Source organism: Poecilia reticulata, chromosome 5, assembly GCF_904066995.2.
Source record: "Poecilia reticulata chromosome 5, P_reticulata-male-v2, whole genome shotgun sequence".
NCBI lineage: Eukaryota > Metazoa > Chordata > Actinopteri > Cyprinodontiformes > Poeciliidae > Poecilia > Poecilia reticulata.
Window position 1 is genome coordinate 9,738,493 of NC_088834.1, and position 136,870 is coordinate 9,875,362.

General features: G+C 37.5%; 2 protein-coding genes across 3 annotated transcripts; both read left to right on the top strand.

Moving 5' to 3' along the window:
* Positions 1–8,330: 8,330 nt before the first annotated feature.
* Positions 8,331–91,196, top strand: LOC103464376 (A-type voltage-gated potassium channel KCND3-like). Its single transcript, XM_008408426.3, has 7 exons — positions 8,331–8,692; positions 10,286–11,452; positions 72,581–72,743; positions 79,660–79,761; positions 84,451–84,543; positions 86,073–86,332; positions 87,366–91,196. Exons 2-7 carry the CDS (start codon positions 10,350–10,352, stop codon positions 87,601–87,603), a joined length of 1,959 nt encoding a protein of 652 aa, XP_008406648.1. The 5' UTR covers positions 8,331–8,692; positions 10,286–10,349; the 3' UTR covers positions 87,604–91,196.
* A 5,015-nt stretch (positions 91,197–96,211) lies between these two features.
* On the top strand, positions 96,212–110,559 carry inka2 (inka box actin regulator 2). 2 transcript variants are annotated; one of them, XM_008408427.3, is made up of 2 exons: positions 96,212–96,720; positions 107,421–110,559. In XM_008408427.3, exons 1-2 carry the CDS (start codon positions 96,649–96,651, stop codon positions 108,684–108,686), a joined length of 1,338 nt encoding a protein of 445 aa, XP_008406649.2. In that variant the 5' UTR covers positions 96,212–96,648; the 3' UTR covers positions 108,687–110,559. The 2 variants fall into 2 exon arrangements, with proteins under 2 accessions (XP_008406649.2, XP_008406650.2); XM_008408428.3 differs by lacking the exon at positions 96,212–96,720 and adding an exon at positions 105,850–106,064.
* Positions 110,560–136,870: the final 26,311 nt, after the last annotated feature.

Below are 136,870 nucleotides of genomic sequence, written 5' to 3' on the forward strand. Positions count from 1 at the left end.
AAAATCATCTTTGATACAATTTCTCATTGTACCCTTCTCCACTGATTATCTTGGATTGACATCACTCATACTCTCCTTGACTGGTTTCATTCTTACATTGCTGGTTTGTTCATCTCAGGTCACTTAGTTCCCATCCTTCCCCGGTTGCAACCGGAGTGCCCCACGGCTCTGTCCTGGGAAACCTACTCTTTGTGATTTACCTTCTTCCTATAGGAAATATTTTCTAGCATTCTTTTTCCCTGGCGTGCAGATGACACATATCTCTATCATTCTCCTAAACCAAATTCCCCACTCTCTCCTTCTTTCCTTTCCCCCTTCTTATCTGAAATACAATCTAGGTTTACCTCCAACTTCTTTTAACTGAATAACAGCAAAACTGAGATCCTCTTTGTAGAAATCAAATCTGTATTATCCAAGCTGACAGTATTTCCCTTTCACTTGATGGCTCTACACTCTCCCCCTCACCTCAGGTTAGGAGTCCATGTGTCATCCTCAACAACAGCCTACCGTTCACTTCGCACAACAACAATACTAGTCATTCTGCTTTTTTTTCCATCTCCGCATTATTAATGCTCTACGTCCCTCTCTTTTCCTCACACTCCACACCTAGTCTTCTTGTCCATAACCTTGTCACCTCCTGCATCAACTATTGCAACTCTCTGTTCTTTGGTCTTCCTCAAAAATCCCTCCATAAGCTTCAGGTGGTACAGACTTCAGCTGCTCGCATTATTACTGAAACACCATCTTTTCACCACATCACCCCAGTCTTACTGTAGCTCCACTGGCTCCCTGTCAGATTCAGAATACAATTCAAAATTCTACATTCAAGATTATTCGTTACCTTGCTCCTCCCGACGTTTCTGATCTTCTTCATATTTCTACCTCCTGCCACAGGCTTATATGTTCCTCTTCTCTTCATTTCACTATTGCTTCTGCTTGTCTTAGTATCATGGGATGCATAACTTTTCCACTTTGCTCCCAAACTCTCTCCCTCCAAACATTGGCTACATCGATTCTCTACCTCTGTTCGAATCAGAACTCAAAACCTACAATATCTGTTTAAGATTACTTACTCACTGTAATTACATACCTTTCAATTGTTAATGTTTACCATTATTAATTAGCTTTTTTTGTTACACTGCTTGATCTGTACAATACCCTTAGTGCTTTAAAAGGCAGTTCTAATTAAATTTATTAATATTATTATTTATGACTCATTCATAACTTTACACAGAAGAAATTACTGAAGGCCCGACTTGCCTCAGTTTCCACAATAACAACGGGACTGGGCAAAATAAATATTCATGGTGGAGATCTAGGTATGCAAAGGGCTGCCCTGGATTCTGCAGAACACATCTGGATAATCCCCAAGTTCTTATGGGAAATGTTCAACATGATAACTTGATTTTCTTTCTTCAACAGATAAAAAAAAACACAAATAAACTATCTCTTGTCACTTTTCTGGGACTACAGTGGTTTCTACCTGCCAGGTTCTGTGTAGGCTTTATCTGACCCTGTGGTATTTTTACAGGCTCTCATGTTCCTTTCTCCTGATGTTTCCATCTTTTGGATTGGCAACATTGATCACAACAGCTGTCTTCTGCTGCTTATCAATGCTCACAATGTTCGGTTGGTTGGCCATTACCATTACCATTTTGTCCTTTTGAATTTGGAAATCCCACAAATTCTCTTTGTCGTTCTCCGCCACCTTGGCAGGTGAATCCCACTTAGTCTGAAAAACACATGCTCAAATACTAATAAACAAATATATATTTTATATATACATATGTATTATATATACTAGCTGAATAAAATGGAGATCTGTATCCAGGGTTCTGTTTACTCCTGGTTACAAAGTATTGCCTGAAGTGAGTCTCACAGATGAGATGCAGCAGAGGATTTCTAGTGTTAACTATCATTATCTCACAGACCTCTCAAGAACCCCTCTGCCTTTTAAGATAAACAACATCAAAGCAAAGGGAAATAAATGAATCCATAGCATTTTAAAGTATTTGTAGATGTACAGGAAAAAAATGCATATCTTAAGCTTGGGAAAGGCAAGATACTTGCATAGAGCTTCAACATTAATCACTTGTATTGCCCCCTCAAACATGTTTGTTTATTTTTTTAGATTTATACTGTCAAAAAAAAGGAAAAATGCAGAAAAATGCATGAATTGTATTTTCAATCCATATGACACAAGATAAACCACCAATTATTTAAACAAAATTTAAAGTTCCCTGAATATTGGTAAATAAAAATATGTACGGTACACAGTAATAAAAAATTCCGTAAAAAAACAGGAAAATGTACTGGTAATTTTCTGCCAGTACATTTTCTGTTTTTTTACGGCATTTCCAGCAGAATGTTTTCCGTAATTTAACAGATTTTTCCCCGTAATTTAACAGCTTTTATATGTTACATTTTTAACATAGAAAACAACCAGGTCATGTAGTGGTTCCATTGACACCCAAATAAACATGGGTAGGGCGGTAAAGTGGAGGGGCCAATGGTTCCCTGGCCGTCCTGTTACGCTGCGCAAATCACTGCCAGTTGAGACTTGAGAGAATAATGCATTTAGTTCCCACAGATTCTATTTTTTTTCATAGCGCATACTCCCTGCTTGCTATTATTAGCCCTAGCAACAGTTGCCATGCTGCTGACACTGATGTCATCAGCATGACTTCAAATGATGTCTGTGTCATGAGGGCCTTCTAAGGTTGACTTTGTGATGTCATAGAGGCCATGACATCACCAACTGATCAGTTAATTCTCTGATCAGTTACACAAATCAGTTAAGTCAGTCAGCACAAGATTCATTTGGACGTTTTAGCTCAGCTCAATAAAGATGAACGACGAAAGCCCACAGAGAGAAATGGATGTAAAGCCTAAGGTCTCTTTTTGGACAAAAGTGAAAAAGACATTGTCCAACAAAGTTCACCCTGGTCAAAGAAGCCCAAATTACAAGAAGAGAAACTTTCTCAGTGAACTTCTGTGGGAAGTGATTGAAAAGGCTGCAGATGGACCAACTCTGCATCTTGTCAGACAAATCTTTGAGGAACAACACAGCAAAATTTTGATCTTGCTTTTGAGAAAAACTGGAGAATTAAACGTGGACGTACTCTCCGAGGTGTCAGAAGAGCTAGGAGAAAGGATTTTCCAGAGTATTGCGAGAGATGCATTCCACTTTGCCAGTGGACTGCATTTAATCGCACTCCTTGATTACCCAGAAGGACACCAAGTAATTGTGGAGAAATTCAAAAAGCACCTGGAGAATCCTGTACCTAAAGAGAAAATGTTAGCGTCTACAAAAAGAAAGTTCAGAAAGACATTTTTTCCTACTGAAGACTTGTACGCAGATGAAAACTGCCTGAGTGAGGATTATACTCAGGCAGCCATGGACCCTGAACAATTTTTGAGGGACGCAAACAGGATGGGTTTCAGACGAGGAACCGAAGAAGAAAGGAGAGTTATGGTTCAAAATATTCTTTGGAGATTGATTTATAAGTCTAGTTACAGATCTAGCTATGGGCATTACAAAAGGAAGCACACCGAACCTGTCCAGAGAAAGCTTGCTCCAAAAATCTGGAAAGAAGTAAAGGACATAGATTTCGTCTTTTTTGACAAAATGGAAAAAAAAGCCTGCCGAGACATCCTGCAACTTCTCTGGGGCAATGAAGATGCAGTTAGAGAACTGCTCTTCAAGTTGATCAAAAGCGACAACCCAATCGTTATTTATAAGGTTGTCCAATGCTTCAGAAGAACCCTGGCACGACCGCGGAAAATCATTCTCCGAGACACCGTTCTGCAAAAGGCATGGGGGCACATCAAAAAGGCTGCGTGTTGTGGAGACGCTTCAGAGGAAGAAGAGAGGCAAGAACCCACCAAGAGTGGACCGAACGCTGTGTTTAGTCCACGCATAGTTGGGCCTCAAAGTTTGGTTTGCTCAGAGGTTAGTACTGACTCGGAGGAGTCAGGGCCGGTCTCCGAGTCAGGAACCGCCTCCAAGACAGGACCTGGCTCCGAGATAGGACCCGGCTCTGAGTCTGGACCCGCCTCCGAGTCTGGATCCGCCTCTGAGACAGGACCCGCCTCCGAGACAGGACCCGCCTCCGAGACAGGACCCGCCTCAGAGACAGGACCCGCCTCCGAGAAAGGACCTGCCTCCGAGACTGGACCCACCTCTGAGTGTGGACACGCCTCCGACGCGAGACCCGACTCCGAGATGGGACCCACCTCCGAGTGTGGACCCTCCTCCGAGACGGGACCCGCCTCCGAGACGGGATCCGCCTCCGAGATGGGACCCGCCTCCGAGTCAGGATCCGCCTCCGAGACAGGTCTCGCCTCCGAGACAGGACCCGCCTCTGAGTATGGACCCGCCTCCGAGACGGGACCTGCCTCCGAGATGGGACCCACCTCCGAGTGTGGACCCGCCTCCGAGACAGGACCCGCCTCCCAGTCAGGACCCGCCTCCGAGTCTGGACCCGCCTCCGAGACAGGACCCGCCTCAGAGTCTGGACCCACCTCCGAGTGTGGACCCGCCTCCGAGACAGGACCCGCCTCCCAGTCAGGACCCGCCTCCGAGTCTGGACACGCCTCAGAGTCTGGACCCGCCTCCGTGTGAGGACTCGCCTCCGAGTCAGGACACGCCTCCCCGACAGGACCCGCCTCACATTCTGGACCCACCTCAGAGTCTGGACCCGCCTCCAAGACAGGACCCGCCTCCGCGTCTGGACCCGCCTCCGAGACAGGACCTGCCTCCGAGACAGGACCTGCCTCCGAGTCTGGACAGACCTCTGAGACAGGGCCTGCCTCTAAGTCAGGGCCTGCCTCTGAGTCCTCATGCCTAACCGTGTTTTGAGCATTTTTTCACACTAACGGAGTGACACATTGTCAGAAGTGTCAAAACTGGATGCGTTTCTTCAGCAGAACTTCACAACTTGCGGGTGTGGATGATTATGGCCTTAAGAGTGCTAACAAGTTTTCAATCTGAGAATACTGGAAACCTTTAGTCATCCGCTGTTACAGTCAGAGCAAGGTGGGAAGAGTGTACCGAAGAGTCAGAATGGGGGGCTGAGAGAACGGTGGTGGACTGGGGGGCTAGAGTACCTTCGAAGGTGTTCGAAGAAGAAGGAGAGAAGGTGGGGGGCTGACGTATCGTTAGTGGGGTGGGGGGAGCGAAGAAGGAGGGAGCGAAGGAGAGACATTAATCCCCCCGATCCCCTTATAAATGCTGTCTTATTTATACAATTAGGGCTATTGTAAATGAATATTTTAGTAATCGAGTCATCTACCAATTATTCTTGCAATTAATTGAGTAATTGTATAAAACATTTAACAAAATAAAGTATTGGTAAATCTGGCATAACAGCAGTGTTACTTCCCTAACAGTTACTTTTTTGTAGTTTAGAAAAACAACCTGTAATAATAACAACTCACTTTCTAAGGTAACCTGACAACATACCTGTCAAGCTTTGAGTTTGAGAATATGGGAAATGTCGCCTGAAGTGGTGGTGGTGGGCCATAATTTAACAGTTTGTATATGTTAAATTACGGGGGGAAAAACTGTTAAATTACAGAACAATTCTGCTGGAAATTCCATAAAAAAACAGAAAATGTATTGGCAGAAAATTACCAGGACATTCCCTGATTTTTTACGAAAAAATTTGAAATAAAATACTGTTAAATTACGGGAAACTTCTGACGGAAATTCTGCAAAAAAACTGGAAAATATCCTGGCAGAGAATTACCAGGACATTTTCTGTATTTTTTTATTTTTATTTTTTCAGAATTTCCATCAAAATATTTTCCATAATTTAACAGTTTTTTGTGTCAAATTTATCAATATATTGTTAACCCAAAACTGAAATTCTCTGTCTTTTTACTCTTTTGTGATATATTCACAAACTTTTTTTTTAAACTTTGGACATTTCCAAATACTTTTGTCTTCCAAACCATTGAAGTCTGTATTCTATATCATATATTAATTAGTGTAAAATATATTAAAGTTAATGTATTTAATATATTCTTAACATAATTTTGAAACAAAACTAAATTCTAAGTCCACAGTAAATGTAGTTGTAGAACACAAAACACTTACATTGAAAGTAGCTCATTATGCAAAGTGATGTAAAAATGAAACCATTCTACAATCAATTTGCAGACTTTATTTTGCAATTTAAGACCATAAATTGACGTCGTCTAGTCTTTATAACTAACCTTTGCTATTATATATTAAGAGTTAAACATATTCTTGAGCTTGCTAATGTTTATCTTCTGCACATCACAACTAATTTATTGCATTTTACTATACAAATTTAAACGTATAAATTAAATGTAAAGCAATCTTGACTAGTCTTTGTAGTCAAACAGTTTTGTTAATTACTATAAGATGGAACATACAAAAAATTACTTTGGAACATGAAAATCATAGTTGTAAACAGGACCAACATACTTCAAAATAAATTAAATACAGGCATAAATATTTAATTAAAAATCAAATGCTACATAAACCCAGCCTAATGCCAACGACAGTGGAAGACACTGGATTCATGAGTGTGTGCTCTCATTACCTCTAGTCGCTGTGAACATAAAACAAAACAGTCCATTTTATGTTTATGTTCTGCAAAAAAAGGTTAATACAACTCTTAGGTCCAGTTACCAAGAGCTTGAAATGTTGTCTGAACAGTTCTTGTGCTTCGCAAAAGTTCTTGGTGCACCAGGTTTGATGAAATGACCAATCACGTTTAAACTTCAAAAGGCTCAAATTTTTCATGGATTCCCAGTCGTTCAGTTCATTAAGGGACTTGAACCATCTGGTTGGAATGCAAAGCTGCTTCTTCACCTTCGTCTGCGTCGTGTCAGTCGACCTCATTCAGGGTTTGAGCCCATAAAATCTATAAACAAAGAGAATGGATACTCAAGTTTAACACAGAAACACTTCATGTTATAAACATACTTTTTACAAAACGCTTCTAAATTACATTACAGCAGCATATCACCTTTCTCATCAGCGTCTCACCAATTGCTTATACCTCTTTCACAAACAACAACATTGAGTAATTTTGATTAAAAAAATCTACACTAGGAGTGTGTCAATTGCAGATTTCTGGCCAATCTTTAAAAATCTGACATGTCAATTCTGATTTTGGCCGATACTGATCGTCTTGCCTGAATATTGCTAAATGCAGAAAACGTCAGTGGGTTGGCAACAGTGGGGTGACTATTGATAACTGCAAACATGGAGACATGACCTGGTGGGCTGGTCTATCAGTCAAACGTCTCTAACAATTTCAAAAGGTTTTAAAAACTTTTTTTTAATAAAAATGTGTGGGAAAAAAAAAAACAGTCCATGCATCCTCATTCCAAACACATTCACTTAAATTTTCACTTTATGGTACATGTTCACATTCTTTATTGACTGTAAAACAAATATATTTTAAATGTAACTGAAGATACAACATATAATATTTAATAAAATACAAAGACTTAAATCTTATTGTACAGACTTGGTCATCAAATCACTACGTTGCCTGTAGGAATTTTTAATGTCCAGCAGGTGTCAGTATTGAGTGATACAGTATCGACACAGTATCAATACAGTGTTGCTATGAGTCGAAACGCCTCACGAAGCCTCATTTACCCATCACTAGCAATACAGCAATCACCGCATTTTACTTTTATAATACACAAGCAAACACAGCATTGTAAAAAATATCTTTTTTGTAAAAAAAATAATAAAATAAAATAAGACTGCAAAACAGTCTGCAATTACAGACTGTGCCAGGAGTCTCAGGAAGTCAAACGAAGTCAACTACAAATATTTCAAAACATTATTCACAGAAAAGAATGTGTTTTTACTTATTTTACTTTACCAGGGAGGTGGCAGGTAACTCATTCTCTTAATCCAACCGAAGTCCAAAAGATATATGTTCCAGGGTCCGGTTAGCGAGCTTGAAATGTCGTCTGACCAGTTTTCGTGCTTCGCGAAGGTTCTTGTTCCCATGATGCAATGCGTAAAATGTGAAATACGGTACAAATACCTGTAAAACTAAAAAACTGAGAAATTCCTTCACATTTCTACAGTACATTTACCCGTTTTTTTTTACAGTGTATATATTGGCTACTTATTGAGTATTGAGCTTAGCAGAGGCTCATCAGCACCCTGAAACACTGGACATTTAACTCTGAATGAATGTAGCTCATTATTTCTAATAGAACATGTCCGAAAAGCAACAGTGTGGTGTTGGAGTAGCTTTGAGTGACAGCTTGGTCTGTCTGAGATGAGTAAAATGAGGCAGAGAGGAGGAGAAGCAGGACTGACACGGAGCTGCCTCAGTGAGCGAGACTCGCATTGTACTCTGAGCAGGAGAGAAGGAGGCGCGCCGCTCCTCTCCATCACATTTCACTTTCCAAACACTGACGGCAGAACAAAGGAGCCACCATGTAGAGTCCGCCAGGTAACACTCGCATTATCTCGGACCAGACCGTTTCTTCTTTGAGTGATCCAAGCACTGATTGCTCCGCTTCGGAAACGTGTCCACGGGAGTTTATCGATCCATCCATCCTGGAGGAGACGCGCTGCTCGCTGGATGGAGGCGGGCTCCTGCTCTCTCTCTCTCTGACACCTGCGGACTCGGTGTTCATTAAAACTCTCATGTTTTGACTTTGAAGAGAGTTCATCTCCTTTTTGGTGAGTACGTTTATTTTTTTAAAAAAATCTAAATTTTAAAATATTAGTATTTCAGACGAGCAAATTCTGAAATAGTTGGAGAAGTTATTTGTTTGCGTTTTGGATGGAAATGCGTTGTTGGTCAAAGGAAAATGCAGAAATTGATATGACTGATCTAAAATGCATTTTAGTGTAATATAGATCGGTGCCGAATTAACCACGTTCTACTTGTTTAAATCTTCAGCAGGTTCCCTTGTTCCTATTCAACAGGTTTGATTCAGTTCCCTATTCTGCGCTGCTAAATAGTAATGGTGCAGCTCGGGGCGAATAGGTTGATATTTATTAGTTTAAATTTTGCTGAGCTTATTGAGAAAACTATATTTTTAGTTCCTTGTCTAGGAAGCCAAAGCTATATAGAAGTAAAACGACCATGATCGGGACACATTATCTTCGACTCTTGCCGTTTAGCTGCTTTTGTCACAGACTCGGGACCCAGCCATGTTTCAGACAAAAAAGATTATAAGCTACAACAGTGGTTCTTAACCTTTTTTGAGGTACTGAACCCACCAGTTTCATATGCGCATTCACTGAACCCTTCTGTAGTGAGAAATAAAATATGACCCCCCCCCACCCAAATTCAAGACCCAACTAGAGTCTAGTTGGGTCACCCCATGATCACTAAGTCTTCTTAAAAGGTAGAGTCTCTGAGAACAGTTCTTCAAAATATACTCAGTGTTTTCAGCAAAGTTGAGGTGACTGTCCAGGAACAACCCAAGGTATTTAAAATTTGCCACAGTTTCAACAGGTTGACCTTCGAGAGAAACTGGAACCACTTTAAGGTCTCGTTTGGGTCATTTAATTTGCTCTACATTCTTAAGATAATGACAAATTAATAATGAATAACAAAGACTGCGGTATTCTGATTTAGTAATGTAATTATATTAGCTGTGTTACCACCCCCACGCCACTAGAGGCAGTAGCAACCCCGAAAAGATGCGACTAAGGAGCAGATTTAGAAGTACACCCAAAGCTACAGAATTTGGGAAAAACGGTGAGTTTTGCTGAAGTAATTAAAGACACAAGTTCAAATCCATGCTGAGTGGAAGTCCTTCAATCAGTGCTCCTCCGCAGCTCTGATTGGCTCAGCAATGTAACGTGATCCTCTGCAGCAAGTGATGGCAAAGCGGGGCGTCATCACGACTTTACACAAGTGTGTCTTTACCTCCGCGGCAGAGGCTCCGCCGAACCCCTGGGGTTCGATCGAACCCAGGTTAAGAACCACTGAGCTAGAAACTGAATTAACCGTGTTAATCCCATTAATGAAAAATAAATAAATACATAATCAAACAAAAACCTCCATTGTATGTTGGTCCTTGTAATGTGACACATTAATGATACAATTGAGAAGTTAAACAAAAAATGTCATGGTGGGTATAGTCCTAACTTTTTCTGTTAGATTTGAACAACCGTGTGCTGAGTGGTCAGACATTTTATAGAGTGAACTGATTTTAAGCTCAGTATACAAGCTTCATCGGCAATCATCATTTTCTCAGCTGTGCAGCTGCTGATTTTGACCTTTTTTTGTTTCTTTTCTTTTGTACAAATGTTCTTTAGATGCCAGTTCTTTTTGAGAGCAGTCACATTTAAAGGAAGCCTTTGTCCAACCTTCTGCTTCGCAATGGCAACCGGAGTAGCTGCATGGCTTCCTTTTGCCAGGGCTGCGGCCATTGGCTGGATGCCTGTAGCCAACTGTCCCATGCCCATTGCTCCGAGAGACAACAGCAGAAAACAAGATGAGCTGATCATCCTTAATGTCAGCGGACGACGCTTTCAAACATGGAGAACAACATTGGATCGATACCCCGACACTCTGCTGGGCAGCTCAGAGAAGGACTTCTTCTACAATGAGGAAACAAAGGAGTACTTTTTTGATCGAGACCCTGACGCCTTCAGGAGCATCCTTAACTTCTACCGAACAGGAAAGCTCCACTACCCCCGTCATGAGTGCATCTCGGCCTACGACGAGGAGTTGACCTTCTTCGGAATCATACCTGAGATCATTGGTGACTGCTGCTATGAAGAGTACAAGGACAGGAAGAGGGAGAACTTGGAGCGGCTGCAGGACGACCAGGAGGAAAACAAAGATCTGAAGCAGCCCAACTTGAACTTCAGAGAGACTATGTGGCGCGCCTTTGAGAATCCCCACACCTCCACCTTGGCTCTGGTTTTCTACTATGTCACCGGCTTCTTCATTGCCATCTCGGTCATCACCAATGTGGTGGAGACTGTTCCCTGTGGTACTACCACCAACCAAAAAGACATGCCATGCGGTGAACGTTATACCGTCGCGTTCTTCTGCATAGACACTGCATGCGTCATGATATTCACGGTGGAGTACCTGCTGCGCCTGTTTGCCGCGCCCAGCCGTTACCGCTTCATGCGCTCTGTGATGAGCATTATCGACGTGGTGGCCATCTTGCCATATTACATTGGCCTTGTGATGACCAACAACGAGGACGTGAGTGGCGCCTTTGTGACTCTGCGAGTTTTCCGAGTGTTTCGTATCTTCAAGTTTTCCCGCCACTCCCAGGGGCTTCGAATCCTGGGCTATACGTTGAAGAGCTGTGCCTCGGAGCTGGGCTTTCTCCTCTTCTCGCTCACCATGGCCATCATCATCTTCGCTACGGTCATGTTTTATGCAGAGAAGGGCTCCAGCTCCAGCAAGTTTACCAGCATCCCAGCTTCGTTCTGGTACACCATTGTCACCATGACCACATTAGGGTAAGTAGAACACAGATGTGCACAGTATTTACAAATCAAATTACTATTTATGAGTTAAATAAACTCACTAGATGAGTTTATTTTGAGTTTTTCAACTGACTGAATTATTTATGAAAACCAGTTTGACTTTTAAATGAGTGCTGAGGCAGCCTGCCTCTGCACTTTAGTACTTCACAGCTTATTTGCGAGTGCCAGTGTGTGTTGTCTGCAGTAGTTTGGTGTTTGTTTTATTTGATCAGGCAGTGGTTGAATACTCTCTAAACATGCTTATAATGAAAAGATCCTACTAAAGCTGGTAAGATTTATCAGATGAGATCCCAAGATTTTCCTTGACTTCAGTTGTTTGATCTGGATGCAAGTTTTATATCTGAAGATGAAGTGAAAGATTCACTCAGAAGGATTCTATATTTTGTGGTGAAATTTTATCTTTTGCTGCAGCATTTTGTGCAAAGCTGGTGTCTGTGTAAGCTGCTCCACTGTATTACAAAGTGAGAGTTCTCTGTATGTCTGAAGGTGGTGTCCCTTGAGAAATGCTCGGTCACCTTTATAATGATTTCTCACTGCTCCTAATCACTCCCTCATGCTCACTCAGAATGGCAAGGTGAATTTATAGTTCACTTAAAGGGTTTCTGTCGTTGGGCTCAGAAGAAGGAAAGGGTTTGAACAGAAATTATAATTTCCTAAAGAATCAATTGTCCACTAGCATTGTGGAAAATGTAAACAGAGATAAAAATGTCTCGACACTCTTGCAACTCATTTCAGAGTCCCAAATGGTTTAAATGAGTGCAAGAAATTGTTGCTTTTATTTATTGAATCATGAAAAAAGTCTTGAGATTTACAATCACAAACACAAAAGTCTTTCTGTCCAATCTAAGCATCCTAAAGTCCAAGCCATTACATATGCACACATTCAAAACACAAACATTGCAAACAATTAAACAAAAATATGTTGTGTTGCATGTCTTGTCATTAGCATAATCATCAGTTGCATCAGGTTGATGAATAAATAAAACTTGCTCACTTACTTTCTAGTTGAAATCCAAACATATTATGATAGGCATTATATAATGCCAATCATGACTGTGGGACAGAATATTTGAATGCTTTGAATGCATCAACTCCGTACAAGTGCTACTTCTTCACAAACATCCCACCAGCCATTACTGGTGTATTTGATTCCATTAATACCCGTTACTACATGTTCTACAAGTAAGAGCATCAATTTGGAAGCACTTTGTTTGCATATTGCAGTCAGATTTGTGGCCAGTTATGCTTAATTTAGTTATTAGATGTTAAATCCCATTTGTATCTGTGGCATGTACATTGTGCATTCACGTTAACAAACTGTTCTTAATGTACAATTTGTTTGATGACCCAAACACAAGTAATTGTAATTTCTTTTTAAATTACTAGTTTGATCTGTAAATTATGACCAAAAAAAACTATTTCTACATTTATTTAAGATAAATGTAGAACAATTTTATGTTTGAGGGGCCAAATTATGTCCCTCTTCCCCCTACCACGTCTCATTCGGCCCCCCATCAGCAGCCATGATCATAGATAACCAGCTTGTTAGGGCACAAGATTAGTTTTAAAAAATGTATCAGTTCAACATCACTCTTCTTGGAAATCAAATTTCTCACTCCCCATAGACTTTTCAATTTAACCAAAGGTCACATTGAGACACATGGCTTTTAAGAACATGAAACAAATGGATAGACTTCTAGTTCTAACTAAAGCATTGCTTGCTATTTGATTCTACAAGGTTTAATTTAATGTTTATGAGAGTGCTCAGTAGCTTTTTAAAATGGTAGAATTTATTAATAACTGGGGTGTAATTCACATTTCTTGCTGGGGGATAAAGCTGCATGTTGCACTTTGGGAGCAGACACTTAGATGAAAACAAACAGAGAATGAATATAAGAAAAAAAAAGCCAAAAACCTAAGAGGAGCCTCTTAAAAATTTATGAGATTTTCTTTAACTCAGAAAAATATCGATCTTATTCCTCTTTTTGAGGGAGTCTTGTCAAATTGCAGAGTGTATTTTATTAAGAGAAGAAAACAAAGAGCTTTGCTTGCTCTGACACACATGTACAAATAGGTCGGCTGGGGTACCTTGTTGGAGCAAAAAAAAAAATACTTTTGAGGATAAAATAGGAGAGAGAAACTGCATGCTCTGTCAAGATCATTATACCACCAACAGAACATTGAGAATGATTGCTTGCTGCTGCAAGGAGGTTTAAAGTATTGTTAAAATGTTTTTTTTATAAAAAAGGAGAGAGATGGCTTTCTTAGGTGTTCATTATAAAAAATGAGCTTCACAGAGACTTCTGGACAGGACAATGCGTGGGCTGCCACACTCGATTTTATTTGACCCATAACAAGATACAAAATGATCCAATGGTCAGAGTGTTTTTTTTTTTTTCTGAGCCAAGTATATTCTTCCTGTTAGGATGACATGTATCACTGGCAGACCTGAAACTCTCTTCTAGCATTACATCAATTATTTTTGACTTGTGGAAAACGGCTTTCACTTCTTTTTCATGTGCTCAGTGTGTCAATTTTGTTCCTTTTGCACAAATCGAAAACAAAAGCAAAGTAAAACCCGTTGAAAAGCTGGACGTGTGACCAAAATAGCTCTTATTAGTTTGTGTAATGTGTTTGAGCTGAACAGGTTGCCTGACCCTGACGTGTGCAACTGTATTTGTGTGCGTGTGTGTGGTGTACTGCAAGTATTATCTTTTGTATCATAGGTACAAAAAGACAGAAATGCCAAGGTGAAAGCATTATGTAAATTTTAAACCTGAACAATGTGTTTTGAGCACAGAGCCATTATGTGAGACACACAAAAGGCAGCAGCACTGGGAGTCTACAGCTTGGACAATACGATCCTCATCAGCAACCAAGGACACAGCTATCACAAATACTTTAAACTCATACATGTTTAAATGCGATGCAGCTGTTGTGTTGGTGCTGCAGTTTAACACAGTTTATCATCAAAATCTAATACACGATTACTTTGAAAAAAATAAAGTTATAATTCATTGTAAACAATTATAAACCTTTATGTAATGATCCAGAAAAAATGTATTTAAAAGGAAGACAGATGCCATGTTCTGCTGTAGATAGCTGCTCAGGGTCAGGGGTGAGAAATGGATCTCCGAATGTTTTATCTATAACAGCAGAGTGTCTCCTTCCATCTTCTTCCAGAGTGTGATTCGGTTTTAAAATTGAACAGAGACTTCACACGTTGAAATCTTCTCCACTTCATGCGGTGCTATGATCTCTTCCCCAGCACACTTTGGCAGATTCTGGCAATTGCTTTGGTAAACTTGGTTCATGCTCTCTCGCTCAGTCGTTCTGCCCCTGTGGTTTCAGAGTATGATCTCTACTTCATTTTTAAGATGTTTACAAAATTTCTTTCTTCCAATTTTCTCAAAGCCTGGGGGTGTTGGCACCAACTCTGACCTCAAAATCTGATATGAATTAAAAAAGATTGCAGTTGAAGTCTGTGCGACCGTATATTTGCATCTCTGTCACATCTTATGGAATCTGCCACACTTACAGAAATAAACATCTGTTGGGTGCCACATTTTGCTGCTTGTTATTGGTTTGCACTGTGGATGATAGTCAAAACCCATTAGTGTGGTCGCTAAGCACAGTAATTAGCTAATCCTATTTGCTACTTCCATTTTGAAGACAGTTAAAATGGTTTTGAGATTGTTCCCTCAAAACAATTTTGAGGTTTTGGGGTTAATGGAACATGGCATTAAAGGAGATAAATACTTAACCTCATCCACTTGTTACTGCATGTTGTCAGTCAGATTCACCTTATGACTAGATGAGTTATGGTCAAGCACTGCTCAGACATCATATAACATTGCTAATTTATGTTTCAGACATACCACAACACCTACTGAGGATCTTCTCTCTTGTCCTGTAGTGGATTTCAGTGATTGGAAGCAAAATAAGAGTAAAGACATAACATCAGTCATGTACAGTTCTAATGACTTGTAAGTTTTACTTTGAATCTTTTGAAAGTGTATGTAGAAGTTTGCAATACATTTTATGTTCTTGGTTACATTCAGCGCTATAAGTGTCTATAAAAATGAACTGCAGAGTCAACCTTGCTGATCTTTCTGTTTTACATCCTGCTTTGCTTTACATGACAATCTTAAAACAATCTTAGAACATGGACACACCTGACATAGATTGTCTCTTGCCTTTTTAACATGTAGTAAGATCCACAAGGCTAATAACAGCAAGGATACTTTCTCCTAGGAAGATTTTACTCTACAAATAAAAAGTCAAAATTGCCTGTCTGAAAATGTTTACCTGGCAAGCACAAAAACTGTCGGCCTTTAATTTCAGTTTTCAAAGAGCACAATTGATAAGAAATAAAGATACCATTTTAAAATTTTGTCAGACATCAGAATCTTGTGCTGTAGCAACTCATTTTTCTTCCTCCCTAGAAAGAAGCTTATTCTGTGTAACTTATGATCCATTAAACTACCTACATTTGACTAAATTAAAACCATTTAATTGCTTTTAACCTAGAAAGATATGTGCTGCTTGATCCCTTTCAGGCTGTATAATGTTCAGTAAAGGTTTTTAGTGTGCATGTAATTGCAAAAGCAAGTAAACAGTATGTTACCTCTGAAAAGGCTCAGTGGTCTGCACTGCATTTTCCCGTCAATCCTTTCCCTTGCTGCTGAAACACATGCTCAGGTGTTGAGGTCATGAAAAGCCCATCTGTCAATGCACATAAAAGCCGAAGGAATTTTTTTTTTCATATGATGATTGAAGCGTTTTATTCCATTTAGACTCAAAACAAGCTCTTCTTGATAATGTCTTTGTGATCTCAGAGTGAAAAAAATAGAAATCTCAAGTTGAAGTCAGGATTTCTTTGTATTCCAATATATACTGGTCTTTGTAAATGTGTCACATCGTCAGATTATAATACAAATCAATGTCTACTAAAAGTTAGCTCAATCATTAACTTGATATTTTGACTGCTTTTAATTCATTTTATGATGTTACTTTCTTTTATACATATTTAAGGAGATCAAAATCCCTAAAATGCAAGTATTTCAAATGACCTTTGCCAGGAATTACTTGTAAGTATGAATTTAGATATAAATCAAGGCAAACATCAAAAAAGTGTGAGAATTTATCAAACAAATGTGAACTCTACATTAAATTAAATTGTTTTAGAACAATAGTATCCCAGCAAAAACAACTTTGCAGAGGGATACATTTCTAATTGTTGAAAGTAACTGCATGAGCCTCAAACACAATCTTTAGAACAAGCAAGGGCAGTGCCTTGGATTGTCATGCACAAACTTACTTTTTTCTTGAGAGTAAAAAAAAAAAAGTAAAGGGAAAGTCTGGTTCCTCAGTGTTTTCCTTTACACACAGATTTGTAACACTTTCTGAATTTCAATTAGCTATCCGGAAGTTTGTGAATTCTTACGTTTTCTACATGCTCTGAAAAATATGGACTTGTTTGGAATTTGATTTTAGTGTGTAACAGTTCTGTGAAAGTAATGAGGAATAAAGTAATGTTGGGAATATGTGCAGGCACCGGTCTGTTTGGCCTGTGCAGCAGGAGGTGGGGGTGTGTTTGTCTTCCTGGGGCGGCTGCTGCCTTTCAGAGTCATGTCCGCCTGCCCTTTGCTGCTCCTGGGTGCTGAGTGGTACAGGCTTTTTATTGTTCTAACCTCTCTAACAACCGTGTTGGTGTTGCCTCCAAGTGACAAACTTTCTCACAAGCACCCACGCCTACTTCTACACGTACCCTCAAACACCCACCCACGCACCTGTACACCAATAACGCAGGTGATTGAAGGTCATACAAACGCAAGTTGCTGTTACTGCAATGTGGATGCAGTCTAGATTTAATAAAATCTGGCACATGTAGGCAAACATGTCCTCGGGGCCCAGTGTCCTGCGTGTTTTAGATGTTTCTGAATCTCCGGCACAACTGATTCAAACATTTGCGTTACCTCCTTCGCCTGCTTTCTGTTGCTGCAGATGCCTTTAAATCACCCATTCATTTAAGTCAGGTGTGCAGCAGCAGGGAAGCATGTAAAACATAAAGGACAGGGTTGAAGACGTCTGCTCTGTATGTTATGTCTGAAAAGAAAAGAAAATATACTGCTTCCTTTTTGCTTTCCTTCATTGTAGGTCCCATTCCTTGTGTCCATGACTTTTTTCTTTATGTCTCCCTTGCTTGTATTCTTCCATTTTTCACCAATGCTTGATTTTGTCCTTGTTTCTTGTTTTCTTACCACCATCCTTTAAAGTACCGCATTTTCCGCACTATAAGGTGCACAGGATTATAAGGCACACCTCCAATGAGGTGTGCTATTTTAAAACTTTTTTCATATATAACGCGCACCACATTATAAGGCGCATAGAATAGACGCTGCAGTTAGGGTTCCCGTACAAATGTGGATGTGTAATAATAAAGAAGTGGTCCCCGAGTACTTTATATAGTAGGCTGCCCCAGTCATTGTTTCACTCACGGTGTTGCGATATTGTGCCCAACTGCTTTCTGGGTAACACAGACCAACCGACACGCTGCCGCCGCAGTCTCTGTCTCTCTTCTGCCCCCCAACCCCCTCCTCGGTCGGCGAGGAGAGCCTTCCGCGACTGGGCCGAGGCGTGGCCAGACGATGGTCACTCTTCTCCGTTCGCGCACAGCATGTTCATGGAGAACATGGTGCTAAATGATCTGCAGACGACCTGATTATCAGGTCTGTAGGTAGATAGGTCAGTCAAACTTTATTAACCAACCAGCATTCTGACAACTATCCCAGCATGCACCGCGCGCTTCTTCTTCTACGGACAAAATGAAGTTGGCAGCTGCTTACCGTAGTTGCTAGACCTGTTGTGGCTCAATATTGGTCCATATATAAGGCGCACCGGATTATAAGGCGTACTGTAGGCTTTTGAGGAAATTGAAGGTTTTTAGGTGCGCCTTATAGTGCGGAAAATACGGTAATATTTTGAGTTTGACAGAATGTTTCTTTGGACTGGAAGGAATTTTAATGTTTTGGAATAGCCCAGCTAGAATCCCCACATGAATGGAAAGATATTTCTGATGTATAAATAATTAATTTCTGAACTGACTCTTGATAGTGGGCTGGGAAATTGCACATGCATAGAGAAATTATTCTGGAAAAAAGGCAAATCACAGCTGTTGTTGTACATGCAAATCTGGGACTTCAGGAAGAAAAGGCTGGTAACTCCCGGTGTTGTTCATGTAGATATTACTGGATTGAATGAGAAAATATTTAATGGGGAACCTGATTATTAAATATTTAAAAGGTGGTTCCTCACTGGTTTAAGCCTACAGTGAAAAGTTTATGTTGTAGAAGAAAACTATTTTTTTAACTTCAAAATAAAACTTGCCTTAAAAATCAAGGAACTCACCTCCACATACTTGTCACTTTTTATCACACTGCCAAGCAAACAGTAAGAAAAGTGTTTGTGTTTAGGCAACATGGGAGCAAAAATCCTGCAGAAGCAGACATAGTAAAAACATGTAAATACAGACTGCATGACAAAAACTCAACACAAAATATTTTTTTTAATTCAAGATCCGCTTTTCAGCTGGATGAAAACAGCTATGGAAATCACTTAGGTGAAATCTGGGCCTGTTATCTTAATCAGAACACGTATAAATGTGAAGGCTTACCCTTGATGTGCCTCATTTAATCGAATAAATTGTCAGTCTGTTGTGCAACAGTAATAGTAAAAATGATTCAACATCTAAAGTTACATTTACGCTCACACATAGAGATTTCCCCTGATCATGTCTGGACTTCTTGACCTGCCTCTGTGTCTCTTCTCGGTGTCTGTATGAGCCTAAGCGGCGCAGCGCAGCAGCGGCTCTGGTAATGGGCAGCAGCTGAGGGAGCTGAGGGGGGGAGAAGGAATGTCTGACTCTGTAATCAGCCTCTTTCACTGTCCAGGAAAAAGGGTGTTAAATCAACCTCAGGTGGTTGATAAAAAGACCTGGATTCAATCTCAGCGAGGTCCGCTCTCCCAGGCTGCCTGCCGACACCGGCGCTGTCGGAGCCAGCCGGATACACGGTCGCTGGCATGATGGGGACAGGATCTGATGATGAGGAAGGAGAAAAACCTCTCTCACTTTCTCTTACTGTCTTGTTCTCCCCATTCTCCCCCTCGTCCCCTGTGTCTTCCAGTGGAGAAGCTATTTTTAGAAAACTGGCTTTATGTGTGAAAGGGAGTTAGCAGTTTCTGCTATAATCTGATGCATGATCCAGACACAAAAGATGACAGTGGTCATTTTTACCTGTGTTACAGGTGCACTAAAAACAAAGGTTCAGTGGCAGTCTGCAACCTCTCCCAACTCGCTTGCACCTCTAAAAACATTATTAACCCAATAATGAGAGAAATATTAATGAGGTGTGCATTGAAATCCGACTCCGGTGTTATAATTAGAGTTATTCTCCCAGTTGTGGAGTCCTGGTCCTGGACGGAGGCTTGTTCTGTAGCAGTAAGTGAGAGAAAATGTTGTTATGCATGTAGGTCATGTTCCCATCTCTGCCTTAATCAGTGGCTATATATAATCTGCTTCTTTCTTCGGAGAGACTTTTAGCTCTCTCCCCTCTGCGTTCTCTCCTCAACATCTCTATTAGACAAAGTGGACTGGGCCCAGGGGCCGGAGGCAGGGGAGAGAAGTCAGACGAGTTGGGCTTCAGGTTCACAGAAGTTCTGTGCACGGTGCAGCGATGGTTAGACTCGCCATCACACAGTTTACTTTCATAAGCAGGTAAAAGTGGTCAGAATCTGTCTTGCTTGTCAATAGCAAACAGATGTCAAACTTTTTAAACATCACAAATGTGGCTTTGAATTGGGTGCATATCACATTTAAAGTAACCTAAGCCTGAAAGGTCATGTTGCATTATATGGGATGTTTACTGCAACGATTGTGACACAATATTGCACTGGAAGAAGTTGCAAGATCAAATCTAAACACAGATGTTGGCATGGCAGATGCTGTGACTGGAGCAGTTATTATCTGTTTAATAATTGCAGTATTACCTTGTTTAGAGCTGCAAGTTCCTGCTACGTCTCTCCTAAAGACACTTGCATCAGATGTTCCTTCTTCTTACTAAATTTGTTTTTAAATAAAAGTCTTAAACTGTATTAAACATTATAGCTTAGTGTTGATATTGTAGAGCTAGCCATGATTTTGTGAGCTCTAACTGCACAACGACTTCATAATTTATATTTTAGGAGTAGAGGGACTACAGTGGATTAACATTCTATTAATAGTATGTTTCTAATGGAAAAAATCGGCATTCATTTTATTACGTTCAATAAGAATATGTTTGTTTCCTTGTTTTAATTATCAGGATAAAAAAACAAAAACATTTGTACTTTTAGCTGTATTTCAGTTTGCTTTGTTTTATTCTTAGCTCATCATTCATGAAGGTAAACAAAGTGATTAAAACGCAACAGAACCTTTAGGAACTGAGTCTGTGTTTTTCATTTTTCAGATGAACACATTTAAAGTGGGGGGTTTTTGTTTTCATGTTCTGTGTGGTACCTCATTATAAATGCAGCAGATAGTTAGTGTGTTATCCTTTGATATGCTCACAAGGCAAACAAATCATTACATTCTGGTATCTCATTGCTGGCAGTTGTATTTACAGTTAATAATGGATTATTGGTAACATTAGGGATAACATTCAGCCTAGTAATTAATTTTGGAATAGCATGCATCATTTTGTTAATAATTCAGGTTCCTTGTGCCAAGCTGAAGTAGAACTGGAAAACAGTGCAGTGTTTTGTAAGTGGTAATGTTCTTTCACACAAATCATCAGAGGTTACAGATTGTGGTGGTTTTCTATAAGCAGCCAGCTTTCAGATGGAATTAATGGGGTATTTTGTCGTGTTGCTGAACCCCATGGGGTCAAAGTGAGTGCAGGGGGTTGGAAATTAGAAATATTCTTGCCTTTATCGGGCCACGACGCTCTTGGAACCAATTTCCCAACCCGGGGCTCCTTAATAGAAACCTTTTTAATGATAGCTTTGGAATTTAATTTAGCTCCAACACAGGTTCATTTAACACCTAAACTAATTTAAAAGGAATTAAATGTGCAAAGGTGTCTGGGAAGCTTAATGACCTCAGTTCTCTCCGGCTGTTTCTTATGTGGTTGCTGTATAGTGACCAAACTTTTACGCCAGTTTGCCATGTAGACAACATGCACCTTATGCCAAAACACATAAATGACCAATTAACGTGCTCATATTTAAATGGATGGTGGCGTAACTGCCTAATACCGCAACAACACTGTGTTTGTGTTTGCGCAGCATGACAGATGCAGCAGTGTTTGTGTCAGTTCTTTGTCAAGGTGAAGTGTCAGCACAGCTTGTGGATGAAAAATGAAGACACTTCTTCAAATCATCAAGCTGAGTTGATTCTGCTGGAACTGTGACATATCTATAGGAGGGCAGTCACACTGACAAGCTGAGATAGCAGCACAAAGAGTCTCACACTCACCTGTCTCAGTTTTCAATGTTATCTCTCAGGCAAAAGGATTTCAGCAAACACGTACTTCGTGGACCTCTGAATCATCATTATCTTTTAATTATACCATTTAAGTGCCGTCTTGTGTGTAGGTATTAATTGGAGTTTGATTTCACAAGTAGGACCTTTAATTAATCTGCATTGTGTGAAAAAGTCTTTAGTGGTAACTTTAAAAATTAGGAGCATCTGGTGTTTAAAGGGGTATATTATGCAAAATTCTTTGAACTTTATATTTGGGGTGGCCTTAACCTAGGGAACCAAATACAGTTTGTTTCCCATGATAAACGTGAGTAATGATTTCTAATAAACGTGAGTAATGATTACTGATAAAAATGAGTTGCAATTACTGAGAAAACATGAGTAATGGTTGAGATCATCAGTTTTTAAAACTTTGAGTTCCTTAGTAATGGATTATCTTGGACACAAGACTTTATGTAAACAGAGCTTGATTTATTTGGTTTTTGATTTTGTAAAACTGAGAACATGCCAGGGCAATCACGTACCGTGTGCAGCTTTAGTAATGATTACTAATTTGTGAATGGAAAAAACATAATAATTCAAAATAAGTAAAATACTGGTGGGTTACTGTATAATTTTAGTTTACCAAATAAATTGCACCATAATTTCACACTTGGAAATGCATTCCCAAATAATCATCCATCATGATTGTATTGTGTCTGTCAATGATATCTAAACTTTCATGTCAGGTGCATAAGCAACCGAATAATTCAGCCATGTGTAGCTAGTTCAGCATTGAGTCCCAGTACAACTCTTTCTAGCAAGCCAACATTCTGTCAGAATGGCCCTGCTAAGTGTTGTAAATATGGTTGTATAAACTTGGCAGCCTTCTCCACCACATGTCAAAGTTTACTTGGGCAACCACTGAATAACAAGTTGCCTACCAATCTGTGTATTGGTTTTGCAAAGTTTTTATCTTTCCACACAAACTGCAAACAAAACATGTTACTGGTCAAGTTATAAAAGGCGTATCTCATAACAGAGCGGAGGAGATCTAATACCAGCTTGAAATTTCTGCAAACTTTCCAATGTGGATCCGCAACAAGGCAAGATCTGAGTGATTCATTTTTGTAGCTGTATTTACTAAGTCAGAAATCCCTTATAAATCAACAATGAAGCTGAAAAATGTTTTAGATGAGGCCTTGCTTGAACAATACTGCAGCTTTATAAAACCAAGTTTTAGAGCAAACCTGCTTTAGAGCAGAGACATTTGGAACAGAATCACAGTGTTATTGCAAACTTTGTAATGTGAATGAAATATGATTAATTGTGAGTAACACTTTAGTCGAAGGGGGGTGAATAAGACTGTCATGACACTTTCATAAACATGACATAACGCATGTCATATTTATGAATAAGCCTTCATGAATATTTATGACTGTTGTCATAAAGTGTCATTCGGTTTTAATAAAAAGTTGACATTATTCAAAATGTCTTTGTTATGACAACTTGACATTAACCAAGAAATCATTACTGATTAAACTTTACCTTTAATAACATAAAGTTACCTAATTTTTAAAGTGCAATCAGTAATACTTTTATAACAAATTTATATCATGTCATGTTTATGAAAGTGTCATGTCAGTCTTATTCACCCCCCTTCAAATAAAGTGTTACCGAATGTTATTTTTAAAATTAGAAAACTGTTTTTAGATTCAATGAAAATGATATTCAGGGTTGTTATAATGGTCCATAATTTTCTTGATTTTTATGAAAAATCCTTTACACCATCATTTCCAGTTGATTAGTTTTTTAATGTTTTGGCTCCTTGTCTGATGCTGCTGCCTCAAAAGATGGTGGCAGAAGAGATTATGGTCTTCACAACAGACTAGTAGAATATGTGCATTTCATTTTGATAAAAAAATTATGGGACGCTATAAAATGCCACTTACTGAAGACAAGCAAAAGCATTTTTTTCCCTTTCCTTTATTATAGTTGTCTCTGGGTAATGGTAACTTTAACCTCGGATACTTAAACGGTACTCTGTCTTGATGCATCTTAGGTTCAGTGTTTTTTTTTCCCCTTGTGTTTAAAAAGCTACTTTAAGCATTTAAGGATAGACTAATTGGGTTAATCGAGATTAAATTTAAATTTCTTAAAAAAAATAAGAGTTTCTTCAAATGTTTTATTGTCAAAAAACAGGACAGCTTTAGGTCACAAACAATTGAAGACTTAAAGTACAGCTTTATAAATTTGTATGTTAAACACATTTAATTAAAATCATCAGTGGCTGTTTCAGATCTTCCATCTCATCAAGAAATCAGAGTTGAACTGTTGAACATTAAGTCTGGGAACCTCTGTTCAGCGCTCTTCACTCATGGTGAGAATGTTGCAAATGAAAGCAGAATGAAGTGATTAGTGTATTCTCTCTGAACAATTGCGCAACTTTGTTGGTGCGTTTTACAATTGGGTCAAAATAATCACTTACATTTCAGTTTTTAACTGTCGTGATCAAAGAGAGGTTTCGATTTTTTATTTGTCAAGCAGGTGGATATCAGTGTCAAAAATGACCTTTTAGACCTGAAATTTATTTTTTGAAAATAACATAAAATAACATACGAACTCCCATAAATAGACTCATGAGGACACATACTATCAATAAAATATCCTAAAATGCTTGGCTTTTTTTGTGATGTTTTCTGCTGCATCTTAAGTTACAAAAAAAAATAAAACTGAACAGTCTGTGTCTGACCTAGAAAACAACCAGCAAGCCAGACTTGGATCTCAGGAGTGTAGGAGGGGCACATTTACCATCAAACAAAGCAAAAATTAATGTTTATGTGAAGCTGTTAATGAGTTCAGAACTTTTAATAATGGATAAATGTGTCAAAATAACAGTTTTATAGATAAGCATTAGCTTGACCCTTATGTTTGGTATTTTGTACCATCAAGTCGGTAAAAACATTTCCACAAATTGCCTTAACTGCTTAAGAAGTTTTTTTGTGCACATTTTTTCTTTACTATATTTGAAAACTGTAGAAAACATGACAGTAATCAGGCATTAAAACAATTTTTGGAAACAAGTGTGTCTTAAAAATACGTCTTCTTTGCTCCTGTGTCATAAAAACAGTGTGAAGACAACTGAGTTGAATGTTTGTTTCATGTTGGCTCACTTAAAAACATCTCTGCTTTAATCAGGCTCTGCCAGTGTCTCTGATCGTTCTGCACATCAAGCACACAGAATCTCTCTTGTGTGTAGAAGTCAATATTTCTGTAAAAACAAGCAGTTTTGTTTATTTATACCCACTCTTCTAAGGAGAGAGCTGATTCCTATGTTTAGTTGTCAGGGGAGAATAAGTGGGACTCCCAGGACAGATTCCTGGTACATCCCAGTTCTATTTTGCACCTAGATTTATGTTTCTATGTTTAATATTTTCCCTAAGAGTATAAAAAAAGCACTTCATATTTTTCACTCTTTACAGTTAGTCACTCACACGAACCAAAAATATAGTCGAGTGCTAGAACATCAATTGTCAGTATATGTTTGGCATTGAAAATCTGTGACTTACCAAAACAGCGATGGTTGGCTTCATACATGACCACCTTGCTAAAGTTTTTGATATAATTATTTTTACGGTAAGGTCCAACAAACAAAATCGTTATTTTTTAGATGTCAGTCAGGAATCAGTTAAAAGTTTTTACTTATCTTTCGGTTTATATTTGTAGTTATTCACTGACGATGCAATTGAATCACACAACTGCAACTGTAATTTCCTCACCTGTGGTCTGGGATGCTTTTTACAAAGACATCCATGAATTTTAAAGCGAAATGTACAACAGGTTAAAATCAAAAGCTGTTTTCAAGCAGACTATTCCAGATGTATGGAACTGCGCATAAGCATGAATCCAAACACATTTTCTGTGTACATCACGATCAAAGTTGAACTTGGCACACAAAGGCGTAACAGATTCCTTGCTTGAAAGATCCACTTTGAAAGATGCAAGTTAATGTGAAATACTCGTCGTGTGTGATTCTTCTCTTGCAGGGAAAAAAACAACAACAACTGAATGGTTTGTTGGAGTTGCTCCAAAATGAAAAGTGTACTGCACACACTATTAGTGTGAATGAATGCCAAAATGCTGCGAGAAAACAGTGAGGTTGGTGTTCAAGCTTTACAAGTGTTCACTGAGATAACATTTGTAAACAAAGAGCCTCTCAGGGGCTGAAACTGTAGTTTAACCAGCAAAAACCAAACTACTCACTTGCACCGTTGGTTTATAATGATATCACAGAGATGCACTTATAGCCTTAGTGTGTATGTGGGGACACACATGTCTATTTGTTAAACTAGTTCTAATCTGCTAAAATGTTAGTTATTCAAATTTCTGCATCTGATTTTTCTACTATTTATCACATCTTTGATTCAAACCCTGATGTTTAAGTATTACTAGGTTTAGTGAACAGCAGAATTTAAGAAACACTCATGTTAAAATTTTCCATTTACAATTATAATGTCCTAACGATGTGACAAAAGTAGGAAATAGGAAGATATTCTAAAGTATGACAGAAAGGCACAACATTGTATAGTAGTGAGAAACATGGGAAAAATAGCCAGTCAGCAATGAAGAGAGAAGATGCAATGCTATCTGGTATAGTTTTCAACACACTATCTCAAGATGTTTGTATCCAGGCACAAAGAAGCACCTTGAATGACATGAGATGCTCTGTGCACAGAAAGAGACTGTTATTTTTAGGTGCTCGACCCTTATCTCACCACACAGCTGGCAAATGATTTGGCACAGAGAAAGGTAAAGAAAATGTACTAATAACCTTCAATGTGCTGTGAAGGAGGATTCAGATAGGGAAAGTGAAACAGTGTCTGAGAGCCTGAGAGCACAGCCAAGGTTAATTGCATGTGCCTTGAAAATGAAATGTGAGTGTTGTGGTCTTTTATTGCTCATCCTTCCAAAAATAATATCTTTGGTCTTATGAGTTTGTTTTTCTCAGTTGTTGCTGTGTTTGGTCCTCCAGGCCACAGTTTTCACACCTGTAGTAGTGTAAAAGAAAAAAAAGAGGAAATTCTTTAAGTTTTTAGTTCTTTATCATGAAATGTTCAGAAACTTATCTAAGGTTTAGGGAAAAGAAAGTGATGTAATTGCACATAAGCAAAAATAACCTTGTTTTACTCATGAAACAAAAGAAACCAACTAAAAGACGCCTTTTAGCTGATGATAGATTCATCCCCTGTAAATTGAAGAGAATGACTATAATTTCTTTACCTTTTTTGATTTTACTTTAACTTTAATTTTCCCTTCAACTGTCACAAGGACACCAATGAAAGTGTGTGGGATTTAAAAACTGGGTAAACCAACTTAAAATACTCAGTAATATTTTTTCTTCAACACATTTATTTTATGTGACATGATTTTCCAATTGATTACTAGCAAAAAAAATCATTTTCTTTAGATAACATTAAACAGATAGTGTTAAGAGGTCTTTTATTTCAGTTCTGTGTATTTAGTGATGACACTTGATTCTTTTACTTAACTTTCTCGATCTACATATTGCATGATACCAGATTCTGAGATCTTCTGGATATTTTCTTCTTTGTCCACTGCTGGTTGGGTCAAGTTTAGCCTTACCTGTTTTCACTCTCACTTCAATACTTGAGTAATAACTTTGGTTTTCTTTAAAATATCTGTACTTTTTTTTTATTAACCTTATCTTTTTAGAAGTGTGAACCCCTCTCTGCTTTGGTGTACTCTGCTTCAGAGCTGAACAAATGAATAGAAGAAGAATGAAAGAATTTTTTTGTGGAATTCAATCTGAAGATGTTCAGAATAAATGTGCATGAATGTATCCCTGCCTTAGCATCAGTCTGAGTCTCCTATTTAATGCTGAAATATTAGAGCCTAGCTAACATTATATATTAATAACACCAGCGCACATGTTTATGCTTTCCATCACCAGTGGTGAAAATGTGCCTTTAGGCTACCGTCTCATGTTTTCTATTTACTCTCACATAAAAGGTGCAATTTATATGCAGGCAGTGTCCGGCAGATGTGAGAAAAGTCTAAGTGTCGGTTTTTCTGAAATCATAAGAAGAAAGCTTTTCCTTAAAAGTCATAAAAGCCTTTGTTTGGCTGCAATTCATTTTAGAAGCGAGAAATATTCTCCTATGCAAATCTAAGCTTAGTTATTAGTACAGGACAGATTAACTGTTCCTCTTCAACTAAATTCCCTTCTGCTGTACAAATAAAACCACCTATAAATGATCAAATCCAACTGAAAGTGGCTTATTGATATTAGCAAAATAATCTAAATGTATTCCAGAAAATGAAAAACTAATTATCAACCTTTCTATCTGTAATCCTACAGATTCTGGGATGAAAGTAAGGGATGCTGTTGAAAAATAATCAATAAGTGTTTTATGTTGTCATAGATGTTATAATTGTTATCTCTTCTCTAGTTATTGGTTGGGGTCAGTTAAAGTAAATATTTCATGAATAGTTTACGAATAAAGACTTTGCTATTAATGGACCTCATCAAAGAAGATTAACAGCAACCTGCAAACAAGTCCACACTCCTTTAACTTTCAAATTTGGTAATGTTATAAACACAAACATCAGTGTATTTTTTGGGATTTAATTGATAGATCAAGGCAAAATATTTTATATATTTTTAAGAAGCATTTATATTTAGTCTCGTTTGCCATTTTAACTCCTAAAATCCAGCGTTTCTATCAAGTTTTTAATGTCAGTATAGATGAAACTGTTATGTGAAGACCTCAAATGTTTTTCAGAGAACAGTAAGGAACAAACAGCATTGTAAAGATACAGGAGCACAGCAGACAAGAGATGAATAAAGATTGGGTGACGTTTAAAGTAGATTATGAAGCTATATCTCACGTTTTGAACATCTCAGAAAGCTGTTTTCCATCCATCAGGAGAAAATGGAGAGCAACTAAAATTCTAGACATGGCTCCAAAACTGAAAGGCCAAGCATAGAGAGCACTAGTTTAAGAAGCCAACAAACAAACCAACAAACCCATGGTAATCCTGGAGGAGCTGCAGACATTCACCGCCCTGGTAGAAGAATTTGTTGACATAAATGTCTTTATGGAAGACTAGTCAGACTGATGAATTATTGATAGAAAGCCAAAGGAAGTTCCAGTTTGCCACAGACCATGTATGTTACACAAATGAGACTTGGATAGCCTCTTCATGTCATTTGTGTCTGATTATCCATAACAATTTAGTTCTAAATTCAGCTCAACCAGGTGAAAATTAACTAATTCAGGCTCATAGTTTGTTACCTAAACAATCTGAAGTAAGTTCACCATACCAACATGAACTAGTTCTCTTGCATTTATTATTTTTTGTCCAAAGTCAAATTTAAAGCCATATACAGTATATTGATATATGTTTTGACTGGAACAATGAATGCCTTACATCTGTTTTTTTTTCTAATAAGCCATCAGTTAATATTCTTACATTTAGAGTGAGGCTCAAAGTATTATGGTCCAGTACAAAGTGAGGAAAGAAACATAAAAATCAATAGCAGGTCCTAACAAGCACTGCAGAAACAGCCAGAGTGTATTGACCTGTGTCTCTGCTGCCCAAGTACGAACACAGAGCAGCCATCACTCGCATCTTGGAGGCAAAATATTGTGTTGTTTTCCTGCATGGAAAATCCAACGTTTGCTACTGAAAAAAGCTTTTTATATATTGTGTTAATTCCAAACTCAAATGTTGCAGAATGACATCAAGGTGACCTGTTCTCACTTAAAGTTCATCATGTAAGAAACAACATGAATTCAAAGTGCAACACCAGCTGAGATGGAATTTTAACTTTCTAGCCTAAAAGCAAAAAGTAATGTGTGATGGGAAATGAATACCGTGTATACACCATCCTCCCTGATAAAATGGTGGTGGCAGCATCATGCTAATAGAAAGCTTTGTTTTCAGTAGGACAGGGAGACTTATCAGATTTGTTAGGAAAGTGGATGGAGAAAAAACAAAAAACAAACCTCAGCAAGGCTCCATAACATGGCAATGCTCAGAAGTAGAATGTCTTTATTTTCAATGTACATGTGCTTGGATCACTTTACAAATAAAGACGTTTGTGATTGTTACTTTACAAATAGGTGAGAAGGTTAATTGTTACTTTCATTCTATTTTGAACTTCAGAATGCATCGTCTTTAGAAAGAATCAGCATCATATTGGAGGGATATATTTTATTTTTGTTGTCCCAAACTGTTCACAATTAGTGGAACCAGTTAATGCTGTTTAAGACGGGCCCATTTCTCAAGAAAAAATTACTTTTAGCCTCTTGGGGAATGTGGAGTGGACAGAAGCTCACCTTTCAGCATGACAATGGCTCTTAAAAAGCTGTCAAAGCAGCAGCAGTGCAGCAGCGAGATGAACAAGTTTGCAAAGACATATCCAAAAAGATATGAGACTCTAGGTGTTTGAAAGAGGGGCTGAAAAAAATTGTTGAACATGAAGATGAAAGCTTCCAGGGAGGGAGACGGAGAGTTATTGAAGAATTTGTCTAAGCTCAAGCTGAGAGCAAGCAAAGAGATGTACAGGGAAAAGCTGGAGGGCAATCTCCAGCAGAATAACGTGCAGGGTGTATGGTCAGGGATGAAGAAGATCACAGCTTTCAAGGTTAAGGGGGATTAGGGTTATAGAAACTTAGACAGAGTTAGTGAGGCTTGTTTGTGCTCAGCATTCTTATTTCCTGCAGCAACAGACACCAGATACTCAACAGCCCCTACAGTTTCCTGTTGCACCACAGTCATAGACCACCACAACCTCCTCAAGTGCTATGAAACACTGAAACCCCTTATGTCTCATCATCCCAACTGTCTGTCTTCAGCAGTCAGGTAAAGAAGCAGCAGTGAAGTACAACGCTGCAGGCCAAGATGGTGTAAGCCCAAGGTTCTTGAAATGTTACAGACATCTGGGATTAAACGGTACTTCCTTAGTCTACAATTGAGTCTGAGAAGATTATAGTACCTTGGGAGAAGCATTGTCTTGTTATGGTAACTAAATCCTTGTAAGTAGACCCTCAGTGGGCTTTGCTAACATGACCCACCAGTTCTGAAAGGTTTGTTTTAGTCACGTCAAAGTAACATATAAGCATGTTGCATTCTTGGTTTACAATAAGTAATTTTCCTGTTTCATCAATTTTGCTCTGTTTTTGAAAGTCTCATTCCTCTCAAGATTATATTCCTGCGGTTTGATTTTTTTTTCTCCCAGTCAGAATTCCTAGAAAATAGAAGTGTGTGTGTTCACAGCTGCCTGGATCATTGACCACCTCACAACAGACCACAGTTTGTGAGATTGACAGGTTGTCTGCCTGAGCAGATGGTTAGCAGCAGGAGCACTGCTGGAGGCTGCACTCTATTCCTACTCATCTTATACACTTCATCCTTCCAGAAAAACTCTGAGTACCAACATCAGTAGAAATACTGGGATAACTTTGCAATCGTTAAGTCTGTCTGTGATTGGCAAAACTTTATATTTAGGAAGCTAGTGAAAGATTTGGTGGTGTTCTGGGGAAAGAATTGCTTGATTTTGAAAATCAACAAGACAAAAAAGATGATGAACTTTTAAAGGGGGGAAGAATTACTTAAACAATTTTTTGCTTTTAAAAAGAAGTTGAGGAGGAGGTTAAAAATATATTTGGGTGTTCCGGTGGATAACCGTGGTTTGAGATGCAGCTCAGAGGCTGTAAGCAGGGGCAGGGAGAATCTGACTTTTTGGCTTGGAGTCAAAATTACAGCTAGATGGAGTTTTTCTCCTCTTAATCTGTAGTGGATAAGGCCATTTTAAGCTTCAGCTTTCAGCATAATGGTTTAGTTTCTTAAGGTCATTAAAAAGAGTTTTTCTTACAAAATTATTACAGGTGTTATTTGAAATACTTAGATGTATGCACTTGTACATCCCATAGTACTCATAATATTTTCTTTATTCTGGAGGGTTTGTTTTTCTTGTTTGTTTTTGAAGGAGGGATTCTGTAAGGTTTTTAAAGGGTATACTGTATTTATGTATGCGCATTTGGATAAGACCGTGTGATATATATGTATGTATGCATGTGTAGGTATGCATATGTACAAATATAATATTAACAATAACAAAAGCATGCTAATTGTTGACAGTGTAGAAGTCGGATGTCTGAGTTGACGTAATGCCTAACGTCACAAACTGCAGTTATTAAGGCTGACCATAAAAGGTCAGGAAGAACACAGTCAGACTACCTGACCTGATTTTTCTGTTTAATGTCTCCAGCTGTGTTTAATAAAAAAAAGTCTGAGTCAAAAGTGGAGCCAACAGTGACAGTGCAACATGTACAGAAAGAGGAAAGGCACATCAAAATGGCACAGACAGGTTTCCTAGATTGATGCTGTGTCTGATAAAGTCAGACGGTTAGTGTTCATTACCGCTAACACAATGTTGGACTGAAGAATATGACTGAAGAATAGATGATGTTCGAGGTTGTTTTGATGTTACTTTTGTGAGTCGTAAATCATTTTGCAGAAAAATCATTTAGAAATGCTGTCTCACTCAGACGTTGATGTTTTCCAGTTGTTTAATTTGTATGATTTAGTCGAGTGGTCAGGGTTTGCTTTTCTGCAGATGTACTGAACAGATAAACATGTTTGATTTTCTGTCATGTGCTACATCCTTTTTATTTTTAGTTGACATATCTTTAAATGTGCTACTTTTTTTCTATTTTCTAAATACCATGATTACAGGGATCAGCAATATTAGAGAACTGTTTTATTATTATTATTATTATTATTATTATTATTATTATTATTATTATTATATTTTCTAAATCAAAAGTTTAAATATACTAAGACTGATATGGTTTCAAACTATTTGGGAAAGCCCATGTGACATGTAGTAGCTTTGTTAGCTTCTGGTCATTAATTCAATTTGTTCAAACAAATTTAGTGAAGTACAAAATTATGTGAATTTCCAGCCAATATACTGTTAAGGTAGTGGGTGCCATGTCCCCAAGATACACGTGTTTTGATGTGAAATATATGCATCAACCCTAGAAAAAAAAGACCTTGTGCAGTTGCTGGCAGGGAGGAGAAAGTCATTATCCACAGTGAAACAAGTCGTCTACTGACAGGCTTAAAAGCCAATCATTGAGGAAGAAGTCATTACTTCAAAGGCAACACATGAAGCCAGACTGCAGTGTGCAAATCTGCTCAAAGACAAAGTCCTCACTTTTTGGAGCTATGGTCAGTAGTCCTTGTATTAGCCCGCCTCTTGCTAGATCTAGATAGGCATCAGCATCCCACAACACCCTGCAAGGGTAAACATGTTCAGATGAATGTTCAGTAGACTAATGAAGCTAAGATTTAGGTTGTTAACTATATATCTGCAGAATAATGGGGAAAGTAAATATATTTGGATTATATCAATCAATTAAAACGTTGCTTTCACAGACTCAATGTTTTGTCAAATTTAATTAAAACTGTCTTTCACACCATGAAGGATTTGTTGAATGTTGAGCGTCACCTACATTGGACAGCGCCCAGAACCTCCACAGCTGCACTGAGTGTTTGATTAAAGTGTGATGTACTTACAGAGCTCTGTCCTCTATCCGCCTATGTTCCACATCTCCTCAAAGTTTCATAAAATATGCCAAAAATCATTCTTCTATAATCTTGAGTCAAAATAAAAAACCAGACACAGGGCATAGAAAATGTACTCGTGCCTTGTCTCTCGCCTTGAGAGATGAGTAAACAGACTCATTGCTTTTATAACAGGGTCTAAGCACCCATGAAAGACTCCATTCAGAATCATTATCCTGCCAAGCAGTGGACACATCAACATGACACATCTCAGCTGAAGTGAATCAGCTGCTCTGGATGCCAATTATGCAGACATCTCAGGGCTAAGGTGACCGTTGTGTGGAGCTCTATGAAGGCTCTGATGGATTGATATCCACACTTCAAAACGGTTGAGTCTGTTTCAAAAATACATATTGTAGCTGAATAATAAAGCCTTAGGAATGGAGAAGTCTTTTGAACAACTAAGTCAATCAGAATAACCTCACAACTTTAATGTTATAAACATGTTTCTTTGTGTCTCCTGCTTGATTATTTACTGCCAATGCTTTAATATACAATGCATAAGTATTTTATGCTTAGGTTAAACCCAGTAGCTTCACAGCAGCACCATCGTGTTAATCTTCAGTTGCTCACATATACAAGACGTCTACATTTCCTGCAGAGTATGTAGCTTTATTCTTTCTCAGATGAGAAAACACAGAAAGTGCTGTATATTTTATTCTAGGGATGTAAATTTAAAAAGTATTCTCTTGGAAAAAATCTTTTAAATGACTGCATTTTATTCAAAATTGCGTGTTTCTGCACCGCTGATTTCTGCTCATTTTAGGTTGCTTTGCAACCTTAGCAAACTTTTTTTTAAATTCTATTTTACATATATAACTCAGATTTCTTCGGTTAGTCTGCATTTTCAGAACCACATGAAATGAAAGGTGACTTGGAAAAAAGACAGAAAATAAATGCTTGGTTGAAGTAATTGAATGACTGAGTGCATAAAATGAGACATGATCACTAAATGTGACCAACTAGGGAAATCAGCTAAGCAAATTTGACCATCAAATTTGTTTTTTAGGATCTTTCCTGTTTTCTAAGCACTTTATAATAAGCAGCTGTTTGGATGGATAGAATAGATTTACTCTGAAGAGCATAATCATTTTTGCAGTGAGTGACCAATATATCAATTTCAACACCACACAGGCAATAAAATAAAACAGGTTATTGTGCATTATGGGATAGTGATGGACTTTTGTTTCGCTGCATAAAGATGTATAGTTGTGATGGATGTGAAACAGAATGGCTGCATAAATCAATTACAAATATCAATTCTTTTACAATAAATGGCTGTTGCCTGAGCTATACCGTCATTCTAAATTTGAATGAAAAATTGTTTAAATTGATCTAAAACATTCAGATATGAATCATTCATTCAACTGTTTATCGCACATAAATTACTATGATTTGGTTCCCATCAAAACTTAAATGGAACGGATTGTTATTTCAAGTGGAAAACTTAATAAAAGCAGCATTAAGATATCTCTTTCTCAGAAACTAGTTTCACTTTAATGTTAATGCACACGCTTAGTCCTTTTTTGTGTTAAAGGTTGCAAATGACAATTGTATCAAACCAGATTGTTGCATTTTAATCAGTCACAGATATGAAAACCAGGTTGCTTAATCTGACTGTATTCTTCTTTTCTCATGATGCCAGTTGAAAAACACCAGCCTGCTGTGCGTCCCAACAAATAAAAATGGATAAAAATGGATGGTACATTTTGACAAAAAGCTATCCTACACATCAGTGTTTTCTTTCATGGAGCTCACCTATATTTCCTGTATATAGGATGTTTGTAGCAAAAGTGCTTATTATGTCTGTTTTCTGTTCTGCCAAGAAGTGGATAAAAATCCATCCCCACATGCATCCATCAGTTGTCCGCCACTTATCCAAGATTGAGTCCCAGATAATAACGTCTTCTCGCTGCCCGGTAACACTCTGTAGCTCATTATAGGGTAACCCCAAAGTGTTCTCTAGCCAGAAGTGATATATGGGCCCTTCAGCCTTCAGATCTTCCACAGGGTCTCCTTCCATTCAGGCGAATCTGTAAAACCTACAAAGGGAGGCTCAAAGGCACATCCTACCCAGATGTGTGGGTCACCTCACCTCAAGCTTATGTGTGAACCTCTTGGCAAATGAAAAATGTGTGAACCTCTTGGCAAATGAAAAATGTGCACATGAACTAGACATATCCCCTTTACAAAAGCATTTGTTGTTGAGAAAACAATATGTTTTGCCATTACCTTAGCAGACGTACAGACAGGTGTGTGCTATGTTGTCATCCCAAAATAAAGGTAAATATCTGGTCTCACTGTAGGTGCTAAAAAGGTTATGTTTAAAATGTCTCCTCTTCTTTGGAAATCAATGAAAATACCTTTGTTATATAGGCCCAGCTTTCTGTTGTTGATGCTCGTGTGTTACAAAAAACATTTTTTTTCTTCACCTTCAAACTACTGTTGTAAATCTTTTGTAAGACTTTTCAGGAGATAGCATGGATTTGTTTACCTCTTAGAGTCGTCCTCAACTGCCCATGACTGCCACTATTGATTTCTTTTTTTTTTTGTTTCAATCCTCCGGAGGGCGCAGTCCTGTGTGTTTTATTTAAGATGTTCCTTTACAATTGAAAAACTGATTTAGGATGATGGAAGCAGCAATACATTGGAGCAATAAGTTTTCTGTTGGGCAGATGCCACTTCTTCATATGACTTTCCATAAAAATGTTAAATAGGTGTTTTTAGTTTGAAGGTATAAAAGTAGCACAATATCAATCCTTTTTTTTTTATAATTTTTTGTCCAATTGTGTTTTCTTTTCATTCAAACTAGAGTAACTGAGGGGACCTTGATATGAGTGATAATGCTCTTCTTTCTCCTTTTCTCTCTCTTTGTAGTTTTTATAAAGCATAAATATGTATTTAAAAAGATTGCTGTGTGACAAAAATGGGAATCTATGTGAAAAGTTTCTCATTTTATAGCATGAAAATTCAAATATTTATTTGTGGTTGTTCTGAAGTAGAACAACCACAACAAAATACTGATGGTTTGGATACTTAGCTTCATGGGTGTTCAAATTCCTTGCTTGTATTTTAAGGTTTGATGTTATACTGTAAAAATCTGCCCTTGGCAACAAAATGCTATTTTACTGTTGTTTGAATGTGGAATAACATTTAAACTGTATAAACTGACTAATTTAGTTTATCATTTACTAGCAAAAGCAAACAACATTCAATTTAGTGCACTCTTCCATGAATCCAATTACTATAATCAACACTGTCTTATTGTTTAGTTCAATCTGATTTGCTCTCATCATATTAAATTAAATGCAGTTAAGTTTATCACTATTCAAATTCTAACCAATACATTGTTACATTGTTGTGTTATTGTTGCTCTGATGCATCTCATAAAAACAGAAGAAGAAGACCGATTTGAAATTTTCACTAAAGTCAGGAGAATTGATCACTCTGGTATTCCTTTATGGCTAATAAACTAACAGAGCTAAAACTTCTTTTTACTGTAGAAACTATAAACCCATGCAATAAGTGACCTGTGTCAAGTCAATTCTCTATACAGTTACTCATGATGGTACAAAAAAACAAACATACAATTAATATGAACATATTTGTGATTCTTTTTTAAATTGACTTTGAATGTTTTCATTATTGGTGTAGAAAAACACTCCTGCAGTATAATTACACCTACAAGAAAAAGTGCAGCATTAACACCACCTGCATCTTTTATCTGCTTCATTAAAAAATATCATGAGAGTAATAAAAGTATATAAATGCTGTTTACATACATTATTTTGCCAGCAAATTTAAAATATGAGCAAAACTCCATTTGATGGGGACCACTGATATATTACATGAGAGTATGATATGATGATATCAGTAATAGTTATGATTAACATTTCTGAGATAAAGTTTGGTTTTAAATGTCCCTTTTTTGCATTGTACTTAGCATACAGTTTGTTTTTTTTTCTTTATGTGAACTCAGAGGGTTTCACTTTTAACAGAATGCTTTGTTGAAAACTCTGCTTAAAGTTTAAAAAAATATATAGTTCAGGATCACTTGTGTCTCACAATGCTGTTGTTAATAATAGAATTACAAATCTGTAAATCAAAAATGCTGTGACTTCATCAGCCTTTTAATCTCCACATTTACGTGGGTCTGATTGCAAGTCTGTGTTTTGTGGCACAAATAAATTTTTTATGTGTGGGTCTGAATGAGTGAATGAGTGTGTGAATGGATTAATGTAGTTTGTGAATGATTAGAGAGACCACAAGGCAAGCAAGAGCTAAAAATTTGAGGTGCATTTACCATTTATTTATTGTTGGTAGGTGTGAAGTTCAGCACTCAACAAAGTCATATTGATTTTCCGCATAAAAGAAAATTACTAAATGTTAGTTTTTGCAGCTTCTCAGGTGAAATACCAAGATTTTTTAGATGCTTATGCTGAGTAACAGTGAATAGCAAAAATATTTTACTTGTAGCAGTCTTTTGCAATATTTTACATGTGCAGACCCAGTCAATAAATTAGATTATTACCTAAAAGCCTGTTTATTTCAGGACGTTTATCACATTAAATAATAACATACACTTGATGAAACACTATTTAATGTGTCTCCAAAACACATTGATGTGAAACATTACATAGATCACATGTTTGAAAGCCTTTACTAGTACATCTACAAAAATAAAGTATAAAGCAAAAGTGCAACAGTTCTTGTCAATCATCTCAGAAAGTGAAACTTGTATATTATATGGAATCATTACACATAGGAATGCATTCTAAGCCTTTCTTGTAATTTTAATGAACATGGCTTACATATAATGAAAACCCAAAGAACATTAGAATACTGTAAGAAATGTAACTGATTGAAACACATGGTGTTTCACCCTAATCAGCTCTTAGACTCAAAAAACTTTCACAGTTTTCCTGAGCCTTTAAGCAGTCCTCGCTCTGTGAGCAGGCTACACAATCATGGGGAAGACTGCTGACTGAACAGATGTCCAGAAAGCAGTCATTTACGTCTTTTACATAATTTATTTTAAGCAATCGACATTATATTATTTACTGATTTCAGTATTCCAATGGGAACATTAAGATGGCAAAATGTCCAGTTTTTCTAAGCATGCAGTGCAGAACAGTTACGGTGGCTTAGTGGATGTCATGAGTTTCATATATTCATGTGATCCATGCTGTACTGTACAATTACATAAATGTTGATGCCTTATATACACTCTGATTTTATGATGACTCAAAGATGACAGAGTCAATAAAAACACATCATTGGTTAAATTAATTTAACATTATTTAAGATGGGGTTGCACAGTGGCACACTTGCATCTAGAAGGTTGTGGGTTCGAATCCTGACCTGAGATTTTTTCACATGGAGTTTGCATGTTCAGTCTAAAAGCATAGCTCTTAGGAGCAATTTCGAGAAACCAGTCAATCTATGTGTGAGGGTATGCTTGGCTGTTAGTCCTAAAATGCCCTGTAATGGACTAGTGACCTGTCCAGGGAGTTGTCTGCCTCTTGCTCAATGGCCACTAGAGACAGACACCTGCTGTCTGTGACCTTGAAAGCAGGGATCGTTAAGTTGTGTGTAGACACTGAGAGTTGTAGCTCTCGAATGGCATTCAAACAATCACTACAGTTTGTAGCTATTTGACCTTTAAAATGCCTCTAAATCAATTCTGTTAGAGGGCACAGACTCTCCTAAGACTACAGTAACGTGGTAATGAAATGTCCTTTTAATGTCAAAGGTCATTTTATTCAAGGTGCTAAACATGTGGCCAAACAATTTCTTCAGGGAAGTCTTAGTCCTTTATATATAAAATTGGGCAATACTTTACTGACTTTTTCATGGCTGTGTCCACAGAACATCTAATCTGGTTGGTTATTTCTTGTTGTGGAATAATAACTTGAGCTCAAAGGAAGTTCAGTATTTTTAAAGCCTGAGAAGTATAGCAGCTCTCATAAACTGCAGTTCTTGATGGTGATGCATTTGTCTGAACTGTTACAAACACACCAGGAGAAAAGCTGACTCCAAACTTTAAGGTTTGCTTTGCATTCCCGTCATGTCTCAGATGTTTCACATCTCGATAGCGTCTTTACTTTCTTTGGATATTTCTCCTTTTGGAAACTGAAAGCTGTTGGTGCTTAGGGAAAGTTAAGATAACAGAAATTTAGTTAAGGAGAAAAACTATTTTTAATATACAAAGTATGAGGAATGTATCAGTTTTAGATGACTTTTTAGGCAAAAAAAGCTTTGCCATCTGGCTTTTGCTTCTAGCTTCTGATGCTCAATTTGAACTTCATCAAGCCATCTTCACTATATCAAGAGGGCAAATGCATTGAGCTACTGTTATGTGACTGGCTGATTCACTATTTGTGTTAACAAGCACAGGTCTGCCTTAAATCAGGGTAGATCAGTGCATTTTGTGTATTAATGGTTTTTACTGTGACTCCTGAATTATCAGTAGTTCCCTTTTTTTTAAATATTGGTATATCATCTTAACAGAAAGACTCTAAAGAAGGAACCAGTGCAGCTGCTCAGAGTGAAGAGTCACCATAGAGACAAGCTGATTCATTTTAAATAGTCTCCTTTGGTTGTTCCTCTTCTGTCTTTGTCTCCTCAAATGAAGTGGCAGAGTAATGTTTTGTTCCCTTGAGCTGTCAGGAATGTGTTCCTCCACTGTCTTCAATACAATAGATGGGCTGTTTTGCTTTGTGCTTTTTCTGGAAAGCATTGTCACTTTGGTTGTTTTGGCTGGGTTATCTTCAATGCCTAAACAAATACCATTGTCCTTTTTGAAGAAGAAATTGGCAAACATATGTGGAATTTTACAGAAACCGGTCGAAGCTTCTACTGGCTTATTTCTCCATACAGGGTTTCCTGTCTAGTTTTTGACTTGATATTATGAATCCAATGAGTCAATAATATTGAGTTTCGTAGAGTCAGAGCTCAAAAGTGAAGGTGTTTTTCTCTGCATGTCTTACCAATATTAATTAAATCAGAGTGATATATGAATACTTCATCTTTCCTCTGTGCTTCAAAACATCTGTGGTTTACAGATACTGAAGCACCTGCACCCAGTGATGAGAAACAGCAGGATATTTTTTGCATTAATGAGTAAGTGGTTGATGGTTGTGTAACTCATCCACAGAATAACCACCGGAGTACAATGAAAGAAAGAAGCTTCTAAAAGGACTTATTATCCTTCTAACCAAAAGTCTCTGTCTCCCTTTTTCTGTCATTTTCTCCCTCCTGCTTCTGTTCTACATTAATTCCCAATTTTACTCCATCTAATAATGCATCAACTCTGTAAAAAAAAAAATAAAAAATCATAATCACACACTCGTGGCAAAGTCACAGAATCATTTAGAAAAATGTGCTTTGGTTAGATAAGACAAAAATTATTTTTTTGACCTTTCATGTTTCCTGGAAAACTAACACTGCACATCACCCTTAAACCACCATAGCCACTTTGAAACATATTGGTGGCAGCAAAATGCTGTGGGAAAGTGTTTTCTCAGCAGTGACAGTAGCTGGTTGACAGGAAGAATGATGGCATCAGGTGCAGGGCAATCCTGACAAAAATTGTACTTTTGGAGACTATGCAATACGAGACTGAAGCAGAGGTTCAACTTCATATGTAAAACTAAAAAAAAAAGTATAATGGAATTGTTTAGTTAAAATCATATTCATGAAAATCTTATATTCACTCAGGAAAAGCACAATATAAATGTACACTGAACTTGAGTTTTTAACATAAAACCATGTATATTTATGCTTCACAATTATGCAATACTTTTTGTTGATAAATAACAAAAGCCCATTATAATTCACTGAAGTTTGAGATTACATTTTGACAAAATGTGATAAAGTTCAAGGGGGGAGAGGGAAATACATATTCAAGGCACTGCAATATATTCTTAATGCAACGTGTGTCAAAATTTAACTTGATGTTACTCTTCTTAAGAAAAAAAGATGTATGCAGCAATGCCTAATATTTTACATTATGGGAGCCATTCAGGGAGGGTATTAATGATTGTGTTTACATGTCAGCATCAGTGATAAATGTCTACACCTGTGCTAACAGGTGGCATCCTGGAGGCTCTGCACTCACAGCTTCATAAATAACATAATTATTGATTAATGTTTTCTTAGAAACCCATACTTCTAATTGTGAACATTCCCTTGAATACAGATTGAGTTAAGGGTGAAAATATGCCTATATATCATAAAAAAACTCATTAAGTGAATAGTATGGCAGATGCCAGCAGGCTTTAGGAATTTTTCCTGCTCTGCCTTCAGACTGATATACGTAGTTCAGGGCTCATTGTGTATGCTTCATGTATCAGAAGTTCTTTTTTTTGTCAAACTGAATATTCCTCCATTATTTCAGGGTTAAGGATGTAAATTATTTTTCAGATAAAGCATATCAGTTGTTCTCAAGCCAGAATCCACAGTTCTTCTGCAGCTCGTTTATGTCCGGACATAAACGTGCATATCACCCCTTCAGTGTGATCTTACAGACAAAGACAAAATAAACAGAGCAAATTGGTCATAAAGTGTAATGAAACAAAGAAGAGATCAAATGCAATCAGGGTTTGCAACTAATGATGGTAGAAAGCACTGCAACAGCAATTTCAGCTAATTAAATTAGGTTTTAAAAACACAGTAAAGGACAAATAAAACAGTGCTTGACTGAAATTGATAAAGAGCAGATAGAGCTGACTTCCAGCCCGACTGTTTATTTCTTGCTCAAAGGTTGTGTTACATCCCAACTCAGATAAGCTGTGCTGAGATGACAACACTGCAAATAACATAAACCCGAGTCAGTCCAAAGTTGTGAGGTCTAAAGAAAAATTTGATTCGGGCAACATCATAACCGTCATCATTTAGTTTGCATTATGTATTTTTTTTACATTTACTATTCTTGGTCTTTATCACATTATGCACTTTTAACTGGTGAGGCAGCAATGCATTGCTTAGACAATATGTCATTCAGTTTATATTATTTATTAAAGAAATAACAGTTTGGATAAAGGGTATTTGAAGGTGAAACTTTAACACAAATGTATTTAGTTGATCTCTCAATTCACAACAGAATTGGATGAGTTGTCATACAAACGACTGAGATGAATATTTCTAGAAAATAGATTGTTCCTGACATTTTCTTAAATTCTCAAGGATCTGAACAACAGCCAGGAATTTTCCTATTTGTGACACCTTCCTCACTCACAGTATGACGAGTGTGACAGTATAAAGTGACTAGTTTTGGGATAATATGTTGTAAAATTTATAACTAAAAATAAAATAATTTATGTGGTAAAACTTCCGTTTTCTAGAGTCTCCAATCTAACAGAATATTCCTGAGATCAGTACATTAAATTATTATTTTGTGCTTCTTGCCACTGCATGATTTACAACATCTGTTATGGGAAAGGAAAAGCAGCTTTTAGTATCCATGCCTTTCAGTGCTATGCAGCTCACTTCCTCAGTATTTGAGGCTTAAAAAATTGTGCACTTTAAATGAAGAACAGAAACACCAGCACTGCTTTCTGGTAAATTATGCATGTTGTCTTTATGGTAATCTATGACCATTTTTTCCCTGATTTTATATTGCATTATATATATTATGTATGTATTGTTTTTGCCCTCTATTTACATTTATTTTTGTCTTACATGAATAGTACATATTTATAAACTCAATGTATGTTCTACTTGTCTCAAAATAATCTTTAGAACTACAATTTATAGTCTAAGATAAATCACAACCAAAACAAACATTGCATTGGGTACAATATTTTTCTGTAATCCAATGTCAAGAAAACTAGTTTCTGTGTGTCTCTGTAATTCACTGTCATTCAGGGGTGTTAAGTACTTCAATAACCAATTTGAACATTAAATATGTAGGTCTCAGATGTGAGAATCTATCACAATGGAACAAAAAAACTAGATGCGCTTCTCACAAACCTGACCTCATAGAAGAGAAGCAAGGCTGTTGACGTATTGAAGAAGGACTAAGAAATCCCCTCTATGGTTTGCCTTGAGTCCTGTATGGGGGAACAGATTTAACCATTGTGGTAGCAGCATCATGTTGAGGGGATTTTTTTTTCTTCTCTTTTTTGTGGAAAACATAAAAAAAATGATGTTCCCAGAACCTCACAATCTTATGCTGTTGAGCTATTTTTCTTTTTTAAAGGAGGAAATAATACTGTAGAGTTAAACAAAATATTCCCCAAAACACTTGCCATTGTAACTGCTGTGAAAGGTGGTTCCTTGAAGGAATGAATTGACTACAAAAAATATTAAACTATTTAAAAATTGCTGAAACAAGAACAATTTCAAAACTATTAATGAAAAGATAACCCGCACAAAGATACAACATTTTTTCAACAACATACCTCGCTGGTATTAATTAAAAGACTGCAGATAAGTAGGCCATCTGTTAAAGTGAGTTTAACTCTTTGGTTCTGCAGCACACACGTGCCATCATGCTGTTAAAACAAGGCTTCAGTTCCCTGAGCTGCAGGCGGAAGCTGAGCCAGATGAGAGCCTGATCACACTGCTCCGTGGCCCTCCGGGAGCCTCCATGAGAACTGAGTTCAGTGTGGTCTGACTTTAATGTGCGTTCATCCTTGAATCCTTAAACTGTGTGCAGTCAGAATTCACAAACTCCATGTAATCACATCAGACGTGAAACTAGGTTCCTAATCGCATTTTCTCTTACTTGTGCTTCCTGCAATTTCACACAGCTGCATGAGCTTTAAATGCGACCAAAGATGCAAAAAGTGTGCATAGACTGAATGTGATTAATAAGGACAGTTTAAACATCTCCGATATTTTCTCCTGAATGCTCGTAAGGAAACCACTGTGTTCTAAGCAGAGGTTGCTAGATTAGCCAAAGATTGAACCCAAGTAAAAGTAGCATCACTTCAATATATAGCTTTACTCAGAAATAAGTATAAAGTAGTTTACTGCAAAATGAATACCAGGCAAGTTTGACAATTCTAATTTCAGAATCAATTTTTATTTCCTTACTTCTGAATAGAAGCCAAGCTGAATTTTAAATTGTTTAGCATCTTGAAAACTGATGTTCTAAATTTCATTATTTTTGCTGCATGCAAATATGCAAATTCAATGTGTATTAGTTCTTAGATTTAAGACAAAAAAAATAGACAAAGAATAATTGACAGTTTATTATAGCAACATACTGTACGTACTCATTTGAAACTGCGTGTAGTGGATTGTTTAAAAAGTTTGATACAGTTCCGTGGGTAAAATTTACAGTGGATCTGACAGAGACTGAAGATAAAATGTAAAAATACTTTTGATTTTTCATGAGTGATCAACATCCAGCTCAATAGCTTGAAACACATATATCCTTTCTCTGTTAGAGTAAAAATATTTCTTTATGAAATATTTCATTATTTCATAAAGAACGTGACCTTGACAGATCATTATAAATCAGTAAAATACCTTCAAAAAGTGTCTCTTCAAAGGTAACAAACTTCACACAGAAAACAGAATAGTAAAATAAAATAAAATGCTTCAGCTTCAGAACAACGTGAACAACATGAAGTGCACATTTATTGTAACTCTTTTTATGGCATGACATTTTTCACCAAAGATTGAAATACATTTCCATGTTTGTTTAGATATTAAAACCAAATATTTTATATGCTCAATAACGGTGAAGCAACTGGTCACATTGCTTTAAGTTGATGTACAGTAATATTAACAAAGACTATTGTGTATTCATATAGTCGAAAGAAAATGACTCATTACTAAAGAAAATCTGAAAAATGTGATGTGAATTTGTAATCAGGCCTTTTGAGTCAATACTCTGTAGAGCCGCATTTTGGTGTAATAACAAGTTTAAATCTTTTGGGGTGATTTTCTATGATCTATCTACATCTAGACAAAATCCCTTTTCTGCTCCTTTCCAAAATAACTCAAGCTCAGTCAAATTGGGTGGTTAATTTCAATTAATAAATGTTTTTCAAGTCTTGGCACAGATTGTTAAGTGTTTTGGATTTCGGTTTGGGCTTTGACTGAGCCATCTGTAAGCTTTGACAGAAAACAGTCCATTGTAGCTCTTCCTGTATGGTTAGTGTTGTCCTGCTGGAAGGTAAACTTCCACCCCCAGTCTCAAGTCGTTTGCATTCTGTAAACTGGTTTAGTCTCACAGCTGTTCTGTTTCAGCTGCATCCATCTTTCCATCATAACTGACCAAGCTCAATGTCCATGCTGAAAAAAAAAGTTTCCACAACACAATAATGTTTAACAATGTGGGTAGTGTCTTTATGTTGACACATGGTGCAGTGTTAATTTTCCGCCACATAGCATTTCTATTGTAAATCAGGAAGTTCAATTATGGAAGAGTCTCCCATGAGCCTTTTGGCTGCTTTTGTGAATAATTTTGTCCTTGCCTGGTCTGTCGGTTTTGTTGGACAGCCATGTTTTCCCTTTTGGATGTGATCATTTTAACAGTTTTCTGCAAGATGTTGCAAACTTGGAATATTGATGGATAATATATTATTGCTTTAAACTTTGCTCTACTTTCATGATTAAACAAAAACTCAATATGACATGTTGAAATTTGGCTGAAATATGACAAGTTAAAAAGTTAAATACTTTTGTAAGACATTGCATTTGCAGTTCGACTGACTGATTGTGGCAATTTTATCTTTGAATATTTAAATTAGGGCATATTTAGAGGGAGGTAAAGGATGCAACAGATGTCTTTATGAAAGTACAAATTATGAGGATTAATGTGAAATTAAATTCAGGATAGTAATTGTTTTATCTAGCTTTTAGATTTCATAGTCTGTGGAAATTGAACGTAATTATTTTCTCCTAAATTAAAAAGAAAAATGTGTTCTTATAAAAATTAATTGAATAGGGTAAGATAAGGTTGACTGTATAGCAACAGTTTTTATTATTACCAAATAATCATTTTTGTTTGCGTGCTTTGTTTATGCTAATGCCTTTACTGTCAATGCTCCAATACTTTGTTGTTTAGGCCTTTGTGGTTTCCCATTGTAGTGCAAACCTGAGGGTATTTATTATAACATTTAAACTACAATTAAGGTAAGATAATTTTATTTATATAACACATTTTCAGCAACAAGGCAATGCAAAGTGTTTTACAGTGTATTAGAAGAAGTTGCTTCTCTGAGAAATGTAACTTCACAGATGCTAAAATTCCACAGATATATGTTGGTATTAACAGAAGATGAATTGAATTCAGAAAAGAAGTGGACTGATTAAATTAAATTTAAGGAATTTTTAATTTTGACTTCTATGTCCTCTGTACATTATGTTCTCAGATCTATTTCCTTTTCCCTGTATCCAAGAAAAGAAAAGTTCATCCTGCGCTTTCCGCCCAATCCAGCTTTGATCTCCGGGCGCTGTGATGCTGGGTTTTCACACGTCCAGCAGTGGGAGAGGCACCACTAAGTGGCTGAATGTAATTGGTGGAGTCTGCAGTGCCTCCACTCGCGCTGCGTTCGATCTCACTCTTGACTGCTGACAGCTGGACACAAAAGACGCCCCCAGACAGCAAAACAAAGGTGATTTGTAGATTACAGAGGCTTGTTGCAGGTGAATTGCACTCAGTGCCAACATGTAGTGACAAAGGTTGAATGACTTATTTGATTTCAGTATTGTTCACGTGTCTATAGGTGGAAAACAAGTCAACAAACGCAACATTTAACAGCTGGTTATGTAAATCCACTTCACCAACATTAACAACTTTACATTGTGTTACTGGTTTTAAATTAGTGGTTTCCCACTTATTTAAATTAGATTTGAGTCACTTCTCTGGAGCACTTGTTAGTTATTCTGAGCTGCGATTGTTATACCAAAATTCTGAATTTACAACCTTAACTTCCCAGCCAATATACAATATTAAACAAAGAATTTGCCCTATCATCACGTTTTAAACTTTTGAGCTTAAAAAGCTCTTCTTTAAAATGGCAGTTTTACAAAACTACTTAGTGTTCAAAGGTGTAAAATAAGCTGCACATAATGTTAAAAATATTTGTCATGGTACAGAAGCAGTTTGATGAATTCTGATTTGAATGTAGCTATCATGAACATCTCAAATGTGCTTTCTTAGATTAAAATCTGTTAAATGTGAAGACTACAAGAGTTTATTTACTTTGAAAATCCCACTAAATACAGTTTCAAAATATTCAGATCATCCAGTCTAGGTAATATCACAAAGACCTACTTTATTTCTGGTGCTCGGTTTGAACTTCAGCAACAGACATTGAATGGTTTGAAAACAAGTGAAAGGTTTTCATTGTGTGTATGAATGGATGAATGACTGAAAGTGATGTAAAAAAAGAAGCACCTTGGAGTCCTTGGACTTGATAAAGAGCTATGTAAATGCAGGCCATTCACTATACATGCAATGAATGGTACATGGTATAGTTTTTCAACTTTTAAGTGTCTATTTTAGTCATTGTTGGATGTATTTAATTACTATAACCTGTACTAGGTTCATGGCTCCCAGAAACGCTGCACCAGTCAAGTGTAAGACCAGTTGTGTTGTTTTTCAGATCTAGCTTTCAGAAATCATCAACAACATTTTGGGACAAATACTTGTAACATTTCTTTACACCTGCATTAAGAGCACAAAATATATCTCTCCCTTTCTCTAAAGCACATCCTGCTCTCACCGACCACACCTACGTTTGGAAGTTAATCTTTCTGTACTCTGCGTACCGCTAAAGGTTGAGGTCATGCTGAAAGGTCGGGAGCTCGGGCCTCAAAGCCTGAGTGAAATGTGAGGGTATGTTGGGCTATAAACTCTCCTGCAGAGAACCACGGTGGGTGGAGGGCTTTGTATAGAACAAGCACGTTCTGTTCTCTCACACCAGCACCAGCACCGAGGAGATGAAAGCTGGGGGATGATAGAAGACACATCGAATGAGGGGGAGTGTGGAGCTTCAGAAGAATGGATAACGGCAACGTTTTGATGTGCCCTGCCTTTGGTTTTATTTTTAACTGTGAGGAAATGCCTTGCATACACATGTTCAACCTTTTCCTTATTTTGTTGAGACATTAAAATGCATTGATTTTTATTTTTTTTACTCTATTTAGGTCCCATGATTTCTCTGTTTGAATTCAGTAAAACTCCTATTATAGGACTGATTTACCACCATATTTTGTTATCTCTTCTCTTAGTTTTTTAACCTGACCAGTTTTACAGTTTGTGTACTCAACAGAATATTGGTCTAAACCTCAGCCATTTTTTCTTTTTTTGGCCTTTATCTGATAGTGAATTGACAGGAAGGTGGGTAATGAGAGAAGGGGGAAGACATGCAGTAAAGGTCACCAGGCTGGGAATCGAACCTGTGACAGCCATGGCAAAGACTAAGGCCTCCATATGTGGCTTGTGCTTAACCCCTGCGCCATAGCAGCCCCACCTCAGCCGTTTATAAAGATGACACCAAAGCTGTTTTGACACATAACGGAACATCAATTTTTTTTCAGTTGATGTTATAAAATGTATTTTAAGGACTTTGATAACTGTGTAAAAAATACTCAACAATTTCCTGGACAAATACACTCACCTGAAATGTACCTAGTTTTTAAACTGAATTACAGAAACAAATTGACCTTTTGATTGCATTCCATTTTATTGAGATGTACCTGCATTTCAAAGATTTTGCCACATAATAATAAATACCACAGTCTGAATTTTCTTCTTTTCTTTCATGTTCTTGGAGGCTAAATTCACCAAAGACTTATGAAATAGCATGGGACAAGTAAGTGCCTGTATTTGTTTGAACTGTGGATCAGATCATCTTTCCCTGTTGAGTCCTTCCCATTTCCATGTTATTACATACTGGTCACATTTCTTCTAGCAGATGGAGGGGCTTAAAGGAAAGACTGGGGGATTGAGTGATGAGACTGGGAGATAAAGAGACTGAAATGAAATACAAGGTGGGAGACAAAGTCAAGACATGGTAAAATTCACACAGCTGAATTTTCACATAACACCCTTAAAAGTGACTAAATTTCATTTAACCAAAAAAGGTAAATAGTAATTTCCTGTGACCGAGATTCCCTGCATTATCCCCCTCATTGAAAATGTCAAATATAATTTATTCAGGTAGCTCTGGGATGCTTAGCTGCCTAATATTTAAAACCTATCACATCTGCACAGCTGTTTGCTCCTGGCCAGCAGAGTAAATAGTGTTTGTTTAAAGTCTTAGCATGTAGAGCAATATGCACAAACAGAAATTAATAGTCTCTGAATTACTTAATGTAAACCTAAAATTGATAGCAAAGTTCATGTTCTGCTGTCACTGAGCTTGCTTATGTTTTTCTTCTATATCTAAGAAATATCAGCTGAAAAAAGTCATGTTGTTGCACTAATGTAGGTGTTTTTCCCATTTTTCATTCAAGAAAGGTCTGAACGTCAACTTTTCTAATTCACGTTTTCTAAGAGAAACTTGTAATTTTGTCATTTGTTTTGGCCATGAAAGTGGAACTTGTTTTTAAAATGCTTTTCAAAGTGAAAATGTTTGATTTGAAGGATGAAAAACACGTTTTTGACTTTCCAACACCAATGAAACCTTCAGTGTTTATTATTTGGTTTAATTAAAAGTTTTCATAATTAATTCCTTTAATTTTAAAGAAAAGTGTTCCAATAGCTTTCTGACTAACTTTCTTTGAAAATCAGAAATCCTTCTCTTATACTGAAAATAATTTTGAAATTGAACAGTTTCTGCCTCAAATGGTGCACTGCTCAATCTCAAAATTCTGCATCCTCATAAATACGCTCTGCTCTTCCTAAAAATATATATTTCTACATTAAGATTTAACACGTCTTGCTCAGATATTTTCCCCAAATATTTTCCCCTTTCTCTCTCTGAATATTTTTTTAGCACTATAAAAACAAATGATTAAAATAACATCATTGCCTTTTTTGGGTGCACTTGTTTAACTCACCGACTTCTTAAACAGTGTGCATCAGTGTGCATGACTAGGTGTTTTATGCAAACATATTAATTACATGCAACATGTGTAACTTCTGGCAGCTGACAGTCTTAGGTGCTACCCATAAATAAATCCAGTAAGTGATGTAAACAGGAGGAAAGAATAGTTGTTTAAAAGGCATTTAAGTTAAGTGCATAGCTATAGTTTCAAGGTACAACACAAACATAATTTTAAGGGTAGATTTTACAATATTTGAGGTAGAAGTCTTAAAAGCTCAATATACCAACAAGGATCTTACTTTATTATCTGCTTGATCTACATTGTACAAAGTCTGAATAGAGGGATCTTCAGCCTTAACCCGAGGGGGAAATTGCTGCGGCTCAGTAGATTCCTATATGCGTACATAAATGAAATACTGAGAGAATAACATTATCTTAAAGACTCTAAGAACATGTTATTAGAGAAAGCCACTATCATTAAGGCTATGTGGGTGCACAGTTTTAGGTGTTGGAAGACTAACTCCAGTTTTCACGATCTATACAGGCTGTTAGGAAGCTGAGTTTGATGCCAACTTCACCTGTAGTGTTTGTCAGTCCAGCTGCATAAAATCCCTTTCTCTGGCAGAAATACATCACTGCAAAGAAGAAGAAATGTTATTCTGTACGAAGATTAGAAAACTTCTATATCACTGTGTCTCTGCTCTTAAAAACAAAACACAAGTGTAAGCTGACACGTCAGTGCACATCAGACAGACAGGACTGTGACAGTGATTGAAAGGTCTTTTTCCGCAGCTTTCTGAGCTTCGAACAGCGAATGGAGACAATTCAGAATGAAACCAGAGGGCGTTTCAGTGCTTTAGTGGCTGTAGGTGCTGCAGAGGTTGTCTGTGTGGTTGCAGCAGATGAGGATGCTAAGCAAGAAAAGGTTTAAAAATATTTAGCTCATTAGTTCTATCCAAACTCCCATCAGTCAGAGCTTTACCTTTGTACCTTTGATCACTTCAAAAACAATGCAGCAGAGCTTATAGGTGACATTAACACTCACAATAATCACACCTCATAATATAAAATAATGCACTGAGTTCGACTAATGAACTGATTCTCTTTTGGTCTTCACTTCAGACAAGAAGTGAAGCTTATTAATTTTAATTGTATTGATTTTGATCTTTAAAAAACCGAATGAAAGGACTTGAGCAAATTATATTAACTATAAGGTCAGGACAAAACTTACCAGGGGAAAGAAAAAGAGAGGAATAGTTGCAACACTGTTTCTAAAGTTTAAAAGTTTAAATCTCATACAGAAATCAGTGAAGGACATTTTCAGAAAAGAGAATGTGATGCAGTTTTTACCAACCTGAATGGTTCAGGTTGGTAAAAATATTCCCTTATATATATATATATATATATATATATATATATATATATATATATATATATATATATATATATATATAATATTTAGAAAAATTTTAAAAATAATAATTCTATCACATTCAAACTCCTCATCTCAAGGTTTTGTAGAGATGATTATTAAACAGTGACATTTAAAAAACTATGTTGGGATCCAGGCAAATTCAGCCATATTTGTGTAATTTCCACTGTTTCAGAATACTAATATGATTTTTATTTTTCATTTTTTGTTCACAGCCTCTGTTTTTCCTGAATGTTCAAAGTACGGAAGGAAACCGACTCTGTTTATTAGCCTTCCATAATTTAGTCAGCCTAGGGGTATGCTTTACTGAACCAATAAGGAAAATCAAAGTTCCTGTAGCTCAGATTCCCTAATTAGAAACATCAGAGGCAAGAAAGTCATTGGAGTTTTGAATGAGCTGAACGGATAGCTCAGGGTTAGGCATGTGTCTTTATTAAGCTGCAGTAGTAGAAAGCAGCTTAAAAATATAGCAGAGGAACACTGCTATTGATATCCTAGAAATATCTTTATATATATTAAGAAACAAACTTTTATACATTCTCTAGGGGGTAATGTGCTTTAGAAGTATTTTGGTTTGAAATGATGTATGATTTTTTTTTTCATAGTTTGGACCAAATTATGGAATTCAAAATTGAGAGGGTTATTAAATCTATTTTTAGCAGTAAAAAAAATCTATTTTTACTATTGTTTTATTATTTAATGGAACAAAAACAGTGGTTTTGTTCCATTAAACTGAACAAAACCACAGTTTGAAAAAATATTACTTAAAAACACCTTTTCTGTAGAGTCATTGTTTGATTGCTGTTCGTAATTAGCTGTGAATTGTCCCTTATAAAAAGTGGCAAAAGAGTGTATGCTGTTATCATTTAATTAGATTCCATCTTTCTCTCCAGACCTTAATTATATCTCATTAAAAGCAAATCTGTTCTGGCTTGCTGACTTTTGCTTGTGTGGCTTATAGAATAAAGAGTGTGTCCTAAAGAATCCTGTCGATAAGCTTGATTTTACCTGCAGGCCTCTTCAGTACTAAGATTACAGGTGAAGCATGGATGAGTCTGGTGGCCGCAGTGGCATAATAGGAGAATCATTTCAAGTGGGAGTGGACCCATTAGCTTCATGCCAAACCTCTGACCTTATGACACACTGATGGCAGCACTATCAGCGTTCTCAAGTCAAAGTGTGTCCTGGCTTGACTGGGGGCTTTCAAACAAAAGAAAAGGTCCACTCTCCAGCTGAACTGTTGTCAGCAGCTGTAACTTCCAATCAACATCCCCTTTGTACCAATAAATAGCCCTCAGCCACATAGGATGGTAATGGTAATGCATTTGTTGCTGCATTAGGGCACCTTTATGGGCAGAACTTCGGTCACCTCCAAATTGTGTTCAGGCCCAGCGGCACTGGTGGCTTGTACAGGGAAAAATATTGTGTGGCTTTCAGACTACTCTTTAAATCTACTATTTACTAATGTTAGGCTGTCAAAGAAAACCATAAAATTACATTTACTGCTGGAAAGAATAAGAGGAACAGGAAGGGAAGGAGTCAATTAGAAAGCAAAAGCAGGGGCTCATAAAACTTTAATATAAAGTTGAAGTCCTTGTTTTCTTAAAACTGACCTAATCACAATGCTGCAAAGTCATTTGTCCTTATTATAATTTGTTTATTGTGACAGGCGAACTAAATAAACTGACATTTTAGATTTCCTGGTCATGAAACTTGAAATACCAAGTAATCCACAAGGAGCATAACTTAGGATATTCAGTTATAAGATAAGAAAAAGTATTTTTTAGTTTATCATTTTAATACCACTGAGTATAGAGTTCCTCACCATGAATCACCAAACCTGCGCATGATGCTGAATAATGCAAGTTCAGATTTTGCCTATTGTGTCCAGAGAGAATCTGATCTTTATGATGGAGGTCTAGAAAACCGGCAAAAATGGGAGAGCTCTGCAGATTTAAATGGGTTCATTGAAACAAAGTGGCAACACTTTGATTGTTGTGTTCTAATTCATAGCGTTATCCTGTTGTGGTCTAAGTGAGTCATCCCAAGTCTCAGCCTCGTGAGTCGTGCCACTGTGGGAGAATGTGGCAAGATCATTAATGAGACTGCAGGAGAGCATCTTTTAAGGATTAGACAAGTGCAGGAAGTAAATGATTGCCTTCATGCTGAAGTACTTATTTTATTAATTCCCCATGATCCAGTCATGCTCTAACAGGCCATGAAGGTTGCGAAGAGATTAGAAAGGTGTTTTTATTTTATTGCATAGTGGTACTTTTAAGGTACTTTCTTAGAATACTTTTTATTAAAGCTGAATTCATCATTTCTGACCACAAGCAATAGAGTATAATAAAAAAAAAATCCCTAAATGTACCCATTCATCTTACATGTGTAAATAAATACCTAAAGTGCACAAGCCATCTTTCAGCTGTGGCTACATTTTTAATCATTTACTCAGTCAGGCAGGAAAATATATTTTCAGTAAAAAAGTCTTTGGAGGATGAGCATCTTGTGTGGTTTGAATTGTAGGTTATTCTGAATAAAAATGCATTTTTCTTGCGGTTCTGTGATGTATTAGGTTGCTTATTGCCCTTCACAGAAATAGAACAAATTAATATGAATTTCATGCCTTCCTGTGATTTAATTTTGTGTCATTATGTGTTATGATGAAATGAAGAAATGCTTTTGGTTAAGTTAAATATCCTCAAGTAAAAAAAAAAAAAAGTGGCACAATTTTTTTTTGTTTCTTTAAGGTAGAGTTCAGAGTGGTTGTTTGCCATAGCTGATTTTAGGATAACTGATTTACTAGTTTTAGTAAATAATCAAATGTATCTGCTGTTTTGGAGGTGCCATTACTTTATTTCTAGTCAACGTGTCCTTTCTGAATGACACCTGTACTGCAGGGTGAATTTTAGGCCAATTTTGCTCACCACGCTGCCTCACAAATATCACAACTAGCCTTTGCCATCCCTCCTGCCTTTGTGTGGACTCCTGAAGTGGGATGCCTCTCCTCTTGAGTGATACAACAGTAGCTCCTTGGGTCTCTTGAGTCTTTCAGGCAGCCTACTTTCTCACGTAACCTACTTAGGAGGCTTTTTAAAAAGATCCCAGAGAAAGCTTTTTCATTTCTTTTCTCATTTCATGCTTTCTAATGGAGCAAGATGGAAAGACAGCTGACTGGAGGATAAGGGGTATACAGTAAATATAGGTGGACACGTGTGCAGGATGTCAGCACAGGTGTGTGACTGGATTACCACTAAACTGTGTACTAACAAATTGAGGTCTGGAGTAAGCTGTTAAAAAGTTGAAATAGTGAGCAGGTGTTTCTCTCCATTTATAGTGTTTGTTCTACAAGATTAGTCATCACAAAAAATTCATACACACAGCATAGTTTTTACAATTCAAACTAAATTATACTTTCATAAAACATCACTTGAAACTTTTAACTGTTGTTCCATCATGTTTGATATTAAGCAATTAGCTTCATTTCCTACAACAGCCTGATTTTGAAATCATGGTTCTCAATACAAATTCAAAAAAGTTAATGTCATTTATACACAGCAACAACTGAGACACACTTCCCTATTGGTTGGAAGAGAGCAGCAGAGCAACAAACAGGAAACACTGGTACCAAATGCTGAGCACTGTGTGGTAAATTATTCCCAACAAGCCAAAACCAAACAATCGTTAAAGGCGTCATCACATAAAAGATAAGAAATGTCTTGTCTACACAGCAGAATTACTGAAATTCTGCTATGTAGATTTTATAACCATGATGAGCTTTAAAAAAAATCTAATTTTGTTTATGAAAGTGTAATTTAAAAAGCCCAAGACATGTAAATTAAAAATTGTTTGCTTCATTTATCAAAATTGACTGTAGATTTGGGTGGGTTAATGAGTGCAGGACAAGCTCGTTATGTGAATTATGGAGCCGAGTCTGTGCTGGTCAATCCTAGCATAAGAAAAAAAGTGAAACTGGAAAAACTGTCCTGTAATTATTGATTCCTTCAGTGGGCTTGCCCACAAAATTTGTAACATGGCAACATGGCAGTACAAAATATGCTAATTGACAATCACTACTCTCAGATTTTAAAGTGGTGTCATCACAACAAAAGATTATTCACACAAACACGTAGAAGACATGAAATACAGTTTCTCACATTTACAAAGTCTCTGCACAATTTTTTCCCAATCTTATTTTGATACCATGCTTGTTAAAAATAAGTACTGTAACAATTGCCTATTATGGATAAGGTCATGTCCCTCTTTGACAGCCTTTAAACCCATATCAATTCATCCTGCTGCAGAACATCACATTAATCATGTCAAATGCAAAATTGTGCAAAACTCCACTGACAAAATTATGTCACACACTTTTTGCACATTTTCTTCCAACTGATTCTACACAGACTCATCTCCACTTCAATGCCCCTGAAATGCTGCCTCACAGCCCCAATCTTCCTCTCACAGATCCAGCCGTCCAAAACAAATAAAATAGAAACAGTCTTCCGAGTCTTTCAATCTGAGTTTTAATTTCTTTAAAAATATGTGACTTTGTAGTTCAAGTGCCACAGAAAGTAATAACACATAGATGTGAAACACTGCTTGATAATAATCTCAGTTTTGCTAAAAAGCTTCAAAAGTCATGTGCCTTTTATTAAGGAGTGGCTTTCATCTGGTTGTTCTACCATACAGGCCTGATTGGTGGGTTGCTGCAGAGATGGTTGTCCCAGATTTGTGCCTGAAAACAATCCTGTCTCCATGATCTCCAGACAATTCCTTTGATTTCATGCTTGGTGTTTGCGATCTGACATGCACTGTCATCTGTGGGGTCTTTTAAAGGTGTGTGTCTTTGCAAATCTAGTCCAATCAGTTGCATTTGCCACAAGGGGAGTCAATTTAATTGCAGAAACATATCAAGGACAATCAGTGGAGATAGTTAAAGTTTGAGCTTCATTGCAAAGGTGGTGGATACTTACAAAATGTAGTTTTGTGGGTTTTGGAAAACACTCAATAATATTTTTTCCACATTGTCGTGGCATTTGTGAGTACAATTTTGGAGAAAGACATTGATCTGATACAATTTAGAATAAGGCTGTAAAGTAGCAAAATGTAGCTGGAGATAGGCACCGGCACCTCTCCCGACCCCACGAAGGGACAAGGGTGTAAAGAAAATGGATGGATGGATAGATGGAGTAGCAAAATGTGGAAAAGTGAAATGCTGTAAATACTTTCCAGATGCACTGTAATAAGACACAACATGCACGTTTTCACAGTCTGAGGAAGGCAGAGGAAATCCAAAATTAAGCAAGGACAAAATTTAAAAGTCTTCCTAGAGACTTCTGCTCAATTAAAATTCATACTGGATATATTATCTTTGTGAGATCATGGTGCAAATAATTGTACCACTGCAATGTCTGATGTTTGAAAAAATAATTGTAGATCAAAATTCCCTGCATGATCAACCAACCTATGAGGCCATTTTAAAGAAGGGCTGGCTCTGCTATCACATTAGGTTTAATTTGTAACCATGGTGAAATGCTTCTCTCAATAAATATCTCTGAGATCTGAGGGTACTTTAACATGTTGATATTGGATTGAGTGGGGTTAACTCTCAGAGCAGCTCTTTGTTTTTCTACCGCATATTCAAAGAATCACTTTTGTAAGAAAAATTATTCAATATGTTTTCCTTTTATAAATCTAAAATGCTTATCAATGGCGAGAAATAGTACTGCAGAAAGGACACTCTCCTTTTCTGCTTTGCAACTGGAATGGACTAGAGCTCAATTTAACCGTACTGGAGGAGTTCACATTTCTTAACTGGAGTAACACACAACACAGTTTTCTTAAAACGTTGTTCACTATCAATATTTTGACCTTCTAAATGCTCTTAAATTTGACCTACTTAAAAGAGAATTGAAGTAATTTGTTGACGTGATCCACTATCCAACTCCATAGTCAGTGCAGAGTTTGTAGCTGCAGTGCTGGAGCTCATTTACAGAATACCAGATTGGCCCATTAGGGAGAGAATGACAGGACAGGACTTCCTGCTTATTAATTGGCACATTTTCATTTCCTTGCCCCTGATATGACACAGGAGGCAAGTTCCCCAGATCATCTGCTAATTGTGTGGCATTCAGTCACATCATAGTTGGAGAAAATTCAAGCACAAACTATCAAGAACCTTAGCTCCTTCATTTTAGACACACCTCTGGTAATGGTGATTAAGGTCAATGGGAACAGAAACAGAATTGAAGTAGACATGAGAAACTAATTGGTTCTGGGTGAAATCTTTGACTGCAATTATGGCAGTCTTGTCCAACATAGAAACCCCCTGATGCCACATTCTCTGATGTTCACCGTGAGCATCAATCTGTAGCAGCTTGGCTGTGGAAAGATAATTTCTAACTGTGGAAGCATTCCTTGTGTGTATGAGCCAAAAGTAAAATAGAAATGTTATTCCTAATGTTCATCTAGCTGTGATTTGCAGCGTCATTGTGTATCGTGATTACATTTTAACTGTGATCTTGATAAACCAATACAGTCCATCATAGTTTCCCACTGCCTAGATATCAGGTTTCAACCAATGGCATAGTGGTAACACATGTGGTAAATGCCTTTCATGTTCACAAGCAAACAGAGACTTGTCTTGTTGAAAAAGATGAGCTATAAGGCCTGTTATCACAAACAAACAGCTGGAAAACCTTAATGGTGTTCCAGACACTGATCTTCTGCAAGCTAGAAAAAATGTGATCCTAAATGCCTTAATCATTTAGTATTGTCTAGTGACCAACTGCTTTTTCAAGCAGTCTGGCCAGAAATGAGACTTCTGGACTGGCAGGAAAACAGTAGAGTGGTGAAATATTTCTGGCAATCCTCAATAGTTATCTTTCAACTAGAACCTTCTGTCATCATGCCAAACAGTTTCACCCACCCTTTAGTGTCAAGTCCCTATTGAATACACTATGCATAAATGTAACATCTCTGACCAGTTTGATGTGAATGGCAGGCATCCAGGTGTTCTGCTTGTTTAACGACTTGGAACCCCATAAATGATCTGTCAGACTTTAAGGAAAACCTACGTAATAATTACCCTCCGTTAAGCTTTGAAAAGACGTGTTTGCATAATTTTACTTCACAACTTAGACTAGACTCCTGATTGAAGTCAATAGAAGGACATGTATCACTCTTATTTTCACGTCTCACTGATTACCAGTGAGTTTTTACCACTTGGTGTATAAATTAGGTGTTAACTTTCACAGCTTTTCATGGTCAAGTTCCTGATTATACATCAGACTTGTAAGTACTTACACAGAGACTCTGACCTTCCGGAGCTAGACTCGGTTCCTCAAACTGATTTTAAAACCCTTGGACATCGTTGCTTGAAAGCTAATCCACCTTAAATGTACAAACTTCTTCCCTAGTCTTTTTGCAATATCGACATAAATGGGCCTTTCAGAAAGCAGCAGACTTTTTGCTCTTTTTTCTGTCATTTTTATTCATGATCAGACAAGTTAGATTCCTTTTTGAAGAGAATATTCTACCTGAATTAAATGATAAAAGGAGATAACCATAATTATGATGTTTCACACAGAAATGATATAAAATATTGGCACACTGATGTATTAGCTTTTTATTAAAATATTGAGTCTTTGCAAGAATTTAATGAGTTTTTCTCCATATTTCATCATGAAATATTTCTAGCATTGAGAATGTTCATCATTAGGGTCTTATTAGCATGTCTGCTATTCCCTGTAGTCATACGATGTAGTTTACATTCTATTCACCATAAGGAAGATTGTGATTTAGAGCACAGTCATATGAATGATGTAGGGAAAGAAGCTCATTATTTTAGTGAGGTTTAGCATGGTTAGTACTTTGTCATGGTAGTGTTTTGTTTAATCACAGTCTGAAAAACTGTGATTTTTCAGTTTCTCTAGTGAGAAAAATGAGATATAAATCCTTTTGCATGGCCTACCAATAATATGCTATTGTTTTTGAATGTTCTGCTGCAAATGTCATTGCATCTCTGCAGCAGATTGGTACGCAAAAAACAAATATGAATTTCCTGTCACATCCTCAGGATGCTATGCTTCATTACTTCTGATGATTGTGTAGCTGAAATTGTCAATGAAACACATCTGAAAGAATGGAGAGACTCTATGAGGAAGCATGCGCAACCATGACTGGAAAGAGGTACAGAACAGAGAAGGATGATTCAGAGTTAGGCTCCATCTGGGAGGAGCGGAAATTGGAAATGCATGTACTTTTAATGTTCCTTTACTTCTCGAGTCAGCAGAGGGAAATGGAAAGCTTGTCAGATTCTGGTTCTGCTTGAGGTCTCCTCATGTTAGAAGGAAGTTTTCTTTACCGCCAACATATTTAGAAGAAAAGTTTGGAGGAAATTTTGACCAGCGTCCATGCACTGGTTTCTTTTGCAATTGTGAGAGACGTGTAGTGGCTTTCAAAAGTATTCATGTTTTTATATTTTTGTCATTCCAACACTAATGTGACCAACACAAAGCAGTATATAACTGGATTAGAAGAAAACGCATAACTGGTTTTCCAAATGAAAAACATATCAGTTTAAGCCAGAAAGGTCTATGTAACTGATGTTCGGACACCTTTTCTTTCAGTTGATTTTTTTCTCCCTGTCTTTGCCTTCATCTATCTTCCTTTTAACTTTTACCAAACTGAAGAAGAATTACATTTCCAAATAATAAAACTGCCATCCCTGTTCTTCCCTGAACAGATGGTGTATTACCTCCTTTCAAAAAGACCCGCTTTGATATTTTTCACCTTATCTGATCTTTCCAGTTGAGCTATGAATTGCTGCAACTCCTCCAGAGTTACCACAAGCCTCCTAGCTTCCTTTCTGGTTCAGGCTCTGTCTGCCACACCTGTTTCTGAGGGTCAAAACAATTCTGTAATATGCTTTCCATTTTCAGATGATGGATTTAACAGAGCCTTTTGAGATGTTCAGAGCTGGGAGATTGTTTTGTAACCCAACTGTCCTTCAAACCTCCCTAAAATAGGTGGACAATTCATTATGTAGGTGGCATCTGAAAGTAGTTGATTGCATAAGGATTTTGTGGTATTTTTATTTACAAATGTTGGAAAGCAAGTACTGCAATGGACTGGCGACTGGGTGTACCAATGAAGAAAGGCACTAGCCCCCTTTGCCACTCTGCAAGTGCAATTTTGGAGCATAATAAATTTGTTGATTTACTGAGTTTAGTCCCACAAACAGGCCTTATTTTTGCAGATAAGCCCTGGCATAACAATGTCTCACCAGGTGTATCCAGAGTCAGAAGAGGGCCAGGCTGGACTCACCGGCAGAAACTGTGGGTCATCCTGGTGTGTAGTGGAACAAATTGATTTCAAAACAAACTTCTGGGATGAGCTTGTAAGCTGGTGAGAAAAGACACTGAAATTGTCTCCTGCAGAGGCTGCTGACATCAAGGTTAAGCACTCTGATATGGAACAGTAGGAAACCATCATTGCTGGAGCACAACTGCAACCATTTTGAGTGAAAAACAACATAATTAGACAAGAGGGAAGACAAACAGGAGGTGTTCTGTGTGCATTTGGAGCTACTACTGTAGGTTTGAGATGAGACCAGTCTATTGCTGAGAATCACTCTTAAAAAAAACTGATCAGGCATGAAAAGTTGGTTTTAATGATCAGGGCCCTACTTGTCTGAAATAAAACTATATTGAGCTGTCTCTTTTACTCTTTGACCTTTTTGGTGATATGGAATTTCCTCTCCACTGCGTCCTCGAACAATGAGAATCTTGACAGGTAAAACCAATTCAGCAGTGACCGCTGAGCTTCTTAAAAGCTTCTACCTGCCCAGACAAGAGTTTTCTATTTTTAAGATGTTTTTTTTTTTTTTTTTGGCATAAAGCTCCACTGAATAAGCTGTATAATCGCTAGACTTCCAAGCCTCCTGTTTTCTCACCCCTTAGACTGAAGAAAGGAGGGATTATAACAAACACAGCCTTCTGTCCTCGCTTTGTAAATATTTGCAAGATAAATTATAGGCTGTTGCTCAAACTCTCTTTCCAAATGGATTTTTCATGCAAATGATGCAAATCATCATTACTTACATAAAGCAGTTAAATAGACCAAAAACTTAAGAGATCTTGCAACTTATCTTTCAATTCCTTACTCAAACTGAAAAAAGTCAGTTAAATATTACACTGTAAAATATAAAGTCTTGTTCAAAAACCACATTATTTCGATTTGACTTTTTGCCTGTTATCTTTTCTAATAGTCTTTGAATGTTGGGACAAATGTAACCATGGCTACACATAATAAACTGCATTTCTAACGTAAGTTGATTTTTTAATTGCCTGTTTGCTGCAGTTTATTCATACGTTGCAGTCTTTTTTCTCTATCATTACCTTGCACTAGCAAACCTGGAAAATTATTTTTGTGTCTTAATGCTTTAATATTAATTGACAATTTATGCTTTATTATAACACTTTTGAATGACATACTTTTACTGAACCTGTTACTTTCTTACTATATTCCACATATCTACACCTGACTGTAAATATGGACATAGTTGAAGACCAGGAAAAATATTGGGAATGCCAGTTCGTTTCAAGACATTAAGCAGGAATTATTATCTGTGATTACAGAGGACGTGTAAGAAAATCCAAAAATGACACATTAAACATGACTGTGAATTTAAAATGCTTGCAATGTAGGTTTGACGGACTGAGACTTTTCAGAGACTTACATCTTAAGGACAAACATTTAAATAAAGCCTGAAATGGTTTGTTTCTGTGTGAATTTGGGTGAAATTCAGACATTTTGTTTTTTACCTAAGTGAATTTCACAAAGGGGGACGTTTACCTAATTATTGGAGACTGTAAAAGTAATTTGAGATTTTAAACCGGTTACATCAGGTTGCTTTTTTTTTTTTTTTTTTTTTTTTACTTAGAAATTATATATTTTCATTGGTATATTTTGAAATCTGCTTAGTCTTACAAATTAATTTTAAAAACTTTATTAATTAATCTTCATGGGATTTAAATTCTCTGTAGGAGAAATTGTTGCAAACATATTTTAAAAAACAGGTTTTGCCACATTATTCCAAAAATACTTCTATTACAGGCAACTGTGAAAAGAAAACAATATTGACAGTGTACATTGAAAACAGTCATTGCTGCTATAATGTTAATTTGTTTTGCAATTAATAGTGTATTGGTACTCCAACAACAATCATAGACCAAGAAGGCACCCTGAAGTCAAAATTTAGACTAAGAAATTTGACTTCAGTCATATTCACTGTCCAGTATGGCTGCTGAACATAAAATACATAACGAAAGTTGCAGCTATACCTTCTATTTTGCACGTCTCCACTGACACATATTCTGATGCTCAATCTTCTACCTGTGAATGTGGTTCTTTAGTGGTTAAATGCATTAAAATAGGGGAAAAACATTTATATTCGTCATAGTAGTTTGCACCAAAATTAGCAAATTCAACAGGTTTCTCTGAAAGCATGCTCTAGATAGGAGTAATATCATCTCCAGATCTTAGTTCCTACTTCTGTGAGATATAAAATGCAAGTTATTAACATCTATGGTGGTGCACGTACAACAACCTACCAAACAATCTGTTTTAACACTGATTATTATGCATGGCTTTAATTGTTGCATCTTATTAAAAAGTTGAAAGAATCTCATACTATTAGTTACCTCAGTAAGATTAACCATTTAAGCTGTTGGCAAATGTAAAGCAAGCAAATCATTATGTTAAAACATTAGAATTTATGTTTCCGTTTATTTATTGAAATCTTTACAGTCCCTTTATGCATTTCTTTGACTTCATGTGATGGAAATGTATCAAGTGCATTTTTTTACCCTCCCCACACCAAACCAAAGGGACATCTCCTATATTCTTTGAGGAAATTTTTGATATAGCAGAAAGGCTGTTCGCTTCCAGCAGCAGTGACTCAGAAAACTGAAGTTTTATTATGAAGCGATGGCGATGTGACCACGGGGTTAGTTGTTATTGTTGCTGACTCCTGACTCCAGGCTGCCAGATGATGAGACAAATGATTCCACGGTTTGCTCTCTTCTCTGTCAGCTGATGAAAGATGACATTCTCTACGATGTCTCCATGGCTTTTTCATTGTAATAATGTTTGACACTTCATATGCCTTAAAATGTGTCGCACATCATTATGGCTGTGATTTTAGGAAATTCAATGTTTCTCTTTGTGATTTTCAAATAAATAACATTTCAGAAAGGTTTTTGTGCAGTAAACAAGCCACATGATGATTTTTTTGTGTGATTGAATTAGTTCCGACACAAAATGATTCTCACCTCTTGCTCTTTTAAGGTCCGTCCCCTCATTAACTGAGTCGATAACCTGCTGTTGCACAACGCTAATCAAAAGTCTGCTTCTTTCAGGCATTTAAACAAATATATATATTATATATATATATTTGGTTAAAAGAAGATATATCTTATTTTCTGAGTAGTTACTGATGTTTTCATTTAAATATTGTGATGAAGAGAAATTATCTGACTCTGAAAATGTCAACATGGTCTCAGATATGCATTAACTGCACCACATTCAGTGTATTTATAATACAATTTCTAAAAACACAGGTTTCAGATTTTGCCGGTGTTCTGTAGCAGTTCCTTTACTTATCACTGGTTGTGTTCGTCAGACAAAGACGTAGAAAGTGCTACAAAAGTGATGTGGGTGCAATATACCTGGTATTTTGGTTAATTACTTCAGCAAATGTGGAATATCTCCCATTGTATAACATGCCGTGCCTTTCTGTTGCATGAGCAAAGTGTTTTAGTGTTGCACCAATAACTTCTCTCCCAAATGTGTTGTTCACAGTCCTAATGCTTAACGATCCCTAACACAGCTGATAGAACAATGGAGACTGTGATTAAAGTACAGATTTAATCCATAAATTTGATATATCCATAGCAAAATCAGATATTAATCTGCCAAGATCAAATAATAAACACATCATCAGACCAAAAGCTACCTCAGGTCTGATTTATTAAAACTGTGACCATATTGCAATATTACTGCAGTTTTAAGATATTTTGCTATCTTGGATTGTTATGTGTAGACAAACTCTTTGCAGCTGTAATACCTATGGAGATCTTTTATCTCTATATTTATACATTTGGGGATAAAAAAAACAACACAGTATTGATTTTGACAGTTAAAAGTATAATATGTTACACCTCCTGAGGCTATGAACTGCTGTCCCAGTATGCAAAGAGAGAATTTAAAAATTTAAAACGTTATTCGCCATTCGTGTAAATGAATTTCAATGTTTTTATTTATTTATACTCCTCAAATCTCTTCAAAACTCATTGCATGCTAAGCACAAATTATGTTAGTATGGTATTCATTTGCTTAGAACCTTCTACACTATTTATGTAGACATTCAACAAAACTCAAGGCTGAAATTAGCATGAGAATGTATTTAAATTTGCATCTGCACATAATGGTAGAGATTAACTCAGAGAAAAAGTGACAGCTGCAAGGTGAAATGTCATAAAATTATAAACTTTCACACCCAGTAGTGTAATTAATAAAGAAGGAGGTTAGGAGGGAGCATCTCCTAACAGTTAATTGATTTTCCTTATTGTTTGTTAACCTTTTCTAATTAGTATACAGACAAGCTGTATAAATAGGACAGATAAACAACAGATGTTCAGTGAAATGTCAAGAGAGCAGTTAAATGGTACACTGACATGAACGCAGCAACATAGCTGGAGAGGAGAAAAAAATGAAAATAACAAAAACCTGTGGCTGTCCATTAACCAAACACCCAACAAGTTTTACCATCATATTCATCCAGTCATGCTTTTTTTTTTATCTTATGCTTGTTTTTCTTTTAATTAACTAAATCTTTGCTCCCGATTCCACATCAATGGGAACAACCAGATCCTGAAAGGAATGAGTTCAGTATCAAATCAAACTGACTCGGTGACTTGGTGCCATGGAATCACAATAATCAGATTTGCTAATTAAATTCAGATTTACTGGAGACCATCTTAAACACACGTGAGTCAAGACAGCTAAAACTGAATTACTGACTGCTGCAATTCAGAACACATAAACCTGTGAACACCAGACTAATCATAGGACACTGTCATGATCGTGTTTCTGTGTAGTTATTTTTAGAGTTTTTTGTGTTCAGTTGCTTCCTGTGTCTCCGTCTCTGCGTCTTCCCGTTGATTGTCTCCCAGGTGTGTCTCGTTCCCTTGATTATCCCGTGAGAATTTAGTCTCACCTGTTGTCAGTGTTCTTTGTCGGGTCCTTGTCTTACGTGTCTAACGCATGTTGTAGCTGTCGTTAGTCTATGTCGCATGCCAGTCGTTTCAGTTGTACTGGGAAGTCCTGAGTAGATTTTGCTCCCGTTTCAGTCTGTTTATAGTCAGTTGCTACCAGTGTGAACCTTAGCTTTCCGTTCAGCTGTCCTGCCTGTACTTTGACTGCAGAGCTCATCGTCATCATTAAATCATCATTTTTCATCTATAATCTGGGCCCTGCGTCTCTCCTCACCTCCAACCACCACACCATTCCTGACAAACAGGAGTTTCACTTTGGATTATTTATTCATTAGCTTGACTCAAGCTGTCATTTTTTATTTATTTTGTTTATTTTTTTGTAAAAATGTATTCCATTTAATATGGAAACTTAAATACAAAGTTTCACTTTACTTGAAAAAATACTCTGATATGTATATTTATGCTTAAAATCTCTTGATTCACTGTTTGCTTTTGTTTATGACTCACTGAAAAACTTTACAGGCTCAAAAACAATGAAAAAATGTTTGTTGGTCACAATATGAAAAACAGTCAAGAGCAGAGTCTGCTTATGGCACCTGCAAAAAGAGACACAACCTCATGCTAACTTATCACATGAAGCAATTTCAGAAAATCACAACTACATTAATCGTACACGATACTGACACAAAACCTTCTGAAAGAGAGGTGTTGAATTATTATTTTTATTTATACTTTTGGGGAAAATCTAAATGTAAATTAAGATGTATTTTCTTTATATTAAAAAAGTCTGCACAAGGTTAGATTTTGATGGAGGAAAGCAAAGGGCAAAAATCTACCATGCATATTGCCCTTGGACCACATTTGCATATATTATTATTCATGAGTGCTTTCATTACAAAGGTCTCTGTTGTCCATCTGTTGCAATTCATTATAAACTAACATGCCACAAATAGGTAACAGTTTATCACATTTTCTCAAGTGTTTTTGATCAAGCATTGGCTGTTTGCTGAAATAAAAATAAAATTTTTCCCATGAATTTGAAATCAGTTTTAGCGATGTATACACGTGCTCTGTACATTTGGAAAGCTTCAAACCTCGTTAAGTTTGGTCTCATACACATATGTTTGCTGTTTGGTACTGCAGGCCTGCAAATTGTTGTTATTGTGCTTACATAATCTGCCTTGAACCTTTGTGGCCTACAATGTGATGCTTGAATCACTGCTGATTGATGTCATTGTAGATTCAATTATGGAGTTTGGAGAATGTCAGTCCTCTCTAAAAGGTACTTGAACATTTGGTCAAACAAAACAAGCCAGCTCACTGAAAACACTAAAAGGCTTGCTGACCAATGGTAACTATTAGTTTTGGAACAAATCCAAAGTGTTTACTAGGATTGTGTTTGTTGTCGACTGTGTATGTGTTCATTCTTATATTTAAAATGCCGGTTTAAATATAAGAAGATGAAAAAAACTGTAAGATGAGCAACGTTGCAGACAAATGCCCAACCTGTGTCAAAGTTGCTATTTGTTACTCCCTCAGTTTTGTCATTTTCTGACCTCCGTTTTAACTCTCATTGCTGAACCTTACACTAATCTGCTCCTCTAAATTACTAGAAAGTAAAAAGGAGCACTTGGTTGACCGTCTTGTCCTGGGGGACTGCAGGTGTGCAGAAGTTGTAGAGCTGATTTTCAGACATACTGTCTGACCTTTGTTTATTCTAAGGAGAGGAAGCAAGGAATGGGGTGATAACGACGAAAACCAGAGGGGGAATGAAGGAAAACGGGGTGAAATGGGATTAAACAGAAAAGAAACAGCAAGAAACAATCTGATGTCTGTTATTACACTGAAAGGCGTATGAGAGATGTGGGATATGAGTTTGTGTGACCTGCTGCCACTGCAAAGAAAGCACCATCCATCATAACCTGTGTGAGCTCCTGTTTAAATTAGAGGCCGGGCTACATCAGCAGGGGACAGCTAACACGAAGGGCAAACTAACCTGCCGCTGAGGGCTGCTGAAAGTGGTCTAAACTACTGAGAGTTTATTTTAAAAAAAGGATGAATAAAACAAGTTAGATTAAGGTTCAATGTTGTTGAGAGGATGATGTATGAGAGAGACAACCAGCTCTGAAAAAGCTGAAAACTGTAACTGTGAATATTTGTTAACCTTTATTTTACCCCACAAAAACAAACAGAGCATGCATTGTATTTTTCAACTATCTGCTTTATATTCATTCCCGTGTGCAGACATGCTGCAAAGTAACGCCAACATCCTCTCCCGTGACACAGTTCTTACATCTTTCCTCTGCTCAGCTGCGGTTTGCCCACTTTGAACAAAACAACGTTTTCAGTTATGATGTATTAGATCTAGTTTTACATTTTATACTTCACAAAAATCAGAGTATATGTTGCCGCTTACCCATTTTGCAGACACTGCCTCTGAAACAACTTTTTTAATTTCCTGTGAAAACCCTGTAAGCTATTAAAACAAAGACATAAATTGATGTGTCTGATTACGGTAGTCCTTATGGCATGCTCTGATTTTTTTAGTGTATGCCTTTGAAAGATTTATCATGTTGCAATCCAGCACTACACCCTGGGTAATATATTGACTGCTGGTTTGTCTTTGTCCTTTTATTCCCTGGGTAAATGTTGTCAATTTCATGCATTTAATGTCAGACATTTAGTAGCATGTAGTTTCTGAATTTATTTTTGAATTATTCAATGAAGGATAAACTGAATAAAATAAAGACGTAATATTGTTATGTTCCATTTAGGGCAATGGCAGAGTTCAGAGTCTCCCATTGGCTTCTATGAAGCTGACATAACGCAGAACTCACATCCAAACACAAAGACATTCAAGCTTACGACTAAATCATTACATTTTTATCACTTTGAACACATTTGTTCATTAGACCACATGGAATGGTAATCCTATTTTATGCTGCAAGTTTTTAAAATATTTCTTGTTAAATATAGCAGTGTAATTTAAACTGCAGGACTACCGATTTTACCTCATTAATTTGAGCTAATGCTTTTAAGGTTTTTGCCAAAGTTCGCAGCACTCAGTTACTAATGTGTTGTTCTCACAATTTTAATTCAACATGGTTGGCTACAGACATGTGAATGGCAGATATTTTGGAGCAAAGTTGTTTCATTGCTAACTGAAACATATTTATCTAGTAATATAAAGTATGGATTATTTTCTGGAAAGATAAACTGCAGAATTTTATTTTTTTAACACTCCCAAAATATGAACTGACAAAAAAGGGAGAAAAAAATGTCAATAGGAAAATTGTAGCGGTTCTAACATCCCTGACGAAGTTAGAGACTTCATGGATGGAAGGTGCATGGAGAGGGTCAAAGGTCAAAACTCCAGCATCACTAGGAAACAACTCTATTTGAAGACCAACTTTAGTTGTTTCAGCTTGTGGCAATAAGATTGTTTCCTCATATTTTGAGTGTTGCTGAAGTCTTCACCCTGACTGAATTACTATAGAAGTGTGAAATTGACATTCTTGTGCTAAACTGATGAAGATATAGATCTTTCCTCAGATTCCATGGAGATTATAACTCATAATGTAGTTAAAGCATTTTCATTTTGAAGAATTGAAACAATAGATCAGGTTATCTTAACAAAATGCTTGAAAATCTGTGATATTGAATGAAATACAACTGTGTTATGCTGGTGTTTTGTTTACATTGTGTGTTTGGCTCTTGTTTCCAGGAGGGAGCCAGACTGTGACCATATTACTTGAGCTTAATAACCTCTTCTTTAAATAAAAAAAAAACAAACACGCATATGTTGGTGCAAACCGTGCAAACTGTATGACCCAGTAATGTCTTTCAGAGCTCAATTGCAGCTTTAAACGGAGTACTGACTTCGAGCGAATAGAACATGGAGCAGCTTTTCCACTCATTTCTGCTCACAAGCATCAATTTGTCATCCAAACACAGAACAAGATGATTGTCATCAAGGTGACTATGCTTTCTGTGGAGGAGCAGAACTTACTATTGTTTTCTAGTTCTGTCTTGACTAGCGTGTCAGGAGTATTTGTCTGAAAAATAATACATATGCTTATTTTGAAAACTGGTTCTACATATCTTCTTTTTCTTTTCTTTGTAGTGTCTTTAGTTGTGGTAGAAGTTTTGTTTAGCGCATGATGTCCAAGACAAATTTTCCTCAAGGGTACAACAAGCTATACATTTATGATCTATCATAAACCTGAGGATTTTGTTTGTTAGTCTCATAGTTCAAATTACACATGTAGATAGAAAAAAAAGAAAAACATTTCTGTTTATATATATATATGTGCTCTGTGAAAGTGTTATATATGTCAAAGGTCCGTAGGGTTTTGTTATGACAAATAGCTCAGAAAAGTACCGAAGATAGACCTTCAAAATCGAAACTGTCTCAAACTCGGAAACTGTTTTGCATTCCTGCCCATGAGTGCAGTCTCATAACTTATGATTCAAATTAGAATTTGTTCTCAGAAAACCCCACTGCATTAGGTGCTGGGATAATTCAGCCTTTGTAGTCTGAAATGAAAATGTGGAGCGGGAAATTGTGTTCGCAGTGTAATTGTGTGGTGGCATGTTTTATGCAAATTTGGCAAAAAGAAAACAGTAAACTTAGATTTTAACTGAAAGATAAAAATGTTGATAAAGTTATTTTTATATTAAAAAGATGTGATAAGATTCCAGGCCCACAAGTGGCTTCGGTGTTTGTGACTGTGATGGTATTATCAGGTATTACGCATTTAATCTTCAACATGGCTGCCTGTCTGGAGTAGAAATTGATGGATTGAGGTTGCATTTTCTGTCACTGCATTTTTTGTCACTGCTGCTTTCGTTGTTCCTTTCTTGTACCTCTGATGAGAAGGAACAGCATGAATTTCTGTTATCTGCATTAGCAGAGACAGAGCCCATAATGCGAGGATGTGTTGCCCCTGTACTGTAATACTGCTTTTTATATCTGCTTCTGACTCTTCATCAGAGCTGTGTTCAGAGAAAAAAAGACAGAGTAAACTATAACCACCTCTGTCTGCGAGAAGAAGGGATGGAAAGACACCGAATTTGTATGAATCCATAAATCTATAGGATTGTGAAAACGTATTCTATGTTTTTTTTTGTTTTTGCTTTTTATGTCACACTTAAGAAAAACATCCAAACAAACCAACTTAGATCTAGGTAGAAAAAGAAAAAAACTTATATTAAACCTGTCAAACAACACAAAATAGATTAAAACAATTGAAAAAGCAACCTATTATGACCTGAACTAAACAAATTCAAAAACATTTTTTTTAAAAAAAGTATTCAAATCCAGACTGGAAAGGGTTACGAACTCATTTTTTTTAGGCTGTGAGACTCCTGCAAAGAACAGCAAGAGCCATTATCCACAAGTGGAGAAAACATGGACCACAGTTGAACCCTCCCAGGAGTGAGTGGTGGGCCTACCAGAATTACTCCAGTTCATCCATGACTCATACTTGAGGTCACCAAATAACCCAGAGCAACATCTACTGCACTGCAGGCCTCACTTACCTTAGGTAAGGTCAGTGCCTGGCCTTCTTCTGATTGTTCAACAATAAGAAAGAAATGTCATCAATGGGAGAGTTTCTTGGTGAAATAAACCCTGTCCAAAAGGAACACAAAGATTCGTTTTTCATTTGCATACAAACATTTTAGGAATCTTTTCTTTTATTTTTGAGGAGACTAAAGCATAATCTTTTGAAAAGTGTGTGTCTAATTTCATCTGATATAAAACTAACATAGCATTTCAGTATAAGAACATCATGTGTTGAGCAGCAGAAGAATGATCAGCAACAAAAAGGTCTTGGAGTGGTCTAGTCAAATTCCAGACTTACATCCAATTGAAGTGCTGTATTGTTACCATAAGCGGGCTGATCATGATCAAAAACTCTCCATGTGGCTGCTTTAAAAGATTTCTGTAAAAGAGAACCGGCCAAACATTTCATTGTAAAATACTTATGTTAATCATTGCAAATGCTTGATGGCAATTGTTGCTGCCCAGGGTGGCAAACCCAGTTATTTGTTAGGGGCAATTGCTTTTTCACCTTTGCCCAAGTTTGTTTGGAATTATTTTTTTCTTGCACTCAATTAAATCTATGTGTGATATTTACTCAATTTATCTTTGTGCAACAAAAAAACTTATTGGTTAACAGGAAAAACAAAAACAGAAGAAATCTGTGAGGGACAAAACACTTCCTTCACATCCTTGTATGTGCTTTAAATTGAATTCTTCTCATTTCCCTTTAGCTACGGAGACATGGTCCCGAAGACAATTGCTGGAAAGATCTTTGGCTCCATCTGCTCCCTGAGCGGCGTGCTGGTGATTGCTCTTCCCGTCCCTGTCATCGTGTCCAACTTTAGCCGCATCTACCACCAGAACCAGCGGGCAGACAAACGTCGAGCTCAGAAGGTGAAGCTTACCGTCTCTAAAAAGTGTACGCAGCCATGTTACCTAATTTGAAGGGAAGGCAGGTTGTGAATTTTAGAAAGAATAAAGGACCGGGATGAAATATCTACTGAGCTCATAAATGGAAGATTGAGATTTTTTTTTTTTTGTATAAACATTGTATGTTTAAAAACTAATCACAAATGTCAGACCTTCAGAATAATTCAGCTCAACCTGGAGTAACTCAGACGTAGAAAAGACGATTAAAGAGTTTAATGGCAAGGATGAACAACAATTCATTGAAAATGAATAACAGTTCTTTGGCGCTCGGGCCCCGGCAGAAGATTTGAGCTGTTATTTGCTGAGAACTCGGGTGTACATCCCCGACGCTGATTAGGGATACTCTTCCCCCCGGGGCCCGACACTGGTGGTGGAGGTCGGAAAAGGATGACGTCATGGAGAGCTGAATGATGCTGGTGGAGGAGGGGGTGGAGGTGGGTTGAGCACGGCTGGAGAGCGGCTGGCGGCGTGGGTGTGGATGCATATAAGCGGAGCTTGATTGATGGTTGAACACGCCGGGTCGAGGTCCGGCGCTCAGGTTGGAAGCGGCAAGCATGACGCAGCGATTGGGTGGAGCAGGTGAGGCAGGAGTTTTCCAGCCTGAATTTCCGCCTAGGCTTCATTATAGTCAACTCCAATGAATGAAAATTTGTTTGTTGCTTGTCACATGGAAACTAATTTAAAAGCCTTACATATGTACAGTTCCTTTCTTTCAGACACATAGACAGATGCACACTTTAGTTCGAAGTGCTAAATATTACTCAGCCACTCACCACAGCTCCCCTGTAGGCTTGACCTTTCAACAAAACTAGATAAGAGCGCTATTAAGTTGGGGAGCAGCCACTGATAGCTAATTGACAAGAGGAATGTCTGATTTGAGTCCACATTAATGAATGTTCTGATTTGAACCTCTTCAAACATAATGCACTGACCTCCCTTTCATCTCAATAATGTGAAGGTGAAGTGAGCCTGTGGCTCCCAACACGGTAATGTATTGGTTGTTCTTTAGCGTAGAAATTGAAATGGTATATGAATACCACAACGTGTTTTAATTATATATTTCCGATAATTACAGAGTCAGTAAGCGATACATTCCATTAATTGAGAGAGATTGGAATAAATAAGGGTTCACTTCATCCTGCTCTTTTTCAAACAGAAAAGTAGCAGTAAGATTATTATTTTGTTCTCAGTTAAGAATGCACGTTTACTCTTATTCTACAGGTTACTTGTTTTTCAACTAATTTGAAATAAAAATAAATAAATAAATACATGGATAAATAAATAAGGGTTGACTCAAAGTATAATTTATCTGACTGGCAGTGAAGATGAAGGGAAGAAATCAGAAAATACACAAATGTTGATATTTTTCCAATTCATGAACACAAATATCTCATATTTGTTTTCTGTAATAACTGTGAACAATGTTTATTGACAAGCAAAATAAGAGCAAGGTAGTGCACTCCTCTATAGTACGGTTAAGTCTAGCCAGGTTAAATTATTGTACAATATGTCACCCACAGCAGTGAGCAATGTTCTGTACAGATCTCCAATGTATTCCCTCCCGCTGCTGGTGAAGGCCAGGGGGCTGAGACTGATGGAGGAGGTCCAGTACGGGCGGCTCTAGGCAGGGGCCAGTGTCCCTGTAACAACTGGTGATGGCCCCTGAACTGAAGATATAACACTAAATCAATTTCCTATGAATATGTGTTCCAGCAGAGAAATTGTAAATAACTGGTCCCTCGGACAAATTGAATTTAGCAGAGTTTTTGGCAACGAATTAAGTAGTTGCACGTTGAGCTTCAGTTCAGTTGTGATCGCAGTTTTCATCTGCTAGCTCAGGAGTTGCAGACTCCTGACCTCACTTAACATGTTAAACAATGTAATATTGCCTCTTTTATTTATGTATCTGTTTGCTTGCCTTTTTTTGTTTGTTTTTTTTACTTAATTTTCCCAGTAGAGCACTTTCAGATGCTGAGAAAAACATGAAGCATGAGTCACTCATCTGGAGTGCTCTGTATTTTCTGTTGTGACCGTATACTTACCTGGTGAATGCTCACAACTTCAAAATGTTAACAGGTCACTAACAAATTACTAGGTTTTTGTAAGCTGTTTTTATTCACACATGAGCAAACATTCCCCTCACATGTCATCTGTATTTTGTCTGCGTCACGATTTAAAGAAACAGACTGAGGACAGAAAAGAGGGTCGGGGGGGCATCTAACTCTGTCCGTCTTTTTTTCTGTCCTCCTTTACTGCAGCTCTCCTGGCTTCTCCATCCTCTCTAAGTCCCGTTTGTCTTCAGTCTTTTATAACAACTCTCTGCTTCAGGCACCTTTTACAAATTACATATTCGTCTAGAAATTTTACTTCACAAAAAGCTCTTTTCACATAGTAATTGTTGTCTTTCAGAAAACTTCAAATTGAGCTTAATGACAGTGATTGTCTGCTAACTGTGACAGTGTGTGGCTTAGTGCACAGCATATTATTCTTTCTTCATATTTAGTAACCTGCTGAGGACCTAACTGCCCATGAAAACAAACCCTGATATTTGGTCCTAATTTACCAATAAGTAAAAAAGAGCTTGCAGAAAGGCTTCTTCTTTTATTCATGCATAAATCAGTCGTGCAGCACTCACCATCAGAGTGATGGTGAGTGTCGAAGCAGTAAATGGATTGAGGTCACGCTCCTAATGGGACAGCAAAGTCAAGTGGAGCTACACTGCAACCTGGCAGGTTGTTGAGCAGGAGAAAAAAAACATAATAATAATAAAAAGACAGCAGACGTGAGGGCAAACCAAGAAGACTACAGGATAAGGAAAGGAAGAGGAAGGAAGTTGACAAGAGGGAAAAACAGGACGCAGAGAGGACAAAGAAATCACACAAAGTATGATGGAGACCCATAAGAGTGGCTTAAGAGAAAAGGAAATGGTGTAGTTCTAAGGAAGAGGTCAGCATTTCCAAAGTCAGCAGTCAAGATGCCCGACTTCAGGTCTGCGATTGGTGATAATGTAGCTGAAAGTTCAGACTTTTTCTGTTCAGTCAACCAAATCAAGCATAATCACCTAAATCGATCTCCAGCGTCTTACCTTTAACAGACCGTATACTGATTTATGTAAAATAACCTTTTCAGCCATGAATGTCTTCGTGATCAATCATGTGGCATTTATACTCAGAGACTGAAAAGCAACTTGTGGAAAGCATATATTTAAATAATGCTCGTACGAGTGTCTGGTGAGAGAGGCTGCCTCTTTATTTGATTAGAGGTCAGATGAAATGATGATGAATTGTGATCAATAAACAACATCAATTAAATGAGATCTAGTTAAACAAAAAAGAACCCAGAGCAGCTTATGTAGATAAGTGACAAATCTACAGAAAGTAATTAAAAATTAATTGTTGCCAGAATAAATAGAATCTAATTTGATAAGCAATATTACATACAACGTATAATAAACTAACCTGCGTTATTAAAGCTGGATGTACAGACTTTCATTAAGATCAGTAAGACACAATGATTATTTACTGTGATAAACCACAGCTTTATTTTGAGTATTATCTTTCTGTGGTTGAAATACTTACATGGATAAATAAAAGTAGCATTTTCCTTGAAGTATTTCTTTTGTCAGTTCCCAAAGTGTTTAAAAAAGTGTTTATAGGGCTGACTAACATTCTAGATTAGGAATCATTTTTACCTTAGCTAAAATGTTATACTTATGTAAGATATTTTTTAAATTTTGTTTTGTTTTCCCAATTTTACAAACCATTTCATGTTTATTTAGTCTTTGGGGAATTTAAAGACTCTTGCTCATTGAGATTTTGAGAAAATATGGCTGTTGGGTTTATAAAAAATAGATGTTCATTTCTCAGTTGGAAAATAAATCATGCATAGTGGACAGTGGATTACATTGATGCTTCTGTAATACCCATTCAGGGACTTTACATGATACATTCATGCCTCAATGCTTCAGCCTGCCTTTGAACTTTCTTCAGATGTTTATTAGGAAGGTTTTTCTTCTGAGATCACTGGTTCAGTGGGCGCTCAGAAAAACATCAGTACAATCAAATCCAGACATCTCACACTTACCCATCAGAGTAAATTTTTATTTCATAATATTTCTCTTTTTTGTTTCAGGCGATGCTTTTGATCAAGAAAAGAAAACAGTCTGCAAAAAACACAGTTTTCACTTTCAACATCATATGCTTTTAGCTACATGAACAAAGAAAGAATGATTCATCTTGCGTTATTTTCACATGTCACGCACGCAGAAACACACTACCAGTATTATTACATCTCAGGTCGCAGCTTTCCACACATCTTCACAGAATCCAGAGTTTGACTGGCAACTTTTGAAGCATCCAAACTTATTTCATTACTTTTGATTCACGTCTTGGAAGAAGAAATTGCTCCGTCTGTCTCCCACTTTTGAAATACGTTTATAGTGGAACGAGGGGGCAAGCAGGACAAGGTTAAAGAAATCACTCAACTCATGCGTCCACGAGCTGGGGAGGAAGTCACACTAATACCCTCTTCATTTTAAAAAAATGGCCCGAGCTATTCCTCTCTCATTTCCTGTCGGTCTCCTTTGCTTTGTTCTGTTATCACATCAGCACTTTAAAACAGGTTTATCTTCTGGCCTCAGAACCAGGAAGGTCTATGCAAAAAGTGAAACACAATGCAGATTTGTCTCCCCTTAAGAATTAAAGTAATATGTTTGAATGTGGAGAAAAATAAAATCAATTTGTGATGTCCTCATCGGCAGATGGAGTGAGATAATTAAATATTTTAAGCACCACACCAAGTGTGTAGAAGTGTCTTTTTCTTGTGATTTCCTCCTTAAGATAAATATTCTGCTAGCATCTGAAAAACAGATAACCTAGAGTAGTTGTGAATCAAACAAGATTCATTTTTTTATTCCCTAAAGCTTTGCGGTTTCTTGACAAAATGAATCAAATCAAGTCCAAGTTCCAATCTCCACTCTGACTTGCTACCTGATTCAGGACAGATGGAGCTCCAGCTTTCCTAATGTCAAACTGAGTGGAACCGGGGTTTTGATGAGGACTTTTCAGCAGCACTTAGTTTGCAAATTTTCAAAAATTGCATGACTTGATCATAAATTGCTGCAAAATGTGTGTCACGGCTAATCACCAACAGAAGCTTTTCAAGCTTTGGTGCATATACATACTCAACAACAAATTATGTAATGCTCTCCTGGTTGTGGATTTCAGAAACTGTTTCTGTTTTGCATCAATTCATCTAACAATGAATGTTCCTACTCTAAATGCTTTTGTGTGGTTTTTGTTTTCTCTCTCTCATTTTTACACTCGAATTACATTGATTGATGAATCTTTTATAGGATTTTAAATGTATTATATCATTTCTAAGTGGTACTTATGTGCTATCATAGTCCATCTGCATATGTGGCCACAGAAAGCTCGTCCAAGCGTGGATTAACTAGCCTAACTATGCCAGTACTGTTGATCAAACTTAATTGAAGACAGGCCCCACTAATTTTTAAAACATGTTCATCTGTTACATTTTCCCAGGCAAATATCTCAAAGTTTTATCATCTTGTGATTAATAATCACATTTAGTTTCTTGCAGTGGAGAAATGTCTCTTCATTTTGAGAAAACCACTTGAAGTTGTTCTTGGCTGATGTATGTATCACTGAAACAAACAATATAAAGTCTAATCAGTTTAAAACGTTGATCCACTGTTTCCTGGTAATAATCCTGGTTCACATTTTCATGAAAACAATCCACATGTAGATGATGCAGATTAAAACTTGACATTGAATTGGCACATGATATATTGCCATCAAAACACAATATTATCAATAAAATAAGACAATAATAGCAGAAAGTAAGAACCGATCGTCTAAGTCTATGGAACAAGAGATATTTTCTTTCCTGTCTGTCTCCTTTGCTTTGTTCCTGTTGTCACATCGGCACTTTGAAACACGTTTATCTTTTGGTAAATCCATAGATACGACAGACTCAAAACGACAGACTTTTAATGTTAGGATTTCTTCAAACATTTTCAATACGAAGACAGAAACAAAAGCAGTAAAATACACTGACAGTGCCTTGAAAATGTATTTCTTCCCATGAAATTGTTGTTAGAAGTTGTTAGTTGTTAGAAGTTGCAGAATATTAATTTTATGAAAATACAATATATTGCTTTGGGAACACGAACGCTACTTTTTCAGCGTCAAGCAATGCTTTCAATTTAAGTATGTGTTTTTATAGGCTGACCTCAGTCACTGAAGTTTTCCGTTTCAGACGTTTAAGACAATTTTCAGTGGCAACACTTTGCTATAACTTAGTGAAATCCCAGAATACATCCCACTCAAAAATTATTTAGAGTTTGCCGTGTGAGGGAACTTTCTTTTTCTCTCTTTGCTTGCACAAAGACATTCTCTAAAACTCATTTTGGGTAAGCCAGGCCTCAGGACCCAACATCACTCCTACTCTTGTGGTTTTAATGGAAGTTAATCCCTGCTGCAAGGTCTCTGCGTCTGTAGAAAAGTGAAAAGTAGCAAAAGGATGCTGTTACAGCAACATATAAATGTCCATGGACTCAAAATGAAATGTTCAGCAATCCCATATGGATGAATTATGTTTGATACCACATACTTTTTGAAGGATGTTAGTGAGCATTCCCCTCCAGACACAACACGCTGCAGAGACAGCTTTCATCACATTGAAAGAAGAAAAACCCCAAAGAAAAGCAAGCAGCACTTCTTGGACAGCTGTGAAAATTACTATGCAGTTTTGGTGAATAGCTGGCAGACTCTTTTCATTAAATAAAGCCTTAGTCTTCTTCCGCGACCTCCCGCCTACCTTGTCTGACAATCTGACCTCCTTCTCTTCCCACTTCCAGAAAGCCAGGTTGGCCAGGATAAGAATAGCCAAGTCTGGCAGCGCCAACGCCTTCCTCCAGAGCAAGCACAACGGACTCCTCAACGAGCTGCTGGAGCTGACGGTGAGATAACCCTCCGATGCGCTTTGACACAGAAACAGAAAGAAAGAAAAGGCATTTTCAGATGTTTTCATTAAAACTGATGTGCTGTGCCAGCAGATTGTATTTCCATTTTATACATTAATATTATTGTTCCTGGTTAAACAACCCTCTGCTAATTATTTCAGTCCATTGCAACTCAATCGCTTGGAGGCAACAGCTTCACATATGAACTACAAACACATACACAAGCAAAACACCAACAATTATTGCCACAATTAACCAAAGAGTAATTTAAAAGTAATTTAGAGGCTATAAAAGAGCAGCAGAATCAGAAGTCATTAAATTCTTGTCGTCAAACTGGGCTTGGTTGATAGTAAGGGAGTTATGTGTATAATCCTCTGCGGTCTGTGTTATCGGCATAATCACACTGAGTGCCTTTCCTTGTTGTCTTTCAGAGAGTTGATTTAATTCCCTTGTGTGGAACTATGAGAATAGGATTTGTTTTGTATTGCTTGTTGAGGAGCTCTTGATGATAATTAAATGATTAGCACAATAAAAGGTTATAGAAAATGTGAAAATAAATCTGTGACTGAACAGGGTGATACTGGGAAGAGCGGAGCTTTTGTTTCGACCTTGTTCTTTCCCGAAACATGAGCACTCTGCTTTTACAGACTTGGGTAAAAAAATAAAAATAAAAATTCTTTGGTGTTAACTATGTTCAAAAGAGCTATTAGCTTGTCAGTCATAATTTACAGTGTTGTTTCCAAAATGTTCACCATGATTACAGTCTGCTCTGAGAAAGAATGAACCAACAACCAGAAGGAAAGAAAAAACTGCTTTTTCCTGTGAGCCAGAAGGATGAAGGAACACTGTAGCTTGAAGATAGTACACAGTTTTAATATTTGATTATTTTGTTGATGGTAAAGCTAACAAGAAAAACTTCCACCATGAATTTCCAATCAGGATGCTGTGTAAAATATTTGGAGCTAAGAGCGGGTGTCTGGTTTGGCTATGTTTTATTTTATTTTAACAAATTAAATCTGTAAACTGTAGCATGCATTTGTATTCAACTCCTTATGATGATAATCCTGAATAAAATTCATTAATATCAACTACTAAAGTTAAGTAAACTTTAGAAAGCATGCAGAATGCTTCGTGTAGAAGGATCTAAAAGTTGCAGGACATTGACTCTCAAGGTCTGGATTTGAATAGCCCTGCTGTATTAGTTTGTCTTATAAAATCACTTTTAAAAACGCTGAAGTTAAACATCAAAATATAACAAATTTTGGCTGGCTTAAGAGTACTTTCACATTATAGCTACTTATGGGTTCAGTTTTCAATCAATTTCTACTGGTACTTAATTTCTGCTGAATTGGCAGATCAAAGCAGGATGAAATAAGTGGCCAGAATAGTTAAATGATGTTTGTTTATTTTGGTCACTTTTAACATTTCCATACACAAGTACAAAAAGAAAATGATGTGATGCTGAAAAAAACTAAAAGAAAAACACAAAAAATGCAACAAAAAAGAAGGAAAAAAAAGAAACAAGATAAAAGTCAAAACAGCTGAATCTTTCCTGCACAGTTTTAGAAAATGCAAAGGAATTTCTGCAGTTTGTAGACAAACTGATACAATAAAATATAGAATCACAATCAAACCTTAATATATATGTTTTGCAATTTATTTTATACATTTTTAATATAAGGAAGGAAAAGCAAAGTTTTAACTTCTCACTACATTTATTCCACACATGAATCCCTCTGACTCAAGTTTTGTCATATTTGTCCTGATCTTTAGTTTTTAAACAAACCCTTCTCTCTTAGAGTGTTTCTTTAAATTCAAATCACTTCTGTATACACTTTTGAAGGAGTTTGATGGCAGGAAGGAAGTTCTCAAAGTTTTTTTAAGCTGTCAAACTATTTCCTCCATATGCTTCGGTATCCACCTGCTCATATCAGGCAACCTGTTTGTTTTTGGTACAGCAGATGTTCATCCCTGCTCCTTTCCACTTTTATGCTTAGCTTAAAAAAAAAAACTCACAACCACCATGGAAAAAAAAAAATGTGTTTGGTAATGCATGAGCAAATTGCCCATATCCTTCCCATCCAGTGCATCACTCCTGCTTTCAGTGACATACTCTGTGATTTGCAGATGGCTACCAAAATCCATTTGGATCTAATCGAGTCCAGTGTGAAAGCTCCTGGGTGTCTGGAAGTGGTTGGAATTATCATATAAATGCCATCTGTGAGTGCTGAGCAAACCAGCCCGTCCCTCTGTGTGGGTCTGTGATGTGGCTGCCAGCGTCCTGGTGCATCAAATTACAGTGGTGTCGCCGCTGACAGTCAGTCAGTGGCGCTTCATGGGTCTGGGGTAAAAGTGAGGGTGGAATATATGACAAAATGACTGGTTCTCTCACAGCTTATAGTTAGATTAGAAGTTCACTGCAGGTCTGTTTGCATTCGGGTAATTTCACACTTTGACAGCCGTTTATTGGTTACACAAATCAGGAGCTCATTTTCACAGAGGGGGATTTATCGATTATGCTGTCAGGCTGGATGATGACCTCTCTAGGAGGCCATTACAGCTTTATCCATTTGAATGCTGATACCATAATATTTGCTTTTCATATCGGAGTGACACAGTTGCCGTTGTGTTCACATTTCGAGCCTGGCTGCTGATGGATCAAATGCTACAAGCATGTTTGTTTCTGAGCGAGTTCGAATGGCATCGTGATGGATGCTTTTTTTTGTTGTCGTTTTGGAAGCAGGCAGATCATTGTGATGTTTCAGGGAAGCAGAGAGGAGTAGTGATTAGATATTTTAAGAGCTGCAATCTTTTCGCTGATCTAATGTTAACCAAACATGTTCCCTGTTTGTCTCAATTAGAGATGAAAGCCGAAACTCCTTTTTGGTGAAACTCCTTTGGTTATTCATCTCTTTACTTTACTCATTCTTAAAGTTACCACTGAACTATAACAGGTGTGGCCCATTTAAAAAATGTAAAATGTGTCATTTTGGCCAGTTTAAGGCAGCTATCCTATTTCAGGCAACTGATGACCAGAGTCAAAAGTTTGTTGAACCAATTTTTTCTGCAATCTTGTCATCATTTTCATCTCTACCAGTTGTGTATATGTAGAATTAAATTCATAAATTTTCGTAATGATGTAAAGAATAAAAAAAAGATGGCCAATTTTACAAAATATTTACTCAAATTTAATTAGATATTTTTTATTTGTTTGTTTGTCTCCTGCAGCAAACTACAGATGATGGTTCAATGGTCAGATGCCTTGTTGTTAAAGAGCCAAATTAGTTAACAGGATTGAGAATAACTTGGTTTTGACAGAATAGTCCTCTGTATACAGACACGCACGCACACACACCCCCCCACACACACACACACACACACACACACACGCACACGTTCAAACACACAAATACAGGAAGATGAAAAGCTTCATTATTCGCTGTCAGCAGGTTGTAAACAGTTATTGAAAGTACCATGAATGACATTTCGTCTGTGAAGCTAGTTTTGTGTTTGCTTTTTTGGATTCTTCTTTTTCAGAAAGAAAATTATTTTCCCTGCAGCCATCATTTGGGACTTTATTTGAAGTTATTTATTTTTTTTAGTCCTCTTCAACAAGAACAAGAATGATTTGACTTTCAAACAGACAGTTGACAGAGAGGACGATCACCGCTTGGTTAACTTGACTGCCAAGCTGAACAGATCATAAAAATAAAATAAACCTTTACTTCATCAGCATTCAACAGTGGGACTTCTGAGCAGATGGGGCACTCAGTCCACCACAAATAGTTTCCATTCTAGTTAAATAAAATGAAAAGAGTTTTGAAAAAGTTGACCAGTAAACAGAGTGAAAATCCAAACACTTACCAGCAAAAGATATTATCCTTTTCTTGTGATCTGGATTATATTGCAGATGGAGCGTCTAGCCTTAAACCTTCGTGTTTAGAGGACAGCGCCACAAATCATCACTTGATCAGAAATTGTTTTGTTCTGCAGCCCACATCACTGTATTGTTCATGTTCCTGGAATGTGAATAAGAGTCCTTGGACTGCAAAGCCTCCTACCCAAATCCTCCTGAGTAACAATGCAAGCTGCAAGTAGATAATTAATTTATTTTCTCTTTTCGTTTTTTGCCAAATCTGATTACTTTGAGGCTAAGCTTTATTAGAGATGCGGACTCGAAAACAAGTGCTGTTTGGAGAAATTTCCATCAGCCGTTCCAACAGTTATTTTCCTCTCTTTTAGACATCAATAACTATTCAGCTGAATGCAACATCTAATAACACTCAGTGGGAACATCAATAATTTAGTGAGAAAGCTGGCAATAACACCTTTTTAGAATTAGTGCCTTTTGTTCAATAAAATAAAAGTGGAAATTGTTTTGATGGAGTTTTTTTTTAAGTAACTGGACCACAGGAAGCACAGTGGTAAGTATTAAAAAAAAACTAAAAAAAGTAAGATTTATGGCCAAAGCATCAATTCCCATCAAGCAGAAAAGTAATTATATACATCAGCTCATTATGAAAAAAAAAAGTCAAACAAGTTAAAGGAATCAAAGAAAGCATAATTTTCCTTTCTACATATTTTGATTAAGCAATTATTAAAGCCTCTTCTTAGGAACATTATCCACACTGTGGCATGTTATTTGACTCATTTTGATAAATTAGCTGTCTGTGTGTCGTTACTCAGGGTTCAGAAGAAGACGAGCAGAAGCTGATAAAGTCCATCTCCCTGTTAGAGAGCCAACACCACCACCTGCTGCACTGTCTGGAGAAAACTACAGTGAGAACGCCTCTCTGTTTGACTTTAAACACTCACTCAAGTGTTTATTCACACCTTGTTCAGTAACAGGTTGTTAAATAATTAAGCTGGAAGTACATGTTTATTATTTTAAAATAAAGGCATACAGTTCAGCTGCGCTGCAGACTTTTCTCGCTGTGACAGGCGATGAAGAGTTTTTGTTCATGTAATGGTACCTTGTTGGAAGTGTTGACACTGACTGACGCTGGGAGCGTAGATCTAAAAAAAGATTTGAGGGAGTTTTGCTGCCGTTAGATACGTCTATCACTTTGACAGTACAGTTAACCCACTCACTGAATCTGAGTGTCGAAGTCAGTCAGAAGCAGAAAAGAAAGTGTTGGGAGAAATACTTCAAAATGTTTACATGTCAGTTTGACAGTGAACATGTGACACAGCGGGGCTGTCGAAGAAGAAAAGATAGGAACTTCTGCTGTGCAGCAAGAAATGTGTGGAATATGCATGTTATCAGCGGTTATTGAGGGAAAAGAATAGAAAACCAACACAGTTTTTTAATTCAGGATGTCTTTAGCTGCATAAGATGTTTGCCAACTTACATATTGTTTGAGAAGAAGTAGTCTGGAGTCCTCCCTCAATTAAATCTGGAGAGTAAATGACAGAAACGAACTGGAAGGGGCCAGTATCAATATATCATAGGTCTTTTATACTAAAAGACTAGTTGTTAGCACTGAAAGTAAGCTATCTTTATTACTTTCACAAACCACATTTTAAAACATTAAACAATGATGTAAAAAAATATTTTCCCCCATAGAAATTTCTTCTGTTTTTGCCATTTTAAAGCTTCACATCTTTAAGCACATTCTGATATCCAACAACTAACTGCCCATGTAAATAGAGAATGCAGTACTTAATTTACAATTTTACTTATTAACATAAATAGTTTTCCCAAACCAGGCTAGTGTGACTATAACAAAATGAATAGAACAAGATGATGGCCACATCACCACGGCCATCATCTTGTTAAATAATGAATTAGTTATCATTAATGGGATTAACCATAATTTTGTGATGTAAGCTTAATTTTCCATAACTTATAGACTTGTCATAATCGGAGGAATCATTACTTATGTTGTCTAGCAGAAAATCCTAAAAGAGAATATGAGGCCTTAGCCAGAAAGTTACGTTCTGGATAAAAGCCACAAGATGATTGTGGAGTAGCCTGTTCAAAGTCCAGATAAAAATCTCATGGAGATGTTTTGGCCTAAGTTGAAATTAGTTGTTCATGCTCTAAGTGTAGCTGAATTAAACGAGTTCTGCAGCCATAATCCAGTGCAGAAGAGTGCAGGTGTGGTGACCAAGAGTGACACAAACAAAAACAGAAGAAATCTGTAATGGGGCAAACACTTTTTACGCTTTATGTCAAACAGCCAAAATAGTAAGCTAAAAAAATATTTTTAAAGGAGAGTCATTCTAAAAGTTTCCATTTGAAAATAAACTGCATAAAACATTGTGCTCCGTTTTGTTTTTTTCTGGCACCATTGTGTCTTTTTCAGGCCCATGAGTTTGTGGATGAGCAGGTGTACGAGCAGAACTGTTTGGAAACAGCACTGCAGACCTATCCATCACACAGTCCCTCAATAGCCAGCCACGACAGTCCTGCGGTGACCTGCTGCGGCGCTAGTGGAAAGAAAAATACTCCACTGCCCAATGCCAACCTGCCCCTTGCGAACCCAGTCCCATCACACCGGGGCCCGCTGCAGGAGCTCAGCGCTCTTCACATACAGAGCGCTGACCCACTGTCACACACAAGCAGGTGAAATTGAGCAGAAAAAGCTTGAAAGTGTCAGCAGGGTTTTAGCTCTGAGGATGTTGAGTCAACTGTGTCACTTGTGGTAACTGGCCATGAAGACCTCACTTTCATAAATTTGAGGTTTATTTATTTTTTTATTCACTCCATTAAAAGTTTGTTTATGCAACAACAGTAATAGGTCATAATAAATTATTGGAAAGTTGCATAGGTAATGCATATTTCAAAGAGATGCTAAATTGAGAACATTAGTAAGAACATTTTTAATTATTTGAAAATCTGTAATTTATTAATACTGGAGTTGTGACAGAACTTATGTGTCAGTGTTAACATTTATTTTGTGCCTTTAATTCTATAGAATAAGTTTAGAGTGCCACTAATTTTATAAACAGGATTTATATTAACCATAAATGCATATCTGGTTAGGTGAAAGAATGAATATTAGGTCTTTACTCCAAAAAGATAAGCGAAGGGTTGTAATTGCAAAACAATCCACTAGAGGACACTGTTTAGCAGCTTATAATGCAACCTTACTGAATGTTGATTCTAAAGCATCTGGAAACAACAGCACCTTGAAAATAGAAAAATAGAAAATAGGATGTTCTCCTAATATGAGAGGTTTTACAAATATAGTATTTAACCTTTATGTTACCAGTATAAAACCTCATTGGAATTAAAAACTTCTTTTTCAACAAAAAATAAATTGTACTTGAAGCAGCAATAAATACGACACAAAAAGTTCTACACATAAAAGAAATGACAGGCTATGAAAGACAGATAAATGTCTTTGAATCCACGTCAAGAACTTTAAGTTTGGATGGAAAAACCACTTGATGAGATAAATTCAACATGCAGTTGAAAATTTTGCATGTATATTATATGACTAGTATCTATACAAAGTTTATGTGAGTTTTTAGATTTTTTTTGTTTATTTATCAAACACATGTCATTTAAAGTTCAACAAAAATTTTAAACTTTAACTTTCAAAATGAACTATTCAACAGCCACTCATTGTCTCTTTTTCTTTCTTCTCTAAAAGCCGCTCAAACCTCAATTTGAGAACTGACGAGAGCAAAAGGGTCAACTGCAAAAGCGGCCGCATCACCACGGCCATCATCAGCCTCCCTACGCCTCCCGCTTTGGTCCCTGACGCCGACGGCCTCCACGGGCCGCCGCAGAGAAGGCCGCCGCCGCTTCTGGGTCACACAGCGGCTCCCAGCATCCAGACCACAACAAGCTCTGCTGGTACCAACATCGTCAAAGTCTCAGCTTTGTGATTCCCAGCCAGGCTGATGTCACTCAGCAGGAGGCAGAGATAGAGAAGGCAGAGAAGGGACAGAGGAGGTAACACAACAGCTGTTGTTGAATGCACTGTGTCCCCTGCTCACAGGGTCGGCGATCAAAGAGCTGTGCTCCAGAACTGAGGAGAAATCACTCGTGGACTTTAGAAATTTGAACTGAGAATGTCGCACTTGTCATTTTGCGTATGTACTGTAGATACGGAGAGACTTGCTGCATTTCTAATAGTTTCTTAAATCAGATGTCTTACTGGTAAAAAAAAAAAAAAAAAAAGAACAAGAGATGTGCAGTTAGAGCCTCAGCACAGGCCGACACAAGCTAAGTTTAAAATGAAATCATCACAATGATATTTGTTGACTTTAAATATTAAAGACAGATAAAGATGTTGATTGTGTTTATTGTAATTTTATTGCTCTTGTTTGTGCTCTGTGTTGTGTTAAAGTACTTTTGGCCTCAAAGATGTATTAGAAGTTTTCTTTATTCTTTCAATTCACATTGCCCAAACCTGCTGACTGTCTTAGTTGCCTTGGACTGGACTCTAAATCCTTCAAACTCAAGGAAATGTCTAAGAAAGTGTTACACTAAACACTCATGGAAAAAAGTGTTCATCCTTTAACCAATTTCCTCAAATTTTTGTTATTTTAAGCAAATTTCACAAAGATAACATGAGTAAATGAAAAGCAATTGCCACCTTAGTCTATTTACTGTTAGATTCAGCCTTGGCAGCAACAACTGCTATTAAGCTTTGAGTCTTTTACTTCAAATGAATTAACTTCAATCCGTTGTTCATTTAAGAAATATTTTTAATTCAACTACACTGGAGCACTGGATTTAAGTTTGGATTTTGACTAGGCCACACAAAAGCTTTTATTTTGTTGGGTTTTTTTTAACAATCCAGCTCCAGAGTGAGATTGAGCTTAAGGCTGCATAATTTCTGAAAGAAAAAAATTTTTTTACATCCATTACGGCGAGTCAGTGAGGTCTTGAAATGGCACAGAAAATACTGAAGGAATCCATGAAAGGGACAATACCTTTCCTCAACAGCATAACTCTTTTTGATGAAAGTTTTATACATTTTTTAAAAAGAGGATTGAGGTGGATATTGGGCACAAACATGTTCAAGTTTTATAATGCTGTGGTTGCAATTAGTCATTCGAATAAACACTGTAGTTCTAAAATAACTAATGATGTATGAAGTTTTGAAAGAGAAGCACATGTTTATGTGGTTTATACCCTTATATAAATATTTCAAATTCAGATTACAGATCTATTAATATCATTCAACTTAAATCAAAGAAAGAAAAAAAATCATTTCTAAAACATTTAAAAGGAAATTCTGGACATTAAAAGGTTCATTATTACTTTTGTAAGATTTTTTTTCAGTATCTTTTAACAAGCAAGTTTATGTCATAAACAGATAAGAACATCCAATAAAAACATTCAGACTTTTTTTTTTATTTCATTTTTGCAGTGGCACAAAGGATGCATTTTGTGACTTCAGCATTACTTTGTTACATGTTTCTCTAATGTGCTAAAATCTTGAGAAGCTCTTAAGTTTCAAGACTATCCACAGAGTAGCTGCTCATTTCTCTCTCTCATGCTGGATGTCTAATTCTGGTCAAAGTTATGACTACTAATGAAGTATTCTTGACTAATTAGTGCTTAGATTTTATTTCACTTGGATGGCTTTTTGCTGTCGAGCCATTTACATGCTGGGCTTTGTTCTCCATCATGCTTTAGAATGCAGAGATCACCAAAATGTGCTTGGGCTGCACGAAGGATTAGACATGGAGGACATTTTAATAGCACTCTTTATTCATGATAGTACTTTCAGGAGGTTTGGAAGAAAGTCCACTTCCCTGGATGGCAAGCGCCCACACGAATGGATCGTCAAGATGCTTCCATGCCGGCACTATACAGTGATTGTGGTGGCTTTCATTGATTTTACAAGTTTCCCAAATAATTTGTAGCAGTAGTAGGTTTTACTGTGTGAAGATGCACTTGCCCCCACTTGCTGATGGTGTTTGATGAGCTCTGCGCCGGGTGCAGCACATTTTTGTAGCAAACCTCCAAAGAGGAGATGGTTCTGGTGCTTTAGGACACTCATGGATGTCCTGAAGTCTTCTTGATTACTGGTGTATTTCTCACACTACAGTTTCAGACAACATTTCTTTCAATTCTTCATATATGTAGCAATATTTTAAGGCAGAGGAATAAATGAACTGCTGTTTGGTGGAGGTAACAATTGGTAACACAGTAAGACAATAGTTTCAACTCAAGCACTCATTTCCCCCTCTTCTGTGGCAATCATGCTATTGATTAAACTGATCAGAGAATTACAGCTCTGTCGTAAGTTTACATGTGCTCACAAGATGACTCCTCATCACAAAAGCTGAACATTTGTGTCACTGCAAGAACTTTTTGCCATGCAAAACCATAACATAGATGTTTTTGTTGAAGCCCAATGTGTTATTTTCTGGTCTAGCTAAGGATTTTTTTTCCTTCTACAGCAGCTGAACAACTAAAAGATTGAATGTGAAACCTTACAACTGGGAAAGAGGAGATTCAAGTTAAAATTCACTCCTTGCCTGCACCTAACTTTCCTCTAATTTCAACTTGTTAATAAGAAATTCTCCAAGTGCAGCAGGTAAAAGATATCAATGCTGGTTATGCTGCAAAAACCCAAGAAATAACCCTGGAGGAGGTAGAATTTGTTTTAACAATGTCAAACATATAAAGAGACTTATTTATAATCTGAAGGACGACAGCATAGAAGTTTCATAACACAGGCAGAAAATGAGTGAAAATTCCTGGATTTTTCTATATCAACATGCTGCATAATGATGATCATTTGAGCTGTTGTTTAAGCTAATTTGTGAATATTTGCCAACTGTGATGCAGTTATTTGTTTCAAAAAGTGTGTTAATTCACCTTTAAGTTTGCTTGGTTTGCAGTAGAAAATGCTGCTTGAATTATTTAATGTATTGAATCAATCATGAAGTGAAGGTGTTTTTGCAGTGTTGGTGTATTTTATGTTACTTTTCTGTGTTCCGCCACATCATAGATAAAATTTGTGCCAAAACTGATCACTTTTCTATCTTCTGTACAAAACAAAACAAAAAAACAAAGCAAAGTTCTTCTGCCACTTTGAACAATATTAAAAGTCCTTTAAATATGTTTTTTTTTGACACTGTTAACATTTAAAATATTAAGTGTCAGTTGAGTCATGACATTTATAAACAATCACAACTGGAACAAAATCTTCATATTAAGGCTTTTTATAACATTTTGCATCACTTTCAACAGTTTAAGGGAAAAGTGCCGTCCTCATGTTAAAGTGACTAATAATATTCTTCCTTCTCTGATAGATTAACCTTTAAACGCATCATTTGGTCACTTTTTAAAAGTCTTGGCACTCCTGTTTGTGTTTTTCTTATAATTTTTCCTTTCAAACTTAACTTTTCTGTCCTTTTGGTGTGTATACAAGATTGTGTCTGTTTGTTTGTTTGTTTGTTATAACAGCTTTGAAGTGCCAGAGAAAAATTAAAATCTGTCACAGAAATCAAACCTCGATTTTCTTCGTCTGTCACATTCTTTCAGCAGTTCACAGAGCTTGATATGGTGGAACTATATTTTTCACTGTCATTTATGATTAAAGTAGATAATCCCAGCCAAATAAAAACTTTGTGTTCTGACTTTGATGAATGCAATTAATAAATCCAGCTAATCTATTCTAGAAGAAATCCTGTTCAAATGTCTTTGTCATCATGTTCCTTTGTGTTTCGTTCAGATTCCTGTGTGCTGATTATTCACTTTCTCTCCCCTCTCCCTGTTTTGCTTTCCTCCTCAGCTGTTCCAAATCCCCCTGGCCAGCTCACCTGCATCCAAAATGACTCACATTCACAATTTAAATACCATATTATGCATTTTCAGATAATTATTTGTTTGAAAATGAAGTAGGCAGAAATGTAAACTCATTTAAGCCCTCCTGAGAAAGTTTAAAAATGATCATAACCGTCTCAAATAAAGCTGGATGAGGACTTTATTTTATTTGAAAGATTTTTACACATCTTTACCAGAGGTGAAAATTAAGGATGATGAACACTCTCCGGAAACATAGCAGATGAACTTACAAACAGAAGAAAAATGTAACTGCAGTAAGTTGTACCTGGTTGATATGATGCACCAGGTCCGAGGCACGTTATGTTTCTGAAACTCTTTCATGTGTTGAACCAGGTGTGTTGACTACGCGCTCTCTCAACCACATGTGTGACTCCGGTGATCTCTGTGCAGCCTGAACCCTGTTATTAGTGGCTGTCTGGCAGACATCATCGCACGCAGGAGGAGATGACTCAAACACAGAGTTAGGTCAGCTGAGAGGCAAACATGCACATGTCAAGCTGCTTTAAACAAATCCGTTTTATTGTCAAGGAGAAGCAGCTCAAGGATAGAGAAAACTTGGTCTTCTGTTTTAGTCATTTGCTGTATAATCTGTTATTATATACACAGAATGTTAAAAATAAGTTTGGCAACTGGAAGAAAACATGGAATGTAATTTGTTTTGATCTTGAAGTGTTTTATGTTGAATAGTCTAAATATATTTGTCATTTATTATTTGACTGTTCTGTCTCAACTTATATTAGAATTTATTCAAGATAAAATTATAAAACCATTTTTTTCTTCCAGCAAACATCTGTCCTTTGACATAATCATTGGAAAATGACACTTCTATAAGGGCTATAAGAGGGACAGACACGTAACCAGCTTTAAAAAATGGATATAAAATTCAGTAAGTTTATGCTAAAAAAATTGAACAATTTGCTTATTGTGAGATCTGTAGTGAGTAAAATAAACCTTTAGATGGCAGCACAATAACAGCTTTGGTAGAAAGAGCCATTCATATTGTTGAGATTCATATTAACTGATTGGAATGAACAACTAGTGCCTGACTCTACAGAAATGAATCTGAAAACTTTGCAATTGCTATTTTCACATTCAGAAGCATATATGACAATGTAATAATCAATCAGAAGGAATTCTGGGAATTAGTAATAAAAAGATTTTTAAAAAGTTACATACGTCTTATTCAAAAGATTACCAGACAAACTTTATTGTCTTTAAATTTAAATTATGTATTACATAAATAATCACAATTACAAACCCCACGTCTCTAAAAAAAGCCGGTCAGACCTCAAAGCTAAAAAGATCTCAACCTTTTCTCTGTAGTGTGGTTTTATCCCAGATAAGATTAGTCAGTCATAACATCAAATTTTCAATGTTTTAAGGGTAAAATGTACAATTTTGTTCTTCTTCTTCTTTCACGTAACAATTGTTGAATTATATGGTAACGGAATATAAACAAAAGGCCTGTCAGTTTGTCCTTTCTGTTGTGCATTTCTACCTGTGTTTTCACCTGTCAGACATTACGTCAATTCAGTATTTGATACTCATGTTCAAAGTATGATCATACGTCATCCTGTTCATAGAGGATACGCTTTATTATGGCTTCTCTCTAAAATGTGTGAAGTGAAAAGAAATGACATAACACAGAATATATTGATGAATCTCAAATTGGAACTTCTCAAACTGGTCAGTTTTGTCAGCATGCAGTGATTTACTTTAGCTAAATGCATTACACTCAGAGCTGATACCAGTTGCATTAACAGTGAAGAAACCAGTAGCTCCTGGTTTTAAATTACTTCTTTAGTTTTGTTTAATGCCAAAACACACAGGATGTGTGTGGGTGTATGAAGGTGTAATGACTTAAAGAATGCAGACTCTCCTCCAACAGTATGGTTTTACTGTAAAGTATAATGAAGCTTTGTCACTTCTTAATCCAGTTTTGGCCTGAACACAAAACTCTTACTCTGAATGAGTCACAATAAGGATTACAAAGTCGTCTCAAGTCAGACAGTTGGTGCTGCTGCTCAGTCTGTCCCGGTATCAACGCTGAGCGATCTGAAAGCATGTTTCCTTATCCAGGGCGGTGGACATGCTGACAGCTGGGAGGAAGCGAAGGGGAAAGATCCTGGACAAGAAACAGCTGCAGGTTGGGGTCTCAGTTAGGCTGAATCTATCCTGTGAATCACAGTGAAACTTGTCTGAAGAGACAACACTGAGATGTGTCACCATCTCAGTGTTGACTTAAAGAAAACACCAAGCCGGACCTCAGTTTTAACACCTCCAGCATTTATTTTTGAAGGGGATGAACTTTTATTACCCGTCAGAACTATTTATTCAGAGTTTTATACTATAAACATTCGTCAGTCTGCGAGTGGTTAACCAAATTCAATCTGCAAAAGGGAGAAAAGACCTTTGGTAAACAAGAAATCAAAAATACTTCAGTTTTCTGTGTCATTCAACTAACAGACATTGAATGTTTGATTACCTGAGTATCATTAAAGTACAAGACCTTTGCTTAAATAAACACTTACTCAATTTTGTTTCATCAACAGTTTATTTTTGACCTTTTTTTTAATTCAGGGGAAAAGGGAAATTAGTTGTTTAGAAGAAAATTGTTATCTGATGTATGCTGTAAACATTGTTCATGTCTTTCTCTTGTAATACTGTATTTCCTGAAGGAATTGGGTTCAAAGTTAGAATAAATAAAGTGGAAAAAAAATGCTTCCTGTTTCTGGAAGACTGTGCTTTCCTGCAGCTTTGCAGTAAATAGGTTGTGTGCTGATCACAATCTGGTTCTATTCACCTGCATAGAGCACACGTCTTTTCTCTATAAGCTACTTTTATTTTTCTAGAAAGCTTGCTACTCGTTTCTCCACCTTCTCTCTAACAGGGTCACCATTTTATTTAAACTTGATATCTTTATCTGTTTGTAATGTCCTAATAAGTGTCATTAGGACAGCCTAGTGATAGTAAAAAAGTTGCTAACCACAAATAAAATGACGTGGATACAGTTTAATACAGAGAAAAATGTCAGCTTTAAACCTTTAAAGTTTTATGATGGCTGACAGAATCAAAACCAGTTAAATCTGTTGTGTTTATTCCCCATCTGCACAGCAGATTCAGGACGTCTTTATTGGTCGGTCCATCTGGATCGTTGGGCTGAATTTTAAAACTTCCAGATGACAAAAATCAGGAGGAGGGCTGAAAGCTGAGAGTTTCCCTCATTCTTTAGTTCACCTGTGAAACTTCATTCAGTATTTTACTTCTAGGGGTCTCATAAAACAGACACTCCATGCAGCAAAGAGTGAATTATTTGACAAAACTGAAAAATAAGATAAGAAATGAGGGGCAGAGTAATCTTTACATAATATTTAGTGTGAATTGTGAGTCACACCCAGAATACATACACTTATATTTAATCATGTAAAAAAAAAAACATATGTAGATATTAAAAGTTGTTAAGCCCTCTGGTGTCAATACTACGTTGCTGTAATTTCAGCACAAATCTTTTGAGAAATGTCTCTCCCTGCTTTACACACCTAAAAACTTAACTTTTTCATCCAGTTCCCATTTGGATTTAGGTTTAGACTTTCACTGAGCTTTGTTTAAAAATAAATATACTTTAATATAATGACAAAGAAGAGATTAATGATAATAAATGTGTCATTAACCCTTTGACAGGTTTTCTTCCAGGATTATCCTGTGTTTAGCTGCATCCATCTTCCTATGAGATCTTACCATATTCTCCTTCTTTGCTAAAGAATAGCATTCCCTCAGCATGATGCAACAACCACCGTGTTTCACCACAGGGATGTTGTTTGGAGGGTGATGTGTTGATTTGAGTTTGTGCCACACATTGTGTTTCACAATATAGGAAGTTCAATACTGCTCTGTTTTGTCCAGCACTTTCGTTAGGAACTTTGTCACTACATGAAACACATTCTACAGATTAATTACATTGAGATTGCTTGAAAGCATTTATTTCTGTTAATTGTGATGCTTTTCCACTTACAGTAAATGTAACTTTTCCAAAGAGAAGAAGAGATTCATAGAATCATTATTAAATTCACCCACCTGAGCTGTGAATGTCTGCTGCTCCTCCAGTGTTACCTCGGCTTTCAGATGAAAAGAGGGTTTTAATGTTTGCATGGCAGTGTATTGTACCTGGTTGGATTATTTAGGCTTTTTTTTTCCCTCTCAGCATTTTTCAGGGTAAGCCAGACAGGTCAGCTCCCCTATTAAACATCTCCTTGAGATGTTTAATAGGGAAGAATTAATATGCTGCCAATGCAATCTTTTCAGCTGACTGGAGGAAGATAAACATCTTCCAGACTGCCTGTCCTGCATATACAATTCTTTCTTCCCCGCCAATAAAATCTCAAATCCAAGCCAGTGAAACAAAAGCTCCAGGATCAGGTGTTTCCCTTCAACGTCTGCAGAGAAGGTGGCCAGGAAACTGTCTCTATAGCTCCTTTTATGACACAGTTATTATGGAAACATCCTCCTTTAATTTCTTACACCAACAGAGTCAGCAGAATCTGTAAATCTATAATTACATAGCACATTTATATATCATATTTGATTGAAATACTTCCAGAGGTTTTGATTTTTCTACTTAAAGCTCCCTAAAATCTGTATAAGCTACAGCGGATAAATCTGCTCGCCAATGATAAATGATGGATTTCTGGTTCATCCTGGTTTGAATGAGATTCGCTCTGCTCTCAGAGGCTCTCTCATTGGAGGGAACCGGATGGGTAACGTAAGCGGCTGTCTAGAATGGTAAAATATGAGAGGAGGAGGAGAAACAGGAGATACACAGAGACTGGCAGAGGGAGACCATCAGCTTTACAGTGGGAGAGGAGGAACGGACCATCGTAGCCATAACACGGACGGACCTCATTATCATTTTTTGGAGTAAACACATTTTCGTCATCAGCGGCCATCGCGTCATTACGCGCATTCCTCAGCAGGATTTGCGCATTTTCTTTTTTTTTTAATTCCAGACAGTGCGCTGCTGATTTGAAATATCTCTGCACAGAGAAATAGCACCTCAGTCATGTTCGAGCTGGTGAAGCATTTTATCTGACACTTTTAAATTAAAAATAACAAAAATAAGTCAAATGGAAGAGCAGAACTCCAAACCGGAATCCAGAAACATGGACGCGTGTCTGAGAAGACTCAAGCAGGAACTGGTAGGTTCTGGTTAATACACCTCTGGTGTTTTTCTTTTTCGTTTTTTTTTCACAACTGAGCTATTTTAACTTACATGTCATTAAAAAGACGTGACAATTTAATAATTTGTCTTTAAATCAGAATTTGAGATTAAATATTTTTTGCCTTGTTGCAGACTGTATCCTGAAACAGTTCTGTATATCAAACTCTTATGCTTCTTTGGCTGCTGTTGTTTTTATTTGATTTAGCATGTGCACCTATTGCATGTAAGCTTTATGAATGCATTAACCTGCATGCTTAAGGCAGTGAGAACATCAGAGACATGTGCACACATCCCTGCTCATTGTCTGCACATCTGGGGCAGATGTTCCAAGCCCTAATGAGCTCAGCGTTGCCCCTTCTTCCCTGTCAGCAGGAGTCGTTTTTACCCTGCAAGGGTTTATAAATTCTTGAACGTTTAAAATATGTTTCATGCTGTTCACACATGTTGTAGTAAATGTGATTGATTTCCTGCGAGTTCAGAGGTGTGAGTACAACTGGCAGTCATGTTGAGTTTCATCACAACCTCATGTCCTGATTTGAATTTATTAGACTCCATTATTCAATATGTTAACATCTGTCCACTGGCGACTGGACGTGTTTGATCTCAGCTTGAGTTTTGCTAACTCTTTCCTCGTTTTGATATGAAAATCTGCGAGGGGAACCCTTGCGTCCAGAATCATCTGGCAGGGATGTGCAGTGGAGTCAGATTCAAAGGAGCATTAACTGGCACAGATTTCATTTGGAATCCACTTCAAAGCAAAGACAGATTTTTTTTTCTTCTCTTTCTCCTCTTGGGTCGGCCACCAGCCTGCTGAAAATCCTTGGATGGCTGTGTGTTTTTATATTTTTTTTAAAGTTTAATCTTCCTGACTGGCGGCTCCAAATTAGTCCCACGTCTGTGAAGTGGCACTTGAGGTGGCGCTGATGCCAGAGTGACGTGTTGTGTCATTGCTGTCGCATCCCAGTTTGGTAACATTGTGGAAGAAAGTGTCGTGCCATGCAGAGTATCAAACGAGAAGAACAGAGAGCAGATGCCGGTTAAAAACCGAGGCAGTGTCCCCCAGTAAGCAGACCATGTGGGGTGCAATCTGTTGTTCAGAAAATAAGGGGTGTCCATGCCAGGTTTGACAGTGTTTCTTCCACAGCGACTGGTCTCCATCTAATACTCGAACGAGAAGGAATCTATGCTCTGACTGCAAAATACACGTCAAAAAATCTGATAACAGACTTGTAGCTCACATGGATAGTGAATTATTGCACTACACCACTGTTATGCAATATTAAAGCATTATACATTTATTTAACATATTTTAGCAAGTCGTTGCAAATTTTGTGCCAGTTAAACCAGTGTTCCCTCATCCTGATCCATCTGGATCCACTGCCTGTATGTTTTTGAAGATTCCCTGTTTACCTGAGATGGTTAGGGACACATCTGAAGCACGCTGGTTCCTGACAAGGCGTGAAACCAGAAAGCAGTTTTTGATTTGGGCAAAATTCACCATTAAATGATACGTCTCTCAGCTTGATTACTTTCTCGTTCTTGCAAAACAGCTTCATTTGATTGCACTGCAATACAAGAGTATAATTTCTAACGCTGTGGAAGACAATGCAGTTTATTTCTCAATAAGGGGATTTCACAATTTAAGGAAGCACCCTGTTAATCAGACTGAATGGTCATTTAGTTTCAGCTCATTACTGACTCTCCCTTTATACTCTCTTTTTAATGTGGGGAGGGGATGAGATGTTGTCAGCAGAAAGCAGCAGGGAGTGATATATCCATCCTGGAAAACATTAAGCAGAATCCAAGAAGTTGCTGTAATATTTTCAAGGCAGAGTTTTTATTTTAAGCTGGAACAATCTGCACAGCGACCTGTGTTCAGTTCATTTCTGTCCACATAACAATACAAAACCAGACAGTTCAGGTGATCATGTAGTTAGTTGATAAAAGTTATATACGTACGGAAATGTAGTAGATTTTATTGAGTGACTGACTATGGAGGAATCCTCCTGTATAGGCATGTTGTGTGAAACTGAATGGAAATAGCAAAAGAGTGTGAAGACAAACATATCAAAGCTTAATCAAGGTGTCAAACATACCAAAACATGGACAAATAACTTTAAAATTGATGATACATACCATAACATTCATTTATTTTGTATATCAGTAACAGTTTTAGTTGTAAACAGACACAATTAATTTATTAATCAGAAAATATTGTTATTAAAATCATTTTGACACTCCCTAAAGAACAAGAAGTGCATTGTGTTTCTAAACTCAGTAATTATGATTAATAAATTCAGCATAGACCAAAGCAACTATTAATAAGCTATTTTTTTTTCCATCGTTGAGCAGGTACATTGATCTATTCTGCCATGCTGTAAAGTGAGCATAGTAAAGTCTGCAGTTTCAAATAGGACTTTAAATGCAATTTTCAAAAAATGTGAGAATGGCATTTAAAGTCCTGCTGAACCCTGTGAAACTCACAGCTTTAGCTTTAGATAAAAGCGCTTTAATGTTGTAAAGGGTCAGCAGTACCAGTCTGTGTAGGTCAGAGTCAGGTCATCCTCAGACATCTGACCCTTACACCGACAGGGTTTAAGGCTATTTTTTTCCTAACTTCTTGGCTCAGTCAAGCTGCCAACAGCCTTTTTCCTACAAATCCATTTTCTAGTCAGGAATGTGTCGTTGTCGTCGCTCTTCTTTCTTCTTGAGAAAAGTCTGTCAACATCACTTTGTTCTTTTAACTAGGCTCTTATTCATTGTGCAGACAGCAGTGAGACATTTTCAAACGCATGCATGAATCATGATTCTTATAGCAGACAAAGAGTCATTAAAAAAATAAAGCATAAGCCCTTCTTGTCTACTCAAAGATAAAAAATACAAACACTGACATATTTTTGACTCATGTTGTCTAAACGTGGGGTTTACACCTGTCTAACAACACTACTGAAGACACCGAAACACAGATCACAGCTTTCCACTATCAGCACTGCTGAGGTAGATTTATATTTATTATCATCTTTTTTTCCTGTCATACCTGAGGGGAATTTCTGAGCCAACTATCACTGGAATTCAACACCAAAGCCAACAAACACAAAGTCATTAATCTAAGAGAAACACCAGCAGAAAACCTGTGGAACCTTCTGGAAAGTTTCACCTTTGCTACGTTTGGGCGTTGAATCAGAAAACATTTCACAAAGCAAGGTAGTGGTTTCACTCTAAGTCCGTTTGTTTTGTTCCTCCCTCGTGGCTCCTGTTCTGCCTTTCCTTCCCCTCGGCTAAAATTGGCCCAGCTCTCGGTGGCAGCTGCGAGGTTTGCCTGGGTGATCATTGTGTTTGAGACGGAGCCACAAGCCTGTAACAAAGCATGTTTATCACTGTGGGCCAGAGTACATAACCTGTTTTTTTTTTTTTCATGGCTCACAAATTTGAATAGCCGTACCCAAGACGTGCCACAGTTCAGCTCTTTTTCTTGAGGGAGTTGAGTGGGTAATTATGCTGCTGCTGTGGCCACACATGGTGCATAATTAAGTCCAGTTCGTCCTTCTTTCATTTCTTTTGGTTTCTGATGTCATTGAGGTTTAGTGCAGTATTCCTTGTACATGTTTGCATCGCCATGCTGCTTGATACTGGCCTGCAGAAAATCTAAAATTGTTCAGCTATTAAGTTGGAAGCGCTTCATGATTACGTAAAGCAACCATAATTAGAGAAAAAGCAGTGAACGTGAAGAAATATTTGAACTATTTGAAGCTGTGTGTCTGATTTGCAGATAAAATAAGCCCCTGTAATATTTGCATCTGCTTTGGTTCTTTTTTTTTTTTTTCTTCGAAATCTCCTCTGGGAATGCAGCAGCTAAACCTCCCTCTTGTTCTTAGGGCTGTAGTGTTGTCTGCTCTTTGATACAGTTGGGTTTAACTGAGATTTCATGCTACAGGACAAAACAATAAATATGAATGGAAAAATCAACTGAATCAGTAAAGTTGTGGAGTGATTAAAGTATTTGTAGTTTAAAAGGATAATTCAAGGTTTATGAAGAGAGTTTTAGACTTGTCTCACTCTAAGGTGGTCCTTGTGTTCTATCTTTGTGTTTTTGACACAGTTTAATAAATCTTAGATTATACTTTAAATCATCCCTTTTCAAAGTAGCATCTAGTTCAAATGTGACCAGTTTACATTTTTTGAGATTTAACCTACAGATAATCCAGTAAAGTCCAGATTAGTTTAAAAAATGTAAATCTTCAAAGTCACCAACTCCAGCTACAGTAAACAGCACTTATTTCCTACAGTGCTATTACTATACACAGCACAGCAGGATGCCTCTTTCCCACTGACTGCACTTACAAATGAGCCATAGAGAACTTGTAACTTTTTTGAAGTGCCTGTGGTGCTCCCCTTGGGCCTTGCCACCATTTGCAGTGAACCATACTTCCCTCCACTGCTGCAAAATACTTTGTTAGTGAAAGTATTTTCACCAACGATTACTCACTCATAAGCTGATAAAGATCAATCACACTGAACAAGAAATGTCTACAGCAGTCTATTGAGGAAAAATGTTACAATGGCCGAATGAACGGCATTTGTTTTCTCACTGCCTTACTTTTCTACTCTGGTTACTCTGGTCTGAAAGGCTTTACATGTTCTTTTCTGAGTATTTGTTTTACACATGAAGATCTCTGCAGGCACACAACCTCCTGCCTCTATATCCAAAGTAAAACATCGTCAACTTCTCTGAGCAATGCAAAACTTGACGATGGTTCATCTCTGGGATTCTCTTCATTTGATTTTAAAGGAGTGTTACAAAGGTATTTGTATAATGATACAAAATAACAAACATCAAACACTTTGTGTATTCGTGAATATAATTTTTTTGGTACGCTGGCCCATTTAGTACAAATTGAACAGCAGTAATAGCTTCCTAACGTCTTGAAAAGTGAAGCTTTTCATCCTGAACGTCATCAGCAGTCATATCCATGCTCTTCAGAAAGTGCTTCTGTGATTTTTCACTCCTTTTGATGTGAGAGGGGGGCTGAGGAATTTCACAGCCCACACACACACATCGCTGACGTCAACTGAAGCGCCATCAAAGGTCTACGTAGGGACTGATGCTTCCAGTGAAGATTTGCAGCCAAGAAGACAACAGATAGAGTCCCACTCTGTCCCTGCTCCCCACATATTATCTGCCAAAGAGGATGATACGGATCCTAATCATCGCCAGCCTCCCACAGCAGCAGCGTCACTTCTGATGCTATAAACGAGCTCTCACAGGAAACAAGTCGTTAAACCACCTCCCTGTTTCTGAGAACACCATCACAGAGTCTAAGTGTTGGGCGGCAGGTTCTAGATGCAATTTTAGATTGGGTCTGAACTGATTTATTTTAAAGGGATAGTTGTGACTTTCTAGCCTCCCTGTGGTTCCTTTGGTGCTATAGTTTCTACCCAGGTAGAGTGGAGGTGTTCACTGCTTTAAAAAAGGTACATTTTAAAAAGGCATCAGGATGAGCCTGTGTCCCAGTTACTGTGGATAGATCCCCAGATAAACATTGAGTTGAGTTACATCAACATGAATGTTTCTGGTTTGTTTTTAAAGGTTAAAACCAATATCAAATATGTAATTGATTATATTAGTGCAGAATAAGATTAATATGATACATAATCTGCACCTACTAAGACAAAAACAGACTCAGAAGGAGGTTTGCAATGGCTGCTAAGATTATATTTATGTTTCACTTGCAGAGCTTGTCAAATTTTCCTCCTCTGTGAATTTCTCTGTGATATTTGGCTGCAGCTATTATTTTTATATCAGGTAAATGAATGGGATCAAAACGAATAATAGCTAAGGCTTCAGCTTTGTGCATGATTAGGCACCTGTTAGAAGGTGGGACTTACTTGGCACCAATTTAACATCTTGCCCTCAAACTTGATGTGCTAGAAGCAAGAAAAATGAGAAGCATAAGGACTCTGACAAGAGTGAAGCTGGGATAAAGAGATGACTGCAGAGCATTTCTAAAGTATCTATAAAAGTGGCCCAAGGAAGGAAAAAGTGTAGAAGCAGCAATACCCAGGCTCTTTGACGCATGTGAAAATGCCAACTGGGTTTGAACTCCCCATATTTAACTCTTCTAATTGAGCATCTGTGCCAGAAACTGGTGGAAATCGTTTTGAAACTACAAGCAGTAAGAAGTAGATATTTAAAATAAAAAATCAAAAAATGATTTGTTCAACTCTCACTCCCAGCAGATATTCATGGATAAAAACACCATCTATTCCTAACACACATTTGTCATGACATCGTGCAAGAGACATTTATGTCCGATGTTCTGTTGCTCAAATGATTCATGCTTGTTTCTGTCCTGACTGATGGCCCCTGAGGGCATTTTGACCAGAGTCACTCTAAAAGCCTTCATCACCAAAAAGGCATTCATTATCCTGAGCACAGTCATTTATTTTATTTCACTGAATGCTGTTCAGCACTGCCGCTGTGCTTCATCATCATCATCATCATAACCTCAGGCCCGTCCACAGCCACAGAGACCTTCTCTGTATCCAGACGGACAGTCCATTCCTGTTTTTGACCCACACAGCCTCGCCATTCATTTTTTAAATTTTGGTTGGATCTGGAGGGAGGGTTGAGTACATTAAATATGTGGTTGCTGGTCAGCTCCTTGCAAACAGGAAGACCTATTTGGGGCTGATGACCTCGGCCTCTGTTTACCCACCCTCCAGCCAATACCAGGCAACAGCAGTAAAAAGTCTCTATTTTGAAGCCAAAAACAAGAATTCTGTTTATTTTTCGTTCTGTTTTCCACTATTAGTGAATTTTCATGCAGTCATTCTGGTTTAAAGAGAAGACACAGAGTTCACTGAAATGTGACAAGCTTGAGCATGTTTGGAGCTCAGTATTAGAGGAAGTGTATTGCTTTGTTTATACTTCCCGCATTCTTACCAAATGCAGGAATTTGATGCATCTGTACACATATTCCAACTTCTTACCAAAAAACAATAAAGATCACACTGTTTTCTTAGATAAAATGGCTCAGAAGTTCTTAATAAGCTTTCATTCTGCACTAATTTAACTCTGGCGGCCTTTGTCCTTAAACACTGAAGCATTCTGCTCTTGATTGGCAATTATGTGCGCTTGGTCGACTCCACTGCAGCCAGAAGAAAAACGTGGGGGTTGACTGGGCTTCTAAAAAGAGATCTTCTCATTGAAATATATGCTTGATGGATTAAATCACTGAAATACTTGGAGGCTTAAGCGCATAAAGAAGACTTAGCTAAACTTTGCAAGACTGTCTTAATGATGCAGGCATTTCTGGGTGAGATTTCCTGCAGCCCAATTTCATTCCACTTCTCTTATTTAATAAGCCTTGACATATTTCTGCATCTTTTTCTACTACAGCAACTTCTGTAGGTTGTGTCAGGTCTTCTATGTCTTGTTCCTAATAGGCCCCTTAGCTGATTCACACATTGTAATCATAAGGGCTTCTGAAAATGTCTGTGACATTCATGCCAAAACTAGAAACTGCTGCAGGATATTATTCTAAAGTTGCCTTTTTAGCCTCTTGAGCAAATGTAAGGATGCAGGTTGAAAAGTCTGACATATTTGGGCCAGAAAGTTCAGCTCTGAAATGGCAGCAGAGGAGTGCCCAGAGTTAGTCAGCATAATGGGGCTTATTTTTTTATTTGTTCCCCAGAGTTCAGCATGAATCATTAATATTCCCTGAGAATAGAGCTGCCAGTAAACAAAGGCTGTGTTTTTGTAGATAATACTTGCATTTTGGGGATAATGCTATGGCTGTATGGGAGTGCTCCAGATTGCACTTCCAAACAGGTGAGGTTATTTTAGACAGCCTGAGAACAGTTGGCTTTTGAGATAATATTTCCAAAACAGATTTAATAAAATGAAGTGGTTTCACCAGCAGCTCAGAGTGCAGTAATCCCTGCTCCCTATATAAACTTTACTAAAGCCCCGTTTCTGCCTCGGATCCAACGGAACAGAGCTCTTTCTGTCATCTTGTGTTTCGTCTTGTTGATGTTTGATGTGGAGTAAAGTAAACCATGATTATCTGCTGATTCTCTGCCTCTCCCAGGACACAGACAATTATGGCAAATGAAGTCAGCCATATGTAGAAGGCAGGGAGACAAGAGACAGCCTGATTGTGCTAATTACATGTACCTTTACTGCCTAATTCAGAGAGCCAGCAGGAAGCTGGGAGGCTTTTATTCCCAGCATTAATGGCCTTATTATCTGATCTTCGAGGTGTTTCATGCACCCACTCATGTGTCATATGCCAGAGGGCAGGCAGGATTTTTAAACCGGGTCTTTACATTGTTTAAGTGTCAAGCTGAGGTTAAATAACAAGAAGTTGTACATGCTTATTACAGTTTTTAAAATGCACACATCAATGATTGTAATGATAGTAATTTTTCTAACTTTTCTGGTACAGGCTTCTTTTCTCTTTGCTCTTTTTTGCAAAGCTATATTAAATTGATAACATTCACGGTTCAATAATAATAAATAATGAACTCAGTTGCAGTCAACTTGCTGGTAAAATTAGCAAAGTGTGTGGCAGCATTTTTTGAACCCAGAAGAATAAACACAAATGAGAGAAAACAAGAAATCTTTGCTCTATTTAGAAAATTAAAAAGAAATGTCGATATTTTTCTTAAATCTAACCTTGTTTTTGTTGCCATTTTGCAAGACAGAAAGTAAGATTACAGATCTACAGTTAGAAATGAGGCAACTTTATGACAGTTCAATATTTTTTTTTAACCTTTTTTTAAGCTCTTTTCCCATTAAATCAGAAGCTATAACACCGACCGCCTCTCCCCCTCTCCATGTACTTAAGGCTTTTCTCTTTCTTTCCACTCTGTGAATAGCAGCCTGGTGTTGTTGTTCCCATATTACCCTCCTACCACAACCCGTGGTGTTCTTATGGTGTCATCCATAATTAAATCCATCAACAGTTTTCCCTTGAACATCCAAACATATGGTGAGGAATCCTTTCCCATCAGCCCCACCTCTCTCTGTTGCTGATCACCCGGCTGACTCTCACCACCCCTCTCACTTGCTGTCGCTCTTCCACCCCATCTCATTGTCAATCCATTTCTGCCTGACTGACCACCACTTCCATCGCCCTCTGAATGGGGATTATAGTCTAGACGGGCAGAGCTGATTGGCTGTGAAGCCCAACGGTGTCTCTGGTTTGGATGGGGATGACTATATATGGGGGCAGACTGATCAGTTTGAATGGTGAGCAACACTGACTGACTGGCAGAGGTGTAGGCTGACAGGGCTATCTGTATCTGCTGTCTGGTGAGGTAAGGCGGGGGTTTTCTAAAGTTTAGAATTTGTTCAGTTACTTGCATTCACAATAGCTACTTATCTCACTTATCTGTCAGTTATAGTAATTACTTTGGCAGTTTGGTTGATGCGGATGACAGTTTGTAGGCATGCTTCAGAAGTTTCACGTTGACTTTTCCCACACAGTTTGGCATGTTGTTGTAATTCTCTGCATTCTTACCTTCTTCCCACCAATGTTTTATTATTTTTAATAAGTGGGGCATGCCTACCTGCAGGCTGAGTCATCATCAAGTTGCTACTTTCAGCAGTGCATGCATGTTCACAATGTTAATATAAACCTGTTGTGTCAACAGTTTAAGGGAAAATTCAAACTCGCTGAGGAAGTTTGTAGAATCTTATGCTTGCAAGTTAAGACACAGGTCAGAGTGTCGCCTCTGGGCTTTTTTATCTGCCTTCAGGAGAAGACGGTTAGTCCAAGTCACATGGCAGAAGCACATGAGAGCAGGAAGAGAGAGAACAGGATAAAAGTATATTATTAGTGCTGGATTAGAGGGAACCAAGGTGGCTCAAATTAGCAAGCGAATATGTGGTGAAACAGATGGAAGGAGAGAAAAAGAAAATGAAGATAAAGAAATTGAGGAAGAACAAAGGAACTGCTGCGTTTTGCAGCTGTCACTGGTTGGGTCTTCTCATACGGAGGCCATATGGGATATCGTCATCCAAAACTAGGTCATATGACCACACATTTTAACTAGAAATGAGGAGCACTGGGTTGATCTGGTGGTTTCAAAACCTTGTACTCTTAGTATTTAATAAGCCTGTTTATAATGTCTAACATCTTTTTTTATGTTTATTGGTTAAAATCAGAGCATGTATTTGTTTTTTCTTACCTCAGTTTTTACACTGTAAGATAGTCAAAATATTTACATGCCTTGAACCTTTTTAGATTTTGTCACATTACAACAATAAACTTTAATGTCCAATACAAAGTATCCTGTAATAGTGATAGGACACCATAACTATTATAAAACATAACTCTAGCTGTACATTTAGAGTTGTTGTACCTCTATAAACTAGTATTACATTTCTGACAGATTCTTACTTACTTGAGAAAACCTGGAGTTTGCTCAAACCATCTCCCATCGTACCACCAATGTTAGTCAGCTTCCCTGTCAAAGAAAAGATTGCCACAGATGACCATGGCTTATGTGTGAATTGGTGCTGAGGTTTGTCATTGTAATATGACAAAATGAGAAAAGGTTGAAGAGTTAGAAATCATATGCCAAGGCTCTGTAACTACTAAAAGTTGAAGTAAAGTCTTTGCTGTTTTTAACCTCTCATCATTATTTCTTCTTTGCTCTCTTTTCTTGCAGCTGTCTATGAGAGAAGCTGGAGATGGCCTCCACGCTCAGATGAATTCAATGATGGGAGCTCTTCAAGAACTCAAGCTCCTTCAGGTCCAGACAGCACTGGAAAGCCTAGACATTTCAGGACGCCCGATTAACCGGGGAATCCCACATCCTGCTTCAGCTACCGCTCAGCTATCAGCTGCATCAGCTTTGGGTCTAAGTGAAAAGCACGAGTCTGTCCAAAGACCAACCAGAGGAATGCCAGAGGAACCCAGCACCAGTCCAGTGCCAAGTCTGAGGCTGTCCTTGGACAGCAGAAACTCCCTAAGTAGGGATGATCAAAGCTCATCAAGAAACAGAAGCAGCATGGGATTCTTCTCTTCTTCAGCTTCCAGTCTGGAGAGTGAGAGTGAGAGTGAAAGTCAAAGAAGTGGTACAAGCACAAGAAGTGAAAACAACATTGAGTCAATACCCAAAAGGTGGTCTGGCTACACTGCCCCTCAGGTAGACTTCTATGGACCAATGGTAGGAAACCCACCGCCAGAGCAATACCCTCATTCCCAGGCTCCTCGCCATGCTCAGGTGGTGGATCTGCCTGGGATCCTGTACAGCCTCTCCAAAGAGGGACCTTCTTTGGACAGCGACTACTCCCAGGACAGCGCCGACGATGCCAGCGACTGGACATCATCGCTCATGAGCCGTAGCCGCAACCGTCAGCCCCTAGTGCTGGGCGACAATGTATTTGCAGACCTTGTAGGCAACTGGCTTGACCTGCCTGAGGTGGAGAGAGAGGACGGAGAACACGAGGCAAGGAGGAAGAGAAGAGAGGAAAGGACAACAGAAGGAGGAGAGGATAGACCCGACACACCAGCCCACCCTCTTCGCCTCAGCCGCTCTCAGGAAATCTGCAAGAAGTTCTCGCTTACCACAAACATCTTCAAGAAGTTCCTGCGCAGCGTTCGGCCCGACAGGGACAAACTCCTCAAAGAGAGGCCTGGCTGGATGGCTCCAGAGTTGTCTGAGGGTGACCTTTTCAAAAGGCCTAAGAAAGCGGCTCCTAAGGCGTCAAAAGGCAGCTTTTATCTGCCCTTCTGGGCAAACGGACAGCAGGGCAAAGGCAGGCCATGTCCACATCTTGCCGAAGCCGAAAGAAAACAGCAACAGTACCAGCCCTTCCCCCAGTTCTACCAGCAACCATTCCCAGGCATTTATCTAGACAGGAGGCAGCCAGAGATGGGTCTGGAGAAAAGGCAACCCTTGTTTGACTATAACACAGCTGTGTGGGTCTAACAGTGAGTCTCGAGCCAAAAGGCTGCCAACGTTGCCAGACTGACTAGGAGACAGGTGCTGGGGGTACGAGCGGCTCTGATGGAAGGAGTGAATGGACGGATGAATAAGAGGCTGGGGTATAATTACATCTTTCAGAAATGATCTGGTACACTTCCAACACCTCCAGCACATGTCCCTCTTGCAACTCAGAGATTATCAGGTCCAACAGTGAGTCTTGAACATTTTGTATGACAATCTGAGAGCCTTGTGTTCTACAAGTGACTGAAAATGTGCTGCAGCATGTCTGAGTCTTTTTCAGGATTTATGCTCAAGTTTTGTATTTTTCAGATGTCTTCACACACGTGTGCAAACGGATTGTCTGGTTGTCCCAGAAGATGGTACTTTTGACATAAACATCCTTCTCAGAATGTCACCAGAAACTTTATAAAAGCTACAACGGACATTTTTTTTATTGTTACACTCTCCAACATGACTCGCATTACATCTCTGCATCTATATATACAGCAACCACCAAGAGTCAAATTGCATTGTTACAGTTTCCATATGTGAAGCTGTTTACAGCTTCGACTGAATGCACTGCCACTAAAGAGTCCTGAGCTTCCTTTTGTTTCCAAAAAGGCTTTGGAAAGTCAGGTTTAACTGGACCAGCCTCGTTCACTCAGCTCAGGAATTAAAAACTGAAAAAATACAAGTAGACACTGCCACACTTCAATCAGTCTCAAATATAAGTTAGTAAACTCTTCCTTTGCTCAGACAGACACAATATGGTGCATGTTCATATTCAAGATGTGCACTAAATAAATGCTGCTGAGCTTAATTTCATAATGGACATAATCACTTTTCTTTTCAGTTTTGCTGACAGCATTTTTTCACAGTAAGGGGGAGGAGGTGAAAGATGGCACAGCCAATTGTGAACACTGGCTAACCGGCGGCCATCTGGTACCCGGTCGTTACTGAAAGCATGTCTGTGGCTTGAAAAAGTTGCAGAACAAGCTTGTTTAATCCCAGAGCTTTATGAATGATTGGGATTATAATGGTGGTGTTACATGTTGCACACATGCTGAACTGTAACAGAGCTGAAATAATAGATGGTTGGAAAAAAATTACCAGCAGCCATTAAAGCGATTTGAGGTTAACGTACCTGATGTATAGATCTTTGTACATAGCTGTCACCAAACAAACAGCGGCAATAAGAAGCACTTACTGTAATATGCCATTGCATGATTTTCATTATTCTGTGCAGATATGAATATTTAAAATACGGTCACAACATTGCATGTAAAGAATGCCACAGTACTCGGATTTACAGATATTACTTTTCATAAATAGCATCAACAGCTTTTATCGCAACCCCCCTCAGGATTACAGACCACACTGCCCACTCTCACTCACAACACTCTGCTGATATTTGGAGGACCACTGTTATGCAAGGACAATCTGACGTTCTTCACTTATTGTAGAAGAATATTTTATTTCTGTGTGTCTTAAGTGGGGTAACAGACAAACCATTTCAGCCAGCAGGGATTAGGCCTCAGAGGTCTTTTGAGTGTCTTGGCCAGAAGATCCATATGGCGTATAGTCTGTGTATTCAGGTCAATACATTCTGCTCATTCAGAGGGTCCAACACTCACACACACACATACAGATTTAGCTAAAACAAGACGCAGCAGTCTGAAATGTTATATCACTCAGTTTGTCTTTGTAATTGGAACATTTATTTCTTCTTGGTAAAAATGTTCTTGCGTGTAATCTTTTGTGATATTGTTGGTATTTTTCACCGGGGTTCTGCGAACCGTTTATAGTGTTTATGTGTCCTGTGTGCTGTAAATCTGTCACTGACTTTCATAAATTAAATCTGCTTTACAGAAATAAATGTTTCTCTGTGTTTTACTTTTTTGCTTAGAGAGAATTACAAAAGTACAACTTAAAAGTAACCTATGCTCTTCTGAGGTATTGTCAGCAATGTCACACATTTACTACAAATACAAATACGCCAAGATAAAAAATATATATATATTGTTTGTTTTTCCCGTGTCTTTTAATATTATGACAATCAGGAAAGAAGTTATATAAACTAACATTTGTTTAATTACATGTTACAATTCCATACAGAAGCTAAGACATAATGGCTTTTTAAATGTCTTTTCAGTTTTGCAGTCAATCATTATTTTGTTATGCATGGCTGGAGTTCAACAATGTTGCTCATGTTTACAAAACATAACCGCCAGGTTTGGGTTGGGACAACACAATGGATGAGATCAACATGACATAAATGTCACTGTGGTAAAAGTTTTACGTTTGAGATCAAATTTAAAGCTGCAGTCAGTGCAAAAACAATACATATTACATCAAGCACCTGCAGAAAAAATGACTAAGGTATAAAAATATGAAATCATACAGTACAGTTACTGTTTTCACACACAGTTTATACTGTATTTACAATTTTACAGTTTCTTGAAAAAGTATTGCCTTGTATTTAACTCAATCTTCTCGTAAACTCTGACCAACGTCTCTGTCCCTGCTGACCAAAAGTACTTCCACACAAATGATTCTGCCACTACCTTGTTTCACCATTATGAATGATTAAACATGCTCTGTGGCAAAATGCAAATAGGATTCCTTAAGATTCTCTTTCAACAATGAATTTATTCATGATATTTTTCCATAAAGGTCACATTTGCGAAAAACAAAGCTGCAAATTCTCCTCCCTGAGCTGAGAATCTCTACAACGTTTACAAAGTTTTAATGAAGATCTTGGGTGTTCCCTGATTAATGCCCTAGAGCTAATATTTAATTCAAGTTTTGCAAAGATTCCTTCTGCACATCAGTTCAAAAAAAATATATTATAAAAAATATTTTTGTGATCTATCCTGGGAAAGCTCACATTTCCAAAGAACTAATGTGAAATCCTGACATATCTCCTGCTATCTGCAGCTCTTCGCCTGCGTCCGCTCTGCAGAACGACGCTGCTGCGTGACTAACAGGTTCATCGCGAGTAAAAGCCAGCATGTCAGTCACAGGCCGAGCATCAACTGTGCACTAAACTGATTCTAAATCTGTCCCACAACCCCATCAGTGACTTTAATAAATAAAACAGCAACATGAACTCTGCAGCCTGGCAGTTCATCACAGCCACGTCATGACATCCAATCCAGAAGATGTTTTTTACGAGATACACATCAAACCACATCAGTCAGTTTATATTTCTATGCTGAGCACTTTGTCAAAACAAGACATGGCAAATGCTAAGATCATGAGATTAGAACAGAAGAGCCTAACTTCATGGGTTTGACTTCATCTGCAGAGTAATTTATTCTGGGTTCTTCTAGAACATTTACAATCCATTTGTTTATTTTTTTTTTCCGTAAAAATATATTATAATTTGGGCAATTTACTCTTTTTACTTGTGTTTTCTCAGATAGTTATGTTTATGGGTGAGAGATGTATGACTATCTTCATAAGGCACAATCACCAAACACTCGAGTGGAAGAAAAAACAAGTCTTCTTCAGCTTATCGACTATTCATGCAGCTTTAAAGTTCAAAAGACAAAAAATGTACAGATACAAATTTATAAATTTTTCAGATATAATAAGAGTTTGTGTATGCCAGAAGGCAATAGTTTGATGGCAATAATGTGATGTTTTCCATTTCAAAAGATAAAAGAAATCTTTATAAACAAAGCAATAAATTGTAAAAAAATAAAATAAAATAAATAAATAAATAAAAAAGAAGAAGTAAAATTAGGGATAAGCTTATTTTAATGGCTAGAAATTGTGACACATTAAAATTGTTTGATTACGAGCCATCCTTACAGCCAAATACATTCAAATAGAGTTTATAAACCGCATGTGGTGTTATAAAAAGATTTCCCAGTTTTCCCTCTGTTTCCTGGAAGATTTAAGTGATTTATATAACTCTGCTAACAGGTCAATGAGCATTTTGGGTAAAAAAAAAAAAAAAAAAGACACCGGCTTCATGTGGATTGGGATAATTATAATCTCCATGTGTGTTTCTGTGCTCTCCACAACAGCTGTGAATGTACACTCGTCTCCTATGGCTCAGTTTCCCCAGGGATCCCAGCAGTGGACGCTCTCTGACCACATCCTCCTCCTGCTCCTCCCTCCCTCCTCTCCGAGGGCCCAGATTGTCAGCTGTCACACTCCCACAAACTCACAACTCTGTACTCCCTTTCACAAATCTGGGGCACATAATTCCTGAAGCAGCAGAGCCACAACTTTAAAAGTCTGAAGGTCTGCAGCTTTGCGAAGCATTAAAACAGGGTCATGGCTTGACTCAGAATCTGCTTGGGTTCGAAACCTGGTTAAAATGTGTAATGTTTACAGGAAAACAAAAGGATCTCTGTATTAGTAAAGGAATCTGATAAGGGACTGCGGTGTTTGAACATGCACGTTTGGATCCTACGGAAGGCTAATTTCCTGCTCAGTGCTCATCTTTCAATAAACCCTCAGCTGTGCAGCCGCAGGGCTCTGTCTTGGCCCTCAGGAATGCGCTCACGTTTCACTTTTTATAATCGGCGGCAGCTAAAAGTCCACAATGCTCACCCAGCGCAGCTTTCTGCAGGTTCCCACAAGAAATACGAGACCACTTCATATGTGCACGCTCAGCAGCCAAGCTAAAACTGTGCAGAAACCAGAGGTCATGTGTAGTTATACATGAACACCCCCCACAGACATTTAGAAATGAAAGACTACGTCTTAAAGCCACAAAGTAGGGACAGATTTGTCCGGGAGATAAATGCAAGAGTTAAATCCTGGGAGAATTATTTGGGATTTAACATCTGGCTGCTCTGCAATGAAGCACCATTAGTCTCACACTCTGCTACTCTGCTAATGTATAAAAAGCGCAATAGCACAAACATAAGATAGTGTTACATTAAACATGATTAACCCTGGCTTATGAGAAGATAAAAAGCAGAGGTGTTACAGGACAAAAAAATAAAGCAAAAAATGTCATTTTCACTGACTAACTGTGTCTCTTTTTCTCTACCAAAACAATGTTTAACTTTTGAATTGCTTGCAGTGATGAAATAATTGATAAAACAGAATTTAAGTAGGTTTGATGAGATTCTTGTACGGTAAAAACATCTGGAGTGGTACAGTAAGACTGAAGGTGGTTTTAACAGAAGTAAAACTGGTTTTATATGTCTTAGTTTAATTAAAGTCAGGGTTCAAATCATCCATCTACATTGCTGATGTAGATGGACGATTGTTATTCCAGGAATAACAAGTGTTCCTGGAACAGTGTTTGCCGGAACAGTGTTGATATTTTGGCTGTCATTTATGATTTATTGCAAATACAATCTTATCAAATGATCTCAATGAGCGGAAAAAGCTTCCTAACGTGAAAGTCTGATTCCGGCAGTGCTGAATATTTTATTTTGACAGAACGAACCGCCAATTTTATTTTTTTTGAAGTCAAGACTGCAGCACAGAGCTCCCTGCAGACCACCCTCCTCTGAAGCTGCGTGTGATTGATGTCTTTAGGTCCTCTGACAGGTGAACCCAGCAGACAGAAATGTTTCCACGCTTTGATCTTCTCCCTGGCAGCCAGTCTTTTCTCAATCCAAGGAATTCAAGCGTGCTTGTACAAATGTGGTGAGACGTTCCTGCAGCTGACTGACAGAAGTGCCGTCAGGCTGTTGTTTCAGGGCTCTCAGCTCTCTGCCTCCTGCTGTTTTCTGAACATGGTGTCTGCATGGGGGGTGAAAACACAAACACTGACAGGCTGATCCCTCTGCTTAATGTACAGCATGGATTAAGAATATTCAAAACATCAAACATTAAAGGTGCTGTCTGTAAGAAAAAAAAAAAAGAAAGAGAGAGAGATAAAAGTTATTTTTAAAACAACACATTTTCACACAAAGTATAAAATTGTAAAGACTGAAAACACAAGGAAATAATTTGATATTTCAAAAATAGCTCAGTGATACATAGTTAATTAATGTCCAACATCTGTTCTTCGCCCTATAGAAGAGAGCTACTCATATATAAATATAGGAAAAGAAATACCCTATTTTCATAAATTATACTTACTTTATTACAGTACGTCCTGCCGCACATGTTATCATTTGAGCTGCAATTTAATTTCCACATATTTTATTAGGATTTGACTATAGCTGTTACTTAAACACTCTGCTAAGGAGTATTGGGCCCTGAAAACTAAGATTGAGGACCACTGGTTTAGACCAATGCATTATTTGTGTGTTGCAATGGCCAAGTCAAAGTTCAGGCCAAAATCTAAGGGAAGAACTGTGGCAAGTCATCTAGAAGTACAATGCTAGTAGAGACCCTAAAAACGTTTTGTAAAATTGCCGTAATAGACCGTTCTATTTAAAAAATACATATATGCTGAAAAGCTTTCATCAGTTATACTTGTTGATAGCCCGCAGTATCTAAAGCATGCAGTGCTTTTTACATCTTTTTTTTGTTCCTTCACCTCTTCCTGCTTTATCCAGTTTAAAATCCCAGATGGATGCTAAAGTAGGAGCTGCTGATCCCTGCTGTGATAGGTGGAAATACCAACCACACAACAGTATAACAGCGAGCAGAAATGACAGCAATAAATTAACTTGTTCTAGTTGAGTCAACAGCACACAGCATGAAGCCTGTGGCCTCCCACACTGACAGAAACACAACATTTCATTATCCCTGTGCAGATTCGGGAGCTCGGCTCGAAGCAGCTACTCCAAATCGGAGCACCTGCAGAGCCGCAGCGCAGATTTCTTCCCTCAACTGTGTCAGATAATTTGGCATCCTTAACCAGGAGCTGGTTTTACTCCTGCCAGTCACAGTCAGAGGGAAAAATCCCTCCATCCACAATGTAGCACATTTAATCAGACTGGAGGTGACCCTGGAGACGACTCTGAGGCCACAGTTTCAAATTCATTTCCATGACACTCCTCCAGTTCTTTTTCTTAAAGTCTTCCGGCGATAAATAGTTGAACCTTGTACCTTTAGCCAATCTTTTCTCGGCAGGCCACTGCTCTCATGAAATGCTTAGTTGTACAAACACCCATTTAAACACAAGCGCAGAGATTGAGCACACACATTGCCCTCTTCTCTGCCATCTTCTCTATTAATTTCACACACTTACAAAGAGAAGAAGAAGACGAGAGAGCACCTCAGGGGGCTGTGCTATCATTAAGTCATAAACTGTAACCCAGTGGGGGCTCGTCCTCATCATTAATCCAGATTAAACCCAAATCTCTAGTTTTGACTCACAGTCACACAGTTATTTAAGATTGCATGCTGCTGCTCAACACAAGTCATCTGCAGCAGTCATTTTATCTGGGTTATGTTAATATAAATGAGTTTTACATGCATGTAATAACATATGCATGTAAATCTAATTTAAAGCTTACATACTCAGATGTGCTCTTTTAGCCATTTTGTTTTAATTTCATCTCATCTGTTTGACATTTCAATCAGTCCCGGTGAACTTGGCCAACCAGACTCTCCTTGCTGTCTCTCCACATCCACATCTGTCACCTTCCTCCAGGCAGTTTTTAGAGAAAGTAGTGGGAAGAAGAGAAGCCGGATGTCAAACATTGCTCCTTCAGTTAATGTGTTTCCCATCTGAAGGTCTGAGGAAGAAGCAAAGTCATTTCCTTTGGTGTATCCAAAATAGGAAACTGCTGCATGGTTTTATTATTGGAGCTTAAACTTTGCAGGAGATAAAATTTGTTTAAAAAAAAATAAAAATGAATTACCAATTCTGCATTCTTCCAAACACTCTGCGATCTATAGTATAAACTTGAAAATAATATAAACACAGAAAGTTGCTCAACAGCAGTCGGCTGCTGCATAGAGCCTGCATTGAACTTTATATTGTCTTTGTCTTAAACTGCAGCAAAAGCTACAGTTTTTTCCCTGCAGTTAAGGACATCATGGATTTAAGGAAGTCCTTAAATGGGGCCCAAAGGGTTTAAATCCTGACCTTGAGACTCTCACTGCTGCTCTTCACTTTCTCCCTGTTTCCTGTCTAATTACACTCAATAAAGTCCATCAGTCCCACACAATCATAGAAATGCTTAAACTTCAAAATGTTCTAATTATTTTTCTAGTTCATGGCTGCTTATTTCTATTTGTTACTGCTGCCATGTTCAATTCTTTATATGAAGATTATTGCACAAAATTCAGACATTTCCTCTCATAACATAACCCATGCCACAGTATTAATAAAACATAATGTGTAATGAGTGAAAGTCTAATAGCTGCTGCAGCACATGATATAAATGTTTTAAGACAGTAATCTGCATTTCAGCACAAATTGCATTCAGGAAGGTTTAAAATAAACTACCTCAGGTTTTTTTTATTGCCTTGTTCTCTTTGTGCTTTTAAGGAAGAAGCTCACTGAACTCATTTCTGTTTCTGTCAAATTTCATTTCTGCACATTTTTAGTCCAGCAGATACTTCCTCCACACTGGAGCTGGAACATTGGGGTTTCATGCATGAATTTTCTGCCAGTTTTCTGAAAGGAAAACCAGTATTATTTTTCCTCAAAGCATTTGGAGTTTGAAAATGAAATATGTTTTTGACAGGGACATCAACTAACTGCAGTGTGTAAATCTAGTGGGAGCTACCGTGGTAAGAGTGACTCAGCACTTTCACTCACAGTGACCCAGATTCATGCAGCCTCCTGCATCCGAATCTGCCATCTCCTACAGATGTGATTTCAATAAATAATAGAAGGAAAAAACTTTTGACTTATAAATGAGCAAAGGAGAAAAGGATTTCCCTTACTTTTACAGGACCATTAAACAAACTTCTCCACTACTAATGTGTCTTTTTCCTCTCTGCTCTGTCACTGACCCGCTGCCTCACAGTCTCTCCATCCATCTTCTTTCCATCTCTACCTGACTCTCTCTTCCTTTGAATGCTCTTTTACCTTTCTGTGTCTGTTTTCTCAGATCAATCTGCCCACGCAGTTGCCTCAAGTCGAAACAAAACACTCAGAATATCTCTGCTGAAGCCTGATGAGCTCTGGTAGTTACGGCTGAAATGTCACGGCTAGTCGGCCACTAACTCTCAGCACATCTATTCCTTTTGACTTTGAACAGAAAATAAGATAAGACTCAAAGCAAAAACAAAACTGCAGGGTGAAATGTGACTTAAGTGATGTATCCAAATGTTTTATAGGAAAGAATGTACCAAATCAGGGTAGGATAGAAGAAACATAAAAGCATTAATACATGTTTTTATGTTCTAAGCAAGTACAACATAATACCACTTTTAAATCTCTCTCTCTTTTGCTCTCTCTCCACTCTGTATTGTAATATTAAAATGTAATGCAATACACTCTTTCAGGGAAGTGGCTATAAATAATCAATGATTCTATAAATACACTTGTATGGGAAATGCACCTGAATTTTTTATTTACTTGTTTTAGCTTTTTAAAGTTTGATCTTCATCTTGCAAGATGGATGAAGATGTAGGTTGAAAGGGGGTCACGGTTTAGTAGATCTGTAGACATCCACTAAACAATCACTAAGCAACATTGGTGCTACACACCCTCCAAAAAGTAAAGAAAACTTGTGAAGATTCAGTTTTTTTAACCATCATTTCTTTATTTTTTTGCTATTTTATAGCAAGAAAAGGGAGTTTGAGGTTTTTATCTTTATCAGAAATGCTACTTGACAAAAAATCCTACTGAGGAAAACAAAGAGTTGAGGAATCTTGCTTTCAGTTTTGCTTTTATGCCTTAGTTGACTTATGGAAAAACAAAGTGACCAATAAAAAGTAATTTGGATTATAGAACTACTTCAAACCTGCCAAGTTGTGGCCTTCAAAGCAAGGAGAGTATTGCTAAGAGCATCAATCAAGAAGCCAATGGTTACTGTGGAGGAGCTGCAGAGCTGTTACGTTTGCAGTCCAAAATTCTGCAGCAGGGACAGAGTCGTTTGGTAAATGGAGGAAGTTAAGTTTAGGATGATCCTGAAGGAAAACCTGTTAGAGGAAGAAAAAGGCTTCAGGCTAGCGTATGAGAAAATAACCTTAAACGTCAGAGCTGCAGAGAAGAATGGGTTGCTCTACAAAGCATGTACTTAGTGGGAATACCTTAGTCAGATTATTATTTAAATATAAATTAAGAGAATAGCTCTTTTTATCATTTGCAAGGCCCTGTGTAACATTGCTTTATTTTCCTAAATCATTAAGACAATGTGCTCAAGCATTCATTTCCCAGCAGTTTCTATGTACGTGAGACCTGCTGCATTCTGTTTGTTATTCTAAGCTCTCTGTCCTCAGTGATTCAAAATAAAACCGTCCTTGCAGACAGAAGCAGCAGACAGTCAGGCTGAGTGATATCGCCAATTCGAGCTTTGTGTTGCATCACTAGAGAACATGTGAAATCATCTGAAATGCTTTAACTTCCCTAAAAATGAAGGAGTTGACACAGTGCCGTCTTTAGATTTTGACTCTGAAGTCTGCTTAGTTTAAGAGGAATTTGCAAGCAGACTGAGGAGGACAGGAAGGGAAGAATCAGGAGCTTATCTGCCCTTTATATTAGCCTGAATGTGAGGAAGAAGAGGAGGGAGAAGAGGGAGGAGAGGGTGATGGAATGAGATGAGACATTTACTACAAACCCTGGGGAGGAGCAGCAGGACACAGAAGCATGATGAGTAGTGTGTGGCTGTAACTTGAAGCCATTTTAAATATTCTAATGACTTTATTAACTCAAATTCAGACACTACATCTAGAAACAAAGACAGTTCTTTGGGGGGAAAGAATCTGCATGTTTTCACACACAACCACAACATGTTCATCATGCATAAAAATGGCCTTTACATGACCTTTTCCAGACTCTGTAATTAGTTCCCCATCGTATAGTTTAAATTAAAGATGCAAGTTTCAACTTTAACCCCTGGGAAGCAGCTCAGCATGGCTCCCTTTGCCCAAAGTCGGAGCAGATTTTGCGGTCTGGCAATTAGAGAGCGCCAAGTGCGGTGAACCGGAAACTAGGATCAGAACTGGCTGCAGCTGGAGAGGACCCTCAAAATACCACTGTGGTCCAGCCGCCCTGCTGACTGGTCTAGCAAATTCAAAATAAGGTTACGGCTGAAGCTCTCCAGGAGTGGATCGGTTCCACTCTATCATGTGGTCAAAATGTGGTGAAAAGGCAGGAAATTCTTTTAGAAAGCGTTTCTGGCTTCTTTTGACAAATCTGGAAGAATTTGTTTGAAGTGGTAAATAAAAGGTCAAGCAGCAGCCTTTTAATTTTTTTTTTAAATTTATGTAAAATGATTACTAACCTGATTCCAGATTTTGTTTCGAATATTTTTGAGTGATTACAGTTTTTTTTTTAAAGTTAAAAATCAGAAAGGAGGAAGATAATTATGAATCTTCAAAATTCTGTTTCGTCCTTGGGAACAATTTCCAGATACCTGAAGATGCCATCTGTTCAAACTGTTGTGTGAACAGCATGGAGGATATCTAAGTTCTCGACATTTTGAAACAAAGTGTCTATATCAACCTCAGAACAAAAACACAAGATCTTGTGAAGATGCTGGCTGTAAGACAGTCACATTACCCAGAACAAAACAAATTCTGTACCAAAACATGAGGTGAAAGGCCAACCAACAAAGAAGAAGCCATCACTCCAAAAGGTACATGAAATGCAGAATTATAGTTTGAAAATGTATTCCTGACTAGGATCTGGTTGGATGAAGCTCAAAAATCCACATCATCACATCTGGAATGGAAAAGTGGTAAGACGGCAAGCATGGAAACGCTGCTGCAGTATGGTGGTGGCAGCATTATGTTGTGTGAACTGGCGCACTTCACAAAACTGATGGTAATAAAAAAGATCCAATGAATATTTTGTTCAACAGTAACGATTGTAAAATATTTTGCTCTTATTCTTGCATGGTTCTTGTAATTTCTTCATCAAATCCACGTCTATGTCCACATTAAGACATTGGACTATCTTAAGTGGTTTATGTAATGCTTCATGTGTTGGGGATACATTTTTCCTTTGCTCTTCATGAAACTTTATGTAAATAGCAAAGTAATTTTAATATGATTATTCGTGAACAACAACAACATGTACCACAGAATTTGTTAAATGCATTCGGATAATTATCAGACATTTACTTAATTACTGGAAAAACTAAAGAATATTTTAATAATTTGTGTCACAGTCATCTCCAAATAACTTTGAGGTACACTTAAAGTACTTTGAGTAGTTTAAGTGTGTTTGTATGTATTATTTGTTGCCACTTCACTTTTGGACAGCAAAGTTCTCTGGTTACATTAAAAAATAAATGTTCAACATTTGTAACAGGGTTGCATCTCTGTTTTAAATGTTTGATGTACCTCATGCATGACCAGCTGCCAACACAATCCTCCAGAAATCAAGAAAACATGAATAAAGTGGAGTGTGGGCCTAACGCAGAGGGATTACAGTTATTGCATTATATATTTACATTGTCTTTTACACAAAACTGCAACTCCTGCATCCGTCAGAGGAATAGGAACAAGTACTGTCATGCATAGATTCTCCATCTTCACTAGTGCTGTTCATAATATCAGAAACTAGAACCAGTGCCAACCAAAACTGAGAGAGAAAAGCTTTCCACCCTCAGCATTCATCACAGAGCTTAGACACAAACTCTCAACTTTGCATAATTATCCTTATACAGCCAATTTACCTAATCACTCTAACTAGAGCATTGCAAATACACAGAGTATTTAAAAACTCCACAGTTATTAAAAACCATCCCAAATAGTTCTTTCAGGCTCTTTTTTCATATTATATTAATTATGTACAAATATTTATATTATAACACTTTTGTGTGTTTAAAAAATCTTTTCAAGCTTAAAAAAGTCCTCCCATGAATATTTTCCATTGGCGGTCGTGACTTTAAGCTCCATCCTGAAAGTTCACCACAGCTGCACCGATCAAACATTAATCCTTCTACTTCTTCTGTTTGCTCACCACAACAAAATCCTCTTCCCTCAGCACATGAATATGTAGAAAGACCTCAGCCATTCATGAGGAATGTGAAGGCAAACCAGGGCATGTTGCTGTGTTGGCTTAAAGCCGCTGTTGTGTAGACTTACATCACATCAGCTCTGGGTGCAGAAAGGCACACTAACCCATTAGGCTCCAATCTCTGTAGTATTTTTTTTATATTTTTTTTTTCTGTGTCACAGCTTACTCTTCTGTGTCATGGCAGTGGTTCCCAGATGGGTCGATGGGTGAGTGTGTGTTTGAGAGCAGAGATGTTACTCCGCCTGACAGCGGAGGAGCTGCTTGATATCTAACACAGTGTAACAGTGACAGAACTTTTCAAAACAGCTTCCCAAACATAGTAAATAAGTCTGACCTTCTCATGAGGTTATTCTTATTGAACATTATAAGAACCCAAAAGAATAAGAACAATATATATACATTGTATAATTTGGATCATTTTATTGTTATTGATATTTTTAAACGAATAATAAGTGCCTGAGTATGTGTAAGAACAAACATCCACATGGCTGATGGCTTTGTGAGGCTGAGCTACAGCAGAAAAGCATTTTAGCTGTAAGCAAATGCTGGCACTTTAACATTAAGGCATAAACAGGCTTCAGTAGCCAAGTTTGGCGTGTTCAATATTCAATTTTGGGAGTGGAAACAAGTCCAGACTACTGCTGGTGTACAATCTACCCACGAGAGCAGTGTCCAAAAAAAAATACAAAATAGGAAACTCCTCTTAAAATATGTCACTAAAACAAAACATTCTTCACCATAAAACACTCAAGAGCTACTCAGTGAGAGTTGGCAATAAACTGAAATGAGAGGAAAAAAAATTTAATCACGCATCAAATATAAAATTAAGGTCAGTTAGGAGCTCTGCGCAAAGGGAGCGTCCCTGTAGCATCGCAGAGCTCTAATGCTGCGTGACTGGCTCACAGGAAAAATGTTACTCACTTGTTTTCTGCTTTGCTTTTGCCTGTTAGTATTTATATCTCGGTCACAAACGTGCTTTTTTTAATCAGCTGTAGGTCTCTTCTGCCCTTTTGAGCAAGAAAATCGGTCAGGCAGTCTGTGTTGTTGCTCATGGCCAGATTTACAATGTTTCCTGCTTTTGTTGTTGCCACCAGGAACATAAGACAGTATCTCAGAACCTCAGATTAATAAGTTTAAATTTCAAAGTTTAACGTGTACTGGAGAGGCAGTAATGTTGATGATTTAGTTAGTTAATGGCATAATAATATCAAAATCAGGAAACTGTAGTCATAATATTAAGTTGTCATGTTTAATTGCAGTTTATCTGTTCATGCAACTCACAGTCCTTTGAAATCTAACTACTTACCTACTTACCTCTACTAGCACAGTAAATATTAAGCTGTCAAAATTGTATAATTTTGGTATTTGAAAGCTTTCGGAAGTTGTGGTGTAAATATGTTTATATTAATTATTTATTAATTCAAAACGCAGCATCTTCCCTTGGTGAATTTTTATACGTTGCGCATATAAAGAGAAGCGTCAAGATTTTTGGGAGCACCTGACATTATGTCTGATTAGGATAAAGCCATGTTTTGAAATTTAGAAAACATGACTTAATGTTTAATTTTCTTGAACATGAAGTATTTGATTGAACAAATGAACAAACTTAAAATTATCTCCTTTTACCAATATATCACCATAAATTTAGAGAGATGCAAAAAAAGCTCTAGATATACATATCTCCAATCCACCTGTAGCAGCACATTTTAACAAATGTGCAGGAAAGTGTGTGTTGGTGTATAACACGGCTGACCTCAAGCCTTCGCCGGTTCAAATCATTTGTTCAAAAATTTGTTTAAAATTAATGAAACTTTTTAAAATTTTGGCTTTTTTCAGATTAATGTCTCTTGAAGTTTTTTTTTTTTTGTTACAGTGTGTCATTTTTGTTTTCATGAGAAAAACTGAATAAGCCTTGGGAGCCCTTTAGCTGTCAGGCCGGCTCATGGCAGCATATAATTACTAAATTCCACACCTGATCACAAAAACAGCCCAATCTGACAGTAAATTTGCACCACTGAAGCTGTGTAAACATCTTCTTAAGGGGTTGCATGGGGAAAAGCGTAAATATTTGTGCTCTTCAAGCCTGAGTAAATTCAGCAGCAGATTAAAAAAAAAAACATGTTAAGAGGAAGTGCTTTTTAAACTCTTTCCTGCTAACCTTTGAATTTTCAACTCGCTGTGAAAACTGTCGACAGATCTAAAAGCATCCAGCACTGATATCATCCTATGTTCATTGCAGACACACTCATCATTCTCAATGTGTTAGAACTAAATAATAGAATTTCTTCAGCTTAATATTTTGTACATCTTGTGCACAAGCTGAGAGTTGATTTGTCCTTTGTTTTCCTTCTTGTCTGTTATATTTAGATGTGTTGGCAGATGGAGCGCTCCAGCTCATGTCTGGTCTCCTCTAACCCCGGAGAATAAATCTGAGGAGACTGCAGCACAAGGTGCACAGAGGACATGTGACAGTCTGTAAAAAAAATAGAAAAAGGTGCTATGGATGCTCCCATCCCCCCTCTGCGCTCCTCTAACCCTGACTGTCTGAATTAAATGGGCCTTGTCACCTCCTCGCAGCTGCAGCTGAGCTGTGACACTGTTTAATGAATGACAGATGCACATATAAGATCCCAAACTGAGTGTGCAGAGTAGCAGACACTCTTAGGAAAATGTACCATATTTAGTCAGTTTCAGGCCCTAAACAGTTACATGGCAAAAAAAAAAGTGAAAAAATATAATTTGTTACCTGGAACTTGGCAGAAAACTTTACAGTTTACAGTTTTACTGAAGAGTTATCTGCAATGCCTCTGTTCAAGATTTCACTAATTATGTTGCAAGAAAACCAACAAACACGACCAGATAGAAAAGAAATAACTGTCCTTTGGACTCAAACATCTTCGCACACAGGTCATCCATTGGACTCAGAAAAAGTCTCAAACTCTTTTCACTGCTTGCAAGTTCCCCTTCCATTAATCTCACTGAACATTTTCCCATCTGTGAGGTAAAAGCCGAGCCGGGCCTGTTTGTGTTTATTTACGAAGCAGACACTCAGACCATAAATGCTAAACCCAGAGGCTCAGAGAAAATGATGAGGTCTCTGTGTACCTCTTTGTTTTTCATTTAAACCTCTTTCATGTTCACTCAAGTTATTCTTTAACGAGGCAAGCGCCAAATGACCGTGGTTATTCTGGCAAAGATTCAACATTTTTCAAGAACCGGATGGTGCATCGCTCTATTTCAAGGACTGGGGTTAGGCTCTGTTAGTAATGATGCTCCCAGCAGTGATTTTTTTTTTTTTTTGAGCTGCGTTGATTTTAAGAGATGACGGAGTTTTAAACACCAGAACATCTTCAACAGACAGATGTGCACTCACTGAAAGGTGAGTTCAAATGCACAAATAGCCCAAGAATAGAAATAAAATCATCTTTTATGGCTATCGCAGTCAATTTTTGTCTTTCTAAGCATGAAGAACATGCTGAGCACAAACCAGACTCAGGTTTTCCCTAATTTTGCTTTCACGTGATTTGCTTTCCTAAAAGATTCCAAATAACTTACACACCACAATAGTAACTAGCTAAATTCTTACTGAAGACTCTAGAGATTTTAGTCCAACATTCCCAGAAAGACTTTTAAGGATGTGGGAAAACTATTCTGTGCTTTCAGGAAGAACAGAGCTTGTGGGGTTGAAAATTTGGAAAGAAATATCCTGGAAGGAAAATACTGCTGCCCTAAACAGTTTTCATGAAGATTCAGGCAAATACAGACACAACTGGAACCAACAAAATATTTAGCTCGATCAAGTCAACGGGGACCCTGACCAACATGTAGAGATTTAGTTGCATAAACTGTTTTGTTTTAATTGTTCAATTTGCTATACATCTTACTAATTTGGGGTAAAATTTCTGCACCCAGTGCCAAGTCTGAAGGGACAAGTCCTCAAGACATCTAACCAACTCACCAGATCTGAGAGTCTCCCAGTCTGGACACACAGAACCACTGATGAGGTAGAAAAGTCAACTTCCTTCCACCCAAGAAAGACAGAAGTAGCTCTCTTTTCCTGTTCTGCCATGGTGGATGTGGTTTTGTTAAGCAGACAGATGAAAGGTAGTTCTGAAACTTTTACTTCCTCATCTTTTTTCTATTTTTTCTCTTCAGATTTAGAAGATATGATTATTTAATATTAAATCACAAGTCCCTTTCTTTAAACACCCGAATAACCCGCAAACATTTGATAAAAATCTCTTTGCTTGCTTATGTTTTTTGATACAGATCGTATCAAACCCTAACCCTGATACAGAACGCTAAACGTTATTTACTTATATAAATAATGTTTAGCATGTCTAATCAGTTGTGTTTATGAAAATAATATGAATTATTATTATTATAAATGTCCAAATGATTTGATGTGAATGCATTACTTTGAAAATGGCTGTTGGTAAATATTCAAAAATTAGCAAGGCTCACTTATTTACCTATGGCCATTTTTTGGCTGTAAAACTCTCCACAGACTGCTTATTAATCAGTCGCTAAGCGCTCTGTGTCCTTCTGTCAAAATTAATTTCCGTTCCAACCATTTACAGCTTTTCAAACATGCAAAACATCACAGTTAACCATCAGTGTGAGGCGGGTGAAACGAGACCAGAACACGCTGACTATGGATGAGTTCAGGTCTCTGTCTGTGTGTGAGTGCAGTCAGATGGAATAAATGAATACATTAGATTAGCCACAGCCAGCACAGGTCCAAGAACTCATCATTATAGGATAAAGATATGATAGGTGCAGACAGATTGACAGAAACCCCTGCAGCTCAAATCATCCTGTCATCTTTCAAGTAACCCAAAATAAGCAGCAAGCTTACCTGAAGCTCCCACACACACACACACGCACACACGCACGCACGTACGCACACACACACACACACACGCACACACTCATGCATCACAGCAGGGATCTCTAGAGTTGTTATATGCCCAGTGAGGGGCTCTGATGTCAGTAGGTTGGCTCCGTGAAAGCAGATTTATTGTGCTTCACTGCAGTGTGTCCAAGTGTTCAGATTGCATGCTGGGCTCTAACATCAAAGCTGGACGTTGAACATTAGGTGAGAACTACAGAGGGACAGTTGCTTCCAGTAACACCATAATCAGTGTTATGCAACCTCTTGCGCTAGCATTGCGTCAGGCTTTTCTGTAAATCTAAGTGATATAAGTTTAACTGTTGCAGTGTGTTATGTAAACACTGTAGTCTTGTTCATCTTAAAAACACTCGACTCTCTATTTTGACTTTCTGTACAGTTTTTTAACTGGGCATACTCACTTAACTCAGATAATTTCATATTTTAAGATTTTGGCTACATAACTAATAGTTCAGGAAATGAGGAATAGTAGCTGCAGACTGCCTAGTTGAACATGGCAGTGATGTATTTTCTAATGAGCTGAGTGCTAAATACAACAAAGCACAAAAAATAACTAAAAAATAACCCCATGACTTATCGCCATGAGAACAAAACAGCACATGTTAGGGTTGTAGTACAGCTAATGGTTATAGAATGTTAGAAAAGTATCATTTCAGAGTGAATGTTCATTGTCTTAGATCTAAGACATGTTCAGTTTCAACATGAACTCTTGTTTCCAACTTCAAAATGTAGAAAACAAATTTAGACCATGACTTATGAAGAGTATTTTATCAAACTATTTCTTGTTTTTTGACCAGTGGAAAGCAAAAAGCCACCAATAATTATAAATAATGTGATCAGTCCTCAGTATTGGCGTTGTAGAGAGTATTCACTACTCATGGGAATATTCATCATGCTGCCCACTGACAATGAAGCACAGCCTTGCAGCACGAAGGTCCCATGTTTCAATCCCAGCTTGGGGTTTTTCTGCGTGGAGTTTGAATTTCTGGGTTTTCTCCTGGAACTCCAGCTTCCTCTTACAGACTAGAACATGACTTTAAATCACCCTCTAGTCAGAGTTTGTGTGCATAGATACTTGTGCTGCCTGTGTTTTTGTTGGCTGAACTGCCTCTGGGACAATGACCAATTGAAATAGGAACCACCAATCCTCCTAATTGGGCCTTGTAAAGGTAAATGCCCTTGAAAACATCTGACTGGTGTGCCTGCCAATCCTGCTAGTTTATTAGCCCTGAGCTAGAAAACAAAAGTCACTTTAATTAGCATTTTTTGACTCAGCTAAATGTATGCTTTTAATGAATATTCTAAAAGTAAAACAGCATGTTTTTCCCCATCTACATGCAGGAAACAACCATAGGGGTTTGAATATTTGTTTCTCCTATACTTTTGTTTTTCAAAAAAGCACCAGGACACAATGACCTGCTAGTTACTGCTACGAATACATGCTTAAGAAAGGAGTAATGCTCTTATGATGATCAAGTTAGGAAAAATCTCACCGATTTAAGGTCAGTACAAATTGAAGTGTGTTTGCTGTTGAGCAAATACCCTCCGCTGGCAGTTGCAATATTCTCAGATTAATTGTGAATTATAACCTTAAAAACAAGAAAAAAGGAACTTACAGGACAAAAATTTAACCAATCATACCCAGAATGTAGCATGCACCTCTACTAGTGATTTCTGCTCTTATTTCACCAGAAGTACAGTGTATCTAATAGGAAACTGCAAGTCTGTGTGTGTCAGCAGTTACAGCTCAAAATGATTTCTCACCGAGAGCAGACAGTGAAACCCAGCCAGAACAACATTAAGCACATTTTGCAAAAGCAGTAAATTTCATCACAAAGTACGGGCTAGAAGAAGAAAATGAAAAAAAACAATAAAATCATCCAGCTCAAATAGTCTACCTTATGCAAAGCTGGATCTGAATTTAGAGCAGCCCAGGGAAGCCCCCTCAATCCAGAGAAGATATTCATTACAGCAACAAACTCCCATGTCAGCAGAACAGCTACAAAGAGAAGGCGGCAATCTCTGGTGGATCTGATTTCATGCTTCAAGTTGCATTTCCCAGCTCGGAGAATCCATTTTATCCCAGCCCCCCACTCTTATTTTTCCCTTTGTCCCACACAGCTTTTCCCCCTCTCAAATAAACCCAAAACGTGACTGTGTGAAGCTGGTAACTCACAGGTGGATGGACATCTGCTCTATTAGATACTAAGAGAAAGGATATTGAGTTTCATTTTCAGACGAGAGCTGCCTTCTCCAGAGAGAGGATCCCCTTAATGTGTGTTCATTCTCAGGAAAAATACCCGGCCCTGAAAAACGAGGGTTTTACTCCAGTGTCAGAGAGCTGTGCAGCTGTGACTCTAGTTCGAGGTGGATAATAGCAAGTTAATGAGCATGAGGAGCCGCAGACCTGCAGGATGCAGCCTTTATACTCTCTGTCACTTCAATTTCCCAAGTGTTATTTTAAGGCCAGTTTGTGTTGGTTGCTTCAGGATCCTTTTAGGGTTATTATTGTCGAATTCTTTGAGCGCAGGCTACAGCTGCTTGTAATACTCCATACCTGTAGACTGACTTCTGACATAAATGTAATTATCTTAATTTTAAAGCATATTCCATCCAACCATTTCCACTTTCAATATTATGTGCAGCAATAAAATATGCCATTCAAAAATGCAATGAAAAAAAAAAGTCATCCATTAGTTTTCCATTGTGTCACAGCAGCTGAGAGCAACAAGACGAAGAAAATCATGGAGTCAGGCCTTGGAGCAAATTGAAAATGAAATATCACTATCCTCTTTCTAATGAGCAGGCACATAGGCATAAAGCATCAAAGCACCTGCACACATGCACAAATTATACTGCAGACATGTGGGAGACAGTGACCAGAAGGGAGAATGAGGTAATGGTGAAAAAGCTTCGAGTGAGGAACGGCTCCTCTAACGAGAGCGATTGACATTCTCTGATGATGAGAGACAGGAGACACAGCTGGGCAAGTAAGACAATGCTGATTGTTATTAAAAGTTAAAATTTAATATTATAGTACAAACTTGCACAGCTAATCACAGTGGGGGGAAATAGAAGTTTATCGTACAAAAATAGAAAATTATCATATTTCACGAAGAAAAGCTGGTGGTCAGACTGCGGGAATTCAATTACAGAGCAATCAATAAAATAGAAATAACTACAGAGATGAGAAATCTCTGAGAAAATGAGAGGGACGGGACAGAGCGCATGGATTGCAGGGAATCAATTTTATTTCATTACAAAAGTCTTACTGCTTATCAAAACTTAATGTACACACTGGGGCTTATTTTTTCCTAAATCTAATGTTTTTGAAGCTGTCAATCACATTGTGGCTTTGTGTTGCTGTGTTCTGTCAGTTCAGACTGAAATGTCACTTCTAATTCCTTTGTTTACACATAGCATTACTACCAAATGTCAGATTCGTACTGAACTTTATATCATGGAGTCTGCAAGGATTTGGTGAAGGAGTGAAAAGTGCAAATGGAAAACCTTTATCCACAGCGGGCTTTATTAAGAGTATGTTTTTTACATGCATAGCCCCAGCCTCACATCTGATCACTAGGATGTTGATTTTAAAAAAATACCATACATATAGTTACTCTTATGCCAGTTTTCAGAGAATGAAAAATAAACAGAAATTTTGTGTATAGGAGTTCGTGACCCATGAACTCAAGATTTCCAATAAACCAGGAAGTAAAAACAAGCAAATGAACCCTCGGGGGCACTCGACATGTTTGATGTTGAAATCTCAGTTTCTTCCTATTTATTTTGCAGGAGTGCATGGCATGGCATCATAAACAGAGGACTTTCTGGGGATGCCAAAAAAGACAACAGAGAAAAAAAGCATTCTCAGCATTACGGTATTTATTTGCCATAATCTATCATTTGTGGAACTGGAAGGATGTTTCACTGTTGAAGCTCTGTAGGGAGCTGTCACAATTCACAGCTTGATAAACGTACATCTTTTTGCAACCCAAGAGAGAAGAAAATCCTCCACTTCTGCATTGCTTACTAAAACATTGCACTTAAAAAGGCATACTTTTACCTTTAACAAAAACTTTATCTGATCTTGATCTGGTAATGACACCCTGTCATGAAGGTTGATCCTGCCTGAGTCATTTTTCATGAAGCGTCGCTCCGGAGCTGTGATCCATCGGCTCAGTCAGACACGCAGAGCTGCTGAAACCAAAGAGTAATTGACTGGAACTCAAGCCAACAGATGCAGGACGGTCCCTGAAGATCGGCTGCCAGTCAGGCTTTTAAACACATTACCATTGATTTTGCAGCCTGCTGTTGTCATCACATACTGTATGGGCTAAAAGTCAGAGAGCTGCACTGAATGGAGCTACTTTACCCTGAACTTAAGCAGTTGCTTCATGTAAGATTAGAAAGGACATCCATTTAAAGGCAATGCCTGTGTATTAAAGTCAAATAAATAAATTACAGTGCTTTAATTATCAGTAAATAGTTGATTTCTGTGGTTGGGATTTCTTTTTGTGTGTCACAGGAAGTCAGATTTTTTCCATTCAGTTTCATCTGCTTTGTCCATTTGGACACAACTCGGTTTATTACAGCATTACTGACAGTGATCTTTTGGTGGCTAAATGCTACCATTTTTTAATTTTGATGGATTATTTCCAACTAAGATTAAGCCTGCTCACTTCAGAGACATGTACTGAATGTTTCCTTTAAAGCCACTGATATAATTTACTCTTGGAAACACAAGTGAAGCAACATGTTAAAGTCCTATATGTCCTGAACTTCATTTTAGATACTCACTACTCACTAGAAAGGCAATAAGCTTCAGCAGCTCTGCATAAATATCCATTAAATAGCCACTCCAGCCCTTTCAAAAGATCTATAAGAGGAACTTACCTCTAGAACACTTTACCTCCCTGGCTTTTTCCTACCTTGAAGCACTGATTTTTCAATGATAAACTAGAAATTTGGATTAAATAAACTATGTAGATGAGAATGAAAGACACTGATATGAAATGTACTTCAGTGGAGAAAGGCTGAAGGGTTGGGCCTTTTGTTCCAATATTTCATCAACTTTTTTCCAACATAATGCTGAGAATCAGCAGAAAGAAACAGTGTCATATTGTTGGTTAATGCTGTTGCCATGAAAATCAAGAACCTTAAACAAGTAAAAGATGTTTTATCCCCTTGTTTGAGCTGTTATTGCACCAAACAGCCCAGATTGCACTGACTCCCATTCAAGCCATTGTAACAACAATAATTATCTGAAATAATCTTTGTAGATGGTAAACATCAATAATAGCAGTCCTTCAAACTTTTGAAACAGTTCAATTAAGATATGAAGTGTTACTTTTCTAAATTCCTATAGCAGTTAGCTCTGCTACAATGTTAATGCTAGCTTGTACGGCAATACAACAAAACACATTTGATTATCATCTGTGCTGTTTTTCCTCTAACTCTGCCACAGAGAGCCTTTGCTTTCTGAAGATATGAAATGCTATTTTGATGATTGTCTGAATTGGTGATAAGTCACATTGCTATTCGCATTCGACACCCAAAGGGTAAGCTGTAACCATGGAGGGTCCTTATTTCCTGGGGTAATGCTAATAAAAATAGAAAAAGATATTAGGAAAGACTGAATAAATCCATTTCTAGTTTAAGAAGGTTGGTAGCTGTAAAGAAGCTAGAAATAGAATAAGCATCTTGTGGTTTGATACACTAAAACCACAAAAGGTATTATCTTCAGATGTGACCAAATTCATATTTACAAATAATATTGATATTTGTGGGAACTGAAATATCCTAAATATTTTGTGTTTGTTTCAAATCTATATATTTTTTTGCACTTTGATGATTAAAATATGTTCAAAGAAGTTCTGTAAACTCTCCGCTGATTGTGTGTAATTCAATCCCACTGTCAGTCAGCAGCGTTGGCCCAAACAGAGATGCACCTGCATAAACAAAGCTCCATGCAGACAGTGAGAACACCACAGGGTGTCTTTATACTGCCTCAAATGATGGGCTCTGAACTAAACTTAGAAGCACGCTTGTGGCCAAACAAAAGGGACATATAAATAGAAAAACTGCGTGTCCCCGTGTGTAAATAAAGAAAGAGACTGGGCAGCTCGGCTTCCTGTAGAGAAATCCAGATGGAGTTTGGTTTGAAAAATAGCTTCTTGCTGCTATGCAAATTTAAAGTAAAGCTACAGAGAAAAGTATCCAGTTGATGAGGGAACAAAACAAAGCACACACGGTGCACATAAAGGTTATATTATAACAATGCAACCACACAATACCATCACTTCTGAGTCCAAGTCCAGCTCCAAAGTGTCTGTTTTATGAATGTTGTAAAATAATTAAATAAGTGAAAATCAATACAGCATCAGAGCACGTCATGAAAATAAATAAATTACAGGCAGGAAATGGCGCAGGATGATTCCTCAGAGGGAAGCCGTAACTTTGCACTCCAACCTGTCAATATTCCCCCGACAATGAAGATCATGTTCACTCCCTCTCCACAAAATCCATTAGACACAGACCTTATCCCAGTCAATCATTTCCCCACACAGCACCAGTCTGTTAATTGATCTGGCAAAGGGAAATGTAAAGCGTGTGTGTTCAGGAGTTACGGCGTGCATAATGGAATGACAGTCCTGAAGAAATATTTAATCTCTTATAATGTGTTTGCAAACTGGGAGTGAGTGAGAGTTTGCTGTTGTTTGCAGTCCTGTAAGATGCTGTCTAAAACCACTTAGAGGTTTGACTCATTGACTTATTTATCTTTTTGTGTAGCTTTAAGATGTGTGACATGTTTATTTTGTCACATTAAAACCCGAAGGTTTAACATATTTTATTAAAATTTCATATGACAGACCAACACAAAGGAATGCTAAATTGTAAAGCGAAATGAAAATGATATAAGTGTGGCAAGCATATTAGTTGTCAAGTCTGTCTCTGTAAGCTTTGCACATCTACAGTCTGAAATGTTCACCTGTTCTTCTTCTGTAAAATTATTCAGGCTCTGTCAAGTTTATTGCTGAGCACTGGAGAACATAAATTTTCTAGTCAAACAGGTTTTTTTTCCTCTATTTAGCTCCATCCATCTTCCTATCAACTCTTATGAGCTTGCAAATCCCCACTAAAGAAAAGTATCCCTGCAGCCACAGTCATTTATCACTGTTCAGATACATCCTTTTCTCCACTTGCAGCTTTTCTCATGATCTCATCTTAACAGAACACCTTTTCTTCTTTCTCTATGCCAAACACTAAACAGAATTTCTTATTATTTTTCTTTCAGCTGTAGTGTTTAGTTGTTGTTTTTGTTTTCTTTTCTTTGTCCCAGTCTATCAGCACTGACAGCTGTCCAGCCAGCAGATTTTGCCACCTGAGCTATGGATATCAGCAGTTCCTCCAAAGCTACCATGGTTACTGAAGCTGCTACTGAGATTAACACATAGGTGGATTTTTGTTTACATTTTTTACTATTGCAGGTTATTGGCTGCACTGGATTTTAATAAGAGATGTCAAAGTAGAAGGGGAAGAAAACAAAAGTGTGAAGTTTGTGATTGCATGAAAATGGTAAAGCAAATAAGGGTGGTAATTAATTGTAATTGTAATTTGCAGGGCCCAGTAGAGCAATGTCTCACTCTTAATCTCCAACAACTGCCTTGCTTCCTTTCAGTTTTAATTTAAGTTATTTGATACCAAATTCAGTAAAAATATTTCATTTTTGACCAAACACTACACTACACAATTGTTCTAGATGCTGTGTGCACAGAGCATAGTTAGCAATACTGTAGTATCTAAACTCCCAAATATTTTTTATAATCAACCTTTATCACACTTTACACAATTTTAATACAAGGTTTGCTGCAAAAGGTTCTTTTACTCTTCCATCATGCAACAGCAATGCTGGACAAAAAGTCTTTTATTTTTAGAGGAATGAAAGTAATAGAACAAATGCTTCTAAAAGAGTCATTTGATTAATTTAGCATATAAAATGTACATTTATAAATGAGTTGATATGTTACATTACTAATGATACATTAAGTCTGTTTTTGTATTAAATGTTCTTTTGTATAATGTGGACTCCAGTAAGAGTAGCCACTGTCACGGCGATGGTTAATGGGGATCCTAATAAACAAACGGTCATGTCGAATGTCAGGCCTGACAAGAAAAGAGAAAACCCTCGATCAAGACCACTTTAAGCTGTAGCTGCAAAGAAGTGTGGCTCTGTACAGTACATAGAGAAAATGGTCACACTTCACAAATCCTAAAGAAAACACTTTGATCCAAATCCAGCAGGTACAAACAGCCGTCCCACGTTTCCAAGGAGACCTGGAGAAGCTGAAGAAACCTCAGGAGGATGACAGCAGGGATTTCTGTTTTTTTTTTTTTTTTGTCACCAGGAGGTAAATGAAAGCAGAGGTGATTTTTGTATTACTCTGCTTCTCATCCACTAAAGGGATTACGGGACTGATCAAGGCTGCAGTGTATGTGATAAGAGTCAAAAACAAGAAGAAAAATATGAGTCACACTCTCTAATCTCTTCCCTTCCATCCTCACCCGTGGACTATAAGCCTCCTTCTTTGCTTTTACACACATGTCCCCCTCAAAGAAATAAGGAGCTTAAATGATGCAGCACTTTCTTCCCGTTCCTAAGTGCCTGTGCCTCTGGCCTGCAGGCTGCTTTTTTGTGCCTTTTTTTGTTTATAAGATATTTATGTGGCAGGATCCAAGCAAGGGTCCAAGCCAGGAGCTTGTATCAAATATAAATAAAAAGGACACAATGATTTATGCACCATATTTCATATCAATTCCTAACTAAGACTGAGAAAAGTTATTGATAATTCACAAATTGATGCTCCTTTTACCTTTTGATGCTGACAGATTTGGAGCAGCACTCCCTGAGCATCTCATTAGCATGAACATTTCAAAAGCATCCCTAAGAAATTTTAAGATGTCAAAATGGAGAAAAAAAAATAAAGTTACAAACACACTGAAGGATTGCAAGAACAAATGCAACAACATCAACATGCTACTATGTAGCAAAACTATTTTAAAGGGAAAAAAATCACAGATAATCAAATGAATGGCTAAGATTCTTGAAATAAAATATACTAATGAACCCTTTTGATAATCATGTTTTAATCTATTTCTTTTGGCTGGCTGAATGGGAGTCAGAGTACTGAAGTGGCCAATATGACTAGGAAAGTACAAAATAACTTCAGTCGACAGCGAGTAGACTAACTTTATATGTATCCTACATATTTTATATAATACTCTAGCAAGAAGTAATTTAAAATGTTAAAGATGGAAAAGGGATTTATTGTGGGTTTTTTTTTTTTTTTTACAAATATAATTCTGAAGTCTGGCATTCATTTCCATTCAGTCCTTTTTCCTCAGATATCCTTACATAAATTGTAGCGAGAAAACTAAGTTTTAAATATCACCCAAAATTCCTCATTTGGAAATGGAAAATGTCATGCACAAATGCAAACCCATGTAGTGTTGAGACTCCAAGCCAGGCAAGAAAAACAAGAGGTCAAGAGGTTCCAAATGACCATGAAAGAGCTGCAGTGACGACACATATTTATGTTGCATATATGGAAAAAACTACATGTGAGGTTGAAAACTAACAGTGCACACCAATAAAAGTATGAACCATGGTGATGGCAGAATCACGCTGTGGGGATCATCTTCTATTAGGACAAGTCCAAACATGCAGCCAGACCTATAGAAAAATGTACATCAAATAATATTCATGAATTAGTCAAAGTCCAAATTAATGTGTGTAGATGCTCTCCAATCCAATTTGACTGAAGTTGAGCCATTTCACAAAAAAGAATGGGAAAAACTTCCCCAGATGAGCAAAGCTACTAAACCTATGACAGAAAAATACCTGCAGCTCCAACTGCTTACATTTGAGTAAAAAAGACTCAAACTGCGGGTTTGCCATGTTTAAGACACTTTTCACTTCAGTATTTACCTGCAGGATGAGGTTTGATGAGATTTTCTTCTCTAAAAAGAAGAAAATCCCCTTCATGTCAGACATCTCATCTCCTCGTCCAGCTTTGGGAGACCAGTTATCTTTAAGAGTGCCGTCTTTGGAAAGCAACAAAGCATTTATTTTTTACTCATTGAGGCAACCGTCGATTAACATTACAGATTTTGTATCATTTTAAATTATTCCTTTATTGTAGGCTTAATTTGCTTCCTTTTTCTAATAAAGACATTTAAATCTTTTTTAGATGCCATTTA

Bases quoted from the DNA above. Each gene is read 5' to 3' on its own strand.
- inka2 (XM_008408427.3), top strand. From the start codon at position 96,649: ATGGAAGAGCAGAACTCCAAACCGGAATCCAGAAACATGGACGCGTGT. The intron at 96,721-107,420 runs GTAGGTTCTGGT...CTTTTCTTGCAG, and splicing joins GAAGACTCAAGCAGGAACTG to CTGTCTATGAGAGAAGCTGG.
- LOC103464376 (XM_008408426.3), top strand. From the start codon at position 10,350: ATGGCAACCGGAGTAGCTGCATGGCTTCCTTTTGCCAGGGCTGCGGCC. The intron at 72,744-79,659 runs GTGAAGCTTACC...TCCCACTTCCAG, and splicing joins ACAAACGTCGAGCTCAGAAG to AAAGCCAGGTTGGCCAGGAT. The intron at 84,544-86,072 runs GTGAGAACGCCT...TGTCTTTTTCAG, and splicing joins ACTGTCTGGAGAAAACTACA to GCCCATGAGTTTGTGGATGA.